The sequence below is a fragment of the Maniola hyperantus genome, chromosome 3, assembly GCF_902806685.2.
Source record: "Maniola hyperantus chromosome 3, iAphHyp1.2, whole genome shotgun sequence".
NCBI classification, from domain to species: Eukaryota; Metazoa; Arthropoda; class Insecta; order Lepidoptera; family Nymphalidae; genus Maniola; species Maniola hyperantus.
In genome coordinates, this window is record NC_048538.1 from 505625 (window position 1) to 627520 (window position 121896).

The 121896-nt window shown below is 39.0% G+C and overlaps 1 protein-coding gene across 1 annotated transcript; it reads left to right on the top strand.

Moving 5' to 3' along the window:
• The first annotated feature begins 54845 nt into the window (after window positions 1-54845).
• Window positions 54846-121662, top strand: Madm (MLF1-adaptor molecule). Its single transcript, XM_034984901.2, has 11 exons — window positions 54846-55328; window positions 103163-103387; window positions 103618-103748; window positions 104652-104830; window positions 105161-105335; window positions 105926-106044; window positions 106705-106855; window positions 107265-107490; window positions 108499-108618; window positions 109406-115025; window positions 115866-121662. The coding sequence occupies exons 1-10, from the start codon at window positions 55203-55205 to the stop codon at window positions 109493-109495; spliced, it is 1542 nt and encodes a 513-aa protein (XP_034840792.1). The 5' UTR covers window positions 54846-55202; the 3' UTR covers window positions 109496-115025; window positions 115866-121662.
• Window positions 121663-121896: the final 234 nt, after the last annotated feature.

Here is a 121896-nt window from a genome sequence, read left to right on the forward strand (position 1 = left end):
CTGCCCAACTGAGTTGAATTCGGCGGTTGACCTCTTTCTCGAAATTTGACCTACACAACTGGATTGTGTGTCCTAGGTATATATATACTCGTCTACAATTTCGAGTGCAGAGCTCTCAACGATAACTGGATGGGGCCGGACCAATTTTTGATATGTAGTATGTATTTAAAATTATTTAGATGTTACCTTACTGTTTGGAACAGGTATAAATTCGATCTCACAAGGGCTTTTCTGTCTGGGCGCAGGGCGCAGGGCGGATAAGGGTGCGCACCTGAGCGCCAGACGACTGAGATTAATGGTGGGCTTCCGAGCGCGGCTGTTGAACTGGCGCTGTTCCGTGCTTTGTTGTACTTTGGAGCATGTCTGAAACAGTGCAGTTGGAACGTAAACAAACCATGCATGCACTCTTTATTCGACATTGTTGACCTTTCAATGGGTTGATTAACATGATCAACCCATCGCCGAACAACTACTAGGTCTTCTTTCAGAATGAGAAGGGGTTAGGCCATTAGTCTACTATGCCTGACCAGGGCCTGACCAGACCAGACCTGACCAGACCAGACCAAGTATATAGACGTCTCTATATACTCTGGGCATAGGTCTCTTGTAGGGACTTCCACGCGCCGCGGTTTTGCGCCGCCGCCCTGCGACTCGTCTGATGTCGTCTGTCCACCTAGTGGGGGGTCTTCCAACGCTGCGTCTTCCGGTGCGAGGTCACCATTCCAGCACCTTGGGACCCCAACGTCTATCGGTTGTACGAACTATGTGCCCTGTCCATTGCCACTTCAGCTTCGCAACCCGTTGAGCTATGTCGGTTACTCTAGTTCTACTATACTTAGTAGAACTAGAGTACTATAATCAGTAGCTCATTAACAGTAGTTGCAATAAGTATTTAAAGAATTTACCTTACTGCATTTCGAGATAGCATAATTCCAGGTCATTTGGAGGAATGCCAAGTAGGAGCTAGGTACGCTATCTTTGTGCTAATTCCTTGACGATAAGATAAGCTAGGACTTTGATTAACCTAGGCTAGATTTCTACGAACTGTTTGCATTCCGTGACAGTCAACTATTATGAGTACCTAACTTGTAGTAGCTTATGCTCGCGACTTCTCCGGGCGTCCCCTCCACGATTGCCATCACGACCTGTCGCGTACTATACGTGGAGAATGTTATCTTTATGTGTTTACTCACAAAGTTACTTCAGCGTGAAGCCAGTGCACGTTAAGGGGAAGTTAATCAATCGAGGGAAATTAATGGACCGCAAGAAGGAAAACTCACAAGAGTAGGTAGGTACGGAATTCTGCAAAATAAGTGATCTATGTGACCTCATTTATCAATTAAGGTCCCTTAAATATATTCTTGGCGACGATAACAAACGGCACTTTCACGAAACTTCTGCCGTGTTTTTCCTTGATTGCTGTATAAAGTTAGCTTTTTACAGGACAAGACTAAAACCACGCGACAAAAATAATTTGTAACATTGAAACTATCTCTTTTTTAAACCCGTATTTTACCAATTAATTGCTGTATTATATACATAGGTATACTGTTGATTCCATATAGTTTCATGTGTGGGTACCTAAAGACCAAATTTCCTATGACCACCTGGCATTCCCCTTTTCTGCCTTCCTCATCCCGCTTCTCATCACTTTTTTGAGGTCATCGATCCATCAAGCTGGAGGTCACCTACACTACGCAAAGTCATAAAAACAATTTTTGACAATAATTTTTATAAAACCCCATATTTCTTGCAATAACCAATAAAACATGGGTGGTAGATGCCTCACCGATCTAGTAACTGCAAAGGTACGATAAAGTCTAGCTTTTCTTACATGCGAGTATATTTTTAGGGTTCCGTACCTCAAACGCAAAAACGGAACCCTTATAGGATTACTTTGTTGTCTGTCTGTCGGTCTGTCCAGAAACCTACAGGGTACTTCCCGTTGACTTAGAATCATGAAACTTGGCGTAGGTCTTATAGCATGAGGGAAAAAATCTGAAAACCGTGAATTTGTGGTTACATCCTGAAAAAAAAAATTAAAATGTGGTCATGAACTAATATAATTAGTATTTTAAATTTTCGAAGTAAGATAACTATATGAAAGGGCTTCACCTGTGCATTCTAAAACAGATTTTTATTTATTTTATACATCAGTTTTTAAATTATCGTGCAAAATGTCGGAAAAATACGACTGTAGTACGGAACCTTCGTTGCGCGAGCCTGACTCGCACGTGGCCGGTTTTTGATGACTAACGCGCCAGTCAATAGTTTATGGAGCTATAAAAGCCATAAAGCTAGTGCCATCAGCTGTAAACCCCTATCTGTAGCCACTGAACCATCAAATACATATAATTTTTATCAGTTACCCATGATATAAAATGAAAGGAGTCTAATAGATATGAGTTTGTCACAAAAAATAGATTCAAATACATCAACATCAAATGGTAATAAAATCGAACTCGCACACGAAGAGTTCCGTACCATCGTATAAGAAATACTCAATACTTTTTAATTAATATTTTTTATACAATGAACCAAAAGCTTAATTTGCTATAATCCGCTGAAACAGGTCGAATCTGTATGGTGCAACATGCAGCAAGCGAAATGCAACGCCCGCCCTCCCACTGCTAACCATGCAGGAAAAAGCAGCCACCAGGCAATACGCACCACCACCACGCCGCACCACACAAATCCCAAAACACACTCGACGCACGTTTCGCCCCGACACCGGACCTTACAATGCACAATTGTGCCTTGCTTTAACGGTGAAGGAAAATATCTGCTAGCCTTTCACGGCTCATCCGTTTAACCGATTTTGACAAAATTTGGTATAGCGACAGCTTGCATCCCGTGGAAGGACATAGGCTACTTTTTATCCCCGAAAATCAAAGGGTTCCCCCGGGATTTTTAAAAACCTAAACCCACGCCGGCGAAGTCGCGGGCATCATCTATTGAATAAATAAAAAGGTCTAAATGACTGATTTAAGTTAAACCAAGACCTAAATAGGTACACAATCAGTGGGAGAGGCAATCCAATTATGAATTGATCGGTAATCCAATCCCGATATCTCTGGTGCCGAGACGTGATGGATGAGGACACGCCGCCCACCACGCCGCCCGCCCCGCCGCCGCTCAGTACCAGCTGGGACTTACCACTGATGTAGACAGATTGATGAAACTTTACCTATATCCATAATCACTGAATTAAATTAGTCAAAGTCAAATAAATCATTATCTTAACGATACAATTAAAAGAGCTCTTGCCACCATAAATATTCCTGCGCTCATTGAGCCGGCAGGGATTAGTCGGGATGATGGCAAGAGACCTGATGGATTGACGCTGGTTCCCTGGGAACGGGGACGGGCGCTAATGTGGGACGCAACTTGCGTTGACACATTGGCCCCGTGTCATATCAGGAAGACAGCATCAAGACCGGGAGCCGCAGCAGAAACAGCTGAAAACGGCAAGCGGCGCAAGTATGCCTCTCTTATAGAGAGTTACATTTTTGTGCCGTTTGCCGTGGAGACCCTGGGGCCATGGAGTCTTAGTGCTAAAAATTTTTTACGAGACATTTCACCGCGATTAATAGCCTCAACTGGTGACAGAAGGGCTGGCTCATTTTTTGCGCAGCGGATCAGCCTGGCTGTCCAGCGCGGAAATGCAGCCAGTATTCTTGGCACCATTCCACGCGGTCATGATTTATATAGTAATTAGATAAGGCTAGCTTTAAGTTTTATTACATTAAATTAAAAAAAAAAAATCATTTATTCAAAATCCGCGACATGTCGAGATGACAATCGGGGTGGTAACGCACAACCTAAACCGCCGGTCCTAGAGACATGAAATTTTGAAGGTGTGCTCTTTGTAAAGAGAAGATATCCAACAAGAAAGGATTTTTCCAAATTAATTCCATCCCTAAGGGGATTAAATAAGGGATGAAAGTTTGTATGAAAGTCCGTCATTTTTCAAGTTATTTCCATGAAAATTGATATTTGGATTTTCGGTTACAAAACAAAAAATACGCCGATTTTCTAAATTCCACCCGAGCGAAGCCGGGGCGGCTCAGCTAGTTAGTTACTAATAAGTTTCGTTTAAATACCTAGTAATCGTAAATATTCGTAAGTAAAGTATACTTAAAAGTTTCTCAAAGTCACACCTCCTAGAGACATGAAATTTTGAAGGTGTGCTCTTTGTAAAGAGAAGATATCCAACAAGAAAGGATTTTTCCAAATTAATTCCATCCCTAAGGGGATTAAATAAGGGATGAAAGTTTGTATGAAAGTCCGTCATTTTTCAAGTTATTTCCATGAAAATTGATATTTGGATTTTCGGTTACAAAACAAAAAATACGCCGATTTTCTAAATTCCACCCGAGCGAAGCCGGGGCGGCTCAGCTAGTTAGTTACTAATAAGTTTCGTTTAAATACCTAGTAATCGTAAATATTCGAAGTAAAGTAGATACTTAAAAGTTTCTCAAAGTCACACCTCACAGTCAACGACACAGTAGAGGCTAATGAATGAGCTAAGTAATGTGAACGCTGTACGGAAATGGGCCACCTTCATAAACCCTAATGTAACGCTGACGTTCTTATTATGGCCTCATCGTCTTTCCCTCATAGCGCTCCCTTGGCTGGAGATTATAGGGCGCCTTCACAATAGCCACAATAACCAAACGTTGCTAGAATTCGAGCACACAAAACGAAACACAAAGTAAAATTGACCTAAAGAGCCTTGATATAAGTTTGCTCTTTACAAACCGAAACTAATCTCTCAAAAAGTCTCGCGCAATAGATAACCTATCGCGCTGTCGTCGCGCGGTTTCATGCGAGCAATGTGAAGGCACCCTAACGAAGATCTTAAATTGAAGAAACTCGCTAAGTAATTGAAAATCACCGCGGATTGTAATAAGTGACTTGATTAATTTGCTGAATAATTAATTTTAATTGAAATCTCCTCAACGACACTGTCTCAGTATTAAGATAAAAGCGGAAGCGAAATTAATTTGAAAGTAGAACATTAATTATAATCATTTTTCTTCGGTAGGTACGAGATATTTAATTTATTTGAATTTTCTCTTTAACTAGCTTATCACCGCGACTTCGTCCGCGTGGACTATGCTCAAGCCCCTATTTTACTCCCTTAGGGGTTGAATTTTTGGTCTGGTCTGGTGGGAGGCTTCGGCCGTGACTAGTTACCGCCCTACCAGCAAAACCGTGCCGCCAAGCGATTTAGCGTTCCGGTATGATGCCGTGTAGAAACCAACGGGGTATGGGTTTATAAAAAAATACCATATTTCTTCCTAGCCCGCTTCCGTCTTAGATTGCATCATCACTTACCACCAGGTGAGATTGCAGTCAAGGACTAACTTGTATCTGAATAAATAAATAAAAAGTTAGAGGTGCGTGCCCGGGATCGAACCCCGGACTCTATAACAGAAGGATAAAGTCTTAACAAGCCTGTCACCGCCATAATAGGCTAGTTGACACTTTTTTTAAGTAGGTCTTAAATGGTTAATATTTGTCCTATTAGATCAAAAAAATTAACACTATATTTTTTTGCGCCCTAAAAACCGTAAAACTTTAATTTAAAAATATATTTTTCTTAGACAGGTGAAAACACTGTCGGCCATGTTTGGCCGATAGATTATCTGTGCTCTGACGTCATGCATTTGTAAACAACAGCATAACCTCCCAAAGTTTAATAAACATGACTTCTATACTAGTTTACATGAAAAATATAGTAATTATCGTTATTGAATCATCCGAGAATGTAAAAAACGCATCGATAAAGACCACAGGAAAGTTGTGGACTAGAGTGCCCAGTGAAATAAATATACGTAACACGCGAAGACTTGCTTAAAGGGATCCTATATGACTAACGACTTCAACCCAAATTTATTTTTGCAAAGATCACTTTGTTGTAAGTCTTACTTAATAACTTATTCAATTTATAAAGAGAAAACGATATTTTTTTACGTTTACTATGAGTTTTTAGAAATATATAAAAACTAGCTTATGCTCTTGACTTCGCCCGCGTGGACTTCATAAATTTGAAACCCCCATTAACCCACTCAGGGGTGGAATTTCAAAAAATCCTTTCCTAGTGGATAGCTTCTCTTTACCTACAAAGAACACACAGACCAAATTTCATGTATCTAGGACCAGTTGTTTAGATGTTTAGGCTGTGCGTTGATATATAAGTTAGTCAGGACTTTAAATTTTATATATATGGATACTACGTTAGTCCCCGCGTGACATAGGGATGACATTTCTTTGTTTACATATTTAATGACGTCACATCATGGCTGACAGCGTTTTCTGCGTTTCAAATAAAAATAAAAACTGTATTTTTTTAAATTGGATTTATATATCCATCCTGCGTTTTTAATAATTGTTATTGATATATTTCGTTGTCTTAAGCAAAATACTATAATAAATAATCATTTATTGGACGAAATTAGATATGAGTCAAGTAGCCCATTACAAAAAGGAGAATCTCACTTCGACTTTTATTTATCTAAATATATATAATATAAAAGGAAAAGGTGACTGACTGACTGACTGACTGACTGATCTATCAAAGCACAGCTCAAGCTACTGGACGAATCGGGCTGAAATTTGACATGCAGATAGACATTATGACGTAGGCATCCGCTAAGAAAGGATTTTTGAAAATTCAACCACAAAGGGGGTGAAATAGGGATTTGAAAGTGTAGTCCACGCGGACGAAGTCGCGAGCATAAGCTAGTTTCAAATACAAATAAAATGAATGCTCAAAAAACCAATATCCAGCCCATTACGCTAGATTTATTCGCTTACTGTATATCTATTGCCGGCTTAAGGACTAGACTGTATCTGTTCTGTTGTAGAACACAATCTTCCAGACGACAAGGATTAATAGCACGACCAGCATTCGCCTTAAAAAGGATGTCGACCTTTACAATATAATGATTTTAATGCCTCAAATCTTCTAAATATTATAAAAGGATTGACTGACTGACTGATCTATCAACGCACAGCTCAAACCACTAGACGGATCGGGCTGAAATTTGGCATGCAGATATGACGTAGACATCCGTTAAGAAAGGATTTTTGAAAATTCAACCCCTAAGAGGGTGAAATAGGTGTTTGAAATTTGTGTAGTCCTCGCGGACGAAGTCGCGAGCATAAGCTAGTTAACTAATAAAATTCATATCTAAATCCATACTAATATTATAAACTTTAATGCTTTAACGGTGAAGGAAAATATCGTGAATCCTGCCTGCATGCCTGAGAGTTCTCCACAATGTTCTCAAAGGTGTGTGAAGTCTGCCAATCCGCACTTGGCCAGCGTGGTGGACTATGGACAAACCCTTCTCATACTGAAAAGAGACCCGTGCTCTATAGTCAGTCAGCGATGGGTTGTATCATGATAATCATGATGATTATAAATCCGAAAAAGAGTGAGAAGGGTTTTGGCCATAGTCTACCACGCTGGTCAAGTACGGATTGACAGACTTCACACACCTTTGAGCACATTATAAAGAACTCTCAGGCATGCAGGTTTCCTCGCGATGTTTTCCTTCACCGTTAAAGCGAGTGATATTTAATTTCTTAAAACGCACATAACTCCGAAAAGTTAGAGGTGCGTGCCCGGGATCGAACCCCCGACCTCCGATTAGAAGGCGGACGTCCTAACCACTAGGCTATCACGGCTAATTTGCTTATTACTTTAAAACTGTTACAGCAGAACAGAAAGAAGATAAGTAAATAGTTATGAAACTTGCAAACTGCACTAGACCATCTGTCTCCACCCGGGTCCCGGACGAACAGCGCGACAACAGAAGTTAATATCCACCCAGTTATTTCACCCCGGTCACTTTAAACTGAATTTATCCAGTTCAAACTTGTTCAAACTTGTTTAAACAGCAGTTGGGAAGTAGTAACCTTAGCACTTCGCCCAATAAACTTAAACGGTATTAAGAAATTCTCAACTTTGTAAAATTGCTTTTTCCCAATCGGTTAACCGATAAATACTTGGACAATGGAAGTTAGTATTTAATAAAAATATCGATACTTTTCTCGTTCAAAGTACTACATAACAGCTTAACGGTTTAAAAAAAGTGGCTTTTAGGGTTCCGTACCTCAAAAGGAAAAATGGAACCCTTATAGGATCACTTTGTTGTCTGTCTGTCTGTCTGTCTGTCGGTCTGTCAAGAAACCTACAGGGTACTTTCCGATTTTCAATTTATTTCCGAAGTAAGATAACTATATCAAGTGGGGTGTCATATGAAAGGTCTTCACCTGTGCATTCTAAAACAGATTTTTATTTATTTTTATGCATCATAGTTTTTGAATTATCATGCAAAATGTCGAAAAAATACGACTGTAGTACAGAACCCTTTTGCGCGAGCCTGACTCGCACTTGGCCGGTTTTTTTTGTAATCGGTACAAAAATTAAACATTAAAAAGTCTTTAAAAAGTATTATAATAAAATGAAGAGATATTAAAGTATGTAAATGTGTCAATACCTGTCTGTTTATGATTCAACACAGGTAAAGTAATTTTAGGGTCAGCTATTAAAAGTTGTAACTGACTGACAGCGGTAGCAAAGACCTTCTAAACCTCGAGCCTGTTTCCATGGATCAGCGCACGACACGACAAAGTAAGGTGACAACTTCCAAGGTCATAAACATGAACGTGCTACTATGTAGTTCACGTTCGCCGACATAATGTAAATATATTTCAAACGTTTATTTTAATCCCTTTTTAAAAATCCTTTCTCAGCGGATGCTTGCCTACGTCATAATAGCTATCTGCTGCATGCCAAATTTCAGCCTGATTCGTTTAGTAATTTGACTTGTGTGTCGGTAGATCAGTCAGTCAGTAAGTTACTCAGCTTTTCCTTATATATATTACTAGCGACCCGCCCTGGCATCGCATGGTTGCAGTGTAGATACTAATGTGGTGTCAGTGAGATTTCAATTTTACTAGGGATCTCTAATTTTTTGAAACTTAAACTATACCTATAAACCTTCCTCTTGAATCACTCTATCTATTGGTGAAAACCGTATTAAAATCCGTTGCGTAGTTTAAAAGATCTACACGTTCATACACTCAGACAGCGGGAAGCGACTTTATTTTATACTATGTAAAGATAGACTTTAAATCAAGATTCTTTAGGCCCAATTTACTAAGCTCACTGATGGCCGCGTTTTGTCGTGCCGTAGTTCAGCAAGTCGTATCGTGCGGTGGTCCGTGGAAAAGCGCCCCAATTAAGCCTTCGAATAGCTTTTTGAAATGTTGTAGGAATAATTTTCTCAGAAAGTAGAAAATTTGCGGTACGAACAATTAACTAGGTAAAGTAAGTACCCACAATGATAACATTTTCGATAAATTTCTGAAGAAATGGAGGTTAAACATTTGAACAAGTTCGCGAATCATAACTTTGTATTGTCTTTGCAAATATTGTACTTGCCCACAGACAGTTTTAAATGTTACAATTCGATAATTTACATTTTGTATATTTTTTAAACATTTAAAGTGATGAATTTATTTACCTATTTCGGTTATTTACCTTATTATAATAATAATTATTAGATACCACAGCACAGACTAATGACTAAAATATACTCAACACTGAATTTTCCAAATAATGTAATTTTAACGACCAATCCACTTTAGATTAGAACACACACACACAGGAATTAGATTTATTTTATTTTGTTTGCAAGTGCGGATAGGCAGACTTTGCACACGCTTTAAACGCACATAACTCCGAAAAGTTGGAGGATCTCCCGAATAGAAGGCCGATGTCACTAGGCTTTTCACTTTTATGAACACTTTAGTCCCGAAGACTCTGTCCATACTTAATCTGTACGCATTATTCGATTAAGTTATTAAAAAAAGCGAAAATGATTCATGAATAATGGAACACCAAGAACGTGCTTTGGCAACTTTTTGATAGAAACTTTTAAAAGCCTTCCATGAATAATGAGCCTTTGTAAATTGTAGCTACATCATAACACCATTAAACTTTTTTTTAATAACAATTACAGTACAATTTGCGTCTTGCGGGGGCGTTCTATAATGCTAAATTAATTGTTAAGTACAAAAAACCGGCCAAGTGCGAGTCAGACTCGCGCAAATTTCAAAGCACTATTTGACCCTTTTAGGGGTTGAATTTTCAAAAATTCTTTCTTGGTGGATGTCTACCCGCCATAATAGCTATTCTTTTTTTTTTAACGCTGGGAAATGCATTTACGCAGCCCCCCTTCCTGGAAGCCAGCCAGCTAACCAGCCAGCCAACCAACTGGAGGGAAGGTATGTGGGACTCGCCGGCCGAGAGGCGACCGGAATACCCACTAAAACCCAGCGGCGCTCCTGCGGGTCGCCTGGCGACTGGGTTACGGGAATGCCGAAGCAAACCTCCGCGACCCAGTCAGCGACATCCGCCGAGGCAGACCCTCCACCGGGGACCCCACTCACGAGGTCCCCACACCGCACATTCGAGGCGCACCGACGATGCGTGCGCCTCCCGACGCGGGGACCCAACGGGCGACAACTGCACACTCCGCGCACGTCGCCCGCGTCCTATCCTCCGCCTCGTCCGCTGCGCCCTCTGCTAGCCAGAGGGACACGCGGAGAAACCTTCCCCCTGCCAGGTCATTACCCATGACCTGGCAGGGGGAAGTTTGCACAAGTTTAAAAAATCTATTAAAAATATGCTCCTGAAAAAAGCATATTACACAATTGAAGATTATCTAAATGATAAAAGAGCGTGGATTTGACCTGCAGCTCGTTCCAGCAACGCACAAGACTGCAAATACTATTTTATACATGGCATAATCTTGTACCTATATCAAATATTTGAAATGAGCAACCGCCGAGTTTCTTGCTGGTTCTTCTCGGCAGGAAAGGCATTCCGAACCAGTGGTAGATGCATCCGACTATTCGTAAGCACTTGTAAAAGTTTATACGAATAAAAAAGATTTTCATTTTTCATTCATGGCTAACCATATCCCCGAAGAGAGATTATTAGCCATGTTACCGGTGCACCGGCCCGAATACTCTTCCCCTCGGATGCCCGATGCATCCCAAAGGGACCAGCAGCACCCAGGCACACTGGGAGGTTACCTGGCTGGCACCCCTCCATAATAGCTATCTGCAAGCCATAGCTTTCAGCCCGATCCATTTCTCAGTTTGAGCTGTGCGTTGATAGACCAGTCAGCCAGTCAGCTTTTCTTTTTATATATCTACCTATGTATTTAGATGTATTAGAAAAACATTTATCACAACGTGTATTCGGTACGCCACAATGACACCAAATTGTAGTCAGTAAGCGATGTTGGTGATTGGAGGTATTTATTAGCTTCCATTATCGCCAAATTTATGACCAATACTGGTATCGGTATAAATTAAAGGGTTTCAGGGGAATACATTTAAATGTTAACATTCTAACCTGGCTCATTGACCGTTACGTTTTATACGTCATTGTGGCAGATCACAATTATGTCTAGTGGAAGGCTTCGGTCGTGGCTAGTTACCATGCTACTGAAGAGATTTTATTCGGTGGAAGAAGCGCCGGAATAACCAGCTCTTAGTTATAAGATGTGATGTGTGGCACAATTTTTAAAATAAACGTCTTTTCTTTCTTTCTTCTTTCTACTGGCAAAGCCGTGCCGCCAAGCGATTTGTTCCGGTACGATGCCTCGTAGTAACTAGATTAGGGGTATGGGTTAATGAAATTACCATACCCCTTCCATGTTAGCCCACTTCCATCTTGGACTGCATCATCACTTACCACCGCTAAAATATCAGCGCTAATTGTTCTCTAATCATAATAATTTCTAGTTAAATTATTATTAAACTAGCAGATGCCCGCGACTTCGTCCGCGTAAAATTTATGATTTTAAGTAAAAATAACAATAGTTAAAACTTTTCTATAAAAACTTCTCCCCCCTATTTTACTACCCTTAAGGGGGGAATTTACTAAATTGACTTATACAGATTTTAATTATTTAAAGCTAATAACCTAAATGTCGATTTTCACGTCTCTAACTCCAAAAATATAGGACTTTCATACAACCTTCGACCCCCCCTTTCACACCCTTAGGGGGGGAATTTTTCAAAACCGTTTCTTAGCTGATACCTACGTCCTAGAAAGGACCCACCTTCCAAATTTCAAGTTTGTAGGCTTTATAGTTTCTGAGATTTCGTGATTAGTCAGTCAGTCAGTCAGTCAGTGAGTGAGTGGTATTTCTCTTTTATATATTTAGATAAATGTAACAAATGATTGTAAGCGCGAAAATTGAAAAATCACTTTTAGTGAAAAATCGTCTGAAATCGCTGTGAAGAAAAATAATAATTTCACCGAATGAAATGATTTAAGACTCTCAATGGTGGCCATCGCTAATGACTACTTCACTGTCCGTATTATAAATACGATAGTGTGTTTATTTGTTGGTTTGTCCTTCAACCACGTCGTAACGGAGCAACGAATCGACGTGATTTTTGCATGGGTATATAGGGCTTTTTATTTCGCTAAATCAAAGAGTTCTCCCGGGGTTTTTAATACCAACATCCAAGCGTATGAATTCGTGGGCATCAGCTAGTATATTATAATGACTCCAACACCATTTTATCACTTTGGCTGCAAACAATGTTCAAACAATGTTGTGACCGTAGATTGAGTAAAACAGCTAGATTAAAGCACTGTGTAACCGCGTATGAGATAGCGATAGCACGACGTAACGATGAATAAATAACACGACTTAGGTACCATTGTTTAGTAGTCAATATTTGAATTAACTATTAACCGATCAACAGTATTTGTATTAAACGTTTTTTATGTGAAAACAAGTAAATAACTAATGAGAAATACAATGACGCCACGAATTCTCAGTTTGTTTTGCAACTAAAGCTGTATTCCTTTCTTGTTAAAATCGGTTACACGATAAGGGACACAAAATATAGGTTAGCTGCGTCTCTGTTTATTACATTAGTAACTTTATCTGTGCTCTCTTTTTAGTGTGAATGAGAAAGCAAACGTTCCTTTATCTAGCTTTATTACTCTATCAACGATTGTGAACTTTAAAAGCTCGCCGATGTGTCAAAGTTGCCAACTCGACACTTGGCAGACACAAAGCTTTACCTTTGAGCTAAGACGGTAATTTACAAAGTTCGCACTCAGTACCTACTAAAGTCACGACACTCCCAAAATAGACACATATTTGTTGACAGAACTTTGTGTTGACCGTGCTAGATTAGCCTCAGAAGTATAGAGACAATAGAGTCAGGAATCAACCTACTGAGAGTCTAAACCTTAGTTCGTTATCAATAAGCTAGGGCGTGGTTGTAGGTAGGAGACAAAATAAAAGATTGTATAAGGAAATAAACTGTTTTATTCAGGGAAAAATCCCTCCATATCAAAGTTTATCTTTACCATTACTTATTGCTTTATCATTAAATAATTTATTATTTCCTTTAAGAAAAATCTACCGCCAGTTCGAAAAAGCATATCTACCGAGAGAAAGAACTGGCAAGAAAAAACTCGGCGGTGTCTATCCACAATTATTGAAAAATAGATACAACTATGGTATTACCATAACATATCCAACCCACATCGGGTATAAGCATAAACTATTACAAAGGAATACCAGTTGAATAACAAATTACACATTAAACAACATACATAGTATAACAATAGAAATATAAAATCAACAATATTCGTACCTGTAGGTATGTCACAGCTTCTTATTAAAAATAGGAAAATTAATGATGTCTACCGTCAAAGCAGAGCCATTTATAGTCCTTTGGCTACCCTTTCCATAAGTATAATGATACCATATAAAACTCAAATTCAATAGAGTCGACAATAGAGATTAAACTTTAGTTTTAAATTTATACACTTCAAAATTCCACATTATACTCTATTTAAATCTACAATTACTTTACTTCTAAAATATAATAAAATCAATTTCACCATGTAAGACCTTTGGATTAGCTGCTATATATTATCTGTTACGTCTGTAGTATTTTGTCTATCATTTTGACGTGCCTCTGTTTACAAATAAAATGTCAATGGTTTAGAATTAATTCTTAAGCAAAATCTAAAGAGTTTAGTAGCAATTTCAAGAAATAAATAGCAACTCTAACCATTTATCTTATACGGCCAAACTGACACTTGCTTCGTTCTCGAAGCAACAAAATAAAAACAAACAATTCGTAAAGTAAATTTTTAACAACATCAAAACATTTTTTTTTTTTCAAACAACATGTCTGTGGCTTCCAACAAAATTTAAAAAAACATTTTAAACATGTGTGTGACATACAAAATTACCACACAGTTTACTCTCAAAAATACAAGAAATATTTTTCTCGCCACAGCACATAAATGTTTCCAAACAAGATATCCTTTAACCCCATTGGTTTTAAACCAATATCAAAAAATATTTTTAACACCACTGGTATTAAAGCGATATTATAAAAATACTTTCAACACCGTTGGTTCCAACGTTTTAAAGTATCATCTACAAAATATCCTTCAACACCATTGGTTTTAAGGCAACATCGTAAACCATCATAAAATTGTCCCTTAACACCATTGGTTTTGATCCATATATCACTATACAATTTTCCCATTGATCGAACATTTGATCAAAGTTTTAAATAAATTCCAATAAAATATAGAGATGAATATTAAACAAAGAAAAATTGCAACTGAACAAATTGTAAATTATCAGAATTTAAAATAATATGTTTCATAAAAAAGAACCATCAAAATGAAAAAGTTACAAAAATATTAATATTTCAAAATAAGTTAAATCATAAGAACTTTTTTTTTCAATTTCAAGTTAATAATTTTGCAAAAATAATAAAATACCATCGACTCTTACTCCTAAAGTACCAAAGTCAAAAACAAAGGGTAGGTATATAAAAAGTAATTATATGTAAGATATATCAAAACAAAACTAACTACTATGTTAGAAGAAGTAAAAATAATCAAAGAGTAAACTTATCTAATTATCGTTATTTACTTTCAAAAATATTTTCTATTCAATCTCTTTTTGTCTATCTGCAATCAGTCCTTGGACTATACAAAAACATTTGTTGCTTCCCACATCCAATGATGTGCCAACAACCTTCCTTTTTAAATAAATACCAAAACATTTTTCCACAATAAAATATAAAAATCCAAAAAGATCGTAAATAAAAACATAAAGGTAGGTATCAAAAACTAAAATGTCAAAAAATACCACAAAAATAATTTACATTAAAAAGATCGTCAAAGAAGTAATCAATATCAAAAATAGTTAAACACTTCAAACATCAAAAACGTCAAAAAATCAAAAGTATTATTCAAACAAAACAACAAAATACGGCATTAAAAAATATTAAACACAAGTGGGTAGTCAATAATCTCTAAATTCCAATATTCTAAATTTAAGTTTCAGGTTTAACCATAGTCCACCACGCTGGCCAAGTGTGGATTGGCAGCTCCATTACATCACATTACATAACGGTGGGTATATATAAAAAAACAATGACATCAAACAATCAGTAGCTACTAGACTTAGCGGCATAGCAACAGGATAAGACATCAGCAGCCTAACCTATCCTTATATAAAAACTACAAAAATAAACTCCAACAAAATTTCTTAATTATTGTAGGTAGGTATCACAAATCTTTCATCTCTACGTTTCGCGAGTGAGAACTCCGATGCAAAGTCAATAGCAAATTTACAAAAATGGCCACGCTAATCGCGTTTCTGATCAATGAATCATCAATATTTAACGAATGATGCAATATGTATTTCTGTATTGTTCTTAATTTGAAACAAAATTACAACAAAAAAAATTTTTTTTTTTTCTTTTTTTTTTTGGTTCTTTTTTTTCCTTCTTTTCTCTCTGTCATTATGTAACACATAAATAAATTATATACATCTATTCGGCCAACCTGAAAAGTACTTCGTTCTCGAAGTACTTACATAGGAAATGCCTCAAGAACATAACTAAAAAAAAAGTAAGATGACTCAACACTCGTAAAACAATATTCAATGATTCAATGTCAACATCACTATCATATAAATTACGAATATACGGCTAGACGTCAGACGTAAATTAAAATAGAACACAAATTAATCATCAGTAAATATTTACTGACAAACTTGCTTTAGTTTTTCACCGCTCGGTCAGTCTGACATTTAACCACATTTTATCGTATGATCATTTAATAAAAATTCCATACCAACTAACTACCTGCAAATTTTTAACATTAATTTACGTAATATCGATTTGTGTTACTAGCTGGGACATCATGCGATTAAACACCTTCAAACATTAATCTGAGTCATTGAAACAGAACATCTATACTGAACACAAAATTACCCGCAAAAATTTTATTTATTTAGTACCCACATCTTTATTTCTATAATACAATTAGATTTAAAACAAATAAAATGACGACAGGTACTATGAAACTGTGTTACTACATTACACAGAGTATTAATAGGTCCATGATTACGCAATAAAACTTTCTAAGGCCTACCTGCCTGAAAAACTGTCTTGCAAAAAAGTTTTAATTCACTTTCACTTTTTTTTTTTCATACCATATTTTCATATTAAGATTTCCAGATTTAGGGTATCCAATGTCCATTGTGGTACCTCTCGTGGACGTCAGTCATCACAACGCCTGTTGGAACATCTTTGATGGCTTTTCACAAAGCCATCCGAATTCGCCGGTATTTCTGAAACTTGTACAAACTGCATTAGAAAAGGCACAATTCAGCCATATCGTATCCCACTTCTGATGCTAGATTATCCTCAGAAGTATAGAGACAATAGAGTCAGGAATCAACCTACTGAGAGTCTAAACCTTAGTTCGTTATCAATAAGCTAGGGCGTGGTTGTAGGTAGGAGACAAAATAAAAGATTGTATAAGGAAATAAACTGTTTTATTCAGGGAAAAATCCCTCCATATCAAAGTTTATCTTTACCATTACTTATTGCTTTATCATTAAATAATTTATTATTTCCTTTAAGAAAAATCTACCGCCAGTTCGAAAAAGCATATCTACCGAGAGAAAGAACTGGCAAGAAAAAACTCGGCGGTGTCTATCCACAATTATTGAAAAATAGATACAACTATGGTATTACCATAACATATCCAACCCACATCGGGTATAAGCATAAACTATTACAAAGGAATACCAGTTGAATAACAAATTACACATTAAACAACATACATAGTATAACAATAGAAATATAAAATCAACAATATTCGTACCTGTAGGTATGTCACAGCTTCTTATTAAAAATAGGAAAATTAATGATGTCTACCGTCAAAGCAGAGCCATTTATAGTCCTTTGGCTACCCTTTCCATAAGTATAATGATACCATATAAAACTCAAATTCAATAGAGTCGACAATAGAGATTAAACTTTAGTTTTAAATTTATACACTTCAAAATTCCACATTATACTCTATTTAAATCTACAATTACTTTACTTCTAAAATATAATAAAATCAATTTCACCATGTAAGACCTTTGGATTAGCTGCTATATATTATCTGTTACGTCTGTAGTATTTTGTCTATCATTTTGACGTGCCTCTGTTTACAAATAAAATGTCAATGGTTTAGAATTAATTCTTAAGCAAAATCTAAAGAGTTTAGTAGCAATTTCAAGAAATAAATAGCAACTCTAACCATTTATCTTATAACCGCAAACGCCCGTGTGTAATCCATTATTGAAAACTGATTGTTTTGGTAGGTACCAAATATCCTAGACTAGCTGACCCGGCCCGGCTTCGCTCGGGTGGAATTTTGAAAATCAACATTTGGCGAGTTGAATTTCGTAAGATCCTGAAACACGTGTTTCTTCATTTGTAACCGAAAACCTAAATACGAATTTTTGAAATAACTTGAAAAATGACGGACTTTCTTACAAACTTCCATCCCCCAATTTACCCACCCACACACCCTCCAAATTTTATGTCTCTAGGACCAGCGGTTTAGGCTGTGCGTAGATATATAAGTCAGTCAGTCAGGACTTTGAATTTTGTAGATAAAGACGATAATAATCTATGGTAGGTACCATGTTACTTGCTTATGACTACTTACTACACTTCTTTCTGTAACCACCGTTTCCAAAATAAACCTCTTTGTTTCTCTTTTCTTCTTTACATAGTGTAAGGCGATTAAAATATTATAAGAAAAAAGAATCTTCGACAGAACGACGTACTATAATATTACAATTTTACAGAACTTTAGGGTTTTTTTAAATCCTGTAGGAACTCTTTGATTTTCCGGGATCAAAAGTAACCTAATGTCCTTCACCGGGATGCAAGCTATCCCTGAAACGAATTTCTTTGAATTCGGGTAAACGGATGGGCCATAACAGACAGACAGACGGATGGACCGACAGACAGACACACTTTCGCATTTGTAATAGACTAGCTTAAACTCGCGACTTCATCCGCGTGGGGACTACACAAATTTCAAACCTATTTCACCCCCTTAGTGGTTGAATTTTCAAAAATCCTTTCTTAGCGGATTCCTACGTCATAAGAGCTATCTGCACGCCAAATTTCAGTCCGATCCGTCCAGTAGTTTGAGCTGTGCGTTGATAGATCAGTCAGTCAGTCAGTCAATCAGCCGGTCACCTTTTCCTTTACATATTTAGATTGGAATCATTGATGTCGAAAAGAACTATGTTTATATTAACACAAATCTCATCAAAACAATCAAAACATTGTTGTGGTGTTCGGTTATAAAGCTATCAACTTTCGACGAAATGTTTTGAATTTATTTAAGAGCTATTTAATTCAATTATTTCTATTTCACTTACCGCCTACTATTTCTTCATAATTACATTTTATGGTGAGGACTAAATAATCGAGAAAATTGGAGCAATTTGTAAATTGATCAAGGGGTAGATATACCTAATAACATTCTCACGAATTGAGCTTTGATATGCCGCCGGTAATAATAGCTACCATAGAGATAGTATACTCAAAGAATTTCTAAGTACTACTTGAGTATACTTACAATATACTCGTATGTATTTTGTTTTGCGCTGTCAAATAAAAAATCAACCAAAAACGTTCCTTATACAAAAAATTAAACTTTTTTAATTTTCATGACGGCCATCTTGATTTTTTATTATTTGTAGTTAAAGCGGCAATAGCAATACACTTCCCGTGAAAATTTCAACTCTCTACATATTACTACGGTTTATGAGATACAGCCCAAACAGACGGACGGACGGACAGTAAAGACCTAGTAGGTAATAGTGTCCCGTTGATACCCTTTTACGAAAAATCGAGCCCGGATTTTCTGAAATCTCACTACCTACTGTGGAGTGGGTCTTCTACCCGGGCTCAGTAGTGGGCCGTCAATGGATTAATCATGGTGATGATGATGATGAATAAATAAATTCATAGCTATAGTACGCGACGGTGGGGTGGGGACGTCCCGCACACCCTTACAGCCCCCGCGCTAAACCGGTACGGGAGACCGCGGGTGACGTGCGGGTATGCGGGGCGTCTCCCCCCGCCTCATGCCCTGATTGCGATCTCGACCTGTCGCATACGATAAGTATAATGAAATAATGAAATTCTACTAGAAGATTCTACTTTTAAAAATAACTACGCAAACTTTTAAAAATTCACAAAGGTTACAAAGTTAAGATGCTAATTCAAAGAAAAGGATCCGTTTTGTCCGTTCTGAATCCTCGTCCGTCTCCAAATACTCGGAACCATCTCGGAACTGCAATCTTATGACAAAACTTTCAAAGGCGGTCTGCAAAGTCTCCTCGATGGCTCTAAATCTCTAAAATACTCGTATCGTGAAGCCTTTTGACTCAAAGTGGATAACTTAGTCGCTGACTTCATGTTTACTTTTATCGGGAATGAGATACGATAACTTGACTAAGCGGAATTTGTATTTGCCTTGAAGCCTGGATATACTGACTTATATTTATCGATATTATGCTTTTTCGTTTGGAATTTGAAAAGCAATACCTTATCTGAGCAATGTGATGTTGCAGTCTATAGACTGATATCAATAATTTTATGTAAGACTTATTAGTTTGTGGCGGTTGCCACAGTACAAACTAGATGGCGCTGTTCAATCGATGACGTAGTCCCGAACAAATGTACCGCCGACAGTACTCGCACTAACAGAGTGTTCGGCAATCTGGACTATATATAGAAGTTTCAAGATACAACCGTCGGCCCAGCTGGCGCTACCGAGCACAACTAACCGCTCGGTGGGAGATCTCCCCCTTGGTACGGTCGTACACCGCTCCCGTACAAGTTTGTTTCTCGGTACTTTATCAGTATAAATAAAATAGTAATCTCCCGCCGCGCTGTGCGTGACTACGGCCAAACCCTCCTTCATTCTGAGAAGAAACCCGTGTTCAGTAGTGAGCCGGCGATGGGTTGATCACGATTATGATGGTTAGGTGAAGCAGTACGCTCGACCGTAATTGCCGGCGCACGTGGGTAACCAGCTGTGGGTAAGTCAGTCAGTAAATTAAAAAGTTGTGCCGCACTTCCCGCAATAAATTTAATCAACTATAAGTTTTCCGGTTTGTATGATGCTATCTGGGTCACAGCTGACATCGAGTTTCCTGGATTTGAAATGACTTATTATAAATTAATTAATTTCATTGGCTCTTTGGCGCAAACGGCAAACATTTTCAATTATTCCTGCAAATATTGGTATCGTATTCAAAATGACGCAAATTAAATTAATTATTTTTCCTCACTAGAATATAGTTGCGAAAGCAATAAGTTATGTGACTTGGTAGAACAGGCAAGGTCCCAGGTTTATTTATCAATTTTCAGAATCTTTATTTATACTAGCTTATGCTCGCGACTTCGTCCACATGGACTACACAAATTTCAAACCCCTATTTTACTCCCTTAGTGGTTGAATTTTCAAAAATCCTTTCTTAGCGGATGCCTACGTCATAATAGTAATCTGCATGCCAAATTTCAGCACGATCAGTACAGTACTTTAAGCTGTTCGTTGATAGATCAGTCAGTCAGTCACCTTTTCCTTTTATATAATATTTAGACTAGATTATGCTCGCGACTTCGTCCGTTTGGACTACACAAACTTGAACCCCTATTTCACCCCCTTAGGGGTTGAATTTTCAAAAATCCTTTTTAGCGGATGCCTACGTCATAATAGCTATCTGCATGCCAAATTTCAGCCAGATCCGTCCAGTAGTTTGAGCTGTGTGTTGATAGATCAGTCAGTCAGTCAGTTCTTTTATATATTTAGAAGATTTCCGAACATAAAAATTGAAAGGTATGTAATAAATTCCGTGCAATTAAATTAATTTCTTCTCTGAGTAAGTAGCTGGATTTAATATTCATAATGAAATAAATGTCAAAATGTACATAAATCATGTCAGGCTTCTGCGTGGCAACGTCACTTAGCGACGGAAGCGGGAACTTGGTAAAGAAAGTAATTAAATTAAATTATATAGGAATAAAATGGTAAAGCCGTGATATCCTAGTGGTTAAGACGTTCGCCTCCTATTCGGGAGAGTGGGGTCGATTTGGCCAGAATCCACCGTTAATGCAAGTGATATTTATTTGCTTAAACTATATCTCGTAATCTATCTCAACTCCATCCATCCATCCATCTCGATTCCATAAGACATAATACTATGGAAGTAAGCAAAATATACTATCTTTGCGGTTTCCACGTCAGTTAACTGCCGAATCTTTCTAACAGCGTAAGCGGCAGAGCTTAATATGCTAGCAAGAGTTGATATATGGGTGCCCCATTGAAGCTTCGCATCTAAGGTTATCCCCAAAAATGTTGTAGTCTCTTCTATTTTTATAGAGCTGGCAGCTACCTTGGCCAAAGAATTAGTTTGGCCATCCAAAGGGGTAATGCTGCCAGCATCTTGGGTACAATGCCTCGCTGCGGTGGTCTCGATGAGGTTTTAGATTTAATTTAATTTATTTTAGTTTTAATTTAATATTGTTTTCTTTTTTTTAGATTTAAGTTTATTAATAGTTTATTTGTTTCAATTTATTTTAGTTTTAATTTAATGTTGTTTTTTTTAGATTTAAGTTTATTAATAGTTCATTTGTTAACCATTGGTAATTAATTTAATTTTTAATGTATCGTTATTTATCATTAAATTAATGTTACTTGTGTTCTTGGTATTGGGCAGTGCGAATTCAACACACTTAGTTTTTTTTTTTAATTTAAAAGTAAATTATTTACGGTAAACCAGTGAGGCATTCCGAACCAGTGGTAGATGCATCCGACTATTCGTGAGCACTTGTAAAAGTTTATACGAATAAAAAAGATTTTCATTTTCATTTTCATTTTCATTATCCAGGTAAACTATAACTCGGAAAAGTTAGAGGCCCGGGATCAAGTCCTCGACCTCCCGAATAGAAGGCCGATTCACCGCCCATGATAATGATATCCAAAGTAGTGATGCGATTAATACTAGAACTAACTTGAATGGCTGCAACTGAATGCAGCGGCTAGCGTGCTCGACTCGCTCAGCTGCATCGTGATGCGCCGCACGCGAAGCGCCCGGACACAAGGCTTTATGATCGCGGATAATGGTATTGGAGCTCTGCTAAGTGGCTTATAAACACAGGAAAATTGAAAACCATGATCATAATAACACTTAGAAAATAAGGATACTTTCAAAACTCTGCAACCAATTTGTACAACTGTCACTCGACACTTACAATCGCGCGACAATTGTCGCCGTCGCACGTCGCGGCTGTGTTGGCTAAATATATAAAAGGCAAAGGTAACTGACTGACTGACTGACCTATCAATCGACTGATCTATCAACGCACAGGTCAAACTCGGATCGGGCTGAAAATTGCAGATAGCTATTATGACGTAGACATCCGCTAAGAAAGGATTTTTGAAAATACAACCTCTAAGGGGGTAAAATAGGGGTTTAAAATTTGTGTAGTCCACGCGGACGAAGTCGCGGGAATAAGCTAGTGTACCATAAAGATAAGTTATAGTTATCTGAGACACATTATTATTAATCTTGAGATAAGCTTCATGACATGAACCTTGCCATTTTATGGTCTATATAAACTAGCTATCAGTAACGTCACGAACACGAATAAAATATGAAACCATGCATGCCTGAGAGTGCTCCATAATGTTCTCAAAGGTGTGTGAAGTTTGCCAATCCGCACTGGGCCAGCGTGGTAGACTATGGCCAAACCCATCTCACTCTGAGATGAGACCCGTGCCCCGTAGTGGGCCGGCGATGGGTTGATCATGATGATGATGGGTTCATGTGGGTTCTTCTCAGACCTGGGCGCGTTTGGAACCCTCGTAGCTTTAGTTTTAAGTTTACTTAATAAATTATCACTATTCATCAATACCCATAATTATTATACCCATACCAATATTAAAATAAAAAAAAATAGGTATATATAAATGAGAAAGTGTGTTTTTTTTTTAGTTTATTGGTTAGTGGTTTAGTGGTTTGTCCTTTAATCACGCTGCAACGGAGCAACGTATTGACGTGATTTTTCGCATGGATATAGTTAAAGACCTAATGAGTGTCATAGGCTGAATTTATCCCGGAAAATCAAAGAATTCCCACGGGATTTTAAAAACCTCAATCCCCGCGGACAAAATCGCGGGCATCATCTAGTCTAGTAAATAAATAAAGATATCTTATGGCTTTTTATTTTCTATTGGATTAATAATTATATGTATGTATTTTTCATATATTATGTATATAATTATTTATGATAAGTATTATTATTGTATATAAGTTGATTTGGGTATTTATTATAAGATATTTATGTAGTTTATTAGATTCTAGTACCGTAGACCTATTCCACTTCTTGATACGCCTTACTCACAACCTTGAATGGGAAGCTGGAAGAAATCTCTGTTTAGAGATAAGCATTTCCGATGTAACTTAATTTATTGTTACTTTGTAACTACAATTTTTGGTACATGAATATTAAAAATAAATAAATAAATAAATTATCTTATTAAATTAATTAATTTTATTATTAATGGCGGAGCAATGTACATGTTTTTTAGATTTGTACGTACGTCAACTTTTGAATGATATTCCTTCAGGCACCATTGCTTTGCATTTTGCATGCATGACCCCAATTCCACGGGACACTGAGTGGTCGATGGATATGCATTTAGGGGGTTTAGATTGGCAGTAATTGTCATAGAGCAGAAACAAAGAGGAGATGTTGTATTAAGATTTCCCTATGAAATATCGAGTGACATTTTGCGGGGTGAGGGGTTGTGGAACGCCGCCCACTTCTCAATTTTCCATCTGCGGGTTAGTAGCAAAACTACTCGCTTAGCGACCTAACATCGATATATTGATGTCACTACATAGTTCAGCTATCTCATACTAGATGTCAATAAGTGTAGAAATTACGTATAAAATTACTTACAAATGAAATGTGATACCATTCATAGCATCAGAACGTCTGTCTGAATAACTTTGACACGATAAAACACAACACTTCATCCTTTTGTTCTTAAAAACGCGAAAACACACCGATAATACGAGTCTCAATATATGTGAACCTGACGAACGCAGACAGCATACTAACTAAGGCCCCGCCCACAGTGATGACGTCAGGACCTAGTTGAAAATCACAGTGCACAGTTGCTTAGGCCAACTCCTCTTTGTTTCTGCTCTGTGGTAATTGTATTAGGTTCGGGGAAAATTTTGTTGCAGTCTCTTTTTGAACCCCTCCGCGTGCCCCGCGCGTGTGCAGTGCACTTTTAAGTGGCCTTTGAGAGTCCCTTTACGTGTAAAAGCTTTCGCTTTAATTTTGATATTAGATTAGATAGAAATTAACAATTTTTGTGAAATATTGCTTTGTGATATGTGTTTTTTTTTAATAGAGATAGCGAGCAAACGAGCAGGCGGGTCACCTGATGTCAAGTGACTACCGCCGCCCATGAACATTTGCAGTACCAGAGGAACCGCTGATGCGTTGCCGGCCTTTCAGAAATTTGTTGGTCCGCCCCTTGAACAACCCCATGTTGTAATTTAGTTGGAACACCGCCGATGGGGGTTTGTTTCCGCAGTTTGCATGTGCGTGGAAAGAAGGATCTGGCACAGCGGACGGTCGAAGTGAACCAGACACCCAGGTGGTGAGGGTGAAATTTCTTACGGCGGCGCGCGGTGCGGTTGTAGAAAAATGAGGGTGGAATGAGGTCAAAAAGCTCTTCAGAGCACTCCCCATTATACAGGCGATAGAACACGCATAGAGAGCTAACGTCTCTGCGGTGCTCCAGGCTTTCCAACGAGGCGGTTAGTTTGGGATCGTCCACAAGTCGAACAGCCCGCCTTTGGATCCGATCAAATGGAAGGAGTTGGTACTGGGGTGCTCCAGCCCAAAGGTGCGTATTTCTAGTTTGTTTGCTTGCTTTTCCTACATGTTACGCAGTGGAAGGATGCGCGATGCATATCACAATATGTTGCACGTTGTACCTTTGTTGTTACACTGTAAAAAGGAATAGTTAATAAGTTAGATAAAAATATTATAATTAGGTATAGACATAGTTAAGTATTATTATAGTAAAATTTAAAAATTGAATTTGTAATGCATGCGTCTGTGTTAGTAGTTACTAAAATGTATATATAATTAATCTTAATGTAAGTGAACAGTGGGGCCGATTCTCTAGTACACAATCTCTAAACTAAACTAAATTAACAGGTCTAAATCTAGTGCTTTCCTTTTCCGCAAGCAACATTATGAAAGGGATAGCAATAGATTTAGACGTGATATTTTAGTTTAGTTTAGAGATTGTGTACAAAGGAATTAGCCACATTATGTTCTTTTTGAGAATAAAATTCTTTAAACCGAATACCCGATGGCGATGTCTAATATTAACCAGCGACTCGATTGCGGTAGAATGACAGCAACAATGTCACGATCGCAATCACAATTGGTAGACGCTCGCTCACTATTGGCTACAATGCATTTTTGCAACAAGAATAGCACAAATTCAGCCAATGACAACAATTGAGATTGTAATAATGATTGATGCAGGTTTTACGAAATTGACCTGCCGATACTAGACAACTAAATAAGTAAAAGAAAATAAATACACCTTTCAATGACGCCATTTCAGTTACCCATAAAAGAATCTGCACCACCAATCTCATATTGATGATTCGAAAAATACGTGTTTTCGCAAATTTTATTATCGCGGCGTTATCTCAACACGTTGTAAGTATTCCCGCCACGTAAGCTTTCACGGAAGCGATATGGTGGTGTTATTGCACATAAAATATCTATTGCATTCACCAAGTGCCTCGGAACGTCATCGCACATCAGTACCCGCAGTACAAGATTTTACGTCTCACCAAACCAAACCAAATTCGAGAGTCGAAATACTTCCGCGTTACAGTAAAATGGACCTAAACAGCCTTGAATTGAAGTCAAATATTCAATGCCACTGATTTTAATTTCGCAAGGTTCCCGCTTGGAGCGCTGGCTGTAGAAGTGTAGACAAACTTGAGCTTTAAAACAAGGCATTTAAGATCCAGTTTACTGTAACGCGGAAGTATTTCGACTCTCGAATTTGGTTTGGTTTGGTGAGACGTAAAATCTTGTACTACGGGTACTGTAGGGCGATTTCGTAAAACCTGCATCAATCATTAATACAATATCAATTTGTTGTGATTGGCTAAATTTGTGCTATTCTTGTTGCAACAATGCATTGTAGCCAATTATAGTGAGCGAGCGTCAACCAATCAAAGGTGATTGCGATCGTGACATTTTAGCTGTCATTCTACCGCAATCGCGCAGCTGCTGTACCCCAGTGGCCCTACCGCGGTTGTTTGACAGCTACAATGTCACGATCGCAATCACCTTTGATTGGTTAATGCTCGCTCACTATTGGCCACAATGCATTGTTGCAACAAGAATCGCACAAATTCAGCCAATCAGAACAATTGAGATTGTAATAATGATTGATGCAGGTTTTAGACAATCGCCCTACAGGTTGAAATGGTAATCGGGGAGGGAACGTCCCGCACATCCGCACAGCCGCCGCGCTAACCAGGTGCGGGCGAGCGCGGGTGACTTGCGGGTGTGCGTGCGGAATGTCTCCCCGCCTCGTAACGTGTTATCTTGGACGATCTAGTTATAGACTATCACTAAAACCCTTCTCACTCTGAGAGGAGACCCGTGGGCCGTGCTCTGTAATGAGCCGGTTACGGGTTGATCGTGATGATGGTCCCTTCCGTGTGCCCAAGAAGAAGTACTTTCTTGACGGTACTATCCATCCAAGAAATACACTAAAATGCCAAGAACTGGCTGCATATTCACGCTGGACAGCCAGGCTGATCCTTTACGCAACAAAATTAACCAGCACATCTGTCACCACATGATTAGCGTAACAACTGGATTTCAACGAAGATGCTATCTGCCGCTCGATTGTGGTACAATGATAGCTACAATGTCAAGATTGTAATCACCTTTGATTGGTTAACGCTCGCTCACTATTGGCTACATTGCATTGTTGCAACGATTCTCGTTCAACAATCTCAAGTCTCTGTTGCCTAAAATTCAGCCAATCACAACAATTGAGATTGTAATAATGATTGATGCAGTTTTTCCGCATTCGACTAGCTGGCGCCACGTGCGGGAACATCTAATGTGCTTCATTCAGCTATAAAAGCCATTCCTGCTTCTTTACAGCATCCTAAATATCATTTTTATGATCATGGCGGTTATCATGGCGTCGTAAAGATAAATTAATAAAAGTTATAACAGATTACAAATACAAGCAATAAATAACATCGGTAGGTTGTACTCTTAAGTTCTTTTACATGTATGTTTATTTATATCGGCTACATTTGAAATCTCCACCCACCGTTGAAGAAAACGGGCCAGCTTAGCTTGCGATGCTGAAGTGGCAATGGGCAGGGCATATTATAGTTCGAAAACCGATAGTTATTGGGGTCCCAAGGTGCTGGGATAGTGACAGACGACATCAAATTAGTCGCAGAGAGCCGCTGGGTTCAGGGGGCGCAAGACAACTCTACAAGAAACTGATGTCCAGCAGTGGACGTCTGTCGGTTAATGACTACGACGACGACTTGAGCTGCTGCCTCTGCCTTTTGCTTGGAATGTCATCATCATCATCATCATCAACAACCAATAGACGTCCACTGCTGGACATAGGTCTCTTGTAGGGACTTCCACACGCCACGGTCTTGCGCCGCCGCCATCCAGCGGCTCCCTGCGACTCGTCTGATATCGTGCGTCTACCTAGTGGGGGGTCTTCCAACGTTGCGTCTTCCGGTGCGAGGCCGCCATTCCAGCACCTTGGGACCCCAACGTCTATCGGTTTTACGAACTATGTGCCCTGCCCATTGCCACTTCAGCTTCGCAACCCGTTGAGCTATATCGGTTACCCTAGTTCTTCTACGGATCTCCTCATTTCTGATTTGATCACGTAGAGAAACTCCGCACATAGCTCTCTCCATCGCCCGCTGAGTGACTCTGAGCTTTCTTATGAGGCTCATAGTTAGTGACCATGTCTCGGATCCGTAGTCAGCTAAAAATGTAAGACGTGAGTTAACACGTGCATCGGGCCCCTGACAACGCGTCTGTATGCGAACCACGTAAACTCTTAGTGTGGGATATGGTATTGTTATGGCTCATAAAATTGCCGCGGCGATAATGCCCTCAAAATACATTTCAACTTATCTAGATAGGGAGCTGATGGCAAAAAAATTAATTAATTTGCTCGCGTCTGGCGCTTTTTTCACTAATGCTCCGAGACAAGAGGTCCATATAAATTTTCTCGCTAGACTTAACAGCTGATATGTAGTAAGCAGGCGTTTCTTTGTGATAATCCATGATATACAAGGAACCAAAAATTTAATCTATATAAATATAAAAGGAAAAGCTGACTGGCTGACTGACTGAGTTACTTGCTGACTGATTGACTGATTGACTAATCTATGAACGCACAGTTCAAACTACTGGAAGGATCGGGCTGAAATTTGGCATACAGATAACTATTATGATATATTATCCCGTTGTTTACTTTATTTCAGAAGTTCCAAAACTTTATTATGCTTATACTTAAGCTTATGCTCGCGACTTCGTCCGCGTGGACTACACAAATTTCAAACCCCTATTTCACCCCCTTAGGGCTTGAATTTTGAAAAATCCTTTTTTAGCGGATGCCTACGTTATAATAGCTATCTGCATGCCAAATTTCAGCCCGATCCGACAGTCCGTAGTTTGAGCTGTGCGTCGATAGATCAGTCAGTCAGTAAGTCGTCACCTTTTCATTTTATATAATATTTAGATTTAGATATCAACAGCGTGTAGTAAAACCTACCGAAATGGCCACCAGCTCTCTGACTATTCTGAAAGCCTCTCTCAATGTACTTTTGATTGTTGCGACTCGTGGTATCGAAATAAAATACGGGCAATAAAAACTGTATGAAGCTGTAATGGATCACAGTTCATATTGTGTGTATTGAAACTCGCCAGGCTTTATTTTTATAGCAAATTGTATTTTTTTACGCCTATAATAAAATTTAAACAACATCATCATCATGATCAACTCATTGCCGGCATACTACTGAGAACGGGTCTCCTCTCAGATTGAAAAAGGTTAGGCCATAGTCTACCACGCTGGCCTAGTGCGAAAAAAAACATCTTTTAAATATTCAAAAGTTACAGATTTAGTCAAAATTTATTTAATTTATTTATCTTACCAAACTTTACTTTCTCATCCACACCTTGCGAGCTATTTTATTTTATTTTATTTTATTTTTTCTTTATTATACAAAAAAAAAAAGCTATCGTACAATTTTCCTATTCTTACAATTTACAACATCTATTTCAATGTATTATTTCTTATTTCTTCTTTTATGTCCTATATCACTTTAAATTTAAAAACTTTAAACACTTCATTTCATTTTATTTATCCATTTACTCGCCAACTTTATATATTCTATGCCACTGACGTTTAGGTAATATTTAAAAGGCGGTCACTGAAAATCAGCGTTGGGGCATCTGGTACCTCAGATATTTGCTCTAGAGGTTTGTGTCTGAGTGTGGAGGGGCCCGACGTCTCAACACAAGCTGAGTGGCCTACCTGTTCGAGGTGTTGCACTGCTGTACAGGACGATATTGCCTACACCATGTACCACCTATATACCTCGAATAAACATTATTCTATTCTATTCTATTCTAATTGACATGGGGTGCCGGCCAGGTAACCTCATAATTCATAATTCTTTATTGCAAAAAATACACGTGAAGTGTGTGAGGTCGAAAAAGTGGAAATATGAAGTGGAAGCAGAGACAACTGAGTATTATACACCTTATTCAATATCTTAAAATATAACTCTCTTTCACCATGTTATTAGTGGTTCAGACATCCGCCTCCTAATCGGGAGGTCGGCTACAGAGTATACTTGAACTAAGATAGCAAGTGTTTCACATTATGAAAAGGTGTTACGCCATTATTCATGCTAAAGCTGACAATTAATCGTACATCTCTTGTTGCTCGAGTTCTTAATTTTAATTTTTGGCATTATATTTTTCGTGATTCTATTGCCGGGTAGGTACTAGGTAGGTACTACTCAGAACGTCTCTATCACACGTACCTACCCGTGTTATCTTAAACAGACAAAATTAGCCTGGCATATAAAGACTATGTTGAAACTGAAACTTGGGCGATTCCGATGCAAATGAAGTGAAATGACACGGCCCGCTGGGAGATAATAATTATGAATACAGATGCTGGATAATGGACCACTCGCATCCGTAGACAACGCGACAATTAGAGTCCGTGATGCTCAAACTAATTATTTACTTCATCATGATTCATGATCAACCCATTGTCGGCTCACTAACTATAGTAGAGTACGGGTCTCCTCTCAGAGTGAGACGGGTTGTGGCCATAGTCTACCACGCTGGTGAAGTGCAGATTGACAGATTTCACACACCTTTCAGAATATAATGGAGAACCTCTAGGCAAGCGCGCTCCATCTTAGGCTCCGTCACGTCTATAAATTTAAAAAAAAAACTCTTTTGCATACAGGTTTCCTCACGATGTTTTCCTTCACCGTTAAAGCAAGTGATATTTAATTGCTTAAAACGCACATAACTCCGAAAAGTTAGAGGTTCGTGCCCGGGATCAAACCGCCTTCCAAGTAGGAGGCGGACGTCCTAACCACTAGGCTATCACAGCTTATTATTTACTTGCAGCCTGTTAACTCCTTTTTTAGGGTTCCGTACCTCAAAAGGGAAAACGGAAACCCTATTACTTTGCTGTCATTGCTTATTTGCTGCGTTTATTAATAAAAGTTAATTTATAATGAGATTAATGCTAGCTTTAAGTTTTATTGTAAGTATTATTTTCATTAAAATAAAAAATAAAAAAAGTTTTACTTACTGTCTTAATTATTAGTATACAACATTAATTTATTTTCAAAGTTTTAGCGCGCGTGGTAAACCTTATCTAAATATGTATTTCTTAATTAAAGCATAACTATTTTAACTTTTGAAGTTAGTCGGGCCACTTGTTAGATTGCTAGTTTAAGCAGGCGATTCCACGGTCAAACTTTGTACGTGAGTTTTGAGTAAATAAGTTAACCCATGTTTATAAATAGCTACTCTGCTGAATGGGGGTTGTTCTAATGTTTCTCTTTTCACTTATTCACAGTAACTTTTTGATTAAACATTTACTAAAGGGTTACCGAACTTTGAAGTTCCAAACTTGGCTGTTTGAGTAGATACTCTTCATATTTGCTTCAGAGTTCAGAAGTCTATTTAAGTACCACCATTTAGATATTTCCAGGAATGGATCTGATTTGTGATTTATTAAAAAACTAGCTTATGCTCGCGACTATGTCCGCTTGGACTATACAAATTTCAAACCTCTATTTCACCCCCTTATGGATTAAATTTTCAAAAATCCTCTCTTAGTGGATGCTTACGTCATAATACCTATTTTTTAGCCCGATCAGTCCAGTAGTTTGAGCAGTGCGTTGATAGATCAGTCAGCCAGTCAGTCACCTTTTCCTTTTATATATTCAGATAATAGATACATAGATGGATAGACCTTTATGCTGAAGTGAACTGAAACTTGTGTAAAATTTTAGTTTTATCCTGTAAAAACAAATACTAAAATTACATAAATATTATAAAGACACAAAATTATTTTTAACATAAGTTCACAATAATGTTAATAGATGGCGCTGTTATGGGATACTGGAATTTATGGGATACCGCAAGGTCTTAGTTCGGGATGAGCCACTAGTACTAATAATTGAAAAAGCTTCATAGAATACGATTTTTGTTTGAAGTAGTTCAATACTTTAGACACATAAGTACGGCCATATCCGTAGACCTATGTCCAGCAGTGGACGTCTGTCGGTTTATAATGATGATGATGATGATATAACGTTCAAATATCAGGAATTTTTTAATTGGGTTCTTCACAAGTTTTGTCGGTTTTATTTCTGTTATCTGCTCATTTACCGCTATATTTTTCCTTAAGCCTGTGATAATAAAACTTATTACTAGTTAATAAAGTGTCAAATAGTAACGAAACTTTTGCATCAGATAATTCCCAAGGCTCTGTAGGCTCTTTACGCACTGCATCTGATCCGAATCCGTAAAAATCAGATCTAGAAAACTCGGATTGATTCCGGGTATTAATATTTTTTTGTTGCACAATAGCGCTTACCTGACGACAATCAAAAACAATTTCTTTTTCTTGATGACCTAACTAGGTTGGAGTACGCTTGCCTTAAATAATATTGTGGTTGATTCCGTGAACAATGCTCTGAATTGAAGTTATTCTCGGCTTCGGAAAACGAAACTTATAATTGAAACTATAATTTAAGACGAGAGAACTTCCTTTATTTAAGAGAAAATTGAAAGAACTACTGTTAGAAAAGACATATTACCTACTCGATTAATAATTACCTTTGTACGGGAGCGGTGTGCAGGCTCGACCGTACCAAAGGGGAGATCTCCCACCGAGCGGTTGGTTGTGCTCGGTAGCGCCAGCTGGGCCGACGGTTATGTCTTGAAACTTCTATATATAGTCCAGATTGCAGAAAACTCCGTTAGTGCGATTGCTATCGGCGGTACATTTGTTCGGGACTACGTCATCGATTGAACAGCGCCATCTAGTTTCTATTGTGGTAACCGCCACACCTTCTAGTGTTTGACACAAATAGTACTACGGATACATACTTGCGGATACTTTGGATCAAGAATTCGGATCAGCTGTAGTGCACAAGAGCCTTATAAGAACCTAAATCGTAAATAGGAAAGTTACGTCAGCCGTGAGCCAAGTTGACACGAAATCCAAATTAAAGTTGCCTCCAACTAATCCACAGGTCAATGAATCCTTTGATATATTATATTCCACGAAATATAGTTTGGTATATTATGTAGGCAGGGTCAGCAACGAAGCTAGGTTTGCACCCGCCAGTACAAGCAACTATGGACATGTACGGCAGCTTTGTTGCTGACTGTACAAGGAATTTACAGCGGGCGGTATTTTGTAAGTCGTGACTTTCACTGATGTAGAAGATAGGATCAATTTCGAAACCTCTACGTTTATAAAATAAATATAGGATTCATAATAAAATCTTACTTACTTAAATCTTACTTAAAACTGAAATAACGGTGGTTTTTTTTTTTTGGATTTTCAAATTAATTGAAACAATTAACATTATTTTAGTTTTTAGGGTTCTATACCTAAGTAGGAAAAAGGAACCCTTATACGATCACTTCATTGTTTTTTTTTTTTTTTTATTTTTTTTTTAATAGATATAGCGAGCAAGCGAGCAGGCGGGTCACCTGATGTTAAGTGATTACCGCCGCCCATGAACATTTGCAGCACCAGAGGAGCCGCCGATGCGTTGCCGGCCTTTTAGGAATTTGTTGGTCCGCCCCTTGAATAACCCCATGTTATAATCTAGTGGGAACACCGCCGATGGGAGTCTGTCTGTCGATGGGAGCCTGGGATGGGAGTTGTCTGTGTCAGTCTGTCTGTCGTGTCTGTCAAGAAACCTATATAGGGTAATTCCCGTTGACTTAAAAGTAAGATAACTATACCAAGTGGGGTATCATATGACAGGGCTTTACCTGTATATTCTACAGATACAGATACAGATAACATGCATATATGCATATGGCATTGTCGCATGTTGCTGCTCCGGCGTAATAAAGCCTTAAGGCTAGATATCATTGTTTTATAATAGAATAAAATAAAGTGAACATTTTCGGGATAAATACGGAAGTGCACGCAGATTGAATGCGATTTGCCCGAGACCGCCAGGTGAAGAATCTCATCGCTACGTGCGTAGCATAGCTACGAGCGATGTAGCATGGCTGTAGCATTGTACCTAGTGCGGCCATGGAACAAGCTATCAATAATTTATTGTTTTACACGACTCCCCAAAAAAGGAGTGTAATGTTCTCAGCGTTTATAGATGTATAGTCCGCGACAGATCGAGATAGCAATCGGGGTATAAGGTGGGGGGGGTGGTGATGTTCGGATGTGCGGGTCGTCGTCCCCACCTTGTGCTCGCCCGCATCGGGCGGGGGTTGTGCGGGTGTGCAGGACGTTCCCTCCCCGATTGTCATTTCAACCTGTCGCGTACTATATGCATGTATCTGAGTTTATTTATTTCACCATAGCTTCTATATTCCTGAACATTTTTAGATATATGGATGTCGTTAGTATCCTTACATCGTCCCGAGTGAAACAGGCTATAAATTTTTTTGATAAAAAAACAATACAGCGGAAGACAAAAAATTCCATAAATTGAAATTTGTAAGATCTAACTTCAAAGTTTGAACCACAGAATATATCAAGCATTGTGGCCTTCCTACATCAATCCAAAATATTGCTGTGATGTATTTCTGTTTAGACTTCAGCTTTAGTTTTTACTTTTTACACTTTAGCCTTTAGTTTTTCTATAGCAGATTTAATGGCCACAAACTTGGCAGAATAAATTTATATTACAAATCGCTCAATAGAACTTTCATCTGTAACAAATTCAGTATTTATTCGATGCTTAGCCACAATCAATTATAGATAAGCGTTGCTCAAAATAAAACCTCATCTCGCTCGAAGCAACGCAAAAACATGTCAAAAATAAAATATTTTACCTATTTTTTCCAGAAATGAGAAATGCTGAGCTTTCAGTCTGTAATTCATCACTGTCGTTGAACCACGAACCTTCAAAATCTCTTGCGAACATTGACTTATATATTACTTCGTATGGACAGGGTCATTGAACAAACAAAATGGCACCGACTCAGTGGTGCTTTAGCACCAATGCAACCTCAGAGACGTCTGGATTTCAAACGGGTCGTCCATTAGTATCTAAGAGGTGCCGCTGATTTATTTGGTTCCAAAAACGTGAAAAATTTTGTTCGCTTGAGCATATCTTGTCATTTATATCGATGCTTGCGAAATGTCAAATGTATGATTTTGCGAGACGATGAGCAATTTTAAAAACATCAGACAAAAATATTTGGAACCGAAACAGAACAGACCGTTACAAGAAAATGGTTTAATTTTTGTTTCTTTTACTTTTCTTGTTAAAATACACGCTTATATTATATAACGGTACGAAAGTATTATGATATCAGTACCCATATTATAAATGTGAAAGTGTGCTTGTTTGTTGGTTTGTCCTTCAATCACGTCGCAACAGAGCAACGGATCGACGTGATTTTTTGCATGGGTAGGTATAGTTAAAGAACTGGAGGGTGACATTTAGAACTGAACATTTAAAGAACTGGAGGCCACTTTTTATTCCAGAAAATCAAAGAGTGCCCACAGGATTTTTAAAAATTTAAATCCACGCGTACGAAGTCGCAGGCATGAGCTAGTTCTAACTAATTTGTTTGTAGTGTTTGTTCAATTCAATTCCCAATTATTGGCTTTTAGGTGTGTAGTGTTTGTAATACTTCAAGTATTGATAGAACTAACAAGTTTCTGTCTGCTTAAAAATTGAACTTTACGGCTTTTTAATAAAAAAACTAGCTTATACCTGCGACTTCGTCCGTGTGGACTACACAAGTTTCAAATCCGTGTTTTACTCCTTTAGGGATTGAATTTTCAAAAAATCCAGCGGATGTCTAGTGTCTAGTTATAATAGCTACCTGCAGAGGCAGATAGGCAGGCAGAACACGAAAAAAATATAGCTACATTTCAATTTACAAAAACTTCTTACTGTCCACAAAAAGTCGTGTTTGCTTAGGTTCGTTTAAATTTTTTGTGGAAAAATCCACTGCTCGCTACAATTTGAAGCCTGAATTTCACTTTAGCAAACAAACGCCTAATTCTCTCGTAATTTCCGTGGTCAGGAAAGATCTAATTACCAGGAGGCTGGTAATTAGGCCGCTAGTTAAATGTACTAAGAGCGGGGGCACACGATGCGTTGCGGCGGCGCGGCGCGGCGCGGCGGTGCGGCGCCGGAGTGGTGTCGCTGCGTCGTCTTACATATGTAGAAATATCTGTGGCATGTGTATTATAACTCTATGCATGTCACACACGATGCGCTCCGGCGCCGCACCAGACTTTTTTTTTTTTAATTACCAACATAAATAATGTTTAACAAATCCAATTTAGACACAGCAAAAAACCACGAAGGAAGGCACTTGCAACCACCGAGACGAGGCGGGGAGGTGTGAATGCGTTGCACCGCTCAATTGTTTTTATTAACAGACTATCATCCAACGCTGCTACGGCGCCGCGCGCCGCTGCGACATGACGACGTTGCGGCGCAGCGCCGCTCGTGTGCCTGCTGATACGGTGAAATCTTTGTAGTGTGGCACCGCAACGCATCGTGTGCCCCCAGTCTTAGGTAGAGACGTAGAGTAGTTTCGCTCTTATTTCAGCGGCTTGGGTTTCGCTAGTCATGTTTCCTCCATTACGATTAGCCTTCACATTTTGGCGGCAAAATTACTTACTCATTTTATTATCACGGGATTTGGTGCCAAAGAAACTGGATCGCGTAGTGCTAGATCATTTTACTAGTCATCTGGTGTACACGCTACGTTATATTCACAGCTTCGTTTATTTAATTGCAATAATAATAATCGTTTCTTATTCAAATCGTTAGTACCTAAGTCAATATTGCATAATTTTATATAAGTATGTACAGATATAAATGAGCTTTCAGCTTATGCTCGCGACCTCGTCCGCGTGGACTACATAAATTTCAAACCCCTATTTCACCCCCTGAGGGGTTGAATTTTCAAAAATCCTTTCTTAGCGGATGCCTACGTCATCGAGGCGCACGCCTCGGAAACTCTCAAATGAGAGGATTTTTTCCCGACCTAATTCATATTATTTCAATTTCCCTAGAGATCTCTAATTTTTTGAGAATTAAACTAAGTAGGTATACCTGTAAACCTTTCTCTTGAATCACTCTATCTATTGGTGAAAACCGCATTAAAATCCGTTCCGTAGTTTAAAAGATCTACGCGTTCATATACATGGGTACATACAGACAGCAGGAAACGACTTTATTTTATACTATGTAGAGATTTTTAGCCAGTTTTGTAGCTCTGTGTCATTCGAAGCCGGTACGGTTTACGGAACCTATTGGTACAGGAGGTACTAATAACAAAGCTGGACAGTAGAGATTGGACTACTTTGTTTTCATGACGAATTTAAAAAAAATACAAAGACGAGAGCTTTATGATGAAAATGGAAGTTAGGCCCGGTATCCACTTAAGCAGATAGGAGAGGAGATGCATTCAATCGACCAATCAGATTCAAAATAGATGACCTGAAAAAATTATCACGTCATTTTTAAAAATCGGATTGGTTTACTGTACACGTCTCTCCACTCCGCATAGGTGGATACCGGGCCTTAGACACTGTATCTCCCTAATGACATAATATAAAAGGAAAAGGTGACTGACTGACTAACTGACTGACTGACTGATCTATGAACGCACAGCTTTAACTACTGGACGGATCAGGCTGAAATTTGGCATGCAGATTATTAATGACATAGGCATTCGCTAAAAAAGGATTTTTGAAAATTCAACCCCTAAGGGGGTGATATAGGGGTTTGAAATGTATGCAGTCCACGATATGAAGTTGCGAGCATAAACTAGTATAGTAATAAGTACTGTTGGTGTTTAAACTTTTTTGTTTTCATGAATTATTAATCGTTTTTACTTTCTTAGTAGGTACTTACATTATAATAAGAAAAACCATAGACGGTAACTACAAAAATGGTTTTCACTTTAGATACATTTCTTTTAAGTTCAAGACTAAAAATGTTTAGATACGCGAATGAAATTGCTTGTTCAGTGGAAAAATTGTTTCTGAAATTGAAAGTTTGTAGAGACTGTAGATACAGTCAGTAGCGTGCACGCCATAGAGGCATAAATGCACTGCTTACCCCAGTTGCAATAGCTCAATGCATATTTTTCATTATGACCTGCCAGTAAACAGGTTCCTACCTAGCTAATGCCTACCCTGGCTTCCAACACTGTGCACGCCACTGGGTACAGTGTACAATGTACATAGTCAGTAAACATAATATCAAGAACAAAATGGGTGTATTATTCAGTTTTCCAGTTTATGATTTTAACACTTCGATAAACCTTCGATATATTATATTAGGTACCTGTTCAATGTTGCTGCAATTTGTAAAGTCTACAGCCCAAGCATAATCAATGCGACGATGCTATCTCGCGGCTTATCTCACCCCTTCGTCGGCCCACTACTGAGTATTGGTCTCCTGTCAGAATCTACGTCTACGTCTGGGAATTAATGGTATTAACTGTCAACTTAAATAAACTAATAATACCTATAACTAAATACCAGGTATAGTAAATCTTTGAGGTCAAGATTATTTTTGGATGATCTAGATCTTTGAAAGCGTTATAGAGAATCCTGAAGCATGCAAGATTTTTCACGATGTTTTACTTGAGCGTTATATCAGGTGAAAATAAATTAATTTACATAGGTCTCTTGTAGGGACTTCCACACACCACGGTCTTGCGCCATCTGAATCCAGCGGTTCCCTGCGACTCGCCTGATGTCTCCCGGTCACCTAGTGGGGGGGGGGGGGGGGGGGTCTTGGACCCTAATGTCTATCGCGAGAAAGATTTATGTCGCCCTAGTTGTGCTTGGACAGCTGAATTAAATACGTTTACCAGGCCGAGGTAAATGTGGGAAATGAGTGATCTCCCGTACGTGATGTTTTCCATTTTTGATGCTCCCGTGTTATCTCTGTTTTATTTCATACTAGCTGTTTTTAATGCCACCATTAATTCTATAATATCTGCGACGTTTTCGAAAAAATGTTACGTAAATTATTGTTCTTTCTTTTTTATTGAAAACTAGCTGACTTCGTCCGCTCAAAGATCCCGTGGGAACTATTTGATTTTCTGATATAAAAGTGGCCTATATTTATTCTTCAGGTTAATTATAATATATCCAAGAAAAATATCAGGTCAATCCGTTGCTCCGTTGCGCGTGATTGAAAGACAAACCAACAAACAAATACACTTTTGCATAAAATATACCTAGGTACTTAGTACTTAGTGTATAAATCACAATGCGTGGAATGGTACCATGATTACTGGTTGCATTACCATTTTCCGAGCTGAACAGCCAGGCTGATCCTTTGTACAAAAAATGAGCCAGCCCTTCTGTCACTAGCTAGAGCTAGAGAGGCAATTAACCGCGGTGGAACGTATCGTAAGATTTTTTAGTAAAGGTTAGTACATTTTAGAAAGGTTATGTAGCTTGGAAAGTTTGGCGGGTTGATTTGCTAATTACTCAGTGTCTAACACTGGATGATAGCCACCGAGCTCATATTTTGAAATTGGCTGCTTCCACGTTGCTGCTTCTTTGAGCAATATTACAATAACTTTTCGTAGAAAATCTTCAATAGGTTTTTAAAAAATCAGATGAGCTCGGTGGCTATCATTCAGTGTTAGACACTGAGTTAGCGAATCAGTAGGCGGGAAGCGAATACCAAAAGCTAAAAGGGCTCGTCTCATTACGCTACTGTTTTTGCACATTTTCAAAAAGGGATTTTTTTTCTTTCAGTCTCTTTTGTGCGCTCTAAGTTTAAAGGCTTGGTAAGATACAACGAACGACGGCAGCGACACGGGAACAACGCTGGTAGTAAAACTTATAAAATTCAAGTATGTAACTGTTTATAGCACTAGACTATTATCGCTGCTTGTTACCGTGAAACTGTGTTAGCCTAGTGGTTAAGAAGTAAGCCTTCTATTCGAAAAAGTCAGAGGTTCAATCCCAGGTAGGCACTTCTATCTTTTCAGAGTTTGTAAAGAGTATTATGTTGAGTAATTAAACATCATTTTGCCAGTATCAGTTTTCCGCACTTGGCCAGTATGGTACACTATGGCCAAACTTTCTTAGCTTTGGCTTACATCGGCTTATCACATGAGTACAGTTGGTATCAACCATATTTCATTATGGCCAAACTTTTCTCATTCTGTGAGCCGGTGATGGGTTAATGATGATGATGATGAACTAAAGCTTAGTTTGAGTTGTTATCAAGAAAGACGCCACGCTTCAGGTATGATGGTATGCTGTGCGCCTAAAGTGGGTTAGCTTAGCATACAAACGTGAATTTGCGCTCTTCTCTGCCGTTACGCTTTCTGTTTTTCCAGATCTAAGCCTGCGGCCCAGGTGGGAGTGGGTGCTTCCTGTGGGAGCTGCTAGAACAAACTCTTAATATTTACAAGAATTTGTACGGAAGACGCGCGGACGTGTCATAATCGAGAGCGGGTGCCGAGCGGCATGGGATGTATGGCATCGCGCCCGCTGCCCGCCCCGCATGACGCACCGCTCCCACCTGGGCCGCAGGATAAACATCTAGTCGATGAACCGCGTTTTACCCATCGAAATGTTATTTTATATTTACCAGATGCCTACAGTCTACGAGATGTTGAATTGATCTGATTGAGAAAACATTATTTACCAAAGAAATACGTACTTAATTTTTGTTAATAAGAAAAGAAAAATATTAGAATGTAAAAGTTTTTCTTTATATGGTTTGCTTTGCGGAATCAATCAAAAACACACCTACTCCTCCAAGGTTCATGAAAACTTTCCAAGACCTTAAAATATTTTGATTATTTATAAGTAAGTAGTTATTTTTTAAGGTTTTTGTTGTAGAAAAATGGAGATGAAACAAAAATTGTTTTAATCAAGCCTCATACTAATTTAATTATGATTAAGATTAGGAAAAAATAAATTACTTACATACAAAAAAAAACTTCCACTAAAATACTTATAAAAAACTAGCTGATGCCTGCGACTTCGGCCGCGTGGAATTAGGTTTTTTTAAAATCCCGTGGGAACTCTTTGATTTTCCGGTATAAAATGTAGAGCTATGTCCTTCCCCGGGATGCAAGCTATCTCTGTACCAAATTTCATTACAATCGGTTGAACGGATGGGCCGCGAAAAGCTAGCAGACAGACAGACAGACAGACAGACACACTTTCGCATTTATAATATTACTATGGACTATGGATATTACGGATATACACCGTCCAAGTCATCAAATGCGCACAGTACCTACCCAATACATTGGCGAAAGAATGCTACGTAGGACCAAACTAAATAAAAACTAAGTATAAAAATCTAGTCACGTACGTAATCTAGCTTTTTTTTTAGAATAAATGGTTTTTCAAAATCCCGCTTTTTGGCGATAACTAAAAAATTGTTTTTGCATGTACCTAACGGTTCTGCTGTTAAAAGGCGACCGAGGGACAAAAATATTACCTTCCTTCGTATATTGAAAGCTAAGCTTGTTATTGAAGCTAAAATAAAGCGTGTAAAAGTAAAACTTTGTATTTTTGATATGAGAATAGCCGAGTCCAGTATAATAACATCTTCAGAATAATGTTGGGACTGCCTCGGTACTGTAGCGCGTCCGGTATGTTTGCGGATTGCGTGTAGACGGCTTCTTCGCAATCATACGGAAAAGGATCGCCTCAATGAAAAGTAGGTTGGAGAGAAGTCCCAACATTATCCTGAAGGTGATAGCAGACAGACAGGACAGCGCTCTCAAAGCGCACTGGATGTCTGCATTAGTTAATAAGTATATTAATTATATTAACTAACATAGAATAAGTTTCTTACTAACATACATTATATTATAATATTATAGTTACTAACATAGGTTAAGATGGTATAAATACAAATACAAATACAAACTTCTTTATTGCGAATATGGGTAAACAGTGAAGATGTTACAAAACAAAAAGGTACAGCCAAATTCTGCCTATCAGCATGCAATATGTTATGATATACCTAACAACGTGTACATAGTCTTGATAAAATTAGTCACATTATATATTTAGTCACAAAAATAATTAAATAATAGTATTGAGTTTTGTAGAAGAAAATTTTACAGTTTTTTTTTAAATTTATCATCAAAGTACTCGTTTATGGAATAATAGCATTTTTTTACAAGAAATTCCTTAAGTTTGTATTTCAACATACTTATACTAAGAGATCTATCTGCGAGTTCTTTTGGTAATTTATTATAGATTCTAGGAGCCATATTTATTATACTCTTACTACTTGGTTACTAACATAATATTGTGGGCCTTTGATGTCTGATGAAATAAAGATTATTTATTATTATTATAGCTAATACGGCTGTCAAGTTAGTGAGAGGACAGGATGTGGGGGAATAAAGCACAGGATATGGCGGAGTAATGAGGTGGGCCTTATTGATGTCTGCAGGCCGCAGGGAATAGCCCGGACGACGAGCGTAATGTGATTTCAACTGTACAATGTACTCCGGCCTTAAAAGCAGGAAGGTATTTTTGCAAGGGGAAATAGGGGCGATGGTTCTAGGGCGGCAGGCTGCGAGGGCCGAGGGCCTCCAAATCTTTTAAAAATCCTCCTTTAGGGCCCTTTTCTGGAGAGTGGTGCGTTGCGTCGGGCGTCGTACTACGACACAAGCAAACGCGTCTGCATAAAGGTTCCCATACTTGGCTATAATATTATGTTTAAGTTAACAGCGGCGCTACGCGCAACGCACAACGCACAACGCACCGCGTCGCCCTTCGAGAAAAAGACAGAGATTCTAAGAGACTCTAGACATCAAAATTGATGTCTATAGTCTAGCGGAAAATCATTTCTTAGCGGATGTCACAATAGCTATCTGCATGCCAAACCAAATTTCAGCCCGATCCGTCCAGTAGTTTGAGCTGTGCGTTGATAGATCAGTCAGTCAGTCAACTTTTCCTTTTATATATTTAGAAGAAGAAGATATAAACTACTTGTTAAGGTTCCGTGCCTAAAAAGTAAAACAAAGCCTCATTAATGTCATTCTACAGTCTGTCTGTAATTTTTGTCTTTCTTTCTAGCAGATGCGACGACCTTAATGCCGGCTCGTCCGCAAACATCAAGGGCGTCGTCTCACTGTATGTTTTTTTAAAGAATAATAGCCAATGATGACTAATATTCCCCATCCCCTCCAACTAAGCGTCAAGCTTATGCTAGGAGAAGGTACGACAATAGTGCAACGGGTGGGGTTTGAACCGGTGACCTTTTGGATTTCAGTCCGCTCCTCTAACCGTTGAGCTATTGAGGCTCTCAATTTCAACTGTGTATATACATATAGCATTATAGGCTGTATTTACACTGTAATAATAATATATGTAAGTTTTAATTAAGGAAACGTGATACAAAGCCTGTTCGGCGCTACCTACAATTACATACTCGTATTAATTAATAACAGAACAATTACTGATGAGACTTGATATGCTAGTGTATGGTAGAACACAAAAGCTCAATCCAATTATATTGTTCAGTAAAGTTTAATTAAGTTGAGCAACAGTTATTATATAAAAATCAGATGCTTTTATGTACTCTTCATCATAATAATATTATTATCAACCTGTGGAAGCGCCCTCTAGGGCTTTTTGTGTCCAACAGCCATCGTTCCTACCATTGATGTTGGAATCCCCTCTATATTCTGTGGTTCTTACTTCAGCTTGCTAATATTTTAGGCACAGAGAATTCAACCTCAAGAGTACATACAAGGTTTTGCATGAAAAGAAAATAGTCAAATGTTGGCGGGGGACAGGGGAGAATGATTTTCTGTGATTGGTGGACTCAAAAGTCACGTAATCATGGCAAATAGAGCCTCAATAGCTCAACCGGTATAGGAGTGGACTGAAAACCGAAAGGTCGACGGTTCAAATCCCGCCCGTTGCACTATTGTCGTACCTACTCCTAGCACAAGCCTGACGCTTAATTGGAGAGGAAAGGGGAATATTAGTCATTTAATATGGCTAATATTAAAAAAAAAAAATGTGCGGAATGAGGGTACCGAACGGGCGTGGGCCGACTTTTACGCTAAGCAACTGCCTAAGCTTGGCGATCGGGGGTGTCCGGCTATCAGGCGTATATAGGTGGTGGTCTGTGGGTTTGGGCTACGTCCGCGTCGTCTGTGACCTTTTCTGGTTTCCGTTCAACCGATTTTGATGAAATCTGGGACAGAAATAGCTTATATCCCGGCGAAGACTTTTTATCCCAAAAAATCCAAAGAGTTCCCGCGGGGTTTTTAAAAACTTATGTAATCATGGACTTATCAATGTATTGGACATTATAAAATTATAAATATACCTAAGGTATCGAAAATACATTAAGTAACAAAGTTCGGCCGGATCATTAATTTCATTCAACTAATAAACTTCTCGTCAAAACTTGGCTTCGTGCCGATGTAAAAAAACCTTAAGTCCAAAGAAGCCTAAAACAACTTGACATGTTTTACAAGAGGCTGCTGAACTAATTTTTGAGAAATGTGATGTGGCAGTTTAATGTTTTTTTCCGAGCAAATTTTCTTCCAAACATTTTCTTTTAAATTTACTTACTAAGAGCTTGGATTGAAATATATCCTATTGGGTATTAAATATATTATATTTCGAATCTTTACAACTTAGTTATCGTAGCAGTAGACAATTGACCTTTTGTTTTTTTTAAATCGCACTGAATCTTTTCGATTTTCCGGGATATAAAGTAAGTTATGTCATTCTCCATGTCTTTAACTATATCCAAGCAAAAAGCCACGCCAATCCCTAACTTTGTTGCGACGTGACTAAAGGACAAATCAGCAAACCAACAAACAAACAATACGCTTTGGCATTTACAATATTAGTAAAAACCGGCCAAGTGCGACTCAGGCTCGCGCAACGATGTTTCCGTACTACAGTCGTATTTTTTCGACATTTTACACGATAATTCAAAAACTATGATACATAAAAATAAATAAAAATCTGTTTTAGAATGTACAGGCAAAGCCCTTTCATACTTACATACACACTTGATATAGTTATCTTACTTTGAAAATTAAAAATACTGATTATTATAGTTCATGACCACAATTTAATTTTTTTTGTGTGATGTAACCACAAATTCACGGTTTTCAGATTGTTCCCCGAATGTCAGCTATAAGACCTACCAATCTATCAAATTTCATAATTCTAGGTCAACGGGAAGTACCCTGTAGGTTTTTTGACAGACAGACAGACAGGTACAACAAAGTGATCCTATAAGGGTTCCGTTTTGAGGTACGGAACCCTAAAAAGTAGAAGTATATCTTTTGTGGTAAGATTTATTTATTTTGCTGGAGACATTTTAAAGATGAAAGTGCTTAGGTACGACTAAATACATAACAGGTGGGTTTTGAAAAGAGTAAGTAACTACCGAGCTTCTTGGCAGCTTGGAGCTTTTATCAGTAGAATTTTCTTTTCAAACCGGGTGGTAGTCTCAATAATTAAAATGAAATACATACACCTCTTATACTTATTTTTCATTTCATAAGAAAGTAGATTATTTTTCAAAAGCAAAACATAAAAGGAAATCACTATAAAGGTAACTTGTGCTCTGTTCCGACATTTCTATTTATTTTTAATTAAATGATAGCTATTTTTATATGAAATGCTCAAAGGCCTGGGAAGTCAAACAGTTTTACCCATTCCCTTCGGTGTTTAGTTAGGACTTTCTAAGATGCAATAAATTGCGTTATGGCGGACTCCAACTAGGCAGCTACGGCTTATAGATGCGCAAATATTGAACGGAAAATGGTGAACAAATATTGAAAACTTTCTCATGTTCGTGACCTGAGTCTCGAGTGGTCGTAAATTCATTACCAACATAAGGTCAGATCTTTGACCAACTATAGTCCATGATTTCGTTTTGTCCTGAACTTTGAAATGGAGATAGCTTATATCCTGAATTAAAACATGACGTGTACATTATCATTCTTAAACAAGTGGTTATTAGAGAAATGATCTATTCAATTGAGGGAAAATTAAAACCCTATAAACATTGACTTATATATTACTTTGTAAGGACAGGGCCATTGAACAAGCAAAATGGCACCGACTCATTGATCCTAAAATGTTTATTTGACACCAATGCAACCTCAGTGACGTCTGGATTTCGTCTGGACGTGAAAATTTTTTTTCGCTTGGGCATATCTTGTCATTTATATATTTTAAATTTTAAAGAATGGAAAGGCGGATACGATGTTTATATTTAACAACTTATTTTATTTACTACTAGCTGATCCCCGCGGCTTCGCCCGCGTAGATTTAGGTTTTTAAAGATCCCGTATAGCCTATGTCACTCAGGAATAATGTAGCTTTCTACTGGTGAAAGAATTTTTAAAATCGGTTCAGTAGTTCTAAAGATTACCCCCTACAAACAAACTTAACGACATTACCTCTTTATATAATATAGCTAATCCCCGCGGCTTCGCCCGCGTAGATTTAGGTTTTTAAAGATCCCGTATAGCCTATGTCACTCAGGAATAATGTAGCTTTCTACTGGTGAAAGAATTTTTAAAATCGGTTCAGTAGTTCTAAAGATTACCCCCTACAAACAAACTTAACGACATTACCTCTTTATATAATATAATACAACGGGCCGTGCAGCAGAAATCGTAATATTTTAATTTCGCCATAACTTCAAAACCAAACGTCCAATTTTAATCATTCAAAGACCAAATATTATCTCCATAAACTGTTCTTAGTGATGAAATCATTTATTTTGATAAGGATTAATAGCATGAGTAAAATAAACGCGTTTAAATGTAGTCCAAAAAAATTCAAGATTTTTAAATAAAAAAATGGTTGCTGTGCCTCACTCGACATAGATGGGTATAGTGTGTCGCGGACTTTTTTGTAGATATTTATAAGATCTACAATTAATTAGAACATTTTATGGTTCTATCTTTTATAGTTTAGGCAGCGTACGCAAAATAAGTAACTTTTCTGGTTGATTTTTTACACCTTGTGTCCGAAAAACCCAAATATCTTACGGAACCCTATTTTTTTCCAAAATAAAATATAGCCTATGTTACTCGTGGATAATGTAGCTTTCGAATGGTGAAAGAATTTTTAAAATCGGTCCAGTAGTTTTTGAGCCTATTCAGTACAAACAAACAAACAAACAAACAAACAAACAAAGTTTTCCTCTTTATAATATTAGTGTAGATATGCCTATTAATTTTAATGATATCATGTTGACATACTCTTTTACTCTCTCTTCTTTCTTGGAAAATCAAAGAATTCTTAAAGAACAGTAATATTACGTAGTTTCAATAAATCTAATTATTTACTAAATCATTTTTTGTACGAAATAGATCTCTATTCTATTTTGAAAAAAAATATAATTAAAGTTTTGCTTTGACCATTTCCTAGGTTGCCCTAATAATGAAGTGTAAATTGCTTACAGAGTTACTTATATCTTTGCTTATTGTAAGAAATGTACCTAAGTACATAGTTTGAAAAATCACGTTCTCTGCGGGATTTGGTATTAAATACGGAAACTTTGCTTAAAATGCAGTTTAGGATTGCACGTATGTAATATATACGTAGTGAGGAGTTCGGAGCAAGTTTCCGGCTTGTTCTAAACTAATCTGAAACTCGACTCACATGTTAGCAGCTAAGCATGACCGTTGAAAGTTCGTCCTCTCGACTTTTCGGCTCCCTTGCGATGCGTCTCTCTATCTTCTTTGAACTTTACTCTATTCGCTTATAACTTTACTATTGCACGCTGGAGATTGGACTTTTTAGGGTTCCGTAGCCGAATGGCAAAAAAGGGAACCCTTATAGATTCGTCATGTCTGTCTGTCCGTCTGTCTGTCCGTCCGTATGTCACAGCCACTTTTTCCGAAACTATAAGAGATATACTGTTGAAACTTGGTAAATAGATGTATTATGTGAACCGCATTAAGATTTTTACACAAAAATAGAAAAAAAAAACAATAAATTTTGGGGTTCCCCATACTTAGAACTGAAACTCAAAAAAAAATAATTATCAAACCCATATGTGTGGGGTATCTATGGATAGGTCTTCAAAAATGATATTGAGGTTTTCAATATCATTTTTTTTTTAAACTGAATAGTTTGCACGAGAGACACTTCCAAAGAGCTAAAATGTATGTCCCCCCCTGTAACTTCTAAAATAAGAGAATGATAAAACTAAAAAATATATATGATGTACATTATCATGCAAACTTCCACCGAAAATTTGAACGAGATCTAGTAAGTAGTTTTTGATTTATCGTGTAAAATGTCGATAAAATACGATTGTACTACGGAACCCTCAGTGCGCGAGTCTGATTCGCACTTGGCCGGTTTTCTTTAACGTGTTAGCTAGCTTGTTTTTCAAATAAATTGATAAATTTTGGTGTCCTAAAAGATTATTCCAGTGGATTGAATATACCACAGTAGAAACAGAATCTTTATCTGTCATGTGGATCTAATACCTATAGCCCAATAGCTCAAAGGTTAAAGGAACGAATTGAAATCCGAAAATTCGCCGCCGATTCAAACCCAACCTGTTGCACTATTGTCGTACCTACTCCTAGTACAAGCTTAACGCTTAGTTGGAGGGGAAAGGGGAATGTTAGTCATCACTGGCTAATATTCTTACTATAAAATAAAATATATAATAAGTACCACAGTAGAATTTTTTATCTGACATAATATGGAAAATACTAGATGGTGACTTATTTTTAAAAAATCCCGCGGGAACCATATATTTTTTCGGGATAAACAGTAGCCTATGTGTTGATCCAAAGTATCCATTCCCAGTCAAATCCATTCAGTACTTTTTGCGTGAAAGAATAACACGCATACTCACATACACACACACACACACACACACACACACACACACAAACATTCACGTTATAATATTAGTGTGATAAATACAAAATGGAGTAATCACCGTTACAACGCGTTACCTACTTGAATATGTATAGGAAATTACTGGTGGAGCAATTATCATCGTGCGAGTGCGAGCCGACTGATGTATGAACACTGTAAATGCAAATAACACACGTTAGGTATTTATGTTATTTATTACTTGTTTGTAGTTTGTGGGAGTTTTGAAATTGTTTACTCAAAAAATAACGGTTAAGTAAAGTCAGACTTTTTTATCAATACTAATATTATAAATGCGAAAGTGTGTCTGTCTGCTAGCTTTTCACGGCCCAACAGTTTCACCAATTTTGATGAAATTTGGTACAGAGTTAGCTTACATCCCAGGGAAGGACATAGGCTACTTTTTATCCCGGAAAATCTAGGAGTTTCCACGGCATTCTTAAAGGCCCATCCGTTTAACCGATTTATTTGAAATTTGGTACAGAGGTAGCTTGCATCCCAGAAATTGACATAAGCAACATTTTATTCCGGAAAATCAAAAAGGTTCCCACAGGATTTTTAAAATTCCAAATGCACACGGACATCATCTAGCACTTAAAAATTTAAAATGTATTTTTAACCGACTTCAAAAAAGGAGGAGAAAAAGAACTTAGCTGCGCGAATCGTCTAGACTTCATATTTTTACGAGACTCTACAATGGCACCTCATTGGCACCGACCCCAAAAAATATTATTATGGAACTATATTAACTCTTGTATACATAATATACTCGGTAATAAATTTAATTATTTTTTCATTTTTAGTGTTTGTGAAAAGACGTTTTTTATTTTTTTTGTAAAAAAATTAAATATACAGAAGGATTTTTATTAATTTATAGACTAGCGCTTGGCCGCAATCCGACGCTGGCAACTGGCAACTAATGATGCAGCCTAAGATCTTCATCTTAGGCTGCATCATGACTTACTTGCCAGAAAAACCTATTTACCCTTGACTTGAAAGTACTCATATTAAAATTGGACATTTTTAAATAAGTAGCAACTCTTTTTATGATGCAATAAAGTGCAATTCCTAAAAGAAGTTCCTGTAAGACACGTACAGTACGCGGCCGAAAGTAATGTACGTACATTTAGAAGGAGATAGCAAATTTGTAGAGCACTGTCTTGAGACTGACAAAACGTCACATACGTCACATAGATATGAGTGACAGAGACAACGCTCTACAAAGCCGAAACGTCATTCTAAAGGCCTGTACCATAGAGATAGTATACATTCATCTAAGGCCTGTACTGACTAACTAACGTACTGTAGGTACTATGTCCAGCCATGGACGTCTCTCGGTTGATTACGACAACGACGAAAAAATCAAAGGCTTTTAAAATCAAACTCCAGAGACAATAACAAACATTCGCCTACTTGTTCTCGGTCGCATCGGCGGCACTTTAATTAAAATCCCGACCAATTGAGATTTTAATTACGTCTCGCGTACCGGGCCACAACATACAATTCCTTACATTCCGGACGGACGGACTGATTCCATTTTATTTGCCTCTTCATTTGGATACCGAGCTTCGGCTTTAATTAAATCGTTACAATTTGACTCTCGTGTAAACCGAATAGGGATATTGCCAGTAGAATCTGCTTTTGGAACCAGTGCAGTGGTACAATCTGACATAAACCATCAGCGCCGAACAGGCCAAGAGGCGCAAATATGAAAACCTCGATGGGAGCTTCGTGTTTGTGCCTTTTGGTGTGGAGACCTTGGGGCCATGGGACCCGGTGGTTCAAGCTTTCTTTGAGGAAATTTGGAAAAGAGTTATCGAGTCAATCGGGGACCCGAGAGCTAGCAGCTACCTTGGACAAAGACTTAGTTTGGGGTAATAGTGCCAGCATCTTGAGTACAATGCCTCACTGCGGTGGTCTCGTTGAGGTTTTAGATTTAATTTAATATAATATTTTAAATTTAATTTAATGCCTTTTCTTTTCATTTAGATTTAGGTTTATTTAATAGAATTGTCTGTTCTTATTATAGAGTCCAAATAGAGTAAAATAAATTATAAGTGGCATAGGCATTAGGCTGCCTTGCCCTAAAAACATTACCCTAAAAACAGTAGGTACACTCGGTTTTTCATCCTTCAAACATCAACTCTTTTGGTAATTAATCTAAAATAACAAACTTATTCTGGTACGGAACAAAATAAGTTACCTATTACCGTAGTCAGGCATAGTTTCACAGTTCATTTCCTGCAGCGCCCAAACCGAAAGTCGAGCAAGGCGCGTGCCCTGCATACTTAAGTGCGAGCAATTGACTAGGCATATTCACCGCGCACACGTGCTCTATTGAGCAAGTCAGCCTTCCTGAATATGTAGCGAATTACGTAAGCACGAGCTACTAGTGGGGTCAAGCATGTTTTTGTAGCTCACTAGTCACTGCCCAGGCCCAAAGGATTAAGGGCGGTTACAGACTAGCGTTTTTTAGGGTTTCGTACCTACCTTAAAAGGAAAAAGGAACCTTTATAGGATCACTTCCTTGTCTGTTGTGACTCGTGTCAAAGGAATCAAAACCTTAAAATAAATAATATAAGTTAGCCCTTGACTGCAATCTCGCCTGGTGGTAAGTGATGATGCAGTCTAAAATGGGAGCGGGCTAACGCTGGAAGGGGTATGGCAGTATTTATTCAACCTATGCTCCTTTTGGTTTCTATATGCGGCATCGTACCGGAACGCTAAATCGCTAGGCGGCACGGCTTTGCCAGTAGGGTGGTAACTAGCCATGGCTTCCCACCAGACCAGACCAGAAATTTAGAAATTATAAAATTCCAAACCACTGCCAAGAATCGAACCCGGGATCTCCCACTAATAAAACCACAGCGCTTACCACTGCGCCAGGGAGGTTGTCAAAACCTATAGGGTACCTTCCCGTTAACCTAGAATCATGAAATTTGACAGCTAGCAATGTGGAATGTCTTAGGTATATACACGAGGTATATATAGCACAAACGCGCGTCGATTGTGTTTAAAAATGCCGCTATAATGCAAAGTCCTTTATAAACCAAGTTATTGATTTATTTTTCATAGTTCGAATTTCTAAAATAACACGTTGTTGTTTATCATGGGTTATATAATATCGAAGGCTCTTACGAGAGAGAATTATAATATGCTTTTAAGCTCTCTATCAATTATTCTACAAATTCTCTCTCCTCAGATGCCTAAAAAGCTATTGCTTATTTCTATTTATATATTAAGTATATTATATTTTATGTTAACTGTGATTAGGGATTAGATAAAGGTCGTAAGGTCTAAGCCAGACAAATTTAATCTGAACTTGTCTGAATTTAAATTCAAACAAAAGTTCAAGCTCAAATGTTTTGAATGTAAATTAGTCGATTCAGTCGGTAGCTAATTATGAATACAAATGCATTCTGGGTATCTAGTCTACATATACCTACTTAAGTACCTACCTACTATTTCGTATATTATATAAAGTAAGTAGGTAGCTTATTTGGATAATGGCGGTTTTGAAGTAAGAAAGAAAAAAACCGGCCAAGTGCGAGTTAGACTTGCGCACTGAGGGGTCCGTACTACAATTGTATTTTATCGACATTTTGCGCGATAAATGCGCGATTTTGTCTGGTGGGAGGCTTCGGCCGTGGCTAGTTACCACCCTACCGGCAAAGCCGTGCCGCCAAGCGATTTAGCGTTCCGGTACGATGCCGTGTAGAAACCAAAGGGGTATGGGTTTAATAAAAACTGCCATACCCCTTCCAGGTTAGCCCGCTATCATCTTAGACTGCATCATCACTTACCACCAGGTGAGATTGCAGTCAAGGGCTAACTCGTATCTGAATAAAAAAAACAAAAACTATTATGCCTGAAAATAAATAAAAATCTGTTTTAGAATGTACAGGTAAAAAGCCCTTTCATATGATACCCCACTTAGTACCTATAGTAATCTTACTTTGAAAGTCGAAAATAGCAATATACCTATTTGTTCATGAACACATTTTAATTTTTTTCTTGTTATTTTTGTTGCTATAAGACCTACCTACCTGCCAAATTTCATGATTCTAGTACGGGAAACTACCCTGACGGGGGACTGAAACGGGAAGTACCCTGTAGATTTCTTGACAGACAGACAGACAGACAACAAAGTGTTTCTATAAGGGTTCCATTTTTCCTTTTGAGGTACGGAACCCTAAAAAGGCTGCAATTTTTTAAATCATGCGCGTAGGTGTCAAAATGTGCGTACACTTATGTAGTGTGTGTGGCTACACATAATATGACGTGACACGCACACACACACACACACAGACACACAAGCGTATGAATTTAACTTCACTTTTTAAAATACAAACTGTATGAGCTTTGCTCTGAAGTATTAGGTAGGTAGGTATATACCTAATACCTATCTTTAAAATGAAGATAGAGAATATCCCAAATCCCGAAGCAATCGCCGAGCTGTAATGTCTCGTCTCGCATCCGCACTCCGCACTCCGCACTCCGCACTCCGCACTCCGCACTCCGCACTCCGCACTCCGCACTCCGCACTCCGCACTCCGCAGGACAAATGTTCCCTATCTAATGGTCTGAACTTTAATACCTTGGTTACCTTTGAAATGTAGCTTATTTAGGTATTTACCTTTGTGAATTGCGAGACGACGACCGTCTCTGTTTACACAAGAGAGGCAAAGGAGATTTAAAATGAAAGGAATTCTGTGCTTGTTTTTTAATAAGTACTTACCTGACAATATTAGGTACCTATATAGTAAGTATTACTAGCTGAGGCCCGCGACTTCGTCCACGTGGATTTAGATTTTTAACAATCTGGGGAATCCGTTGCTCCGTTGCGACGCGATTGGAGGACAAACCAACAAACCAATAAACCAACAAACAAACACACTTTCGCATTTATATTAAGGGTACTGATAATCATCTCTGAGTTTATTCTTATAGCACCAAATTTTGGTGCTATAAGAATAAAGTATGAAAGCATCTCTGTTTCTCGGTACATAGGTACTGACTTTCGTAGTGACAACTAGAAGCTAGAAGTCACGACTACGACGTAGTCGTATAATTCCTTTCTCCCATTAGTTTGTTACGAGTACAAAATAAATAAAAAGCACGTAAACCTAGAAACAGAGCACCGCTAGTACTATGATACAGTTGCTCTAGGTTTTTACGGATTAGATATCTACTGAAGTAGCTGACTGTGTTCGGTGTAGGTACCTACCTAGATGCTTTATTGGTAAACTTTTCCTGAGTCTGAGCTTTCGTGAGTGGTAAAAGTTAACTAAAGTATAGCGCCATCTAGTAAATAGCTTCGATATTCTACTCTGATAAAAAAATGGTTGATGTTGAAACACAACTTGTTGTATTTTGTGTCTTCACATAGATGTCGCTGTCGCTAGACCTAGCCTTTTTCTAACTAGTTCACTAGATGGTGCTGTACAAGGAAATTAAATATTATGATCAGAAAAGTTGTGATTTAATTTCATTCTAAATTTTATTTTATATTTACTCACATTTTAATCTTCGAAAATTATAATTTAAAATTAAATAACTTGAAAATTGTAAAAGTGATAAAGTCTATGGTTATTGGAAACTGGGATTTGATTTGGGGGACGAAAAAAAAGTGAAAGTGTCTATGGTTTTATATTTGTGTCCGATAGAAAAACGTCGAGAGATACGCCGGCGAACAATTTATTTCAATTATCATGAGTAAGCTCGCTGGACTCGTTGCGTTCTATCGCTTTGTGTAGAGAAATCTTTGATCTTCATATTTCAAGGAGTACAATCGTTCTATACAGTGTCGTGTAACGAATAATGGTTTGGGATGAAACGTTAGTGACACCTCGTCTTGCAACCTTGGTTATGGTTACAAGAAAAAGTGTATTTTGAAAATATTTCCTAGTGTTTTCTCTGGTGAAAACATCTGTGAAGTATCAGTTGACTGTGCGGTGTTGGTTTGTTGTTTGGTGTTGAGTAATCTGGTGCAATGTCTGGTGGCAGAAGTATCGACAAGGAGCGCAAGTCTCCTCGAGAAAGTGGAGAGGATTCGGAGGACGAGAGTGAGATTCTGGAGGAAAGCCCCTGCGGACGCTGGCTCAAACGTCGTGAGGAGGTATGTACTTCGCTTACTTTCGATTTTCTATTGAAATACCTTGAATTTTTCGTGAGTAACACTGGACAAAGGTGTCATCAGCTGATTCACAAGGTTAGCTGATGTTTTACTACAAATACGACGTAGTTTTATATTCATAAGTTTATTAATGTGTTATATATAGCATTATCTTTGTTTAAAACACCATTAATGTCATTAAGAAAATTTCAACCTTAAAAGTAGTAAGGTTTTCAATACTTAAATGCTTTGTTTGTATGCTTTAAAACAAGTTTACATTTGTTAAAGAGATACTTATTGCAATCCTACAGTAATTTCTTGATGTTGTGAGATCTCCAATAATCAGAATCAATGCATTCTACAATTATTGCTCTGAATAGCTATTTAAACTACAAAAGTTGGTACTAAGACGTGAAATGTACATTTGTAGGTACTTATTCTTCTGAAAGACCTATAAAATATATTCTGCAATTAAATATAGTGTTAAAATAGTAAATTATGCCCTTGACTTCAGCATGGATGCATGGACTACACAAATTTCAAACCCCTATTTGACCCCTCAGGGGTTGAATTTTCAAAAATCCTTTCTTAGCGGATGCCTACATCATAGCTATCTGCATGCCGAATTTCAGCCTCATTTGTCCAGTAGTTTGAGGTATGCGTTGATAGATCAGTCAGTCAGTTAGTCAGTCTGTCACCTTTTCCTGTTATATATTTAGATTTAGATAGCAAAGATTCTCTTCTTGTTGTTGTTTGGCGGCTGTGCACAGCTATCAATACATTAGGCATTGATAATAGTAGTCACTATAAATAACTTCACAGACTAGGTATTATTAGTTAAAGCCTTAGTTGTTTGTGTAGTTATTTATAGACTATAGTGACTATTTACTGGTTAACTTGAAATGCTAAAAGGAGTAGGTAGTTTGAAGTACAGTACGCGGCAGAACATAATGTACATCAGCCTTTAGAATGACATTTGGGCTTTGTAGGGCCTTGTCTCTTACAATCTCATTCACAAGCTCACTCTTAGCTATATGACGTTTTGTCGGTCTCAACGACAGAGACAATGCTCTACAAATCTGCAATCTCCTTAAGGTTGATGTACATTACTTTCTGCCGCATCCTGTATCTGTAGTGGTACCATTGATTTTTTTGATTTTTAAATGTCATTTATTTTTATAATAATTACAAAAAGTTATGCAACAGTTTTTCAAGATAACTTATTGCTAACAACAGTATTAAATATTTGTTTGTACAGGCTAAACACCTTTATAAACATATACCTACATCTACATACGTAGTGTACAGACAATTAGATCCTATTTTATATTAATTTACCTATCGCTAAATCATAATATTATCATAATGTGCATTATATTTGAGCTATAACACACAGATACTAAACTAACTAATTATAACAATATTCGGAGTAAGCTATTATGTCTAACTACTACGAAAAACAATAATTTTTATTTAAAAAAAGAGTACAAACACGACGCCAAAAGCATTAAATTCTTACTTATTATTTACAAGCCGGGTAGGTAGAAAAACTGAGCTACAGAATCGGCAACGCGCTGCGTTAACCGGTCGCTTGTACTGACACACTGTTATGAGTCACCGAGGAAATAGTGATGGGGCAGTCTATACCTGTTGTATGTATCGGCAAACGATAACGTGCCGAGTCTACTTCTGCCGATTGATGAAATCAACATATTTGGATGAGTAGGGTTTTTACGTATATAAAAATTGTGGGATAACTTAAAAATATAATCTTTTAGAAAAGGGTATTTTATACTATTATGTAATTTTTTGAGATTAGTTCGGAAAGGTGTATTATATGCTATTTTAATAGCTTTATTTTGTATTACCTGTAGTTTAGAATATTTACTGTCGGTGATGCTACACCAGACGGGAGCTGCGTAAGTTATACAGGGTCTCACTAAAGTGGAATAAACTCTCAACTTTGTGCAAGAACTTAATTTAGACTTACGGTTGAGTATTGGTCGTAATGCGTTAATAGCTTTAGCTCCTTTAAGAATTAGGCTGTCAGTATTTTTGCACCAATTTACTTTATCGTCGATTATTGTACCAAGGTATTTAACTTGACGGCTCCAAGGTATAGAGTAATTATCTATTTTAATTGTGGATGTGGGAACCGAGCGTTTTCTAGTAAACATTATACTTTCTGTTTTATTAGAATTTAGTTTTAGCTTCCACTTCGTAAAAAAGCTATTCAATAACTCCAAAGAAAGTTGTAAACGTGCGATTACAAGATCGCAGTCCTCAGAGGTAGTATACGAGGCTGTGTCGTCAGCATATATGGCGAGATGTGTGTGCGGTTGTTTAGGGATATCATTTAATTGTGTATAGTTTAATTGTGTATATAAAAGTGGTACCATTGATCAGTACTAAGTTAATAAGAACCTTAAAAATACATTTATTAATAAGTCATAACCTCAAGATAGCTGTGATAGCCTAGTAGTTAGGACGTCTGCCTTCATCTCTAAACGGAGGTCAGGGGTTCGATCCCGGGCACGCACCTCTAACTTTTCAGAGTTATGTGCTTTAACGATGAAGGAAAACATCGTGAGGAAACCTGCATGCCTGAAAGTTCTCCATTATGTTCTCAAAGGTATGTAAAGTCTACCAATCGGCACATGGTCAGCGTGATAGACTATGGCCTTCTCACCTGGGAGGAGACCCGTGCTCTATAGTGAGCCGGTGATGGCATCATCATCATGATCGGTTGATGAATACCCTCGACTTCTTGAAGTGGACTGTATTTAAAAAATTTCTTCATTGACCTTTTTAAGGTTCTGTTCCTAAACTATTACCTATTACTTACTGAGCTCCCGCTGTCCGTTAGTCAGTATTTATAATTATCTTTAACCGTAATAGGCAGAGACTAGAGATTCGAAATTATCAGTGCATAATTAATTCTATTGCCGCTTTGACAACAAATAATCAAAAATCAGGAAGATATGTGAATTCCCAAATGGCTGCCATGCTAATTAAAATTAAAAGTACATCATCATCATCATCATGATCAACCCATCGCCGGCTCACTACAGAGCACGGGTCTCCTTTCAGAGCAGGGGTCACCTCTCAGAGTGTGAAGGGTTTGGCCATAGTCTACCATGTTGGCCATGTGTGGGTTGGTAGACTTCACACACCTTTGAGAACATTATGGCGAACTCTCAGGCATGCAGGTTTCCTCACGATGTTTTCCTTTACCGTTAAAGGAAGTGATATTTAATTAATTAAAACGCACATAACTCTGAAAAGTTAGAGGTGTGTGCCCGGGATCGAACCCCCGACCTCCGATTATAGAGGCGAGGAGTAAGTAAATTTATCGAAAAATCCTATTAAATTGAGTTGTAATACTATTGTTCCAACTTTGGTGACGCAAATTGTGCTTAGGCTGAGATCTATAGAGCGCACTACGACTTTGCTCAGACTTAATATTGAGTTAAAACAAGACAGATTTATGTGAGATATATAGCTCTGTCTTGCTTTAACTCTGTCTTAAGTCTAAGCTAAGTCAGAGTGTGCTCTATCTCATAGATCTCACCCTTAGTTCTCCATAATTTTTTAAAGGTGTATGAAGTCTGCCAATCCGCACTCGACCAATGTGACAGACTATACCCTAAACCCTTCTCATTCTGAGAGGAGAACCGTGCTCTAGAGGGCCGGCGGTAGGTCGATCATGAAGATGATCTATCGACACTCACTGTTGTATTTGTAAGACCTGTAGCTTGTCAGTTCTCCCCGTTACCCCAGTGACGTGCACATGTCCGCACACTAGCTAACTGTGCGCGACTTTCCCCGCCGCGCCCGCGCCGGGCCGCGCCGGTCAGCGACCGCCGCGTTCGGCGCTTGCGCAACCGTAATCACTGTCGCTTTCTAGGCTCGGGGTCGTGTTTCACGCAGCCGCTGTAGCGCCTAATCGATACCCGTCTCTTCTTAAATTCACTTTTACGCCTGTATTGAGCTTTGACAATCGCTTCATTTGATACTTAACAGTTTGGTTGAATTTTATTTTATTTTTTACTAGAGGATCCCGCGATTTCGTCCGCGTGGAATTTGGTTTTTAAGAATCCCGTGAGAACTTTTTGATTTTCCGGGATAGAAAGTAGCCTGTGTCTTTCCTCCTTTGTTTTTTTTTATTACTTAGGAATTTGGTACTGAGTACTACTGAACTCCACTTTCTTGCTTTTCTCTAGTCTAGACAATCTGTAGTCCACTGTACGGATGGATGAGGAAGGCGGAGAATCGTGTTTGGTGACGCGCTCTTGAAAAAGCCTATGACTAGCCCTTTTAGCAATGGACGCATACGGGCTGATGTATTGGATTGGATTGGAACCCAATAAAACGAATTAGGGGCGAATTTATTCGACTAAGTAGCCAGGAACTGAATACGGGCAGAATCTATTAGTGGCAGTCGTAATTGTCTGTCGGCAAGACGTCAGTAACTGATTGAATCCTACTCCCATCCCGACCTCGTCGACGCCCACTTGACGGTTGTCTGATTTGTGACCTACAAGGGTTGCCAGGCGTCCGGATAAAACCGGACATACGTAGGATTTTTGATTGCGTGTCCGGCCAAAATAAACAGTGTCCGGCTTGTCCGGCTTTTGTTAGGCTTTTTATATTTCGCAAACGAGCGTGGCCGAGCGCAGCAGGCGGCAGTGCCGCCTGACAACAAGATTTATGTCAATAATAAAAAAGCTTACAATTTTTTTGTCGTACCTATTAATACTAGGTAAGACACAAAATCCTCAATAATGTAGGGTGTCCGGCCTTTCTACCCAAATGTCCGGCCAAACTGGCTGGTCTGTCCGGCTATTAGGTTTGGCGACCTGGCAGCCCTACCTACACAGCTACACTCAAAGTCATTGACTTAATAGTATTACTTCGTATGGACAGGGCCATTGAACAAACAAAATGGCACCGATTCAGTGGTGCTTTAGCACCAATGCAACCTCAGTGACATCTGGATTTCAAAGGGGTCGTTCATTAGTATCTAAGAGGTGGCGCTGATTTATTTGGTTCCAAAACCGTGAAAAATTTTGTTCGCTTGGGCGTATCTTGTCATTTATATCGATGCTCAAAGTCGTATCTATTAAGCAGTTTGCGAAGTATTTTCTTTCTGAGTGTTGACGCTTGTGAGATTTGAGTAGTGGGTGACCTTTGTCTGCAAATTAGCAATGTTAATTTTAAGACAGCGTGTGAACAAAATATGTTTTTGTTGTCACCAAAATAGATTGGGTCAGAATTCATTGGCGCAGTGGTAAGCGCTGTGGTTTTCTTAATGGGAGGTTAGGTTAGGTTAGGTAAATTAAACTATCTGACGATTCAAAAGCACTTGTAAAAGTTTACTTGAATAAAAATATATTCTATTCTATTCTATTCTATAGATAGGTGATAGGTCTTATAGCATAAGTAAAGGAAAAATTCTAAAAACGTCGAATTCGTGATTACATTACAAAACAAAATGTGGTCGTGAAAAAATATACTAAATCACAATAATATGTAGATTGCCTTAACTTTCAGTGTTTCAAATAAAAGTGTTATCTTGTACGATGGCACGGAACCCTTCGTGTGTGAGTCCGACTCGCACTTGACCGGTTTTTTATTTACAAAAGTGAAATTAACGTCTATTTATAACTCAAGTGCAGATGTGCGGAAGAAAGTCTGAATGAAGACTTGCATTATCTTTTTATAACCGTCAATCAGTTTAAAGTTAGTTCAGTGAAAGCTGTCGGCTCTATGTACAGTGTAATCACCACTTTAGTAGTTACCAGTGTAGCGACACACTTGCCGAAAGTACGGCGCCGAAAGTTCGGTTCAATGCGCGCGCAATGTTTATAAGTTATCTATGACACATCTACTGAGTTTCTGATGCGTTCGGCGTAGCGCCGAGCACACGAGTAGATATCCCTACAGAGAGGAAGATTCCTAATACCGTTCAAAATTTTAGACCTATTCTTATAGGGTTGTCACCTGTTGCAAGTGAATGGCCGTACTTTCCGTTCGGGCGATTAATTAGGCTAGAACGCATTCAATGTATTTTGCATAGCAAGCGACACATTACGCGACGCGTTACGCAACCGAAAGTTCTTCTTCTAAGCCCTCTATAATAGCCAATGGTACTGATTCTGAGCACAACTAAATTTTAGAGCATTCGCATCCTCTTCTTACTAATATAATATGAAAAGGACAGACATAGTTTGACAGTTTTAAGTTTAATTTAGAGCCGTCAAACCTCATGACTTTAGCTACCAGTCGCGAGCGTATCGTTTAAATTTGTAGCGTGCACTAAAATTTAGAGTATTTAAATGTAAAATTCATGTTCCGTCCTTTTTTAGCAATATTAAAAAGAAAAAGATGCAGATACTTTAAATTTAGTTTAGCGAAAAACAACGGAATCATCGCCAATATTGTAATAAAAGCCATCTTTCTGGGCAATTCAACACGTTGCAACTGCACACTACAAAATGACAACTCCGGCTGACGACGCGCGACGACGTCGACGCCACGTACCACCGTACGTAATATTTCGTCGCGTAAAGCGCTGAACTAAACGCCCGGCGCCGCCCCGTCCGACTGTTCGTTCACGTTTGATGTGTCACGCCAACCGAATACAACGACCGATAGTTCAGTCGCTGAAGTATCGGCGCCGTACGTTCAGCAGGTGTGGCGCTACCCTTAAAACCATCCTCACGATTGAAATTCTGGTGTTTGCGAATTCCAACAGTCCGAAATTCTTTCGACGATCCACCGAGCGGCGTTTCGAAGAAGTCTGGAATTATTATCATTACCATTAACCCAATTTCGAAGGTATTCAAGTTCCTCATATATAGCTCATAATTTTAAATTTTAGTGTTGTAATCATACTTGGCCGATACAATCTTGCAGCGAAACGGTTACAGTGGCATATAAGAATAACAAGATTTAATCTTTGATCAGAAAGTAAGTTGAACGCTTCAATGGCGAATGTGCTTGTTATTTGGAGTCAGTAATAAAATATTTCGTTACTGAAAAGGTAAAAAGCTCTCTTACTTAATAAATTACTTCGATATCAAGATACTTGAAAGCTTGCATAATGCTGATATTTTATCGTTTTATTTATATAATCTAGTTTGAAATCACTACCCCTATTATAAATGCGAATGTGTGTTTGTTGGTTGGTTTGTCCTACAATCACGTCGCAACGGAGCAACGGTTCGACGTGATTTATTTCATGGGTAGGTATAGTCAAAGACCTAAAGAGTGACATAGGCTATTTATCCCGGAAAATCAAGGAGTTCCCACGGGATTTTCGAAAACCTAAATCCGAGCGGACGAAGTCGCGGCATCAGCTAGTAATAAATAATCCTATTTTCTTTGGCTAAGTCCTTGTTCAACTTTTAATGTATTTCACATAATAACTATTAAGTAATACTAGTAATCCAATTACTTACATTACTCAATTTAGGTAATTTGTTGTTCGCTGCAGGCTGTTAATGACTGAGATCGAAGTGTCTAGAAACCAATCTGGAAACCCGTGGCTCCAAGTGTGAAGTGACATAGGGACTACAATTAGATCCGTGCTAAGCTGCTCTGCCGTTTCGTGCAAGGCTCTACGACAGTGGAAATTGTCGCGATTTGCACAAAAACAATGGCAGCTTCGCACGCGATGCTAAACTCTGATGCTACAATCGTTATGGACTAAGAGCCAGCGCGTGCTAGACCTTCGTTGTTTTATAAAAGCTGTATGTTCCTTTGCGTATTGTCCCTAACACAGGGAGAACAGGGAGAAACGATCAGCGACTATGAAGTTTGGATAACAGCGGCTTTGGGAGATAACAGCTAATATACCTAGGTGTAAAAATTTGACGTCAAAGTATTAAGTCATTTTTAGGGTTCCGTACCTCAAAAAGAAAAACGGAACCCTTATAGGATCACTTTGTTGTCTGTCTGTCTGTCAAGAAACCTACGGGGTACTTCCCGTTGACCTAAAATCATGAAATTTGGCAGGAAGGTAGGTATTATAGCAGACATGAAGGGAAAAATCTAAAAACCGTGAATTTGTGGTCACATCACAAGAGAAAAATTTAAATGTGTCCATGAACAAATGTTGCTATTTTCAACTTTCAAAGTAAGATTACTATACCAAGTGTGGTATCATATGAAAGGGCTTTACTTGAACATTCTAAAGCAGATTTTCATATATTTTTAGGCATAAAAGTTTTTGATTTATCGTGCAAAATGTCGAAAAAATACGACTGGAGGACGGAACCCTCGTTATGCGAGCCTGACTCGTACTAGACCGGTTTTTTATATTTTCTTCGAATTAGTATTGGAAATGACGTCATGTATTGCCAGACAGTGTCGTGGCAGCCCCTTGCCAGACACCTTTAAAGTTTAACAATTTATTAAAGCTAAAGGGTGGCTGGCAGGGGTTCCTCCCTGTGTTGGACACAATACGCAGAGAAACTTTCAGCTTTTATAAAATAACGAAGGTCCGGCACGCGCTGGCTCTCTCTCCATTACATGCCTCATTGTAAATCTAAATACACCCAACAAAAAACAATTGTCAACTTTGTCGGCACACGATTTATTGTCTTGTAACCTGACAACTTTTATACTGAACAAGTTGGTATTGCCTTTGTCCTCCATTTTATGTTTTGGTTAAGTTAATACGCGATGTAAGTAGTGATGTGAGTAGTGGTTACTATCTCCTCAACATTTTCTGTCTTATCATGATCAACCCATCGCCGGCTCACTACAGAGCACAGGTCTCCTCTCAGTATGAGAAGGGACTTCCAATCGGAGGTCGGGGGCTCGATCCTGGGCACGCACCTCTAACTTTTCGGAGTTACGTTTTAAGTAATTAAATATCACTTGCTTTAACGGTGAAGGAAAGCATCGTGGGGAAACCTGCATGCCTGAGAGTTCTCCATAATCTTCTCAAAGGTGTGTGTAGTCTGCCAATCGTCTTTATTCTCTCTTTAATTTTTCATTTTAAACGGAATTTCTATGCAAAATTTCAGCTTTCTAGGTCCTAGAATTTGGGTTGGGCGTTGATGTTGATGGGTCAGTCAGTGAGTCAAGACTTTACTTTTTACATATTTAGATAAATAACTAGGTAGATAGATACCAGTCCTACTTATTTAGAATCTTTTCATTGTAATGTGAGAACATTTAAACTTGGTCTATAAAATATCTAGACTAAAGTCGTCTAACATTAAATACGTCTATCCAATTAGCCGATGTCACATAGTATATAACCTTAATTTTAAAACAAGGACGAATTATTATTTTCAACCTAATTGGTTATTTCCTATATATAAGTTTTTAAATCGTGTTATACCTACCTACTTCCTTTATTAAGTCTGTTTTGACTTTGATATCGCTAATTCCCTTATGTATATTGAAAAACTACATATTGTTTACTTATTCAGCCTTTGATAGTTAGACCGGTTTGTTAGGCACTCGCATGGAATTCGTCTTTCAATTTGCTCTTTAATTCTTTTTCATTCGATCTTTTATATTGCCCCATTTTTTATGGATCGACGTGTTTTTTTGCATGGGTAATAGTTTAAGACACTTAAGACCTGGAGAGTGACATAGGCTACTTTTTATCCCGGAAAATCAAAGAACTCCCACGGGATTTTTGAAAAACCTAATTCCACGCGGACGAAGTCGCGGGCATCAGCTAGTAGTGCATAAATGCAGACACACGCTATTCCCTCACTCTCAAAAGGAATACGGTTCAAATGTAGCGTGTATTTTTCTCGTGGTGCGCATGTTAGCCTAACAGGAATACGGTTCAAATGTAGCGTGTATTTTTCTCGTGGTGCGCATGTTAGCCTAACAGGAATACGGTTCAAATGTAGCGTGTATTTTTCTCGTGGTGCGCATGTTAGCCTAACAGGAATACGGTTCAAATGTAGCGTGTATTTTTCTCGTGGTGCGCATGTTAGCCTAACAGGAATACGGTTCAAATGTAGCGTGTATTTTTCTCGTGGTGCGCATGTTAGCCTAACAGGAATACGGTTCAAATGTAGCGTGTATTTTTCTCGTGGTGCGCATGTTAGCCTAACAGGAATACGGTTCAAATGTAGCGTGTATTTTTCTCGTGGTGCGCATGTTAGCCTAACAGGAATACGGTTCAAATGTAGCGTGTATTTTTCTCGTGGTGCGCATGTTAGCCTAACAGGAATACGGTTCAAATGTAGCGTGTATTTTTCTCGTGGTGCGCATGTTAGCCTAACAGGAATACGGTTCAAATGTAGCGTGTATTTTTCTCGTGGTGCGCATGTTAGCCTAACAGGAATACGGTTCAAATGTAGCGTGTATTTTTCTCGTGGTGCGCATGTTAGCCTAACAGGAATACGGTTCAAATGTAGCGTGTATTTTTCTCGTGGTGCGCATGTTAGCCTAACAGGAATACGGTTCAAATGTAGCGTGTATTTTTCTCGTGGTGCGCATGTTAGCCTAACAGGAATACGGTTCAAATGTAGCGTGTATTTTTCTCGTGGTGCGCATGTTAGCCTAACAGGAATACGGTTCAAATGTAGCGTGTATTTTTCTCGTGGTGCGCATGTTAGCCTAACAGGAATACGGTTCAAATGTAGCGTGTATTTTTCTCGTGGTGCGCATGTTAGCCTAACAGGAATACGGTTCAAATGTAGCGTGTATTTTTCTCGTGGTGCGCATGTTAGCCTAACAGGAATACGGTTCAAATGTAGCGTGTATTTTTCTCGTGGTGCGCATGTTAGCCTAACAGGAATACGGTTCAAATGTAGCGTGTATTTTTCTCGTGGTGCGCATGTTAGCCTAACAGGAATACGGTTCAAATGTAGCGTGTATTTTTCCGACGCGATAACCATTAACATTAACCGTGCATTCACCTTTCAGTGTTAATTAATTATAACGATTTATTATATCACCTCTTTGCTGGTTCGTTATGTCGTTGCGATGCCTGAGCGCTTAGAACCGTTCCTACGTGTACCTACTTAATGCTAACGACAAGTTGAGTTGTTAATTACTCAACACAGTAGGCGGTAGGTTAGGGTCCTAGGTACTTACTTTACCTACTTAATGTTGGTTCTGACTACTCTGATATGATTTTATACTATATCATCATCATCATCATCATCAACCAATAGACGTCCACTGCTGGACATAGGTCTCTTGTAGGGACTTCCACACGCCACGGTCTTGCGCCGCCGCCATCCAGCGGCTCCCTGCGACTCGTCTGATGTCGTCCGTCCACCTAGTAGGGGGGTTTTCCAAAGCTGCGTCTTCCGGTGCGAGGTCGCCATTCTAGCACCTTATACTATAACTTTACTTAAATGAACATATTATGTAGGTATAATCAAATCAATCATCAATTCAATCTATTGTATCAATCAAAAACTATTATGCCTAAAATTAAATAAAAATCTGTTTAGAATCTACAGGTAAAGCCCCCTTTCATATTATGATACCTTATTTAGTATATTAATATTACTTTGAAAGTTGAAAAATACTAATTATTTGTATACCAACAAGAACTCGAACAATTCTCAATTAACGTTAACGTAATCGGTAACGAGACAAAGCAAAGAATGTCTCTTATCTAATAATAGAACAAGCGAGCCCGATCGGTTGTTTTTGAATGCCGCAAATAGCAAATACAATGGGCGATGTGAAAGTATTACCGAATCGCAGCCTCGCAGCTCGCGGCTCGCGGCTCGCCAGACAGGCCGCAGACGGCGCGAGAGAAAGGCGGCGTTAGAAGGGCGGGTGCAATGCTCGCCTGCAACCCGGCGAGAACGTGCCTGCTTGGGCACAAACAGACCACCACCTATACACGCCTAATAGGAGGATACCCCTCTGGCGGTTGCCACAAATGTAACTAGATGGCGCTATTCAATCGATAACATTTCATGACGTAGTCCCGAACAAATGTACCGCAGACAGTACTCGCACTAACGGAGTTTTCTGCAATCTGGACTATAATATAGAAGTTTCAAGACACAGACGTCGCGTCAGCCCAGCTGGCGCTACTGAGCAAACCAACCGCTCGGTGGGAGATCTCCCTTTGGTACGGTCGAGCCTGCACACCGCCGCCGTACACACCCAATCACCAAGCTTGGGCGGCCCACGCCCGTTCGGTACCCTGATTCCGCATTGTCTTGATTATTATAGACTTCTTCCAGAAGACATATCTCTCAACAAGTTCAAAGTTTTCATAAAACGTAAACTAATTGAAAAATCCTATTACAATGTAAAGGATTATTTAAGTGATAAGCAAGCTTGGGAATGAGTTGCTTAACGTCTTTGTGATAGTTCTAATAAGTTTAATTTATGATTTTGTAAAGTGGTGATAATAAAAAGAATACCCGGCTGAGTTTGTTGTGGGCTCTTCTCAGACCGGCCCCCCAATTGTGTAAGAATAACCATTTCATGGCTATCGCAATCGTCAAGAAATTCTGCCCTTTGATTGGCTGTGAAAAAATGTAAACAGCGAATCAACCAATCAAAGGGCAGAATTTCTTGACGATTGCGATAGCCATGAAATGGTTATTCTTACACAATCGGGGGGCTGGGCGCGTTTGGAACCCTCGTAGCTTTAGTTTTAAGTTTGCGTAATAATTATCACCACTATATCTTAGAAATCCAACATCTGACCATCAAAAAGAGTTATTAATTACCTATTTTGAATAAATCATTTGACTTTGACTTTGACTTATACATATATAACTTAAGTATATAGTTACTTTATTTTAAAATCACCAACAAGCTAAGCGAATTCTACTACATATTTCATACTAGGTAGGTGTTACTATGACGATCAAATACGAATAAAAGTCAGAATCGAAAAAGCAAACTTAATAAATTCAAGAGTGCATGCAGAGTTCTTACAAAATCAATAACAAGAAACATGAATAACAATAGCTTGTTTGTTACATGACTTACGTTTATTCTTGAAACACATAGTAGGCAGGTGCGTGGTAAGAGACAATCGGGATTCTTAGAAAATTACTTACAAAGGTTTGCAAATACTATGACAAGTATACGTAAAAATCCTTGCGTTTTCAATCTTTAAATATATAAAAGGAAAAGGTGACTGACTGACTGACTGACTGATCTATCAATGCACATCTCAAACTACTGGACGGATCGGGCTGAAATTTGGCATGCAGATACCTAGCCATTATGACGTAGGTATCCGCTAAGAAAGGATTTTTGAAAATTCAACCCCCTAAGGGGGTGAAATAATGGGTTGAAATTTGTGTAGTGAAGCTATAGTGAATCATAAAATTTTAAGCTGATAAAAATCACAAGGTTTTTTGTTATTGTTAAATAAATATAAGTAACACATAGGCATAACTATAAACTACATAGAGGCAGAGCCTATTAATGCTATTAAATATTAAATTGAGATAACTCTTACCAAGGGTGAAATCTATAGAGCGCACTATGACTTAGCTTTGACTTAAGACAGAGTTAAAACGAGACAGATGTATATTACTCACATAAATCTGTCTCGTTTTAACTCGATCTTAAGTCTGAGCAAAGTCAAAGTACGCTCTTATAGATCTCAACCTGAGACTTCTAAATCTTGGAAGTAATACGCAGAACAGAAATGTATTGAGAGAGCAAGAAAACTTTAGAATCGTGAAACTAATAACGACACAATAATTTCGTGCTTAAAGCTTGAACTTATAGAACAATATTCTCACTTCAACGAGGTAGTACTCACTAGTGAAATAGCTTTCGCTTAATGTAAGAGAAAGGTACTTACCATTATAAATGGACAAATGTGTAATGGTGCAGGCGCATTGATTGACAATGATAAATTGGTTTCTATACTTCTACGTTCATAGATATTGTTATACTTGCTACCAAATTGGACAATATCTATTTCGAAAGTTGAAAGCGAAATTTTTGTAACTGTACTTTTTATCATAAACATGTAGGCATAATGATTGCGTTTTTATCTCTCAACAATACTTTTTATTACTTACTTTATTTGTACTGTCTACATAATAACTGGCTTCTGTTCTGTTACTTCTGTGTGCTATAAAGAATTAAAAACACAAACTTTGTTTACGTTTCATAGTTAGTTACTGGGGGAGGATAAAATAATTGCAACCTTCAGCTTTTGCTGCACGCGCCGCCCGCGAATTTAACTGCGTTGATTTGTGTAAATTGAGGAGGCATAGGCACTTGACTGCCTATCACACCAAAGTAGGTGATGAAGCAGCCAAAAGTAGAGCGCATTTGCCTCGAAAGTGCCTATTCACTGTTCTTTTAATTGTATATACCGCTAAATAGAGGTATATCTGAGAGCGCGCCACATCCGTTTCTCCATCTCTGACATCCTGCTGCTTCCTGCCATCTTCTCAAGCAACAGGCTTGAGATCTGTATTCTAGCAGTCATCTTTCTGCGACAGACATTCTGTTAGCTAATCCATTCAGTCTCTTCTTCTTGACCTTATCGTGGGGTCGGTTGGCACAGTATGTCTTCTTCTTCCACTCACTTCTGTCATCCGTCAACGCATAAATCCATCCACCTTTTCTTTGCTCTTCCTCTCCTCTTTTCCTTCCACATGCATATTTCTCTCGATGGTATTGTGTGTCAAGTCACATACCTTTGTTATAAATCCCTACATTGGCATTGGCTGCAGCCAATGAGCCGTGATGCGGATGGAGCAGTTTGGCGGACCTAGCGCCGTATCTGCGTTCGCCGACACTTCGCGGACTGGTGTAACTACTCCGCCCTTCTAATTAATGGCCCTTGATTAATATATTACTTCGTAAGGACAGGGCCATTGAACAAGAAAAATGGCACCGACTCATTGGTCCTAAAAATGTTTATTTAGCACCAATGCAACCTCAGTGACGTCTGGATTTCAAACGGATCGTTCATTAGTATCTGTTTGCGCCAAGTTATGTTATGTTAATTTATGTTAAATTATGCATTTAAATATGGATTAGCGGACTGTATTAAATTGACAAATAAACCGTGGTGCAAATGAAATAAAGAAAGGATTTAGACAGAAGGAAATGCAGCACTTACTTGAATCAATCTGCCTTGAGATCTTCCAGTATGGCCGACGTTAACTTTTCACTTCTTCCACGGGTTCTTTCTTCACAAATTCCACCACGATTAAAGCACAAACATATACGATAAAGAAAGTCTCACGTGTTCACAATGAAGCACATGGAGATATGTTATATTTTTTATAATTTAAGTTTTAACGTTGCATTTCTTCGAACTGCGCGCACTTGCATCGTATTCGAGAAGAAGCCCTATTTTTTCTTTTTTTTATATATACGTAGGTATGAGGTGAGTCGCGTCGCGGCTCTGGACTCTAGTCCTTTTCCTCGCAGACTTGCTGAGTGCTGCATTCGGGTTTAAGGAGTTAGGAATGGAAACACCAGGAAATATTTTTAAATTAACTACATAAATAAGTTAGCGCAACCAGTATCTAAGAGGTGGCGCTGATTTATTTGCTTCCAAACCCGTGAAAAATTTGGTTCGCTTGGGCGTATCTTGTCATTTATATCGATGTTAATGGCCAATGTCCGGCTATTGGCATTCCAACATCAGTCAGCTTTTTGTTGCCTACGATTTTCTAATGTACACAACTGTGGAAATTGTTTTCGTTCAATAACAAAACTTTTAGACTTGAATAGGTTGTTTACATTAATAATTTTGCTTCATTATTGTAATACTAGCCGATAACCGCACTTCGTCTGAATCGAAGAGGATGCAAACACTCTAAAATTTAGTTGTGCTCAGAACCAGTACCATTATTGTAGGTACATGAAGATACGTTCAATCTCGATGAGATTAGTATTTATTGCTGAGCGCGTGTGACAGCTCAAGGCTACAACACCGACCAATTGTTCACTACGTTATGGCTTTGTCATCACAACAACACCAACACGTGTTACAGCATACTCGCATAAAATAGGAAGTAGGTACGTATGTAACTATCGACACATTGAGATTGAAATCCACACTTCCATACTAATATTATAAACCCAAGGTGCTGGAATGGCGACCTCGCACCGGAAGACACAGCGTTGGAAGACCCCCCACTAGGTGGACGGACGACATCAGACGAGTCGCAGGGAGCCGCTTTATCCAGGCGGCGCAAGACCGTGGCGTGTGGAAGTCTTTACAAGAGACCTAAGACGTCTATTGGTTGATGATGATGATTATAAATGCGAAAGTGTGTATGTCTGTCTGTCTGTCCATCTGTCTGTCTGCTAGCCTTTCACGGCCCACCCATTCAACCGATTTTGACGAAATTTGGTACAGCGATAGCTTGCACCCCGGGGGAAAGAACATAGGCTACTTTTATCCCGAAAATCAAAGAGTTCCCACCGGATTTTTAGAAACCTAAATCCACGCGGACGAAAGTCGCAGGCATCATCTAGTAGATAGCCTGCAAGCGTCCAGTGCTGAACTTCCATACTTTCATATATATCATACTAGATGATGCCTGGGACTTTGTCGCAGTATGATATATTATGTATATTTTAAAAAATCCCGTGGGAACTCTTTGATTTTCCGGGATAAAAGTAGCCTATGTCCTTCCCTAGGATGTAAGCTATCTCTGTACCAAATTTCATCAAAATCGGTTGAACGGATGGGCCGTGAAAAGCTAGCAGACAGACAGACACACTTTCGCATTTATAATATTAGTATGGATGGATGCATATTCATATCTGCAACTACCCACCTGGCCACAATTTATGTAGCGGCTTTCCAAACGTGCTCGGCAACAGGCTCGCGGCAACATCACAGATCAAGTTGAAGGCGGCTATAAATCTGCCGCCCGCCGCGCAAAGTTGTCGCGTAGGCTGCGAATACCACCAGGGAACTTGGGCGATATTTTTGACGACCTCCGTGGCGTAATAGTAACCATAAAGCACTGTGGTCTTAATAGTGGGAGGTCCCGGGTTCGATTCCTGGCAGGGGTTTTGGAAATTTATAATTTCTCTGGTCTAGTCTGGCAAAGCCGTGACGCCAAGCAATTTAGCGTTCCGGTACTGTGCCGTGTAGAAACCAAAGGGTTTAATAAAACTGCCATACCCCTTCCAGTTTAGCCCGCTTCCATCTTAGACTGCATCATCACTTACCACCAGGTGAGACTGCAGTCAAGGGCTAACTTGTATCTGAATTTTTAAAAAATGCCGCAAGAAATGCCGCCTTCCAAATGATATGAGAATGGATGCATTTATAATTTTGACTTGGTGAGTGTTGAACATCAAATAACCTCTCTCATTACTAGATACATAAATGTCAAAAAAAGGGAAAATGTGTCTGTCTGTCTGTTGTACTTTTCAAGGCCCATCCTTTTTACCGATGTTTTTAATATGAAACTTAAACTTAGAATTCCAATTTAGATTAAAGTAGTTATAACCCCCATTTACAGTACGCGGCCGAAAGGTACCTTTAGTAGGAGATAGCAGATTTGTAGAGCATTATGTCTCTGTCGTTAAGATCGACAAAACGTCATATATATAGGTATGAATCACAGAGACAACGCTCTACAAAGCCGAAATGTCATTCTAAAGGCCGATGTACATTACTTTCTACCGCGTACTATACTTAAATGATTGTTATGTTATTAATAGCACGAATGTCCACTCAGCTCGGGCTTTTATCTCGGGCAAGCCGTTAGCCGCCCTAATTCCGCTTTACCTCATTAATGATAAGGATAATGTTCAATGGAATGGCTCTAAACCTCTGCCGCGTTCCGAGAATTGTTCCTTGTTTTAGATTGTTTGTGAGCCAATAGAAATCAATTTATTTTCTTGCTGATAAAAGTTTCCTTATTGTTTCTTGGTATATTTGCCATGACGACCTTTAGAATGAGATTTCGGCTTTTTAGAGCGTTGTTTCTGTCACTCATACCTATGTGACATTTTGTCGGTCTCAACGACAGAGATAAAGCTCTACAAAACCGCTATCACTTTCGTCGATGTACATTATTTTCTGCCGCGTACTGTAAATCTGCTCACATACGAGAAGGTTTGCCACCACTGGTACTTGAATCTTTATAGTCATGCTGCGCGATTGCGGTACAATGGCAGCTACAATGTCACGATCGCAATCACCTCTGATTGGTTGACGCTCGCTCACTATTGGCTACAATGCATTGTTGCAACAAGAATCGTACAAATTCAGCCAATCACAACAATTGAGATTGTAATAATGATTGATGCAGGTTTTACGAAATCGCCCTACTGATACAGGGCGAGGCTAACATATAGGCAAAAGAAGAATTGTAAATTATAATGGGTACTCTATGGCCAACTCGAATTGTATAGGAATGATATTATGTGTAGCCAATGACGATAAATTACAATAAGGGCCCGACAACACGGGCGGCACAATGGCCGGCGTGGGCGTGCCGGCTGCGTAGTGCGTACCATCTCGATAATAACGTCGTACAGTACGCGACAGAAAATAATGTACATCGACCTTTACCTTTCACCAAATCTCATCTAGGAAATCAAGCCCCAACTATGCGTATATGTGCAAAATTTAACGAAATATCAAAAAAGATACCTGGCGTCGACATATTTCATGACTCAGCTACTGCATTAAAAAAAAAGCTCTTATCATTTTACGGTGGGTTCATCTCCTAAGTAACTTAGTTATTTGTTTAGTTAAGTAGTTAGTTAAGTTCTTTTTATTTGTCTAGATATTTTGCAAATGCTGTGTACACATTTTATAGATACATTTATCAGTCTGTGTTTGTTTATAAGTGTCGTAGTTTGTGTTAAATTAATGTATTGTGTGTGTTCCTAATAAAAAAATAAAATAAAAAAATAGACCTTTAGAATGAGATTTCGGCTTTGTAGTGCGTTATCTCTGTCACTCTGCACTCATACCTATGTATGTGACGTTTTGTCCATCTCAACGACAGAGACAACGATCTACAAAACGCTCTCTTTGTAAAGGTCGACGTACATTATTTTCTGCCGCATACACAAACTTGACCCTAAGAACATTTCTTGAAATATTCCTTTTAAAAAATGATTTTTGTTTCTTGGCGTTCAATATAACTCCTTTAATACAATAACCTACTTGTTTGTATAATGATTCACAGTTAATGCTCGACCCCTAGTGTTATTTCCAGCTCAAACAGATCGTTTACTGTTTGTTATCGGTCTTTATTTACATCCAAACTATTTATAGCTTAATCTTAATGCCACTTTCGCCGTCCCTTCTAGAACTAGGGTGTAAACATTTACATGTTTATGAGAGACTAGTTTTTATGCTCGTGACTCGCGAACGCGTGGACCACACAAATTTCAAGCACCTATTTTACCCCCTTTAGGGGTTGAATTTTTAAAAATCCTTTCTCAGCGGATGTTTACGTCATAATAGCTATCTGCATGCCCAGCCCGATCCGTTCAGTAGTTTGAGCTGGCCGTTGATAGATCAGTCAGTCGTCAGATTTTCGTTTTAATATTAAGTTACGTTAGCTCTCTATGCGTGTTCTATCGCCTGTATAATGGGGAGTGCTCTGAAGAGCTTTTTGACCTCATTCCACCCTCTTTTTTCTACAACCGCACCGCGCGCCACCGTAAGGAATTTCACCCTCACCATCTGGGTGTCTGGTGCACTTCGACCGTCCGCTGTGCCAGATCCTTCTTTCCACGCACGTGCAAACTGTGGAACCAACTCCCATCGGCGGTGTTCCCACTAGATTATGACATGGGGTTATTCAAGGGGCGGACCAACAAATTCCTAAAAGTCCGGCAACGCATCGGCGGCTCCTCTGGTGCTGCAAATGTTCATGGGCGGCGGTAATCACTTAACATCAGGTGACCCGCCTGCTCGTTTGCTCGCTATATCTATTTAAAAAAAAAGGTCTAAACATATGAAATTGACGTTTTGTCGTACTGGCCACATTGATCTCAAATATCTCTTCTTTGGTTAGGAATTCCAATTTCATACAGCTCTTTACTCTTGCTTTTGTGTTATGAAAACCCTAATTCACTTGTTTTTTCCTCTTTTGGTTTTTCTTTGCGTCACTCAGTTTACAAAATGAAAAACTTGAAATATTGCGTTAGTTTAGAGTTGGGCGTTGGCTATACACCTATTGCTGTATGTCTTGATCTTACAAAAGAGAAAATTGTGCTGATTTTCAGCTTGTAGAAATAATTTAAGTACACAAGTAGGTACTTAAAGTACATAAAAAATGTTGGAGAATTGCATTTTCTCGGAAAAGCATAGCCACCGTACTGGATTATGCAGCTACAATTAATTAGTGTTCTGACGTTAGTTATCACACTCGTAACTCGTATGCTAATACACTAATTAGCCGTCAGAAGTTAATTACCCAATTACCCTACATTGTGTCGGTTTACTAATTTTTCAATACAATTTTCCTTTCACGCATAGCAACGGATTTTTAAGGAAGTTGGTCAATTAGGCAAGTAGACTTGAGGCATTGTGCTAAGGTAGGCACGACAATAGTCGGACATAGGCCTTCCCTAAAGAGCGCCACCACACCCGGTCCTCAGCCTTCCTCATCCAGCCACTTCCCGCCAGCCTCTTTATATCGTCGGTCCATCGTGCTGGAGGGCGTCCCACACTACGCTTGCTTAAACGCGGTCTCCACTCCAGGACTTTCCGGCTCCAACGGCCATCGCCTCTACGCATGACCTGCCCACTGCCACTTCAGCTTGCTAATAGTTTGGATTTAGAACGAACGACAATAGAGTATTGAACCCATTATCATAACATCTTTCATGAACCAATTTTTATTTCAATTTTCATGTCCTCCTAATTTCGTCAGCATCATCAATAGCCTATAACAGTCTGAACTGCTGACAACATAGATTAATGATTGGTCTTGCTACGCTTGGTCGTCACACTTTTTTGGTCAAGGGCCACATAGGACATTGTGAGATAGTACTGAGGGCCGTACACTTGTGAATTGTACCTATGTGAAAACTAGCAACGCGAGTGCAAGTGAATGTAGGTAAATAAAAACAACAATGTTTATTTTGAGATTTTGGTTAGGTAGGTACAAAAAAAAACACATTTTATTTTAAGGTAGTTAGGTTAAGTAAAAAATAAAAAAGTTTACAATTCACGAATTATGATGTTGCATTTTTTTTTACAATTTCTGCTATGTTCGCGTCTTTGGGACTACGTGAAATCCTCATGGTGTCTTTTAAATGACTGGAAGGCGATTGCGATATTTTTTTAAAAATGTTGATTGCGATACTTAATCGTAGGTATAATTAGTATTTTTTGTAACTTTATTTGGTATGCCGCGGGCCGCACAAATACCAGCGGGGACCGCAGTTTGACGACCACGGCTCTACGCCTACAATCACCATGGGCAGATGGGTTGGTGATCGCAGTAGATGGTAGATGTAGCACAGAGGACGCTGCCCGTTCTCCGTTATATTCCCTGTCGCCTCGTACGACACCTGCGGGAAGAGGAGGGCTGGTCACCATATTCCCGATGAGTCACATTTTTTTTTTTTTTTTTAATAAGAATATTAGCCATATTAAATGACTAATATTTCCCTTTCCTCTCCAATTAAGCGTCAGGCTTGTGCTAGGAGTAGGTACGACAATAGTGCAACGGGCGGGATTTGAACCGTCGACCTTCCGGTTTTCAGTCCACTCCTATACCGGTTGAGCTATTGAGGCTCTAAAACATTGTTACACGATTGGGTGTGACTCGTTGGGAACTCATCCCACACGGCACGTCCAAATATATCTCAGTAAATAAAGCAGTTTTTTGGTCAACCTCACACTAAATTTCCGATCCAATTTTAATTTTTTTTTACGTTATTATTGTAGACAATAAAATTTTGCATCTTTTATTTCCTATAAACTTTTTTGTAAAATTTACCGTTTACGATTTATGGCCGATTGAATGAACCGGTTTTTCTATTTCTAATTTTCTAATTTATAAACTTTTAAAAACTGGTTCATTGCAAAATTGGTGCAAAATTTTATTCTCTACAATAATGGTCTGAATATCTTTTGCTCTAAAGCGGATGGTTTCCAAGATATTGGCCAAAAACTTTCCGTCAAGATTGCGATCGAAGCTCCATCTAGATCTGTCAGCATTTTGTGATGTTATGGTCAGTAACTGACCCTTAACCTAAAAAAAAAATTAAAATTGGATCTGAAATTCAGTGCGAGGTTAAATGCTCTATTTACTGTACTAATATAATACATGACATTTTGATTCACGTGTAATTATCGCATTTATGTCACTCAATAGTACGTCTACACCATTTTTTGTGCATCATACAAACAAAAACTTGACGCCATCCGCGTTTATCTCGTCACATCTATTCTAGACTCTATCTCACGGTAATTAGGTAGGTTATCGCGCCCACCCCGACTCTGCCCGTAATAAGGCGCCGTGATTCATGCGGCGTGGCTGATTCACGCTGGTTTAATTTATGCGTTACCCACTTACAGCGCGTGCTACTCGGTTTGAGCGCTACGTTTGAATGTACGAGTTACGGCCTGCCATGGATGTCTAATGAGCAGGCAAAAACCGACACCGATGACCGAATATATACGATTAGATGTAACTATCGATAGAGCATCGATCTAAAATGGATTTTGGTCACCGGAACGATATACCATACCTGTCTGTTCTACATAATATAGGTACGATCGATGTATAAATTGTCAAGTAAGGTTGTTAAAGAATGCTCTCCAGGTTGCTCTAAGTCGAGGGACTGATTCTGATTTTAGAGTATTCGCATCCTCTTCTAACTAACGTAAGTAATATAAAAAGGACAGACACAGTTTGACAATTTTAAATTTAATTTAGAGCTGTCAAACCTCGTGACCTTAGCTGCCAGTCGCGAGCCTATTGTTGAAAGTAGCGTGCACTAAAATTTACAGTCTTTACATGTAAAATTCATGTTCCGTCCTTTTTTAGCAATATTTTAAAGAAAAAGATGCATGTACACTAAATTTAGTTTAGAGAAAGACAACAGAATCGGCGCCATTATCTGTCATTTACCCACAATTTGGCAAAATAAATTTGAATTGTATATACATAGGTATCTACATAATATCGGTCCCCGGACAGATATGTATACATAATAGAAATCACTCACAATAGTTTAAACATTAAAGAACTGATTTGGAAAAAAATGCGAATCGGTCCAGAAACCTCGAAAAAATCGATGTACATTTACATAAATAAAAACTGGCCGCATTGACAACCACCTCCTTTTTGAAAGTCGGTGAATCATCGATAGCCACTTAACGTCCCTATTCCCCAGTATTGTTGGGTGAACAAAGTCCTAAGTATCCGTTTAGTAGGTCGGCGCGCCGCACGAGGGCGTTTGGAGGACACTCCCTCTTGTTTTGTCTGCTGGAGAGAGCTTTCAATGAATTATACGTCTAGCTTTCTTAGCTTTAGGCTAGACTATTTTGTCTTTATCTTTACGGCAATGGAAGTTGGAAACAAAGCTATACTAGTTCATTCATTTAAATCTCTGAGTTGGTCATCACACCCATCCAGAGCAACGTAGGATAACACGTCTCTGGTAGAAAGTCTCTCAGTCTAAGAGCGTTTGTGCACCCTTCCGTGACTTTGCGGAGCCGTGAAAAAAATACGAATCGAATGTACCTACGTATTTGCATGACGGCCACTTCGAAGAATCGCGGATACGAACCGAATACGGATGAGTGCACAAACGCCCTAAGTCATGTTTTTTTTTTTTTTTTTAATTTATTTATCACCGACAACTTCCATACATAAAAGACCGCACATTTAAATACATACAATAAACAGTATGGTCGTCAATTACAGGTGAAACTTTGCTTATAAACTAACATGCACTAACTTACAGACTAACAGATTAAAGTATAGATTAACTTAATAACAGACAGACTTAATAACGTACAGAGTAACTTGACAGATTAACAGTAGGTAAAAATAAAATAGTTAAATATGTAAAGGAATTTAAATTTAAAGCAAAAATATAGATATATCTACTTAACAAAATATAACTAACAAAATATCCACGATTAATGATGTTGTTTAATGATGAATGACGACAAATATTAACCGGCCTCACCCCTGAGGGTACGTGACTCACCGCACGTCTGCCTCGCGCCTCGCGCCTCGCGCCTCGCGCCTCGCGCCTCGCCGCCTCGCCATCCTTGCAGCCATTCATCATTATTCCATTCATAAACAATAACACCTTATCTGTGTTTGGGTGTCACACTCGCGTACCACGAACGCCCCGGGACAGCAAAAAATGGCTCACAAAAACTTGTCTATGATAGCTAGTTCCAGTCTTTATTTACATGGTTTCGATAGCGCGTCGAGCGTTTACTGTTTACAACCGATCATCATCATCATCATCATCATCACCATGATCAACCTATTGCCGGCTGGTCAATTCCGTAAAACCTGCATCAATCATTATTACAATCTCAATTGTTGTGATTGGCTGAACTCCGAAGTGTGTGCTCGGTATCGAACCCCCGACCTCCGATGAGGAGGTGGACGTCCTAACCACTAGGCTATCACAGCTTTCTTATTCTTCAACTTAATTATAATATCGCTTAATTTACAACTAATAGGTAAATGAATTCATATGACGCTCTATAGACTGTAGTCAGAATTCGATCGAATTGTATATAAGTAGCTGATATATTATTGAATAGCCAACGTTTAATAGGTAAGTAGGCTAAGGTTACATAAGTTCATACGCGCTTCTCAGTTCTCCATACAAACATATTGCTCCGATTATTGTATTACTTGTTGTTCTACATTCTAAAACTAAGCCAAGTATCGATTTATCTCTTGAGCCTCAATAGCTCAACCGGTATAGGAGTGGACTGAAAACCGAAAGGTCGACGGTTCAAACCCCGCCCGTTGCACTATTGTCGTACCTACTCCTAGCACAAGCTTGATGCTTAATTGGAGAGGAAAGGGGGATATTAGTCATTTAATATGGCTAATATTCTTTAAAAAAAATAAATCTCTTCATCGTTTTATGTCTGTCAACAATAAATATGATAAAATTACATGTATATCGGCAGAGAGCTCTAGGATCGTCTTATTTCCTTCTATTGGGCGTTTATCTACAGGGTTATTATGTTGGCTTAATAGGAACGCGGGATACGATTCTACACAAGTACACAAGTCGTTTCTCTTACCATCTTCAAGCCATATTGTTTTTCTTACGTGTCCATGGTAACCCAGATTGTGTCATAATGCGTAGACTCGATCAACGCCACTAGACAACGTTTGCGTCCCGATTACTGCCGAGTATCTCCGACACGCCTGTCCTTAGCAGCACACGCCCTCGTGTGAAGTACATCAGCTGCAGTTACTCTGAGAAGAAATAAAACAACCAAAGAGTAGCTATTTAAACACTTACCGACGAGTACTTGATTCCTCGGCCAATTCTGACCTCAACTTCCATAAAGAAAATCTTAGAATCATTAAAATCATTATCGCCAGTTATTTCAAATATCTAGAAACCATTTAACTGAGCTACAGTTTATTTCGCATTATTGTTCATAAACAAAACAAATAGGTTCTCAATCATTTTTTTTTTACCACAGCCATGTATCAGTCGTTTACTTTAAAAATCTAAAACACTCGAGTCAACACTCCTATCGGCCCGGCTCCCACAGCCAACGAGCAATTGTAATATTGCCCACGCACATCCATCCCCCGTGGATTGCGGTTTCACTCTCACATCCATCACAGTGGATCAACGAGCAATTGTAATTGCCCACGCACATCCATCCCCCGTGGATTGCGGTTTCACTCTCACATCCATCGCAGTGGATCATCCGTGTGCATCTCCCATACACACGCGCACCTGTCTGCGCTACGGTCTCTCAAGACCCCGACCTCCACCAGAGCTAAACGCGCATCGCGCGCCCACGGACTCTCAAGTTGCCCCAAGAGACACCGATTTCTACCGGGCTGCGACTACGTAATAACTACTGGCACGGTCAAACTTCATATGGCCGATAGAGTTTCTACTCGAGCTGTTACTGATCACCTTACTCATCATCATGATCATCAATTACATTGTTTACGTCACTTCGAGTGGTACATGACCTAATGGCATTTTTTTTTAAATTTATCATGTGCATATTTTGTAACTTCTATTTAAATTTAGAGCTTTTAACGTATAACGGTCACGTACACAACATAAAATCCATTCCGTAGGTACTGAACACTCGTGTTTGACCAATAGCAGCCACAGAAACCACATTATTAACACATTCAGCGTTAAACTTGAATGTAAAACTTTCTTTAAATAACGAGCACTCAACACAGGAATCTTAAGAAAATGCATTTACATCACCTTTATGTTCCAATATGCCTAAAATTGGTTGTACGACGCAGACATCTACGTGTCGCTCACCAGCTGCCCTCGTCGCGCTCGTCCCGCAAAGGAATATTAGTTGTAAACGCCATAGCTCGGATCCTCGTAGTTTGAATAAATTATTTTGATTTTGATTTCATACGTCATAATCGTTAGTCGTGAATCCGTGCCTGGTTATCAGGTAATCAAACTCGGGTAAATCTCCACGGTAATTTGGTTTAGGTTATTGTAAGGTGACAATCCGTTCACGCATGTTTTCGTTCTGTTGTTCAAACAGTGTACGCCAATTATCATTACCGTTCCCGTTGTTCCCGGTCTGTGCCAACACTGATCCCGCTTCTGATATCGGCAGAGAGCTCTAGGATCGTCTTATTTCCTTCTATTGGGCGTTTATCTACAGGGTTATTATGTTGGCTTAATAGGAACGCGGGATACGATTCTACACAAGTACACAAGTCGTTTCTCTTACCATCTTCAAACCATATTGTTTTTCTTACGTGTCCATGGTAACCCAGATTGTGTCATAATGCGTAGACTCGATCAACGCCACTAGGCAACGTTTGCGTCCCGATTACTGCCGAGTATCTCCGACATGTATTTATTTTTAAAGTTTTGACTCTTAAAATATTTCTATTTTAGGCCAAACTAGCTTATGCACGCGACTTCGCCCGCGTGGACCACACAAATTTCACCCCCTATTTCACCCCCTTAGGGGTTGAATTTTCAAAAATCCTTAGCGGATGCATACGTCATAATAGCTATCTGCCTCATTGAAGTAATAGTGATCTGCCTGTCAAATTTCAGCCCGATCCATCCAGTAGCTTGAGCTGTGCGTTGATAGATCAGTCAGTCAGTCAGTCACCTTTTCATTTTGTATATATTCAGCTTTGATTATAATTCATCTGAGATATTCAGATTTGACTTGAATAGTATGTCACTACCTGTAAATGTTGATGGAAAACGTGTTGACGACCTCCCTGGTGCAGTGGTAAGCGCTGTGATCTTATTAGTGGGAGGTCCCGGGTTCGATTCCTGGCAGGGATTTGGAATTTTATAATTTCTAAATTTCTGGTCTGGTCTGGTGGGAGGCCTCGACCGTGGCTAGTTATCACCCTACCGGCAAAGCCGTGCCGCCAAGCGATTTAGCGTTCCGGTACGATGCCGTGTAGAAACCAAAGGTGTATGGGTTTAATAAAAACTGCCATACTCCTTCCAGGTTAGCCCGCTCCCACCTTAGACTGCATCGTCACTTACCATCAGGTGAGATTGCAGTCAAGGGCTAACTTGTATCTGAATTTAAAAAAAAAAGTATGCGGTCACGCTTGACTTGGACCGACTATGGAGAACACTCTTATTAAGCCTAAAGGCGTAAGTAAGCCCTAAATTACTGCGAAACTGAAAAAAAAACGTTTCCTAATGTGAACCTTGTAGGTAGGCAGTGGCGTGCAGGTTATAGAGGCATAAATGCACTGCTTACCCAGTTGTAACAGCTCAATGCATATTTTTTCATAATGTCCTGCCAGTAAACAGGTTCCTACCTAATTAATGCCTACCCTGGCTTCAAACCCTGTGCACGCCACTGTAGGTAGGTAATAGATATTATAGAGGTCACTCGGGCGTCGCATGTTCTAGAGTCTAGAGTCTAGACAAGTACCTACCCGACCTACGTCAATAGTGGTCTGTTTGTGGTTAGCTAATTTACTCATTACTTACCTTACCTACTTTTAATTATTTATTTGTCGAACGTCGATGATATTATTTCAAACAAGTGGAAGTTCTTTGTATAATATTATTGTCAACTTTATTTTTCTCTGAAAAAGGATTGAGATGCATTTTTAGGGTTCAGTACCTACCTTAAAATAAAAAAGGACCTCTTACAGGATCGCTTTGTTGTCTGTCTATCTGTCTATCCGTCGTGTGTATGGAGAAAACTTATAGGGCGCTTCCCGTTGACCTAGAATCATAAAATTTGGTAGGTAGGTAGGTCTTATAGCACAAGTAAAGGAATAAATCCGAAAACCGTGAATTTGTGGTTACGTCGCAGAAAAAAAATTGAAATGTGTTCATGAACAAATAATTAGTTTTTTTCAAGTTTTCAAAAATAGATAACTATATTATGAAAGGGATTTACTTGTACATTCTAAAACAGGTTTTATTTATTTTTATGCATAATAGTTTTTGATTTATCGTGAAACATATCGAAAAAAATACCTGAGTACGGAAACCTCGGTGCGCGACTCCGACTCGCTCTTGGCCGGGTTACAAAGTTTCTCCGCCTTATACCCAGATTGACTTGCGACAAATCAATCATCAAATCAAGTGAATCATTTATTCAAAGTATTTTGAATAAATGATTTGACTTTGACTTCGTTTGTATGGAACTCACTCCGAATACACTCCCCATCAACCTCCCCGTCGAGATCAATGCTATGATCGGACAGTGCGAATTTCACTATCGCCGCTTACGCAATGAACTGTTACATTACAACAGTGAATAGAATAGAAGTGGTTATCAGTTACATGAATAGCGTAACAGTCGCCGCGCAAAGGTTAGCTCGCGCTATCGCGGGGTCAACGACCGCCGCGCGAGCCGAGCGCACACCACCCGCTGATCGAGTGCTATGTGCCTATTGGCAAATTGGACCCATCATCATCAACCGATAGACGTCCACTGCTGGACATAGGTCTGATGGTCCTGCGACTTGTCTGATGTCGTCCGTCCACCTAGTGGGGGGTTTTTCCAACGCTGCGTCTTCCGGTGCGAGGTCGCCATTCCAGCACCTTGAGACCCCAACGTCTATCGGTTTTACGAACTATGTGCCCTGCCCATTGCCACTTCAGCTTCGCAACCCGTTGAGCTATGTCGGTTACTCTAGTTCTTCTACGGATCTCTCCTAGAGAAACTCCGCACATAGCTCTCTCCATCGCCCGCTGAGTGACTCTGAGCTTTCTTATGAGGCCCATAGCGACCATGTTTTGGATCCATATGTCATCACTGGCAACACGCACTGTTCGAAGATTGGACCCGCTTATGCCAAAATGTCAAGTGGGGAAGGTAACATATGAAAGGGCTTCACCTGTGCATTCTAAAACAGATTTTTATTTATTTTTGTGCATCATAGTTTTTGAATTATCGTGAAAAAATTCGAAAAAATACGACTGTAGTACGGAACCCTCGCTGCGCGAGCCTGAAACACAATTGCCCGGTGTTTTTTAATTACGACTTGTTTTCATTAACTCGTTAGGAATAGTCTGGAAACTCTATAGCTCCTAAGTTTTAAACCGTCTACCTACTCTTCATATTGTTTTGTGATTCCACACTGGCACGTCATTGGCACCGACTCCAAAAATTATCAACCCATAGCCGGCTCACTACAGAGCACGGGTCTCCTCTCAGTATGAGAAGGGTTGGCAGACTTCACACACCATTGAGAACATTATGGATAACTCTCAGGCATGCCGGTTTCCTCACGATGTTTTCATTCACCGTTAAAGCCAGCGATATTTAATTTTCTTAAAATGCACATAACTCCGAAAAGTTAGGGGTGCGTGCCCGGGATCGAACCCCCGACCTCCGATTAGGAGGCGGACGTCGTAACCACTAGGCTATCACGGCTATATTATACTGTTTCCGAAACAATTTATCTTCTCATCTTGTATACATTTTTTGCGTAGCAACAACAAAGATTAATTGTTAATTTATTTCGGGCCGAATAATTAATCTTCAATTAACTAGCGGGGCAGAGAAACAGCAGTGTGTTTCCATAAAGCCATTATATCCCCATTGATATGTGTATAATGGACAGTTTTTCATGAAGTAAGTACTTTTTAACAACACTTGATTAAATAGGTATCAACGGTTACTAAATGCTTGACTACAGTGAAACTCATAGACATAGAACGGCGTTGTTAACCGACTTCAAAAAAAGGAGGAGGTTCTCAATTCGTCGGAATCTTTTTTTTTTTTTTATGTATGTTCCCCGATTATTTTATTAACGGTTTTAATTTTGGTCATAAAATGGTATACCTTGGCGCCACACGTCGCCTGAACTTTGATGTACATATTAGTTACGTTATAATAAAAACACCGGTCAAGTGCAAGTCATGCTCGCGCAACGATGGTTCCGTACTACAATCGTATTTTTCGACATTTTGCACGATAATTCAAAAACTATGATGCATAATAATTAATAAAAAACTATTTTAGAATGCATAGGTGAAGACCTTTCATATGATACCCCACTTGATATAATAATTAAATCTTATTTCGAAAATTATTAGTTCATGACCACAATTTAATTTCTTTGGGTGATGTAACCACAAATTCACGGTTTTCATATTTTTCCCCGAATGTTGGCTATAGGTAAAGACCTACCTACTTGCCAAATTTCATGATTCTAGGTCAACGGGAAGTACCCTGTAGGTTTCTTGACAGACCGACAGACAGACGACAAAGTGATCCTATAAGGGTTTCGTTTTTCCTTTCGAGGTGCGGAACGCTAAATAAAAACTTACGTGAGCAAAACTTACAGGTGGTAATCGCGGTCTAATATTATGTAAGATATTATATTAATTGTAAGTTTTTGTGCCGTTTGCCGTGGAGACCCTGGGGCCATGGAGTCTTAGTGCTAAAAAAAATTTACGAGACATTTCACCGCGATTAATAGCCTCAACTGGTGACAGAAGGGCTGGCTCATTTTTTGCGCAACGGATCAGCCTGGCTGTCCAGCGCGGAAATGCAGCCAGTATTCTTGGCACCATTCCACGCGGTCATGATTTATTTAGTAATTAGATAAGGCTAGCTTTAAGTTTTATTGTAAGTTGTTTTTGTTTCAGGTAAGATACGAACACGACAGAATAGGTACTTTCTCTGCACGAAGGGCGCCAGGATACACTACCTATTGTACCAACACGACGTAAAAGGTGATGCTAATATGGCTCGAGGCTTTGATTCAAGACGTCACGAATATAAATGCTCAAAATATCCATGCTAATATTTTATTTTATTTATCTAAATATATAAAAGGAAAAGGTGACTGACTGACTGACTGACTGACTGACTGACTGATCTATCAACGCACAGCTCAAACTACTGGACGGATCGGGCTGAAATTTGGCATGCAGGTAGCTATTATAACGTAGGCATCCGCTAAGAAAGGATTTTTGAAAATTCAACCCCTAAGGGGGTGAAATAGGGGTTTGAAATTTGTGTAGTCCAAGCGAACGAAGTCGCGGGCATAAGCTAGTTTTATTATAAAGGCACACAAAACAGGTTTCAGCTATAAATGGTCCAAATAAAAATAAAATACAATAGATTAAGATCTAAGCGGTAACCCTTAATATGTGTACACAACAATTCTTAAATAATATCCATACATATTGTAGTTATCTTACTTTGAAAATTGAAAAAACTGGCTATTTGTTCATAAACACAATAATTTAATTATTTTTTTGTGATGTAACCACAAATTCACGGTTTTGGGATTTTTTCCTTTACTTGTGCTATAAGACCTACCCACCTTCCAAATTTTATGATTCAAGGTCAACGGGAAGTACCCTAGAGGTTTTGTTGACAGACACGACAGACAGACAACAAAGTTATCCTATAAGGGTTCCTTTTTTCCTTTTGAGGTGCGGAACCCTAAAATATGAAAAATAGCTATCATTATGACGTTTGGTTAGATGCCATAAGATTACATGCCTACCTATAAACTCTGAATTCTCTGAAAATATCTAAATCCGTTTTCGAGAACGTGATTGCGTAATGAGCTATGTTGTGTTTGTAAACTAATTGTATAACAAAGGGATGTGGATGTGATAATAAAGCGTAGGTGGGGGCTTTGGGTGATTGAGCTTTCGCTGAACTTTGCACATACAACGTTGTATAACATTGCATCATAAGCCAAACATACATAAAACATGTGCAAACATTTGCACACAACTTGACAACTTTCGCAAGCCAAGTGAAATAACAAAGTTTCACTAAAAGTCATAGTGTTATAAAACATACCAGAAGTCAAATTACTACGAAACTTTAAATAAAATCAAGTTGAAGCACTTTATTTTGATTAATTGATTCTAATGGTGGTTAGATGAACCAAAAGCGAGTAGGCAATTAGGTGGGTACAATCACACTTCTGATTGTGTTCATAGTCGGGTCTACCAATAAGATTTTCTAGAAAGTTTTGAGTATTTTCATCAAAAACCGCGCCGGTTCACTACTGAGAACTGGTCTCCTCTCAGAATAAGAAGGGTGTGGCCATCGATTTAGTACACCATGCTGGCCAAGTGCGGATTGGCAGACTTTACACACCTTTGAGGACACCATGGAGAACTCTGAGGTATCCAGGTTTCCGTACGATGTTTTCTGCACCGTTAAAGTAAGTGACATTTAATTGCTTAAAACGCACATAACTGCGAAAAGTTAGAAGTACGTGCGCGGGATCGAACTCCGGACCCTCCAAATAGGAGGCGACGTCTTAACTACTAGCGTAACCGCTACCGCTTCAACCTTTTTGACATTTGAACAAGTGTAAAAACGTCCTGAGTACAGATTTATGTCTTATGGTGAAATCTATAGAGCGCACTCTGTCTTAGCTTAGACTTAAGATAGAGTTAAAACGAGACAGAGTTATATCTCTCACATAAATCTGTTTCGTTTTAACTCAAACTTAAGTCTAAGCAAAGTCTCTATTGATCTCAGCCTTAAGTCTCCCACTGATCAAAGGCAAAAATATAAGTCCGTTCGCATAGATGAAAAATGCTAAATAAAATCCAAAGTGCACGGTTTTGCCGCGAAACAATACCCAATAATGTATAAAAACTAAAATATAAGTAGGTAATACGAGTACCACTCGCTTTGCCTTTGATATTTCAGGCTTGCCATGCCGAGCCTTTGGCATTTCATTATTTTCGACACGATAAAGTGAACTTTAACATCGCGAAAATGGTTGACTGTTTTGCTGAATTTTATATTCTTGTATGTTACAGTTTTATTATAAGTATAGATTTCCGTCGCGTGCTAAACGGTTTTAAATATCAGATATGGGATTCCAAAATCTTTAATGGCCGATAAAGGCAAGCACTTCAAATTAGACCTCATTATTGCTTTTGGTTGTGAAGTGTAATAAAATAAAAAAACCGGCCAAGTGCGAGTCGGACTCGCTCACGTCTATAAAAACGGCAAAAAATCACGTTTCTTGTTTTGGAGCCCCCCTTTTTATTCTGTTTGTTAGTATTTGTTGTTACAGCGGCAACAGAAATACATCATCTGTAAAAAAAAATACTGTCTAACTATCACGGTTCATGAGATACAGCCTGGTGACAGACGGACAGACAGACGGCCGGACAGCGGAGTCTTAGTAATAGGGTACCGTTTTACTCTTTGGGTACGGAACCCTAAAAAGGTAGGTAACTTACTTTTCGATTGTATACAAATTCTAAACTATTCAATTCTCAAAGTAGTAGCTCTATGTACCATCCTATACCATAGGATTTTTTTGTGAATGCAGCACTTTTAGTTGTTTTAAGCACTTGTTTAGTTGAGTTTAAGATGTTTACAATAAAATCAATAAACAACGATTACGTCTTTCACCGGAGTTCATAGTCAAGATAGCGGATTCTTTAACGGACGATTCAGATGACATAATATTGTGTCACACAACCTTTGCATGCATGAAGGTGGTGGTGAAGATGCACAACATTGCATGAAGGTTGAACATGATACATGTACGATTCAAACGATATGTACCTATAATGATACATGTTGTTTGAATCGTCGTCGTTTTCATGAGAAAAATCCATCATGGATACCACCGGCCACGGGGGAGCACAGTGGTTATGTCGACCTGCCGACCTCACGAAGTTCCATCCCACCGCTAACGACGGAGCACAAGGGACCGACAACGCCTCGTTACTCCGCCAGCGGATGTCCGCCGCAGCAGACCCACCACTGGGGTGCTACGTATAAAGTACTCCCAAACACCGTTAGAGGCATGCCGGAACCACAGCACGCCAACCAACCCGAGGACCCTCTAACGAAGCCCCTATCTTGACTATAAATTCCAGTGTTAACCTTATAGTAATCTTATTATTTACAGTTGAAAACATATAATTTGCCTCGTTGGAATTTTCTGGAAAACATTATGGCGCCAAAACAAGCACTAACCTAACCTAACAGAGATCGTAAAATATCGTCTAAAATTGAAACAGAGACTACCCACTAAAGTTACTCTGCTCATATTTCATCTAAATATCTCAACTCCAAGAAGTTTTCCAACAAAATAAATATCCCCACTGCATATAAATATGAAGATACTGTATTCCATACGATCATTAAAATAAACATGATATTGGGGGAATGGAAATCACGTTATCGAAACGAATCTTTTACGCATTTCGAATATCATATCACATTATGGATACAAACAATATTTTCGCGTGCCATTTTCACTTTGAACTCCAGTGACCCAGATTTATCTTGGTGTTCACGTATTATCTATCTAAATCAACGCACAGCTTAAACTACTGGTCGGATCGGGCTGAAATTTGGCATGCAGATTTTGACGTAGGCATCCGCTAAGAAAGGATTTTTTGAAAATTCGACCCCTAAGGGGGGTGAAATAGGGGTTTGAAATTTGTGAAGTCCACGCGGACGAAGTCGCGAGCATAAGCTAGTCTTACATAAAGCACTAATAGAATGTAGCTATTGCCAATTTGCACTAGGCTATCATATTAACTTCAGCCAATAATGAAGGAAAACTAGCATTATTATGATGAACTCATTGATGTAAAACTTTCTTTGTAGGTATTTGAATTCGTTTATTATTTTCACTGGAATTTTATCAAATCGTATTAAGTACTTATATTCGCCTAATCTTGATCAATTTACACCAACATCTTGTTTGAGATAAGACAAGCGATATGACGTACTAATTATGCGAAAAACCCCCTGTTGTTATTAGGCAGATTTATAGCAGATCTCTCTTCGGTTGTGTCGGATTTCCGTCCCATCCGGCTATGAGAGTAGAGAGTGCATCTGTGCACTACAATATGTCTCATGCAATTGGTAGATCTGGAATTTCGGTCGGGACTCTTGGAAAGAAATGGCTTTCCTCAACTTTTCCGCAACGCACCAGGAAAACAAATCCGAGTCCCGCAAAGCAACTAAATAGGTACGTCACGATCATAATATAAATCCACCTTTGACAATAAATCTGTTTTACAAAACAATCCTGTTAATTTTACATTGCAATTAGGCAAATAAATTTTCCTTAATCGCTCTTTATGTCATCAAAATGTTAATCATTAAAATTTTAGTGATGATAAATGTACACGACCGCCTGTTTTTACTCTTCATGTACTGCGCACCACAAAATATTACTACTGCAAAAATGTGATAAGTACATAATACGGTATTTGACAACTAGTCAAATCAGTAACTTTTTATCGAACGCCAAAACACGCACTTAAGGGGGCTCAGTTCAGTGCTTTCTTCATACAAACGTAGGAGGGAAATTACAACAATATTCGATATTGTACGCACAACACTAAGAATTATATCGATTTATCTCGTCATTACCTAGGTTTATTGATATATAAAACATTTAAAAAAATATTGATTTAAAAGTTACGAGGCTCAAATGATTCCTATTTTAACACTAAATTAATGACAACTTTGGGCGTAAATAAATAAGATTAGGGATATGAAAATTTTAAAACAATTTATCATTAGACGTAATTTATTTATTCATTAGTTGAAATAACTTTACTTTGCAAACATAAATTCAGCAATTTTTCCTCAAAAATATTTTCCTAAACCCTTTTCGCGCGCTTGAGTTCAGTGAAAATCATCGTGCCTCTCAACTTTCTCATACAATGTCAAGTGAAAAGCAAACATGTTACCCACGTGCGCTGCCAATTTCGGTCGAGCGTCCTGCGTCACCTTAAATAGTATGCGATATTCTATGAAATACTGGAATGTAACGTCACATCATAATGACGTACTTTTTTAGTTTAATTGATAATTTAAAATGGTTACCACACATAAAACTAACAAAGGATATGGATTTTACGTATTTTGGAAGACCCTCTATTTAATAATCACTGAGAAATAATTAATGTTTGATGTAGTCTCAAATACCCAATTGATAACGTAAATAAAATTGTTGAAGCGTAGATGCTTTATTTGTATGGTACTTACTTTCGTGACATAATATGCGCTAACAATCTATTCAGTGGTGCTAATTGGGTGGTACATAAATATCTAAATTCTAAACTATTATTATTACTAATAGGTCTAGAAGTAGGTCTGTCAAGAAACCTACAGGGTAATTCCCGTTGACCTAGAATCATGAAATTTGGCAGGTAGATAGATCTTATAGCTGACATTTGGGGAAAATCTGAAAACCGTGAATTTAGGGTCAGATCACACAAAAAAAATTAAATTGGGGTCATGTACTAATAAGTAGTATTTTCAACTTTCGAAGTGAGTGACTATATCAAGTGGGGTATCATATGAAAGGTCTTCACCTGTACATTCTAAAACAGATTTTTATTTATTTTTATGCATCATAGTTTTTGAATTATCGTGCAAAATGTCGAAAAAATATGACTGTAGTACGGAACCCTCATTGCGCGAGCCTGACTCGCACTTGGCCGGTTTTTTTAATTATTCTCTTTAATAACGAATTCTAGCCCCAAAATATAGAAAGCGCTATACAAAAAAAACACTTCATTTTATTACTACAGTCCAAGACCCTATTCACTATCAATCTCAGTTGACTGTTGATTCAGCAATCAGCAGTCGATTCTGTATTCGCAGACGGAACGGAACATGTAGTGTGTGACGCACTAAAAACTAATTTAGACTATGACAGCCTACTCGGTATCGATACTGGCGAACTGCGCATTTTCGATGTCTCGTCAATATTTGATATCGATACAGGACCAGATTTGACGCAACACGCTAAAGAATGTTCAACGTTTATATTGGCTTTCGGATAACAGTTTGTTGATGAATAATACCAATTATTTTATTAAAGAATAAAGTAAATATAGAGGCACATGACCGTGATCATTTGTAAAATAAACACCTGAAATTATAAATAATCTGATACCGTAACTTAAACAGCTAACCATATCAATAATAAATAATCAATATCAAAGTTCAGAAAATTATGAATAGAATGTGTCTCTTACACAAAATCGCAAAGCCATTACAAAGGTGATTCTAAAGATACTATGTTAGTGAATTAAGTGAGCTCTCCTGTATCAAAAGATCTAATGAGACAAATAAAATAACGTTAGGTATAAGTCCCGCAAATTGCTATTGCGCTGGAACCATGTCTCATTAACATCGAAATGACGTTATTTTGCCGTCATTTAACGTATATATAAGTAAAAATATACCATCAGCTCGAAACTTCAGTATAGTGCTGACGTCACTGAAATCGCGGCCATGCGCTTTAGCAATTTGCGGGACTTATATAGATGGAAATGTAGAGATGAAAGTAACATGCGCAGATGGACAAGTGAAGTTATGTTCCAATTATGTTTGCAGAGTATAAAATGACTCAACTCATGTTACCTCAACCTTTTAGCTGCGATCACAAAACGAACAAGAGATGTCATACATAGAGTGCCAACAAGCGGCCTCACCTTTAAGGGGAGATGCTATTTCAAAATTCCTGAAACTAAACATCAATCTACCCAAGAAATACTCTTGGCCAACAGCTGTTTCAAATTTAAAATTGGTCAAACTGGAAGCGAGAAAATCGAGGACATAAGTTCGGTACATACATACAATTAGGTTCTACCCGCCACTTCGTCCGCATGATATAAATTTTATAGCACTTGGGAACAATGTAGCTATCTAAAAGTGCAATAATTTTCATTTTCGGAGCTTACCCATGGACATTCGAGCTCACAAACAAATTTTACCTCTTTATAATATTAAGTAGTACATATAAATTACATACACATCGAATTGAGAACCTCCTTTTTTGGATTTTTTAATGTCTGTTTAGAACATTGAAATATGAATGGAACGAATCCTTAATCTATGTTGTAAGACCAATAGGTCCATTATACATATTATTACCAGAGGTGTCTTCGAAGTGTAAATTCACGATTACATTATTTAGAGTTTAGACTGTATGTCAAATCGGAATCACATTTCTATCATTTTATATCTTTTATTAGGTACTAAGTATCTGTGGTACTAGTTTGATAAGTGATAACCAACAGTAATTATTTTTAAAAATCATTTTGTTAAGGGCACTGTCTACTCCTAGACTTGTTGGTTATACAGCGCTATTTATAGATCATCGCATCCGCCATAGTCCATAACGGCTAAATAAGGGATGATCTCCATAAACGGGACCAAAGCTTGCTATTAAATTTGAACTTTATATCCCACGCCTTAAAGGACCTTGTTATGTTAGAACGTAATAAGGCTTATTGTAGAGCGAATTAAATCGAGGATGAGTCAACTCGGTGTAGTATTTCTTTGTGTGACTTAAGGCCACGCTAAGAGGATAAGTGGTTCGATTGCTAAACAATATGTACAGTACATATAGACCGTTAGGGATGTGGTACGGTGTCAAGTGTTTACGTACTAATAATAATAACTGCTGATCCAATTAGATCGAAGTCAACCTAATCTAGGTAAGATTTCATAATTTCTTGACTTTGATTGAAAGCGGCTCTCTGCTACACGTTTGATGTCGTCTGTCCTCCTGGGGTTTGCCATCTTCGCTTTGGGACACCAATCGGTTTTGCAAGTACTGAAGTGGCAATGAGCAGGGCAAATCCCTCCCTCATTGCCACTTCAGCTTTTGCAAGCCGTTTAGGTATTTCTCATTTCTCCTGCAATAGTTCCAATAGTGAAATTTTCTAAATAATTTTAAATACATATCAAAAATTGCGGAACCGGCAGGATTGGAGGACTTGAAGTGTAGGGGAAAAACACTATCATAAAAATTATAAAAATATAGTGAAATTTTACTTACTGCAAGATATTTTTTTATTCATCTCTACATTGAAACCATATTTATATTGTATCCTCCTCAACATGCCCTTAGCCGTTTTGGTATTTGGTAAATTAAATCACAACTTCTAAGAACTGATGTTTAAGAAAGTTCTACGTTTGTCCTAGACTCGGCACATTCTTAAACGATTCTAAAATAGCATCAGCGCCTAGTTGCAATCCCACCAGTGCACATATAAGGGCATGTGCGTCCTCACCAGATATATCCTCGACTGCATGACCAAGCGCCACTCTTGTTGCTCTTTCCCCACTCTTGTTTTATTGTTACGTATTTATACTGCACTTCGTAACATCGCAACTCGCAAACGCGTCTTATTTCACTTGCCGTAGCCATTAATAGCAATTAAGGTTTCCCAGTTTGTAAATTGTTCTGTCGTCAAGTGCTAAGGTAAGGAATGTGGTGAACATCTTTAAAAATAGTTTGTCCCCATTCCAAAGAATATTCTAAAAATAGCCAACGCCGGTGTTTACTTTGTGTTGATTTATGTAACAATTATCATATTTTAGGCTTATATCTGCTTACATAATGGTATAACTTCCATTTCTTCATTAGGACGAAGCTGCTTCATAACAATTTAAATATTCAAATGACTTTTGGATTGTAAATTGTTTGGGTGGTAAATTTATTTTCTATTCATTCTTTGAATTCTTATTTATATTCTGTTCATTATTTCTTTCTTCATCTAGTACTTAATTTTATCATAAAATTGTCTTAACAAATTATTACGCAGGTAACTATTTACTGACATGTTATTTTCACTTTCTCTAAATACTTGTCAGCTGCCTGTCTATTTCTGTATAATTGTTGCTGTTTCTACCACCTTTTTGGCTCACATTTAATTTGTTTCTCAGTTTCACTCTGTTACTTTACATCTCTTACCCATATTTAGATGACATCCATCTGCAATGCTTATTAGTTGATTAGCTAGCTATTTGTGAAAGTCGCCGCTTTTAATCTGATCCAATCATGATATTGTTCGAGATAACTGCCTACGCTAGCCAGAAACTAGATGTTAGTCATCGCGTTAATAGCGTTGGATGAAAAGTGGGGATATTCACGTCATACATCTATTACTTTCCTTGCCCCTCCTGGAAATTTCTATACCGGTAATTGATGATAGTAATAACTAATTAAGAAATACCTTATCAACAACTATATGCTGCCCGCGACTTCGTCCGCGTGAAATTAGGTTTTTTAAGTCCCGTGGGAACTCTTTGATTTTACGAGATAAAATGTAGCCTTTTTCCTTTCCCGGTATGCAAGCTATCTTTGTACTAAATTTCATCAAAATCGGTTGAACAGATGGGCCGTGAAAGGCTAGCAGACAGACAGACACATAATATTAGTATAGATTGCAATTAGTTATTTTGCACATTGAACCTCCCAGAATTTTAAAAATATTTAGATTGTAATAAAAATGTACCTAACTAGCTGTCCTGCTCTGGCTTTGATTTGGTGCAATTTCGAAAAACCTTTATTGGAGAGAATAAATCATACTTTTTAGACCTAACAGTTTGAGCTCCACGTTGCGATATAATATCAACCAGTTATGATACCCGGCAATAAATATTGTACTTCGAACTTTAGAAAGAGATAACGGTTTCGGACAGCGTTGTGCCTGTCACTGAGACCGATAAACGTCACATCTTCATACCTTCTACGCAACTGAAATCTTTTTCTAAAGTTTAATATTTAGTGCCTAGTATGTACCTACTGATATTTATTCCTCGTCCGAACATGTTCCCGTTAAACTTGGATCAACTTATACTATTCTAAACTAGTTACTTGACAGGCGACTAGTTTATAATAGGAAGCGATCCCACTTCTGATTAGAAGTATAAAGATTTAATCGTGAATGTGATTAATTAGCGAACAAGTGCTGATAGACGTTGCATCGTAATGGCTAGACACGTAAATCGCTCGAAATTTCCTGCTCGAAAAGTTTCCACGCGTTGTCTATTAATTATCGTAGAGACACGAGATAAACTCCTAATTTATGGTCAACAATCTGTCGTAAAACTGTATCCATAGGTACTTACTAACGTTATAAATGCGAAAGCCTGTATGTCTGTCTGCTAGTTCTTTTGGGCCCATCCGTTTAACCGATTTTGACGTTTGGTACAGAGATAGCTGGCATCCCGGAGATGGACATTGGACATATGCTGTGGCTACTTGTTGTCCCGGAAAATCGAAGAGTTCCCTTGGGAATCGACGCGGGCGAAGTCGCGAGCATCATCTAGTAATATATAAAACAGCTAAACAAAACGTTTATTGCGTCCAGATTTGATATGCAGAATTATTTTAACCTTGCCGCTTTTAACGACCGAAATTGTTTCCTTTACACGCGCAACATCAAAGTACGGTCTGCACATAACTATTTGTTAGACAACATCAAAGTACGGTCTGCACATAACTATTTGTTAGACAACATCAAAGTACGGTCTGCACATAACTATTTGTTAGACAACGTTAACTTTATTACTGTTATTTGTAATAATAATAATAGTCTTTGCAGGTTTGTGTCGTTTTGTTATGCAAACGTTTCGCCTTTCTTGTCTTTAATCACCTTATATGCCTTACCACGTCTGGATAGAATACCTAGGAATTGAGTGTGGTCTGTAAATACCTAAAATCATGAGTGCAGTTAGCCTAATTTTTTTGATAACTATTCCGAACTTTCATAAAACTGAACCATAAACTAGGCTATACTTCACTTCATTTTATTTCTATAGTCCAAGACCCTATTTTAAATTGTTTGGGTGTATAATACGCCACCATTATTGATCGGTAATTCGGGTGGGAATGAAATTCATTGAGTGTGCTGTGTGAGTGAATTCACTGGTGGCGTATTATAAGTACCTATTGGTTGCGACTGGCCGCTACAAGGGATAGAGCCGACCCTGTGCAGATCGTCGTAGACCCTTAGGTCTTGTAGATATTTGGGCTTAAATTGGCTAGGAGTTGTAGTAGTGTGTAAGGGCTGGCTAGTGCATCGCTTGGAGTGTTGCCAGCGCATTGTGGCGAGCGGTGCGCCGGCGCCGGTCGACGACACCGGACGCCTCTCAGCGATACGAACACCTAAATTGTTATGTCTGCATATTGTGTAGGACAAAACTATCGATATTATTGATGCACAGTCATCATCATCGTCATTATCACCGATAGACGTCCACTGCTGGACATAGGTCTCTTGTAGGGACTTCCACACGCACTGTCTTGCGCCGCCTGAACGCGCTCCCTGCGACTCGTCTGATTTCGTACGTCTAGTGGGGTCCAACACTGCGTCTTCCGGTGCAAGGTCGCCATTCCAGCACCTTGGGACCCCAACGTCTATCGGTTATACGAACTACGTGCCCTGCCCATTGCCACTTCAGCTTCGCAACCCGTTGAGCTATGTCGGTTACTCTAGTTCTCCTACGGATTGATATGCAGAATTATTTTAACCTTGCCGCTTTTAACGGCCGAAACTGTACAGTGTCCATCACGCCTACGGTGATATAACACGAAATGCATTTGGTGCCAATTCACTATCTCTGATACGCAGTTAATCAACTGCATTAACGGCCCACGCATAAATCAATAGTGCTATATTGAGACAGCAGATATCAACTGAGGTGAAACAGTAGGGCGATTGTCTAAAACCTGCATCAATCATTATTACAATCTCAATTGTTCTGATTGGCTGAATTTGTGCTATTCTTATTGCAACAATGCATTGTGGCCAATAGTGAGCGAGCATTAACCAATCAGAGATGATTGCGATCGTGACGTTGTAGCTGTCAAACAACCGCGGTAGGGCCACAGGTATTCTATAAAGTCCATTTTTTTTACAGACAGAGTAGTTTTTTTTTAATTTTTAATTGTTGCTATTTACATTGCAGCATCTTTAACTCTAATTTATAATAATCTAATCTAACCTTATACATAACTTAAATCTAGTTAGGGTTCCGTAGCCGAATGACAAAAAACGGAACCCTTATAGATTCGTCATGTCTGTCTGTCTGTCTGTGTGTATGTCACAGCCACTTTTTTCCGAAACTATAAGAGCTATACTGTTGAAACTTGGTAAGTAGATGTATTCTGTGAACCGCATTAAGATTTTTACACAAAAATAGGAAAAAAACAATAAATTTTGGGGTTCCCCATACTTAGAACCGAAACTTTTTTTTAAAAAAATGTCTTGCTTTGAGCTAAACCGTTGCCAAACATAGTTTACTAAACTATGTCGATAGTGACGGCGCGGTGACGCCAGTATGTGGGTTTAAAAATAGACTGATCTTGACTTTGATTTTGTAGAGACATGAAGTTTTGCCCGTGCCCGTAAACCATGAATCCTTGACTCTGACATTGAAACTTACGTTCAATGTCGTAGCGCTGCATAGTAGGCCTCCTGCCGCTGTGTGACGACAATTTGTCTCTGATTGGCTGACGCTCTCTCATTATTGGCTGAAATGGGCAATGGCAACATTGTCGTTATCAACCGATAGACGTCCACTGCAGGACATATGTCTCACACATTCACACCCCACGGTCTAGCGCCGCCTGAATCCAGTGGCACCTTGCGACTCGTTTACTGTCGTTTGTCCACCTAGTGGGGGGGGGGGGGGGGGGGGGGGTTTGGTTGGTGTGTCTTCCAACGCGATTTGCGGTGCGAGGTCGCAGTTCTAGCACCTTGGGACCCCAACGTCAATCGTTGTTTCGAACTATGTGCTCTGTCCATTTCTACTTCAGCTTCGCAACCCGTTGAGCTATGTCGGTAACTCTAGTTCTCCTACAGATCTCCTAATTTCTGATTTGATCACGTAGAGAAACTCCAAGCATAACTCTCTAACTCTCTCCATCGCCCGCTGAGTGACTCTGAGCTTCCTTATGTGGTCCATAGTTAGGGACTAAGTAGGTACGAGTATGTCTAGGATCCATATTATGGCATCTCTGGCAACACCAGAAATTCAGCCGATCATAACGATAACTTCAGTACCTTTCCGAGGCGGTTTTTCAGTCGAAGTTTCGAGAACAAAGATTAATTTTGTTGACCGCAGATCTACGTATTACGAACACCTCGACAAACAAGATAGACGTAGTGATTCTAAAATAGACGTTAGACGCACTGCGTACGGATTGCGTGGCATCAGACACGATTATAGGCGCCGCCGGAAGCCCTTATGTTGACTTTGCAAATCTCAGTTTACACTCGATTGAAGCCTCAATAGCTCAATGGGCTCAAATCCTGTAAGGTTGGTATTTCTCTCCCAATAGTCAATAGCCTAGATAGGTATAGTCATCATCACCATTATCAACCGATCGATGTCCACTGCTGGACATCATAGGTCTCTTGTAGGGACTTCCACACAAATGCATTAGTAATCCCTTTGGAACTGACGCACTCAACTATTTTGGAATTGGTCTTGAAACATTCAGAACACGTAGTATATTGTCCTTTCATTGCCAATAGCACTTGATACGCGAGGTTTTCATAACATTCCACACACACTAGCCGCCGCTCGCGTCACGTGTGTGACGTCACGGAGGCAATTTGGTATTTATGTGAACGAACCCTGCGCGTGCGCCGATAACGCAGCAGTACATTCCACCAACTCCGCCCGTGAACAATGGCCTTTACATGCTGTTAATAGGACTAGCCTATTCTATCATTACCCATATTATAAATGCGAAAGTCTGTTTGTTGGTTTGTCCTTCAATCACGTCGGAACGGAGCAATGGATCGACGTGATTTTTTTCATGTATATAGGTAGTTAAAGCAGTTAGGCTAACATGCGCACCACGAGAAAATTTTGTCTACGCATTTACTCGTCTTATTTGTATGAAGAAACACGAGATAATGCGTAGACAAAATTTTCTCGCGGGGCGCATGTTAGGCACTCTGGAGAGTGACATAGACTACTTTTTATTCCGAAAAATCAAAGAATTCTCACGGGATTTTTAAAATATCTAATTCCACGCATACGAAGTCGCGGGCAACAGCTAGTTTTTGCATAAATATAAACCTACCAATTTATCAGCAAACTTTGGCCACTTAACTATAAAATCTCCAGCTACATTATCAGCCTGTAGCGACTTGTATTGAATAACAAATGGTCAATTAATGACGCCGTTCGAAGCGATAGGCTCGCCGCTCGCGAAACATCTCTTCTTGATAAATAATGTATTATTAGTCAGCGAGTTCAATATTTACATACGGGCAATACAGAGTTTGCATCTTATAATACTTTTTTTTATAGAGATAGGGAGCAAACGAGCAGGCGGGTCACTTGGTATTAAGTGATTACAGCCGCCCATGAACATTTGCAGCACCAGAGGAATAGCTAAATTTGCTTATGTTGATTAAAAAGCTCAATTTTTCTTGGCATTGCAATAAAAGTAGGCGTTAAAGATTTTTTTGGTAATTGGATAGGCACATAATATTTTGATATCTTTAAGTCGATTTATCGAAGTCGAGTCGAAGTCAGCGCTCAAGAAGCTTCGAGATGTCTTCTTGTCCAAAATTCCTCAGTGCTTGAAGACCAAAGTCTTCGAACAGTGCGTGTTGCCAGTGATGACATTTGGATCTGAGACATGTTCGCTAACAATGATGGGCCTCATAAGAAAGCTCAGTCACTCAGCGGGCGATGGAGAGAGCTATGCTTGGAGTTTCTCTACGTGATCAAATCAGAAATGAGGAGATCCGTAGGAGAACTAGAGTAACCGTCATAGCTCAACGGGTTGCGAAGCTGAAGTGGCAGTGGGCAGGGCACTTAGGTCGTAAAACCTATCGTATAGGTCGTAAATCCACGCGGGCATCAGCTAGTAATACATATAAACTTACAGACCTTCTAGATACATCGAACATTAACAATAACATCGAAGTTAAGCTCTATTGGAAATCTGATACTAATAAAATAAACTGTATGTATCACATCACATGTAACAATGACACGTTTATAAATAGCCTTGCATGCAAAGTGCGCAGAAAAGATTCTATTGAATGATTGGTCCCCCGGCCCCCGGCCCCCGGCCCCCGGCCCCCGGCCCCCGGCCCCCGGCCCTGGAGGGAACCGAGCCACGGCCCACGGCTGATTTGACATTATTGCATACACATTTGAATGTAGTTTAGATGCTAATAAACGATCATTGTTTGCAAATTGGACTATCTTGGATCTTGAGGACTAATATCCTTCATTGCCTTGTAAAATTGGTTATATTCTCATGTGTTTTATTTCCATTAATACGTTTCAATGCTGTTTATCTTCGATTCAGTATAATATATTTAAAATGGACTTTGAATGCCAAGTGTAAAGTGAATAGGATGAGAGAAATGTTTCAGGATGCCTTCAGCTTCTGCGGGTTTAGGTACACTCACCGACCATGGTATCCTGGTTCACGAAGTTCCAGCGGTGGAACCCAGGATTAATAAATTAAAATCACAGCAGCTTTAAAACACGTCCATTTTATTTTAGTTCCAGTAGAGAGAGAGTGAGAAAGATATATAATTTACGGATTAAATCGCATTTTTTTTTTAAAAAAATAAGAACATTAGCGATGTTCAATGACTAATATTCCCCTTTCCTCTCCAACTAAGCGTCAAGCTTGTGCTAGGAGTAGGTACGACAATAGTGCAACGGGCGGGGTTTGAACCGTCGACCTCTCGGTTTTCAGTCCACTCCTTTACCTGTTGAGCTATTGAGGCTCTAAATATATATACAGCCCCCCAATTGTGTAAGAATAACCATTTCATGGCTATCGCAATCGTCAAGAATTCTGCCCTTTGATTGGCTGTGAAAAAATGTAAACAGCGAATCAACCAATCAAAGGGCAGAATTTCTTGACGATTGCGATAGCCATGAAATGGTTATTCTTACACAATTGGGGGGCTGATTAGATATGATCGTGTAGGTACAAAGTTTAGGATTACAAAACACTAGACAGGTAATCCTCATCCTTTTCAGGGATTGCTCCTTGCGACTCGTTTGATGTGGTCTGCCCTCTTAGTGGGCGGTCTTTCAACGCTGCGCTTTCCAGTGCGAGGTCGTCATTCTAGCACCTTAGGGCCCCAACGTCTATTGGTTATTCAAACTATATGCCATGCTCATTGCCACTTAAGCTTCGCAACCCGTTGGGCTATGTCGTTTATTCTGATTCTGCTACTCCTTATTTCTGATTTGATTACTTAGAGAAACTCCAAGCATAACTTTCTTTTGCTCACTAAGTGATTCTGATCCAAATGTCATCACTGGCAACACGCACTGTTCGAACTTTGGTCTTCAAGCACTGAGGAATTTTAGACAAGAAGACATCTCGAAGCTTCCTGAACGCTGACTTCGACTCGACTTCGACAAATTGACTTGAAGTTATCAAAATATTATGTACCTATCATGTAGATAATGAATATGAAAAATGTTAAAAAGTTTTGTTTCCTCATTGCAGGTAGAGCAGCGAGATGTGCCGGGCATCGACTGCGCACACCTGGCGATGGACACGGAGGAGGGCGTGGAGGTGGTGTGGAACGAGGTGCAGTTCTCGGAGCGGAAGAACTTCAAGGCGCAGGAGGACAAGATCCAGATGGTGTTCGACAACCTCACGCGGCTCGAGCACCCCAACATCGTCAAGTTCCACCGGTATTGGACGGACACGCATAACGACAAACCTAGGGTAAGTCTTTAACGTCGTCTCAAGTTGTGGATACCCTTTGCAGGACATAAGCAGAGTGAGCGAACTCTGCCTACTGTCGTCACCATACCTACGTCACTATAGCCTAATATTTGACATATTATCGTTGATTCAAGATCAAATCCAGCGGGGTGATTCGCTAACTCAGTGTCTAACACTGAATGATTGACCTTTAAGAATATTAATTCTGAATTTTTTCCATAAATCTTCAGGTCATATTCATAACGGAATACATGTCCTGTGGGTCCCTTAAGCAGTTCCTGAAACGAACCAAACGAAACGTGAAGAGGCTCCCGCTGCAGGCTTGGAAGCGATGGTGTACACAGATACTCTCAGCGCTCAGGTAACCCCTACTTAACCTCATGATATTCTTTTTTTTAATTCATTATAGGTAAACGCTTGACCACAATCACACCTGATGGAAAGCGATGATGTGGCCTAAGTTGGAACGCGTTTACCTAGAAGATGCCTTTTCACTCTTGTTTTAAAGATACCCGGGTTGTAATTGGTAGGAAACACAGATCGTGGAAAAGTATTCCAAACCTTAGCCATGCGTATGAGGAATGATGCCGCAAAACGTTTCGTGCGTGTAGATGGGATGTCGACGACATAAGGATGGAAACTCGCCCGGCGTATTCACTCTGATATTATGTACTTCGAAGTTCTCCTGCTCGTCGATTCTGAAAAACTTACATCAATCATTATTACAATCGCAATTGTTGTCATTGGCTGAATTTTCGGTATGCTTGTTTGCAACAGTGCATTTTACCCCATAGTGAGCGAGGGTTAACCAATCAGAGAGGATTGCGATCGTCATACTGTAGCTAGCTGTCTTTTTACCTATCTATCTATGCTATCTTCTATTTGTATTACTACACAGTACAGACTCCTAATGTCATGAACTGTCAGAGAACATAATTCTTTTCGTCTCATTTATTATTTCTCAACCATAATTCTCCACCTGTTTTGGTCGGATACTCTTTGTTTTCAATATTACCTTTCCCGTTTTATTTCCCTCATCACACTTCACAACGTCAGTTTAACAACTTTTAACAGTATTTATGAGGGAATTTGGCGCTCTTATGTACATTATAATGTGGCAAACGGTAAAGCCTACCAGATTAACCTTAAATCTAGCTAACCGCGTATTTGAATTATCTCATTCGTCCAAAATAATTTCGACTCTGTTAAACAAAGTAAATATCAATCGCACCATAAATAATATCGTGGAATCTTTCCCGATCAGCTACCTCCACGGCTGCGTGCCGCCCATCGTCCACGGCAACCTGACCTGCGACACCATCTTCATCCAGCACAACGGCCTCGTCAAGATAGGCTCCGTGGCGCCCGATGCCATCCATCATCACGTCAAGACCTGCCGCGAGAACATGAGGAACATGCACCTCATCGCGCCAGAATATGGATGTAAGTACAATTCCTTCCACCAAGAGTTCCTAGGTTAAGAGGAAGAGCGAATGTGAGTTTCCGTTACCTTTGATCTAAGCACAACTTCTAGAACTTCTCTAATATTGTAGAAAATTAAGCTTATTGTTCCTTGAATATCACCGACTTCCGCAAAGTAACGTTTTCTTCCATACAATATCAGTAGATGGGTTTACATAACAATAACCTATAATTTTTTTAATGAAAACAGCTCAGTATTTAAGGGATAGATAACAAAGAGTTGTGCGAGGACGACGGATAAGCGGAAACCGTAGCGACTTACTTATTGCAACTTTATTTCCCTCGGCTCAGCATCGCAAATGGTGACGCCCGCGATGGATATCTACTCGTTCGGCATGTGCGCGCTCGAGACCGCCGCTCTAGAGATTCAGGGCAATGGCGACTCCGGCAGCCACGTGACCGACGACCACATCGCGCGCACGGTCGAGTCGCTGGAGGAGCCGCGGCAGAAGGACTTCATATACAGGTACCCTCGGGGCCCGATACACGGAAGCGGGGACCGGCGACGAGGAGACAAGAGAAGCGGAGTTGGGACGCAGCGCATGACGCCTGGTGTGCGGTCAATGCAGATCACGATTCGCGATCAAAATTCAAACATCTATCATAGATTGACGGTATAAGAAACAGATTGGTGGAACATATTTAGATATTATGTATCTGTTTCTTACACGGTTAATCTATGATGATTTGAATTTCGATCGCGGATTGACTCTAGATTGACTGTGCACCAGTGGCGCCCGGTACATCTGATCCATCAAAATCATCTGAATGTTAATGATATTGATTCTGATTGTCAATTAATTTATTTTACACGGACAATCTGGATGTAGATCATTGATTTTGTCGTCATTTTGATCTGAAATCCCCGTGTATCCCTGCTCCGCCGTTCTCCAGTTCAAACAGTCACATCTCCACTTTTCTCCCCTTCGGTCTCCGCTTCGGTTGAATCGAGCCCTTTCCCAGCAGGTCGCGGGTAAGTGCGGTTCCTTGTCTCTAGGTTATGCCTGTGTCGTGCGGGAGCCGTAGAGCGGGTGTAATCGCCGGCTAATGTTTCAGGTGCATCCACAAGGACCCGGCGAAGAGGCCCACGGCCCGAGAGCTGCTGTTCCACCCGTTGCTCTTCGAGGTGCATTCGCTCAAGTTGCTTGCGGCGCATACACTCGTCAATACAAGTGGTGAGTTCTATCTATAATCTTTAATGCAAAATTTATATCGTCGATCAGGCTGGAGAGTGCACCACTCTGCGCTTGTTGCTCACTTGTATGTCAGTCTCAGTCTCCACTCTTGGATTTTCCTACTGAAACTGGCACTCGCTTCTACGAAGAGCTGGCCTGCCCGCTGCCACTTCAACTACAGTCATCATCATCATCATCATCATCAGCCTGTGGACGTTCACTGTTGGACATAGGCCTTCCCTAAAGAGCGCCACCACACTCGGTCCTCAGCCTTCCTCATCCAGCCACTTCCCGCCAGCCTCTTTATATCGTCGGTCCATCGTGCTGGAGGGCGTCCCACACTACGCTTGCTTAAACGCGGTCTCCACTCAAGGACTTTCCCTACAGTACGCGGCAGAAAATAATATACATCGGCCTTTAGAATGACATTTCGGCTTTGTAGAGCGTTGTCTCTGCCACTCATATTATTTTCTACCGCGTACTGTAACTGTCAGTTTGAGCTGGCAGTGGTCTTAGTTTTTCTGCGGGACTCTTTCTTCGTTTCAAATCTTATGCTTCAGAGAAATTGAAGCTGGCTGAACCACTTTTGTGGATCGAGCCGTTTGCTGGCGTCCACGATAAGGATTTAATGATATTGATCCAACATTTATGGGCTTGCAGCGAACATTTCGGAGACCATAACGGACGAGGTGTGCGGCGGCTCGTCGGGCGGCTGCCTGGCGTGGTGCTCGCGCAGCGGCGAGCGCCACGAGCTGTTCGGCAAGGACCTGCCGCACGCGGAGAAGCTGGAGAAGTTCGTCGAGGACGTCAAGTGAGTCGCGCGTAGCTGCCTTTCTGTTCAACATCGCCCAACCCGGTAACATTCTGACGACAGTCTAGGGAGAGTGAATTTCCGCGCGTATCCAAATTTTCTGACACAGTTTCTTGGTAATCGGTTGACCGTAAAATTGGGATACACGCTGGAAGGGTATTTTGCTCATACATTTTGAACTAGACTCCGGAGACACGCTGCAGACTGTTAGAATGTTACTAGTCAACGATTCCAAAATACTTTCAAAAGCTTATTTGAGTAGAAAGTCTTTCTATTTGTATTGAACGTATGCTTCTAATGTTTACAGAGTGAGGGGGGTAGAATATTACCTGCAGACAATTTCTGATAATATGCGACCTTCCTTCGAAAAGGCTACTGGAATAACCTTCTTATGTGCACTTGGATGCAGGTACGGCATCTACCCGCTCACAGCGTACGGCGTGTCGCAGCGCGCCCCGTCGCCGGCGGAGCGCGCGCGGGCCTCGTCGGAGAGCGCCCCTGCGTCCCCCGAGCCTCGGGCGCGCGACCTGGAGACGCGGCGCGTCGTCAACATGATGTGCAGCCTCAAGCCCGCGCCCGCGCCGCCCGCGCCCCCCGCGCCGCCCAGGATGGACCCCGACCACGCAGACCTGCTGGTGAGTCACATCTACCCGCTCACAGCGTACGGCGTGTCGCAGCGCGCCCCGTCGCCGGCGGAGCGCGCGCGGGCCTCGTCGGAGAGCGCCCCTGCGTCCCCCGAGCCTCGGGCGCGCGACCTGGAGACGCGGCGCGTCGTCAACATGATGTGCAGCCTCAAGCCCGCGCCCGCGCCGCCCGCGCCCCCCGCGCCCCCCGCGCCGCCCAGGATGGACCCCGACCACGCAGACCTGCTGGTGAGTCACATTTGCCTCTATCTGGACCAGCCAGTGCTCGGCGTCCAGCATCCATCGAGATGGCGTGCGGCGCGCGGATCATTAGAGCATGCCCCGCGTCCCCTGAGCCTCAAGCGCGCGACCTGGAGACAGTGCGTGGTAGGATGGATCTCGATCATAGACATGCTAATGAGTGTGTTATTTCCCATTTTTTTTATAAAGAATATTAGCCATGTTAAATGACTAATATTCCCCTTTCCTCTCCAACTAAGCGTCAGGCTTGTGCTAGGAGTAGGTACGACAATAGTGCAACGGGCGGGGTTCGAACCGTCGACCTTTCGGTTTTCAGTCCACTCCTTTACCGGTTGAGCTATTGAGGCTCTTTATCTGAACTACACAGGTCACACCGGAGTATCAAGCATTGTGTCCACGATCAGTCAAGATACTTGGTGATTTGACCAAATTCCCCAAGTATCTCAGGTCCACCTAGTGGAATATCTTCCGACGCTGCACTTTCCGGTGCGAGGTTGCCATTCTAGACGTCTATCGGTTTTTCGAACTATGTACCCTGCCCGTTGCCACTTCAGCTTCACAATCCGTTGAACTGTTTGGGCTACTCTGATTCGTCTACGAATCTCCTCATTTCTGATTTAATCACGCAGAAAAACTGCATAGCTCTCTCCATAGCCTGCTGAGTGACTCTGAGCCTTGTTACGAGGCCCATAGCTAGCGACCATGTCTCAGATCCATATGTGCGTGCGTCAGTAGTACGGTACCTGATTGTCGTTGCAGATGACGATCCTCCTGCGCATGGACGACAAGATGAACCGCCAGCTCACGTGCGCCGTGTCGCGCCGAGACTCGGCCAACGCGCTCGCGCACGAACTCGTGCAACTCGGTTTCATACACGAGGTTAGTTCATTGATTTTTTTTTTATTTTTTTTTATTGGTTTGCCAACAGATAGTACACATATTATAAAATAACAATTACAATTCACAGAGAAAAAATTTAGAGTGTACACCCAATTACTGGCAAACCGGCATGCATTTTAAAAGTTTGCAAGTTTTTTGGAATGTTTGAACTAAAATTTCTTAAGGCGCAAAACAGCTGTTTTGAAACTGGCATTTTTATGGAGTAGTTTTAAAGCATTAAGTAGCTTAGCAGCTTACATGATTTAATATAATTATGACAAAAACTTTTTTCCGACTTATATAATGTTAGCACCTAGCTAACCCGCGACTTCATACGCGTGGATTTAGGTTATTAAAAATCCCGTGGGAACTCTTTGATTTTCCAGCATAAAAAGTAGCCTATGTCACTCTCTTTAACTGTACTTATGCAAAAAATCACGTCAATCGATTGCTCCGTTGCGACGTGAGTGACAAACCAACACACAAACACACTTTCGCATTTATAATATGGGTACTGATTTCCAAAAATGGATTCCGTAGGCCTTTACTTCAACCGTGTGTGAAGATTATAACGCACTAATTTTTTATTCGACTCTCATTCCTCTGGAAATCGGTTCCGATATATTCGACGGGTGTGCGAATAGACATCGGGCAAAGCTATCGGCCAGAGCTATTCCCAGAAAGATGTGGATTCAAATCCTACCCGTTCCGCATTGTTTGACCTGCATTTAAAAAAATTGATATTACATATTTTTTTACATTTTCTAAAAAATACCTTTTATTCCAGGCGGACCGCGACAAAATTTGTCGCCTCATGGAGGATTCGCTCCGAAGCAGTTTCGGGCAGATGCCGCGCCCGCAGCACGTGGCCAGCTAGTGCACCGCACCATCCGCACCGACCGCACCGACCGACGCGTAAGATTGCCCTCTAGTAATCACCATACCGATTGTACTGCCTGAGTTGTATAGTTTCCGACATTTCATACGATTTTATGGCTGAGAAACGTAAACTAACGCTCGAATTTTTTTTAATGACATACAACCGAATAGAGAAACATATGTAAAAATAGGGCTACCTTAGGGCTTCTTGCGTCAAATGTTTTGCGTCAAATGTACTAACATTTGACGCCTACCAGTGACGTCGAAGCGTCAACATTTTGTTAGAAGTTCCGTGACTGTCGTGAACTGTGCCCTGACACAGCTGAGGCCGGAGGCATGAATGTATAATATTGTATACCTGGATTGCTTGCTCCTAATACCTACTTATTGCTATCCCACTTCAACTCGCGAGAGAGAGCGAGAGATTGCACCCCACTGGGGTCCGATCTCTTACTCTAATAGTTTAGTTTACGTGAAAAATATAGAATTTAAGGTTGTTAGTTTACGTTTTTTCAGCAAAAATTAAAAACATACATATTTGATTGTGTTTTCATGCAAATAGCCATGATCTTGTAATTTCATAAATATTTTTATTCAAATGTGCTCTAAATTTTATTTTTTACAATTTGTATAAATATTATTAAATTATTCTGTATATATTTTTAAATTGTATAAAGTACTATCTTTCCTTTCTTCATAATGTTTACCATAGATTCGCAGTTTACTTTCAACAGGGTTGCATGGACTGAAAAAATAAGATTATTTAGGTAGTGTTTAATAAATTTATAAAGGATTAATTGACATTTACGCATTATTTCCATTCGTATACACTTTGTAAAAAAGTGGTATTAGAATATTAACCTGGAGGACGCCCAAGTTATACAGCAGCCCTAGAACTAAACTTGTGGTTTTAACCATAGTAATTGCGTTTAAGGATTGCGACAATCACATTGATTAGTATCAAAGTTTAGAGTTAGGGCTGCAATCATTTTCATTTTGTATGTTTATATATTTTTTCATTTTATTCATATAATATTTGAAACAACATCGGTCGGTCGAAATTAAAATTGAAAGATTTTATCAAATTAATAAACTAAGTAGTGAATCTTTTAGTCGGGCGTTAGCGCAGGCATTTACAAAATATATTCTACCAATTTAGAATCTATAGAGCTATAAGACCCGAAGTTTTCATGGCCTTTAGCATTTCTGTGCACTATTCCCGCTGGGCCACGGCTTTGTTGCACAAGCGTTGTTGGAACATGATTTTCGATCAATAATTATAACGCAAGTCGAAATAACGGACGTCAAAAAGTGTTATTTAACATTATATTCGTTAACGCTTCGTTGTTTAAACATTAACTAAATAAGACAAATTTTACAATACATAATAACAATAGCGTATTTTATTCCTAAATGATTTGTTGCCTACTTTTTGTAAAAAGTCCTTAGAACGAAGTTTAGATTTTTTTTCATTTGCTCCTTTTAAATATGGGTATAAGAAAGTTTTATTTTTGCTCATTTGGTTTTGGTTCTACTGTAAACAGAATAAACTTAAGGCGGACCCTTTTTCTGTTAGATTTTGTATGTGACTTCGTATCTAGTGTAACTATTCATCGAAGATTATAAAAACATGAATCTATACAAAGGTATAAAAAAAGGTCATGGCTCTATACGTTTTTCTGGTCGTCTATCTCGCCGCTTAAGCTACAAAATCGTGGTCCAACGGTAAAAGCACTGCTTTTACAGATCTATCGAGATCTTTAGTAGCCAAGTAGAAACGGGCCCAAAATTTTCATATACATTCGGAATCCATGAAAGTCTTAGTAAAATTCGTGCCCGTGTATTATAGATTAGAATTAAAAACATAATTATTATGTTAAAATGGTCTTATGAAAGAGATTTAGCATCTAGGACATGTATTTTTGCATACGATTGAAATTGTATTCGATTGAACGAGTAAGTATAATCGACGATAAAAATCGATTAATGTTGATAGTTGTTAGCTGTTAACGCGTCGTGGCTTGGCTTGTTAAGTTAAAACATCGATACGAAGATTGGTAATCGATTTTAACAGGGTTTCAAGTCGCGAGTTTTTGACGGAGGTGTCAAATTTGGAACGAGAATTATTTATACTCTATCCACGAAGAAAAGTTGGTTTAGGGCTCTTTATGAAAAAACAAAGACAAAAAATCAAACAGAGGCGTTAACCATTTTGAGGCACCAACCAATCACAAACTAACCTATGCTTTCGAATTGAATTTCGGATGTTTTTTGATAAAGAGAGTTTTCTGATAGAATAGTACGGAAACCATAGTTTCGTTTGTGATTGATTGGCCACTCAAATTGCTAACGCCCACTGAGTTTTTTGTCTTTGTCATTTCTATGAGATTACGTAAAGGAGAGAGTACTATACTCGCTTGTCTTCGTGGATAGAGCATAATGAATTCATGAAAGATCAACAGCGCCTCTAGCGGGGCATTTGAGTAAGTTCGGTTCGTCATAAAGACTAACGTGAACGCAATAGTTAGGTACTGGTTCCACCTCCGCGAGAACGGTCTACTAGTCGAAAGTGAATCTAATTCCGAGCAACCACGTTTATTTTGTGAAACATTCGGTACGCTTTTAACGAGAACGGATATACTCAGTCCGGTCAACTATTCTCTTTTTGACATTTATGCTTATTAAGTTCCATATTAGTACTTTTACAAAATCTCTAAATTAAAACTTAGTACAGCTTTAAATATATTTCTTCAAAAAAACATTCTGAAAAGAATCGCTCCAATTTCAGTCAAATTAATTTAGTTTAAAGATATTGTACGAAAGAATTAGGACCAATATTTATCTTGAAATTTTCAAAATTAGTGTCATACTCTGGGACGCTTCTATCTAATTCCTCACTGAATTACTCTACAGTACGCGGGAGAAAATAATATACATCGGCCTTTAAAATAACAATTCGACTTTGTAGAGCGTCGTCTCTGTCACACGACAGTATGTGACGTTTTGACGGTCTTAACGACAGAGACAGTGCTCTACAAAACAGCTACCCCTTTCTAAAAGTCGATGAGGAACCTCACTCAGTGAGGAATTAGATAGAAGCGTCCCAGAGTATGACACTAATTTTAAAAATATAAAGATAAATTTTCAAAATTATTTATTTATTTATTTCTGCTGCGTTTTGTACAACAGATTTAGCAGGCCACTTTAATGATTCATTTGCAGTACGTCTTATATTTCGTATTATCTATTATTATTATAAATCAATCACAACTCTAAATCATCATTGTTAGCTTATGTTTTTAAGAAACCGAACTACAAGATATGTTTTACGCGTCATCTAGGTAAAAGTCTTGTAAAGTCAAATTTTTGTATGAATCTGTCAAGTAGAGAATAGCATGACGGATGGACTATAACGTCACCATTAGGTAATCTATAGTCCGTACAAAATGACTCCTCACGCGCCATTCTAACTTTATGGGTCAACTGTCATGTCAAAAGTACGGCTCACCTTTAAAATAAGGACTAAATCGTACTTTTGACTCGAATGAAATTCGATACAAAAAGTTAAAATGGCGCGTGAGGAGTTAAATTTTACGCGTTACATATTAAATTAATTATTGTAAATGCAAAAAGTACGGCTTTGAAAAGTTCCGTAGTGGTTTGCTAGGACATCGAGAATGCTTTAGTAATTTAGAGTTTGTATGAATGTGTAAATGTAAACAAATGATATTTAAAACAAATATTTAATTAAAACTATTACACTAATTAATTATTATTATTATTATATGCGTGACATCCACCGCGGGCGGAGCTTAGATAGCTTGGTATAGTATAGCTTCATCCGTTCATCTTTTTCCGAGCTTATTATGGCTGGGTACCATTGTTCTAGTAGGAATCTAGTCCAGCGCATTATTGTTACTGATAAAAGTGCATGTTTAATTTCAATCAAAAGCTGAATTTACCAAAAAATCTTTTTCAGTAGGTAACTAAAACAGTCTATGTCAATTCAGCGCAACTAAACTTGTTTTTACGAACAATCCAGTGCTATGTCAGTGACTGGAATAATATAACTCTAATAAAGTAAAAATTAAAAAAAAACATCGATTTTTTTTTTCAAAAAAATTGTATCCGGTGTCACCCGAAATTATGTGAATTCTAATACATTCAAATCTGCTTATGCATTCAGAAGTTATGGTGGAATAAATAACTCGCATACATACACATACATAAATCCCGTAAACAAGAGGAAATTAGAGTATGTGGGTACTTCTTGAACACTTCGTGGTTCTGATTTTGTACCAGCGGAAAAATTGTATGATGTATTAGAATTACTTTTCTAGGGCAAGACACGAGGCACAAAGGATACTTACTGGATCCAGCTACTGTAATAATGTGAACCAGCCTTTAGCAGTATCGCTCGCGAATCGCGATCCACAGAAAGAGCAGTATGAAAAAGATCCTTGACAATGCAAGCTAGCTATACTCAGCTAGTAATATCTTAGCTTCTCCCGTGGTGGACGTTGCACTTTATAATATATGTATAGTGAGGCTTCCTCTTAGAGCTTTATGGATATGGTTATGTAAGTATACGGAAAATTGAACATACTCACTATTGTATTAAGGTCGAAATTCGTACAGCGCTCGCGTTCGACAGCTTGGTCCGGGGCGAACGACATTGTATAGTTTCTGAATTGATTGAACGACTAATACACGATATTCGCATTTACATCCGATATTGAAGAATATTCTCTACGCGTCGTATTCCTCATTGAGTCATTGCTGAGGGTCGGGTCCATTAATCAAACAAGTCGTAGTTTAAAAAAAATAGAAAACACAACTGCCCTGCCTAAAACTAACTGTAAAAAATCATATTTAAAAATGCTGCCATATGGATTTAAAAAAATTAAGCCATTGTCACTCTGCGTGACGTAAGGATTCTTACAACGTCCAAATCTGTTCCGGCATTTGGAGTTATGGTGGAATAAACTAACTCACATGCAATGAACCCTAAAAACCTACAGTCGAATTGGGAACCTCCTCCTTTTTTTTAAGTCCTTCAAAAACACTCCTTATTTTGAACATACGTGTAATAATATAAAGGTTTTCTTGAGATTCCCGCTGTAAAAACATTGAAAAATAATGAAAATCGTTTCTTGCAGCCTTTCCTACTACTTAAGTGATTAAAAATTAAATTATCATCGAAAGATCATTTGAATATTTTAAAAACCGATTATTAAAATTTCTGAACGGAACCGATTATTCAGCCCATTAATTGTGCAGGAACAGAAGAGGCCAAGTCGTTTCCCTTTCCTATCGGATGTTGTCAATTGCGATATCGTGTGATTCCGAACTAATACAACAAGGATTGCATTTATAGTACATTCGTTTCCAACGTTCAGGGACTCGCAGACTGCAGACTTTTGATCGGTTGAAAGTTCCTTTAGTTCAATCAGTTGCTAACAAAAACAGGTGTGAATATCGAGAAGATCATTACAGGCATAACGCATAACTGAGTAGGTTCCTTTGCGGTGCGGGAGCATTGACTTATAATAGTAGGTATAGACGAGGGCTCACAAACGAATTCACATCACTCAAGTGGCCTAGTTTGCACACATATACACATGTGTGTTTCTTATTACGAAATGTAGAAAAAAGATTTAAAACATCAACAACTTCAGTTTATTATAAACCTTAACACTTGAACATAAAGTTTAATAACGATTGCAAAATATTATATACTTAAAACTTATTATTATATATTCTTCTTCATATGACTTCTTGTCATCTATATATATAAAAGGAAAAGGTGACTGACTGATCTATCAACGCACAGCTCAAACTACTGGACGGATCGCGCTGAAATTCGGCATGCATATAGGCGTAGGCGTCTGCTAAGAAAGGATTCTTCAAAATTTATTCCCTGAAGGGGTAAAATAGGGGTTTGAAGTTTGTATGAAAGTCTGTCAGTTTTGAAATGTCTATAATGTAGTTTTGTAGTTAATATTTTTGCAATAAGCAGTATGACATATTTTATTAAGCTCATAATATTTTAAAATCTCATAGTTAAAGATCAACCCTAAGGGTATAAAATAGGGGTTTAAAATTTGTGTAGTCCACGCGGACGAAGTCGCGGGCATAAGTTAGTCGACAATAAATTTAAAATATTCGAATTTTTCAAATGACATCAAAAATATTTACTCTTAAATAAAACTTAGCAGCTAAGCAATAAGTTTAAAAATTTGAAATAAGCTTTTTGGCTGCTATTTTTCGGGCCGCATTTGAAATATTTATTTAATTTCTTGAGCATTTTATTTCAATGTGCGGGAGAGTGTGATGACGTCACCCTCCCGCACCGCGAGCCTACTCAGTTACGAGCTTTAGCTATAGTACTATTTAAACTTGGATAGCTACCTACCACGATAACTATCAAATCGTTACACCATGAAATATCTAAAATAATTAATTTATACTAAAAATATCGAATATGTCAGTCTACGTGAATGACTCCTGTTAGCGATTCATTCTTGCTCCGTCAACTTTGAGACCTATCGAACTATCCAATGAAACTCAAGTCCACGATTAATTTTTTTTCGAGATTCAAGAGAGAAGATTCGCAATTGCAAGGATTTTTCCTATAAAAAGATTTAACGGGTTGCCCGAATCGGTAGGGCGATTTCGTAAAACCTGCATCAATCATTATTACAATCTCAATTGTTTTGATTGGCTGAATTTGTGCTATTCTTGTTGCAACAATGCATTGTAGCCAATAGTGAGCGAGCGTTAACCAATCAGAGATGATTGCGATCGTGACATTGTAGCTGTCAATCTACCACAATCGCGCAGTAGGTGAATTCATTTGACACACCCTGGTACAAGAACTATTAATTTTGACTATCGATTTTGTCATAAAATGCTAGAACATTAGAAGCCAGTTTGATGCGGCTTCACTATTAAAAGTCTGTAGTCTGCGTGAGCCCTCATCCTATACGTAATGCTGTGTGGTGCTAGTAAATAGTAAATATACGGTATGCATATATATTACATAGGTCCGCCGCAAACCGGAATTTAGTAGCTGCAGGGGCACCCAGTTCCTAATTATTTTGTATGTCGGTGCTCGCTGAAACGTTCCTAAGTTTTTTTTTTTCGTTTTTTGGTTGTTTAATGTCTAAATGTCCAGTAAAAGCTAAGCTAGTGACAGCTTGGGCCTCGTTTACGGAGACGCGGGGCGTCGCGCGTTGCGATGGGCGGCGCGGCCCGCACTGAATTTAAACATAATATGGCGTTGTATGAGTGCGTTTACGGAGAAGCAATTTTATACGCGGAGCGTTTTTTGCGGCCGAGCCCGCGGATGGCATCGACGCCTCCCACGCGGCGTTCATCGTGGCGGCGCACGCGGCGGCAATTCTCGATGATGCGATGCCCGCAGCGGAACCTTCTTCCAGTCTTTATTTGGAAATTGCTCAACGCAGACGCGCCCGCCGCGTGCAACGCCGCGGGCACCGCCACTCTTCCCGCCTCGCATCTCTATGAACAACATCGTATATTGACATATGTTTGTAATTACGCGTGCGATGCTAAGCGCCGCTTCACGCGCCGTCTCACCGTAATCAAAAAAAATGTACGACGCTCCGCGAGACGCCACGCCACACGCGACGCGCGACGCCCCGCGTCTCCGTAAACGAGGCCTTAGTGTTACTTAGCACGCATCGCAACGAATGTTCTTCATAGTTTCGTTTAGCTCGCTTGGACGGCCATTTATCATCATCATCATAACCCATCGCCGGCCCACTACTCAGTACTTATCTCGAAAAGGGTCTAAGTCATATGCCATATCCACCACGTCGGGCATCCATTAGACCATTGTTTATCAACCATTTTTTTATCGCGACCCAAAACACCAAAGTATGGACAAGACTCGTTGCTATGCTAAACTATCCTCAGCTAGTACTAGCTTAGCTTTTTTTACACTGGATGTCGGGCTTTATTGATAGCGGTGCCAAATATACGAGGTGCCAATTCGGGAGTTTTGTTTAGACAATTTCAGGTTTTCGAAGCTTTTTGTTTCTTGGCGTTTGAAACTATTTATTTAGGTTTAAATAAGTTTTACTAGCATCTCTTGTTTTTACCCCCGCTCTAAATTAGTGACACATAGATACAAAATGTATATAATTTTTTAAATATCTCAATGTTGATAGTTTTATGCTTTTAAATCGATGGCATCCCCATAAAAAAATGTTCTATACATCTCCTTAGTCTTGGTCACACTTACTTTGAACTTAATACTGAAATTTTTTGAAACTAAAATTCACATTATAGTCCGTACAAAATGAGTTCTCACGCGCCATTTTAACTCTATGGGTCAACTGTCCTGTCAAAAGTACGGTTCACCTTTGAAATAAGGCCTAAAATCGTACTTTTGATATCACAATTGACACATAAAGTTAAAATGGCGAGTGATAACTCTCATTGTACGCATTATAATTAAGTATATTAACAGCCGCACTCAGAGTCGCTAATCGTTACTTAAGATTGAGTTAAAACGAGACAGATTTATGTGAGAGATATAGCTCTGTCTCGTTTTAACTAAACTTAAGTAACGATTAAGCGATTCTGAGTACGGCAGTAAGAGATTTGAAAGACATATTTTTTTTGGAATTGTTTTCTCATCAAGCCGTTACGTCAGAAACTTTTCTAAATCTTTTGGAGATATAATTGATCAGAAACATATTTTAGCGAGCGCACTCCATCTTAGGCTGCATCGTCACTTGCCAGCAAGTCTGATTGCGGCCAAGCGTAAGTCTATAAAATTTTAAAAAAAAGATTTGTTTTAGAACGTTTTAATTTTTATTTAGGGGTCCTTTTAGATCCGTCGTGCTCCATATCCATATTATAATAATAGAGATGCAAAGAGTGTGATGTTGGGGGTTGGGGGTTGGGGGTTGGGGGGCGGAGCGCTTAGTGTAGTGTAAACGAAAGACTGGCTAATGTAAAGACGAGTGTGGGCGGCGGGCGCCACTGACTGACGCGAGTCTACGACCAACCATAAATTACATAATCAAAATTATTTACTATACTTAAACTGCATATTCTATTTTCTTTTAAGAGGGCGCAGCTCGATGCTTTCTTCATAAAAACGTAGGAGGGTGATTACTACATTATTTTACACTAGATGATGCCCGCGACTTCGTCCGCGTGAATGTAGGTTTTTAAAAAATCCCTTGGGAACTCTTTAATTTTCCGGGATAAAATGTAGCCTAAGTCCTTTCCCGGGATGCAAGCTATCTCTGTACCAAATTTCGTTAAAATCGGTTGAACGGATGGGCCGTGAAAAGCTAGCAGACAGACAGACAGGCAGACACACTGTCGCATTTATAATATTAAGTATGGAAGTATGGATTGTGGCTAATTCCGTTATACACAATTTCTAAACTAAACTAAAATGGCACGTCTAAGTCTATTGCTATCCCTTTCATAATATTGCTTGCGGAAAAGGATAGCACTGGATGTAGACCTGTTAATAGTTTAGTTCAGAGATTGTGTACAAGAGAATCAGCCCCATTGTACGCTCAAAACTAAGTATTATATCTGTTTGTCTTGCCGTTATCTAAGTTCATCTATAATTATATAACATTCAAAATCCTGACTTGACTGACTGACTGACATATATATCAACGCACAGCCTAAACCACTGGTCCTAAAGACATGAAATTTTGAAGGTGTGTACTTTGTAAAGAGTAGGTATCCACTAAGAAAGGATTTTTCGCAATTCCACCCCTAAGTGGGTTAAATAGGGGATGAAAGTTTGTATGAAAGTCCGTCATTTTTCAAGTTATTTGCATGAAAATTGGTATTTGGGTTTTGGGTCACAAATGAATACGTGTTCCAGGATTTTTGCCATTCTAGCACCTTGGGACCCCAACGTCTATCGGTTGTACGAACTATGTGCCCTGCCCATTGCCACTTCAACTTCGCAACCCGTTGAGCTATGTCGGTTACTCTAGTAAAAGAGATTAACTTGTATTAAATAAATTAAAATCTAAGATTAAGTATATAATTACGAGAAAAATAATTATAGGTCGGTTGGTACTTGTCGGATGAATTCGTTTCTCATAAATTACGGTTTTAAATCCTAATCCGATAGCCAGCGCGTTGAACCGTGCCCTAACTGCAATATCCTGCCGTCAAGAAAATATTTTCTTCAGAAAAGGGTTCGGCTATTTCAATATTATTATTATCGTTTTAGCTAATTGCACTAGAAAAATTATGTATATTGAATTAATTAGAAATCTCTAAGTTAAATTATTAAAAGTATGTTTTAGTTGGTTGGTCGTAGACTTGCGCGACAAAAGTCGGGAGGCAGGTGTGTAGTTAGTAAAGTGACGTGAACTTGTAAATATATGCTTTTAGTCTAAAACTATACTTATAAAGGATTATTACTACAGATACTATTAAAGTCCCATTACTTTCCGAAGATCATTTTATTATTTATCCTGAATACCGTACAAAAAATGTACGTTAATTTTGACGTTATTTAAAAACACTTTCAAAAAAAAAATCTTCTGTTTCCCTTAGAATCATTTTTTACTACCGTTAATCAAACCGTTCTATGAAGAAGAAAAAACAGTTTATCAGGAAAAGCTATCCTTCCCCATATATTATATTTGAAGTTCAGATTTTTCAAAAAAGTATATGTAAGACCATTTGTCTGGCATGGCTCGTGAGTCGTGAGGTACTCTACGAGCAGTCTCACTCAAGATGTACACCTATACTGGTACATGCATCGATATCGAATCTAGTACTAAGATTATACAGAGTGTAACCAGAACGCTAGCAAAAACTTAGCGTTATTGTTATAATACCGAAACACAATCCAATAACCATTTGCCTCATTTTGTAGTTTTAGTGATTTAGTATTTTTCAAACCCGCAAATGTATAGCGTGCAAAACTCAGGTCAACGACGCGGCGTTGACTCCGAATGGCCTACTTACAAAGCGTCCGGTGACCTCTAGCGTCAGTCAGATGTTTTATTTGCAACATATCATCGTAGACTTTTACAAAATTATAGGATTTTTTATATTTGTTTTTCGCGTTTTTTTGTGGTATCGTTTCAGTAATCATCACAACTATCAGCTGTCCTCGTTTTTGCCAGCGTTCTGTTACACCCTGTGTATGAAAAGTTTGACTTTTTATATAACCTCCTCCACATAGTGACAGACGTAATTGATGGTTAACTAATGGTTTGTTGACGCTATAATATTTAAGGGTTTTTTCTTCCTTTGTAATTATCCTGATTTAAAAAAAAAGTTGTACCAATAGAAAAAAAACATCACCATTTTTATATATAATTCCATTATGATTACCTAAGAAACTTTTAAACATATTTTTATTTATTTTCATAATCAAAATTCAACCGTATCGTAAACTAGGTACATTAATATAGTCATAATGTTATCACAGGATAGTTAGCTAGGGTCGGACCACCAAATTATCTAGGGTCGTGCGTAATTTAAGATCTAGACTGCTTCTAGCGATCGTCATTAAATGGCAGACGACAAGTCCTTGAAATATTTAAAAAAAATAGTTTTAAAGCTATAATATTATGTAAGCAATAGACTATGGAATTTTAAACAGATTTTTTTATATGGAAATGTACCTGCTTTGATGATTTTATTCCCTGTGTTACTATTTGGCCGGTTAGCAGACTTAGTTCATTTTGCGATTTGTGTAATTGTAATACTGTCTTCCCACGGTACGTGATATTGCGGACGGACGCGGACCGGCCCGCACCGACGCACCATGGGAAGAGTATCGTCCGTGGTAGCGCAGACACGTCGTCGTCGTCGTCCGAGCTTCGTGCGCGGTACGTGACTGTCCGTGGTCGTCGGCCGTGCGTGATTATCCGCTCAATTACGCGCCGTGGGAAGCCAGTATAACAAGTCAATCGTTTGGTTTCCATTCACAAATGAACTTGGCTGCTTTTTTCTGAGCAACGATGATTCGCTAATTCCAGTGCTCATCACTAGGCGAAAGTCATCAAACTCATTTGACATTGGTTGGTTATACATTGCTGCTTTACTGAGCGATACAAAAGTAATATTTCGTAGCAAACCTTCAATGGATTAAAAATAAATGTCCAATGAGCTTGATGGCTTTCATTCGGTGATGATAACCGTAGGGCGATTGTCTAAAACCTGCATCAATCATTATTACAATCTCAATTGTTCTGATTGGCTGAATTTGTGCGATTCTTCTTGCAACAATGCATTGTGGCCAATAGTGAGCGAGCATTAACCAATCAGAGATGATTGCGATCGTGACATTGTAGCTGTCAAACAACCGCGGTAGGGCCACTGATTTAGGGAATTGCGATTTAGTCACTCATTTTAGCACAAATATTT

Bases quoted from the DNA above. Each gene is read 5' to 3' on its own strand.
- Madm (XM_034984901.2), top strand. From the start codon at position 55,203: ATGTCTGGTGGCAGAAGTATCGACAAGGAGCGCAAGTCTCCTCGAGAA. The intron at 106,045-106,704 runs GTGAGTTCTATC...ATGGGCTTGCAG, and splicing joins TACACTCGTCAATACAAGTG to CGAACATTTCGGAGACCATA. The intron at 108,619-109,405 runs GTTAGTTCATTG...CTTTTATTCCAG, and splicing joins AACTCGGTTTCATACACGAG to GCGGACCGCGACAAAATTTG.